Source organism: Podarcis muralis, chromosome 1, assembly GCF_964188315.1.
Source record: "Podarcis muralis chromosome 1, rPodMur119.hap1.1, whole genome shotgun sequence".
NCBI classification, from domain to species: Eukaryota; Metazoa; Chordata; class Lepidosauria; order Squamata; family Lacertidae; genus Podarcis; species Podarcis muralis.
Window position 1 is genome coordinate 24,530,816 of NC_135655.1, and position 144,179 is coordinate 24,674,994.

The 144,179-nt window shown below is 43.7% G+C and overlaps 2 protein-coding genes across 3 annotated transcripts; one reads left to right on the top strand and one right to left on the bottom strand.

The window, feature by feature from the left end:
• The first annotated feature begins 1,822 nt into the window (after window positions 1-1,822).
• Window positions 1,823-81,872, top strand: KCNK10 (potassium two pore domain channel subfamily K member 10). 2 transcript variants are annotated; one of them, XM_028718098.2, is made up of 8 exons: window positions 1,823-2,064; window positions 3,056-3,171; window positions 31,497-31,834; window positions 52,126-52,243; window positions 61,369-61,529; window positions 71,659-71,845; window positions 78,050-78,192; window positions 80,565-81,872. In XM_028718098.2, exons 2-8 carry the CDS (start codon window positions 3,120-3,122, stop codon window positions 81,183-81,185), a joined length of 1,620 nt encoding a protein of 539 aa, XP_028573931.1. In that variant the 5' UTR covers window positions 1,823-2,064; window positions 3,056-3,119; the 3' UTR covers window positions 81,186-81,872. The 2 variants fall into 2 exon arrangements, with proteins under 2 accessions (XP_028573931.1, XP_028573922.1); XM_028718089.2 differs by lacking the exon at window positions 1,823-2,064 and having other exon boundaries at window positions 2,159-3,171.
• A 52,626-nt stretch (window positions 81,873-134,498) lies between these two features.
• Window positions 134,499-142,142, bottom strand: GPR65 (G protein-coupled receptor 65). The gene is made up of 2 exons (XM_028707100.2): window positions 142,028-142,142; window positions 134,499-136,200 (listed from the first exon to the last, which is right to left on the bottom strand). The coding sequence occupies exon 2, from the start codon at window positions 136,038-136,040 to the stop codon at window positions 134,985-134,987; it is 1,056 nt and encodes a 351-aa protein (XP_028562933.2). The 5' UTR covers window positions 136,041-136,200; window positions 142,028-142,142; the 3' UTR covers window positions 134,499-134,984.
• Window positions 142,143-144,179: the final 2,037 nt, after the last annotated feature.

The following is a 144,179-nucleotide window of genomic DNA, read 5'->3' on the forward strand; positions in this document are numbered from 1 at the left end:
TCCATTTGAGAGCGCCAGATTTTGGCCTTGCACAGGGTGCCCTATTACAAAAGATGACCAAAGTCCAGTCCTGGTAGGGGGAGCCTGAGCCAGTGACAGACAGAGCCACCACTGACGTATTGTAAGAAAGAAGGCAGGTGAGCAGGGGCTGGCTGAGGTATGAGGGGCAGTGCTCCTCCTCAGCAGCAGAGCTAGCCGCTCAGGCACCTGGAGCGGCCACATGCAATGCACCCAGGGTGTGTGAGATTGGCGCAGCGTCGATCCGCCCGGGAGATGCACAATCAGCACGGCCTCAATCCACCAGGGGGGTGCTCAATTGGTGCGGCGTAGATCCGCCAGGTGTGTGTGCGATTGACGCAGCATCAATCTGCCTGGGTGTGTGTGCACAATTGGCGTGGATCTGCCTGGGGTGTGTGTGCGCGATTGCCGTGGCATCGATCCGCCCAGGCGGGATTTTGTCACCCCTCAGGGATGACACCCGGAGCGGGCCGCACCCACCACGCTCCACCTCCTCCTTGGACCCTAATGAATTTGTCAGTGACAAATTCTGAAGCTGCACCTCCTAAGAAGGAAGCTGCCTGATTGTCAGGAGCTGGAGTCAGGGACAGGTCAGAAATAAAACACTCGGGGTCAGTGAAGTTAACTCTTTATTAAAAGGAACGGAAATAGTGCAGGCCTAGTGATCACAGCAACTCTTCCCACTAGGTCTTACCCCAATGCAGCAGTGGCAAGGACTAAAAGTCGCCACTTTCCCACAACTCCTCCTGCAGCAGCCTAAAGCTCCATCCTCTTGTCTCTGTTGCTCCATTCTCTTCATTTCTCTGTGTGTCTGGGACACCAGGAAAAAGGGTAGTTGGTCGCAGCAGGCGGTGGACCCCCTGGATCCTTCAGGAGTCTGCCTCATCACTGTCTCCTGGCCCCCCTCCTCTCCTGCCTCTGAGTCTGGACTGCCCTCTGCCACAGCCTCTTCCCGCTCACTAAACCCTGTTGCCTCTTCTGCTTCCCACACTTCCTCCCCCAACTTTGCTTCCTCTGAACACTCACTGTAGCCCCACCACCAACCCCCCCCCCTCTGAGCCTTCTTCCTCTGGGGGTTCCCTTGCGGGGTTCCCCAATTGGCACCTCTCACCACTCCTCTGCACCCAGCCAGACCATGACATTGATGATGCTCAAACTGCGCCATCTAACTCAGTATTGTCTCTACACCAACGGCTCCCCAACGTTTCCCTCCACGGACCACTAGAAAATTGCTGTGGGTCTTGGCTGACCACTTAATGATATTTCTGCCTGCTGTAGCAATGGTAATGCACTGTGCTAGATGTTGTAGGCTTTTTAATGGAACTCTATGGGATTCAAGTCGTAACGCGATAAAATGCCATCAGAGAAATAAATAAAGCAATAAAAAGACAATTAAAAACAAGATGCATATTTATAACGTGGGCATCCACGGAGCTGAAACTCCTGGGTCCCTCCACTGCAATCCAGGAACCTAAGCTTCACAGACCCTCCAAGTTTCCTTATTTTCCAGGGACAACCCGGGATTTACAGAAGCCGTCCTGGTTTCTGATTTGAGCCTGAAATCTCCCGCTTTTCCTTAGGACGTCTCTATTTTCATCAGAGAAATGTTGGAGGGTATGTGACCACGGCTCTACAGAGTTTCAGGGTGGGAGTCCTTCCAAGGCCGGCTTGGAGACTGAACCCGGCGACGTTTCGCACGCACAGCTGCTTCGCCAGCGCTCAGCGTTGGACTCGCCTTTTTGCGCCAACGGGGGAAGTCCTTGGCGCGATCCAAAAGCACCCGCCTCGCTGGCTCCCTCGTGGTGCCTGGCAAAACTTCTCCCGCCAGTTCGCTCTCCCTCTCTCGCCCCTGCTCCAATGTTTCCTTTTTTCCTTTTGCAGGGGCTCCCTCTGCAGCTCTTGTTGGCGCGTCCCCCCTCCCCACCCCAGCCATGTGCTCCTGCCGCCTCCGCCGCTCCTACTACCCAGCCAAGCGCGCATCCGCTGCAAAACTCCACCTAACAACACTGCATTGCAATCTCCTCCTCCAGGCGAGGAAGGGAGCCAGTAAGTAGCCAGCCCCCACCCGCGCCCCCACCCCACCCGGAGCTCAACCCCCGCCCCCTTTCCCTACCACGTATAGCCGACCCCCCTTTCTCCCCCACCCCTCCGTCGGAGCACACACACCCCTCTTCCAAGGCAAGGTGCCCCCACTGAAGTTTGAGATCAGCTGTTCGAGGAGAGTCTGCGCTTCGTTCTCCGTCTAGCTTGCGCCTCCTGCCGCCGCCGCCGCCGCTTGCTGTTGCTGCATTCAGATGGAATGATCTCCCCCACCCTCCCACCAGCCATGCGGCTGCAGCTCCCACCAGCCAGCAGTGGATGACTCTCCCCCCCTCCTCTCTCCATCGTCTGCTCTCTCCTGGTGTCTTCTCTCTCTCCCCCCCCCCCACCGCCGCCACGCGCACATCTCGAGCTGGGCTCGCCCCTCGGTGGCTGCTGAGTTTGGTGGCGGTGCAGGGACGGTGATGGGTTGCTTGAACGCCTTCTCCAAATGCATTCGCAGGGCGGAAGCAGCGGCAGTGGTTGTCTGGCTCTCATGCGAGGCTTGACTGAGTGACTGGCTGGCGAGATTCCCTGGCAGCCTGAAATTTGCATCTGGCTGGACGATGCATTCACGTGTGCGCCAGCCCAGCGTGTAATGCTGCAGTGGGCACGCTCAGCAGCGCCCAAAGGAGCATCCGCAAAAAAAAAAGAAAAGGGACGGGTGAGAAGACCAGCCAACTGCTGCTGGAGCGCGTATAAAACCAGGCAGCGCCTTGGATCTGACTTCCTCCTTTCTCCAGCAGGCGATTTCGACTCCCTCTCAAATTGTACCAAAGCTCATTCCACGGCTGCTTCCTTTGCCACTTGCTCTCCAGTGCAAAGCCCACTCTGCCTTGTTTTCACGTGTAGCTTATCTTTGCCTGGCAACCACTAGTTCTCTCTCCCTCCTTACACACACACTCCCAACGGCGCAGACTCCCCCTGATCTGAAATTAATTTGTTTGTTTGGTTGCAGCACCGAGCCAGCTAAAGGTTAGGATTTCATTTAGCCTTTTCCCCATCCTGGTGCAAAGGAAGCGATGAAATTTCCAATTGAGACTCCAAGGAAACAGGTGAACTGGGATCCTCAAGGTTGGTGTTGCTTTCTCACTCGTTTTTTGTTTGTGTTTTAAATTATCTTCGTTGCCCCTCTTCCTAACTGGGATTGTTATTCCTCCTACCTAATGAATGGGAGAAAGGAGACGGCTTTGGCTGTGATTTGGACCAGAGGCTTTGTTATTGACCCTCCTCTCCCTGCTGACTCCCGTCTTGGAAGATGGTCAACATTGCTATGATCTTTCTGGAGTGCAGAGTGGGAGGGAGAGAAACTTGTCCAACTGAAAAACAAAACAAAACCCAAGAACCAGAAAAGCAAACGTGATATTGCTTCTCGCTCCCCCACTCTCCAATTATCACTCCCTCCCCCCGTACACTATTTTAGTCTTCTGGATGAAAACTTGTCTTGGTTTGATAAGGTCCTGGAGATCCTTATATTTTGTTTGTGAGATTCCTTTGTTGCTTCTGGGGATCATTGTCTCCCGTAAAAGGGGCGGTGGAAGCTGAGAGTGAGCATCCGCTGTCCACTTTGGTGCCCTCAATGTCAAATGTCTCTTAGCAGCTTGGTGGGTGGGATAAAAAGTGAATGTGGTAAGACCCCTATTGGGATTGCAGTCATAAAGGCATGGTAAATAACAAAGCTTGACAAGACCATCAGCTGTTGGGTCGTCACCCTGTTAACAACTGAGTTAGCACTCCTGCCTTGGTGGGTGGGTGGATTAACTCTGTGTTTAAGCGGAGGCTGTGTTGTGAGAAGACTGTTTGGGTGGGTGATGGTATAGCACACAAGGCTCATGTACGTGTCACTGCTGTGGCTTTCAGTCGGAGTTGTTTAGAGCACAGGGGTACACACAAATGCTTGTTTCCAGTTATCTGTAGCATGTATTGATTGTGAAATAAATGCCCAGTAGCATCCTTTTGGTTTATTCTTCTTCTTGGGAGTGTGGTACATATTTATCTGGGTGTAAGGATCCGTTTAGGTTTTGGAACCAGTTGAAAATGCATGTCCATAAACTTGGATAGAAATATTCTAACAGTTCAGTGTTGGTGATGCATGTCAGATTTATATGTTTTCCAAAGGACTTGGTTCAGCTCCTTCCTTTCCCTGCTCACCTCATTCTTTGTGCTCTAAAATGTGCATGTACTGGGGAGAAATATCCAATTCAGTGCTGACTTCATGCATGGCTATGTCTTTAATAGCATGACAACTGAATTATGGAAATATCCCAGACACTTGGATTTCACCAAGGATACATGCAGAAGAAGTGTGCTTGCCTCTACCTTTCAGAGAATGATTTATTACCATCATGAAAATGATGACGATTCTGAAATCTTTATTGTGTGACAGCTGGGAGAATGGCTGTTATGCGATTCATTTTTTAAAAAAAGTTTGATGTTTCTCCAGTCTAAAAATAAATAAATTGGGCATTGCATGATTACTGTGGTGAGAATGGGCAGTGATGCTTATACATGTGGCCAGAGCCAGATATTTAATCAGCTGTGAAGGACGTGATTCTTCGTTCCCAACAGGTGGCTGGCTCCAGTTCACCAATTGGCCTGAGATGTTCAAATCTTCAAGTGACAGCCAGCCAGTTAGTTCAAATGCTGGGATTTGTTTTTCCTGGGTGATGTGCTACTGTGCTGACGTCATGTATTAGTCATAAAGTAACGCCAAGTAGAAGGATAGATTAAACTTCAGCTATGTTGCAGACACTAGGGCTAGAACAACTTTGGCTGTACTTTTAACATCATGGGATCCACTTTTCCATATGTTTGCTCAAGAGTGCTGTTGTGAGATTGAAAGGTCTGCTGCCACCTGAGCCAGTCCTGTGCCTTGGATCCTTACCACCTGCTTGTCACCCTCAGTCTCACCCATGGTGACCACAATGTGCCTCAAGTGAATTTGTAGGGCATTAGAGCAGTGGTTCTGTGACCTGGAACCATGCATGATGTGAAAGGAGATGATGGCGCCATTTTGCTGATGCTAAGCAGGTCTGAGTATGGTCAGTAGCTGGATGGGAGACTGCCTGGGAGACATGTTTGCCACCTCAGATTCCACAATGGGAGAAAAGGTAGGCTATAAATATTAAGGTTGTTATTTTCATTATCAGCAAATATTAGTAGCAAATGAATAATAATAGTAACAACAACAACAACATATGGTCATATAGTAATAATATGGTATTGTATTCATATATCTCAGTACTCTTGAGAGTCAGCATGATATAGAGCTTAGAATGCTGAATTAAGACTGGGGAGACACAGATTCAAATTCCCACTTGAATATGAATGGGTGATTGAGGGCCAGTCACCTTCCTCACAGTGTTTTTGTGAGGATAAAATGGGAGGCACCATTTAGATTTCTTTAAGCTCAATGAAGGAAAGGCAGAATATAATTTTAATTAATAAATAAAAATAATAACTACATTATCTTGAATTATACCCTCTGTTTTCTCTACTAGGGATTCCTCTAGTTGGAAACATGGGCCAATTCAGACTGAAAGTTCCAAGCTGCCACTATCCTTCTTTTCTGACAAATCATCAGGGAGCACCCCTTCTCCCCAGATTGTGAGCATAGCAGGATCTGGGAATATGAGATCTCTTGAGCACATGGTCCTTAGATGTCATTATTGGACGATTTGCTGTCAAAAGGTTCTGGTGGCTTGATTTCAATGTGCAGTTTTCCTCTCATAGCAAACACATTCTTTGCAAATGCTCCTAGCTTGCATTAAAACAGTGCAGATGACCTATCTCTCTATTACACATTTGCCTTGGGTGCATCAAATATAATTCAATGTACAAAGTTTTGGATCCAGAGTTCCCATGAGAAGAACTCTGCTCATGAGATGCTCTCAAAGGAGGAAGGGTGTGGGTGAGGAGGCAGTTTTTGGCAGTTCCTTCTTCCATTTGTAGCCATCTCTGCCCACTAAAAAAACTGCTGGAGTGAGGCAGTGAGTGACCCTCTGGAACAGAGTGTGACAGGCAAAGGTGAATTGGAGAAAATTGCTGCTGTCCACTTCAGGGCTGGCCTCTCTTGAGGCAAGGTGAGGTGACCTCAGGTGGCAGATTCCACCGGGGCAGCAGATCTCAATGTTGATCTCTCCTCATTTCTGATGAAGAGCTTCCCTGATCCCTTCTTTGGTGTGGACAGGAGCAGCATTTTGGGGTCAGCCTCAGGTGCCAAAATGTCTTGAGCCACTCCTGCTCTCCTTCCTCCAGAAGTGGAAGGCTGCTAGATATCAGTCTGTGAACAGAAGGAAAATACTGGATTTCACTCAAAGAATTAATAAAATAAAGAAATGAAACCAATAGGAAACTTTCAACACACAACTCCATTGGTTTATCCTTTTTTTTAAGGTGTGTGTGTGGGGGAACTCCTGAATTACTGAATGACTTATTCACAATGTATTTTAATGCCTTATATTGAGGTAGGGGTCATATAATATAGTTTCCTTAATACCATTGAAAGGAACTGGTATTCTGGATCTGTGGTTGGCAATATCGTGCACCTATCAGTCTGTTGTTTTCTAAAAATGTGAACTGCTTTGAGAAACATTAATATTATTATTTATTGAATTTATATACCGCCCAATACCATGAAATCTCAGGACGGTTTATAGAACGCTGAAAAGCAGTATAGAAATATGGTAAATAAATACATTATATGACAAAATGTAGAGGATGGTTTCACTTGGTACCGCAACCTTGCACAATTACTAAGATACACACTTAGAATTTCAAACTTCATGGATCACTTATATGTGAGAGATTGGATGAGTATTTGGAAGAATTGAATGCTGTAACCCTGACCCTTAATCCAATCTAAGAGGTCTGGCAAATTGCTTATTTGTTGGTTTATGAGCATTTTAGTGTTCATGGCTATAAATTGTGGGGTAATAATCATTATCTGAAGAATGGGGGGTGGGCAATGATAAACATAATTGCCAACTGTTAGGTGATTTCACGTCTGACATGGATTGCATGCATTGCAAGGTAACTACAGTGCTAAAAACAACTTCAAAAGTCTGCTAGTTCTCTGGATTTCTACCTACATTACTTTTCTGAGTGTATGTGTTGTAAAATGTCTCTAAGATGTGTGCCTTGTGATTGGCAAGTGACTAAATGTGCGCCTGACTCCTGGGGTGAGTTCCGATCACCCTAACTTTTAATGTGATGAATGATGTTTGCTTGAAGTTTTTAATCCACAAATATAGCCAATATCTCAAACTCTTACACTTGGTAGCTGTCATTGAGACAGTAGCTCCCATTTGTTCAAATTATCACTCTGCAAAGTAGATGTTGACGGCTTGAATCTCAAAGGCAAACTCAACCATTCTCATGGAAGGACCTAGGACTGTTCCAAACACAGCTTTGTTTCCCGCTTTCTTTGCACAAGTGTGAACAATGCACTATGTAGGTTTGGAACTTGCGAAACTTAGAAATGGCAAGTTCTGTTGAGCTCCCTGTTGAACACACATGCTCTGAGTGATAAGTGACATGGCCCCAAGAGACCATGTATAAGACAAGCATTGATAGTAATTGCAGAGTTGCTCAATTCACTTGAATGGAATCAGCGGGAGCGTAAGACGATGAAGTAATGAGGAAAAACTAGATAGATTGGCAGAGGTGCTGGAGAATCATTAGCAAACTTTGAGGGACTAATTTTACGGTGCTTATCCGCGGCTCAGTGTTTTGAACTTCTGTAGTGTTATAGTTGTGTAGCCTGAGAGAGAGCGCAAGCTCTCCACAGTTGCCACGGTAACACTAGTCATTTGGGCCTGTCTTTGTTGGGGAGAATGTGCGCAAGCTCTTCAGCCTTAAAAGAGAACTTTGTGAGATCTGAACACCTCTAGAGTTTCTCACCAACTGAGCTTGGATCTTTATGATGTATTGCCTTTTGCTTTTGACAGGCTTTTTGAGATACAAGACAGCCTTAAATGGAACCTGCCACATCTCCACAGAGGACATTAGCTTATGAGAAACTATTCACACATACACACCCTTAAATTTCTTTAGCAGGGGCAGAAATTCTCAGATTCTCAAAAAACACAAAAACCACAAAAACCACCCAGTGAAACTACTGAGTGAAGAATTTGAGGACTGTGGCCTAAGAAAAAAGAGAGGGCAGTGAGGCAGCAGAGACACCATAAATGACCAAGCATACAAAAACAAAACAGGATTTCAATGAATTGTGGAGACCTGCCATATTCACCCAAAACACTTTCCCCGCCATGTGTAATTGTGTGTAGGAAATTGCCTACAGTACAAAGGTAACATTTACATGTCTTGCTCTGCCCATTTTCCCTTCTGACCCTGCCTGCCACCAGCATGTGGCCCCTGGAAAATTGCCCAGAAGGAAATGTGGCCCTTAGCCTGGAAAAGATTTATCACTCCTGAACCATATCAGTGCCAAGTGCTGTATGTAGAAGATGGAACAACTCAGCTTGCCTACCTAGGCATGTAATTTTAGGAGGTGTGTAATTTTAGCATACAATTTTAACACGATTTCAGTAAGTATAATAACTTTTAAATTACTGGTTTTGTTCTATATTTTAACTATTTTAATGTAATTTGTTTTCAATATTCGCTTTTATTGGTGCTTTTAAGGAATATCTTAGATTGTCTTTTGTCAACTGTTTAGAAGTCTTTCATTTGAGAAAGTGGTATATTCTGGCAGGCGTAAAAAACTGATTTTATAGTTTTAACTCTTTTTCAGTCTTATCATATTAAATCTCCTGTACACTGCATAGAGATGACTGTGATTAAGTGGAATGCAAATTGTTGACCTAAGATAAATAAATAATATATACATTTTGTTAAATAAAATAATACATAAATAAATAAGCCTTGGCGAGGGTTTACAATCAAGCATAGTTTGATTTTTTTATTTTTTAAAAATGTTAATAATAATAATAATAATAATAATAATAATAATAATAATTTATTTATACCCCGCCCATCTGGCTGGGCTTTCCCAGCCACTCTGGGTGGCTTCCAAAAAAATATTAAAATACTGTAATACATTTCAAACATTAAAAGCTTCCCTAAACAGGGCTGCCTTCAGATGTCTTCTAAAAGTCTGGTAGTTGTTGTTCTCTTTGACATCTGGTGGGAGGGCGTTCCACAGGGAGGGTGCCACTACCGAGAAGGCCCTCTGCCTGGTTCCCTGTAACTTCGCTTCTCGCAGGGAGGGAACCGCCAACAGGCCCTCGGTGCTGGACCTCAGTGTCTGGGCAGAACGATGGGGGTGGAGACGCTCCTTTCAGGTATACAGAACCAAAACCCAATTTTCTGTTCCATAGCTCAGTGGTGGACCTTCTGCCTTGCAAGCAGAAGGTCCCAGTTTCAATCCCAACTGGCATCTCCAGGCAGAGATGGGAGAGACTCCTGCCTGACATACGGGAGAGCTGCTGCCAGTCAGTGTACACAATACTGAGCTTGATGGACCAATGATCTGACTTGGTGTAAGGTAGCGCCCTATGTTCCTATGTTCAGGGCTGTGCAAAGCTGGTTAGTAGGCCCAGGCCCCATTTCAATAATATTTACCAAAAGGGACCCCTTTTGCTTCTACCAGGAGGACTCAGAGTAGCCCGCTCAAAATTATAGGCCCATGCCAATTGACCCACCTGGCCCCTGCCTACATTTTGGCCCGCCTACATTCCTATGCCACATGTATCTATTGAATAAGCTATACTGTGCTTTTCAAAAGGAATAACAAGAGCAATAATGATGTCAAGTCCCATCCCACAGCAGCAACAAAGCACAGCAGATTACCCTAACCAACAGCACCACAAAATATCTAGTTAAAATGGAAAAGCAGAGCCAGTGCAATCACATTTTGGCCAAACACCTGAAGGTGCAGAATATTAATAGGCGGTCTTCTACCCTGGGGGCCAAAATTCCAATCTCTTTTTTATAAAAATGTGTCCCCTCATGTCTCTTGAAACTTCCCCATTCACGATTCTCATTGGACCAGTACCGGTCTCTCAGCCTAACCTCTCTCATAGGGTTTTTATTTGTACAAAGGTGTTTTACAATTAAAAGAGCTAAAGTTCCCAGAGTGTTGTAACAATCCCCCTTCACAGGGTTTTTTGGGAATTGTAGTCCTGTGAGGGACTACTGGACCGAGACCGTTTAGGGCCTTAAAGGTCAGCACCAACACTTTGAATTGTGCTTGGAAACGTACTGGGAGCCAATGTAGGTCTTTCAAGACCGGTGTTATATGGTCTCGGCAGCTGCTCCCAGTCACCAGTCTGGCTGCCGCGTTCTGGATTAGTTTTAGTTTCTGGGTCACCTTCAAAGGTAGCCCCACGTAGAGCACATTGCAGTAGTCCAAGCGGAAGATAACCAGAGCATGCACCACTCTGGTGAGGCAGTCCGCAGGCAGATAGAGTCTCAGCCTGCACACCAGATGGAGCTGGTAAACAGCTGCCCTGGACACAGAATTGACCTGTGCCTCCATGGACAGCTGTGAGTCCAGAATGACTCCCAGGCTGCACACCTGGTCCTTCAGGGGCACAGTTACCCCATTCAGGACCAGGGAGTCCTCCACACCTGCCCACCTCCTGTCCCCCAAAAACAGTACTTCTGTCTTGTCAGGATTCAATCTCAATCTGTTAAAATGTCAGTTAAAACAAAGAAAAAATAGCCAGAGCTTGATTATAAGAAGAATGGGTGAGAAAGAGAAAGAGAAACAGAGAGAAAGTGACTCATGGGTGATATTGAGGCTAGTTGACAGGGAAGGACTCTTGGGAACTGTTGGTGGTTAAACTGTGTTAATCCTGGGCTGCGGTTTAAATGATAAATATCACACTTTATACTGTTGCCACATATGGATGAGAGAGGTCCATTCATTGATTTATGGATACTCCCTGAATAGTCTCTCATTTCCATGCATTGCCACTTTTGTGTCTCTTCTACAGAAGGAGGGGAGAGTGAGAAATCACATGCCATTGGACACGCCTTGATTTACTATGAATTAGAAGATACTCTCATATATACTTATTTCCCTGTAGAGATGCACAGAATGTTCTAAGGCAACACTGCTGCATGATGCTCACAGTCATAATTTAGCATAATACTGTTGTTGATTTATTTTTACAGCAGCTACATATAACTAAACATTGACGAAGCCTTTATTCAAACCACATTGGTCTCATTGTGATCAATAGCCAGTCAGCTGGTAGTTCCTCAATATTGCAACCACCAATTCAGGCTGTCACAATTGAGCCACTAAATTGGCAGTTTGTTACAGGCAATGTTGGGGTCCACACATTCACCTGGAAGCCCGAAAAGATGCTCAGGTCACTGGCATTATCAGAGGGACTAATGAAAAAATCATGGTTAGCTGCTTCCACTTTAACTTCCTCCAAGATTCATGGTGACTTCTCTATAGTTTGGGGAGCTCATAATACAACAACAGCGTCCTTGCCATGCAGTCAGAGATGCCCACCCTTCAGCAAATCAGTCCTTGAGAAATAGTGTCATCTACAAATTGAATGAGCACCGCCCTTAATTCCTTCATCCAAGTCTTTTATGAAGATGTTGAGCAATAATGGGCCCAGGACAGAAGCCTGTGACACCCCACATATCACTTTTTTCCAGGATAATGCTTCACAGGAAGTCATTCATTAATGAAATAAATAATAAAAGAATAACGATAGTAGCAGAAAGCTGGGACTTTGGTGGAGCCCTTTGACAAAGTCCATGTATGCCTCACTGTCCTTTAGTAGAGCAGCAACAGAGTGATTGAAATCTATATTAGTGGAAAAGGATCGGGAACTGATTCCATGATTTTCTGTACTTCACAGTCATGGGGCTAGACGTGACCCCTCACCTTCTTTTTCTACATTTCCTTCTGAAAGCATGGAGCTGTCCCTAAAAAAAATGGGTTGGGTAAATCTTATAAAGATGCTTTGTTATGATGAAGCAACAATTAGCACTACTATAGCAACACAACCCCACAGGACCTGCTTGCTGTTTCGCGCAACAGGTATAAAACAATGAGATTTGCTGCAGCCGCAGATTTCATATCCCCGAAGAACTGACTCAGCCCTTCTCTTTCCTAGGAAGATAAATAGGAAGCTATGCAGTTTGCTATAAGGAGATCTCTGGAACAAGACCTTAAAAAAAGTGGGTATGCTTTATTTTCCTGTGTGCTCCTTGAAGAGTAATGTGAGGAAGGAAATTTAATTATATTCCCCATTGGGAGGGGGTTTAAATCTGTGCTTTAAAGAGAGCATACAAGACGGATTCAGTTGCACCATAAATGCACAGAACATGAAAACGTTTTTTTTTAAAGAAAGCTTTAGAGCTCATGTAATTGATGTTTGGGTCAGCAGGAAGCTGCAGGTGTTACACTTTGGAGTTATTTGGACAAGCTTTCACCATCCTTTTCACGGTGGATGTAAGAATGGCTGCCATCAATTGTCTTTATATCGAAGGCACCTTCTGAAATGCCCTTGGGGTGAAAAAACAAATTAACCTTGTGAATGATTTTATTCTGATTGCAGTAACTGAAACCCCCCTCCCCCCAAAAAAATATGGGGAGTGGGATGCTGCTCAAAGGGCACTGCCCATGAAATCCAAGCCACATATAAACTGCTCTGTGTGGGTTGATGTGTACTCATGATATGGCAGATTCACTGTGTTGCTGCAAAACATGTTCTCTGTAGGTGCGATCAGTATGTGCCTCCTTTGTTTAGAAGTGAAGATGCTGTGGCTTGTTGTGTCCGATGTGGCTCTGAAAGGGCGAAAACCAAGAGGGCAGGACTGAAATTGGGGGGGGGGAGTGGCGGAGGAGGGCAGGGTGTGGTCATAGGTTCACACAAAAAGGTAGAAGGAAAAATCTTAACCATTACTCCACTGTATCCAGTTTATGATAAATATAATTGGCATTAGGCTAGTTTTATGGATCCAGTATGTTTGAAGGGAGAACCACTTGCCTAAGTGGAAAGGCACAAAAGAGGAGTCTTGAGAAATGCTGGACTCTACTTGTTTGTAACTCGATAACTTCCTTGACCATTGGGCTATCACAATGAAATGTGGTGCTTAAGTTCAGGATCCAATCCTTCGTTTCAAGCTAGAACACCAGCTAGAACACCTGTTTTCAGAAGGTTGGAAATATGGAACTAAACATAATGTACTATGTCTCTTGAGCGCTGAGATATTTTAGTATGTTTATGACATGATTCTCAGTTTTAAAGTTCAAATTTACAGAAAGCACTCGCGGCTTCAGGTGACTTGTAAATACATCTTTTTGCCCAGACTTTCCCTGGCCCATAAAATTGAACCCTGTTATTACTTAATTTCAGCTATTGTCTGTTTTTATCATTCTTAACTGTGTTTAAAGATGTATCTCGGTTTTTATAATACAGCTTTAATGTTTTTAGGTTGTCTTTTTGTATAGCGCTTGGTGATTTAAAAAAAAAAATTAAGCTGTTTAGAAATACTTTTAAACCTGGAGTACTGTGTCTAGTTCTGGGCACCACAGTTCAAGAAGGACACTGACAAACTGGAACGTGTCCAGAGGAGGGCAACCAAAATCGTCAAAGGCCTGGAAACGATGCCTTATGAGGAACGGCTAAGGGAGCTGGGCATGTTTAGCCTGGAGAAGAGGAGGTTAAGGGGTGATATGATAGCAATGTTCAAATATATAAAAGGATGTCATATAGAGGAGGGAGAAAGGTTGTTTTCTGCTGCTCCAGAGAAGCGGACACGGAGCAATGGATCTAAACTACAAAAAAGAAGCTTCCACCTAAACATTAGGAAGAACTTCCTGACAGTAAGAGCTGTTTGACAGTGGAATTTGCTGCCAAGGAGTGTGGTGGAGTCTCCTTCTTTGGAGGTCTTTAAGCAGAGGCTTGACAACCATATGTCAGGAGTGCTCTGATGGTGTTTCCTGCTTGGCAGGGGGTTGGACTCGATGGCCCTTGTGGTCTATTCCAACGCTATGATTCTATAAACATACATCTCGGGATGCAAAGTACATTGAAGTGTGTTATTTAAACAAAGCTGCTTGAATATTGTGCTTTCCAAAAACAGTAGAGGAACACATGGAATTGGACTCAAGAAACGTGTTTTGATTATACCCTGTAATGGATGTGCAGAAGTCCTGGTAAGACATTCATTCTGTATGTTTCTGCACCCGTTACTAAAGCCTCTTCTTTTTTTGCTGATCCTTTTTTTGGTCACTTGTCTATGACCAAACATTTCAAAATACGGTTACTATGTAGAGTATGATGTGTGGAGCACTTGCATGAGGAAGAAACGAAGGCAAATTCTAAGCCCACAATTCAATAAGTTTCATCAAGTTTCAGAAGACTCGAAGCATTAAGGCTATGCGTGTAATCATGGTTTAGAGAACAGGAATGTGACCTTTTTTTGAGACTAGTTTAGGCCACAAACGGGGACCCTGAGACCCCCATTCTTGATTTAAGATAGCAGAGTCTGATATCTGAATGATTTCAAAGTTACTACTGTTCATAGCTGCTGGCAGAAACAGGGAAGGGAAACTTTCACAGGTGGCAAACATTATTGACTGTACTTACCTAACTAAATTGGAAAAAGACACATCTGGGATGCAGGATCTTGTGGAAATGTACTGATACACTGGTGTATTAGGCTGGAGCAAGAAAGTGGGGAAAGGAACTAGTGGACAGTGAAACTAGCAGAGCAAGTGTTAGAGGCACTCTGCGCATGCTTGCGATCTAAATAGACACAGGACACAGGCAGAAAGGTAAGGTAAAAGGTAAGGTAAGGTTTTGGTTGGAACATCTGGTGACTATTTCAACAATCAGAAAAGGGAAATGTCATCATTTTGAAGCTCTTCATGAACATGTAACCAGGGTGAGCTCATGGCAATAAGAACTCTGGGGTGTATCTTCTAAACTAGGGTGGCACTAGGGAAGGAGTTGTCGTCGCGGCACTCCTTGGTGTGTGGAGTGCCGCAAGGCGCAATCCTTTCCCCAATGCTTTTCAATATCTTTATGTGCCCCTTGCCCAGATTGTCCGGAGTTTGGGGCTGGGTTGTCATCAATATGCTGATGACACCCAGCTGTATCTGTTGATGGATGGCAGCCCTGACTCGGCCCTGAACACACTGACTAGATGCTTGAAAGCTGTGGCTGGATGGCTGCGTGGGAACCGGTTGAAGTTAAAATCTTCGAAGACTGAGGTCCTCCGGCTGGGTCGGGACAACATGGGGTTGGGGGGCCAATTCCCATCTCTTGCGGGGGCTCAATTAGTGTCAGCGCCTTCTGTCAAGAGTTTGGGTGTAACCTTTGATGCCTCCCTTTCTATGGAGGTGCAGGTTGCAGCTACAGCAAAGGTGGTGTTTTTCCATCTCCGCCGTATTAAGCAGTTGGTCCCTTACCGTTCTCGCCCTGATCTGGCCACAGTGATGGTCCATGTGACGGTCACTTCCAGGCTTGATTATTGTAACTCGCTCTACGTGGGACTGCCCTTGAAGCTAACCCAGAAACTCCAACGGGTGCAGAATACCACGGCGAGGCTCCTTACAGGGTCCTTGCTGCGGGATCACATTCATCCAGTGCTTTACCAGCTGCACTGGCTCCTGGTGGAGTACAGAGTCAGGTTTAAGGTGCTGGTTTTGACATTTAAAGCCCTATGCGGCCTAGGACCCTCATACCTACGGGACCGTCTCTGCTGGTATGCCCCACGGAGGACCTTAAGGTCCATAAATAACAACACTTTGGAGGTCCTGAGCCTCAAAGAGGTCAGATTGGTTTCAACTAGGGCCAGGGCCTTTTCAGCACTGGCCCCGATGTGATGGAACACTCTGTCACAAGATACCAGGGCCCTGTGGGATTTGACATCTTTCCACAGGGCCTGCAAGATGAAGCTGTTCTGCCTGGCCTTCGGATTAGACTCACTGTGACCCCTTATATGGGATTTGTTATATAAATTTTCCCTTGGCTTTTTTGCTGGCCCAGCAATGTAGGACCAGCATGGATAGCTGACTCAGGTGAATATCTGATATATCTTTCCTTTATGGTCTTGATTTATGGGCTACTACTAAAATGAGGCTGCATTTTAAGCTTCGTTTTAAGGTGTATTTTAAGCCATATTTTAATTAACTGTTGTTGTTTTCTATTACATTTTATTGTAATTTATATTTTGTGTTAGCTGCCCTGAGCCTGCCCCTGCCTGGGGAGGGCGGGATATAAATAAATTATTATTATTATTATTATTATTAAATAGTTGTGTGACTTTATCCTGTTAAGTGCACATAGATATGCTTGAATAATACAACTTTTTTAAAAAACAAACAAACCCATAGCCTCATTTGCTGTGTTTGTACTATAAGTTCAGTCATTTGAACTGGCATTACTTCATTCAGACAGTCATGGACCAGTTGGTGTTTTCACTTACAGTGGTGCCTCGCAAGATGAAAAGAATCTGTTCCGCGAGTCTCTTTGTCTTGCAGTTTTTTCGTCTTGCAAAGCAAGCCCATTAGCGGCTTAGCGGATTAGCGCTATTAGCGGCTTAGCGGGCTTAGTGGATCAGCTGATAAGCGGCTTAGCGGATCAGCTGATAAGCGGCTTAGCGGGTTAGCGGATCAGCTGTTAAGCGGCTTAGCGGATCAGCTGATAAGCGGCTTAGCGGGTCAGCTGATAAGCGGCTTAGCGATAAGCTGATAAGCGACTTAGCAGATCAGCTGTTAAGCGGCTTAGCGGCTTAGCAGATCAGCTGATAAGCGGCTTAGCGATCAGCAGTTAAGCGTCTTAGCGGCTTAGCGGATCAGCTGATAAGCGGCTTAGCGGATCAGCTGATAAGCGGCTTAGCGATCAGCTGTTAAGTGATTAGCGGATCAGCTGATAAGCGGCTTAGCGATCTGCTGTAAAGCGGCTTAGCGGCTCAGCGGCTCAGCTGATAAGCGGCTTAGCGGATCAGCTGATAAGCGGCTTAGCGATCAGCTGTTAAGCGGCTTAGCGATCAGCTGTTAAGCGGCTTAGCAATCAGCTGTTGTTAAGCAGCTTAGCGGCTTAGTGGATCAGCTGTTTAGCGGCTTAGCGGATCAGCTGATAAGCGGCTTAGCAGCTTGGGGAAAGGGGGGGGGAGGAAAAAAACCCTGCAGGAACTCGCAAGACATTTTCGTCTTGCGAAGCAAGCCCATAGGAAATTCGTTTTGCGAAGCACCTCCGAAACGGAAAACCCTTTCGTCTAGCGGGTTTTCCGTCTTGCGAGGCATTCGTCTTGTGGGGCACCACTGTATTTCCAATCAGTGTCAGATGTTGCCAAAGCTAGTTCATTGCCTGTTGCCTTAGATGGCTCACATGACGATTATTCACACTGAACATGAATCTGCAAATAGTAGAGGCTGTTTGAGCTGCATAGTCTCCAAATATTCATCCAGAGGCTTTAAAACTTTAGATGGTGTTCTGCTGGTGGGTTTCTAAGTCCAAACTGTACAACACCTTACTTTAAGTTGACCTCCATCAATTGCACCAACACAATTTTTCAGAAAGAGAGAAAGCAAGAAATATAAGTGGAAGTAATGAAAGATGGGGGGAGGGGGAGAGAGAAACCAAGACAGAGAAAGAGAGAAGAGGTGGGAGGGGAGCAATTGAGGAAGAGAAAGGCATAAGACACAGGCTGCATTCACGTGTTACTTCACTCCATTTTCATTATGTTTCTCCAGCTATTTCCACATTAAAAAGTAAAGGGACCCCTGACCATTAGGTCCAGTTGTGGCCGACTCTGGGGTTGCGGCATTCATCTCGCTTTATTGGCCGAGGGAGCCGGTGAACAGCTTCCGGGTCATGTGGCCAGCATGACTAAGCCGCTTCTGGAGAACCAGAGCAGTGCACAGAAACACCGTTTACCTTCCCACCGGAAAAGTACCTATTTATCTACTTGCACTTTGACGTGCTTTCAAACTGCTAGGTTGGCAGGTCCAGGGACCGAGCAATGGGAGCTCACCCCGTCGCGGGGATTCGAACCGCCGACCTTCTGATCGGCAAGTCCTAGGCTCTGTGGTTTAATCCACAGCGCCACCCACATCCCATATAGAGCTCTTCAAGGCGGTTAGACAAATTCACTGAGGATAAGTCATGATGGCAGCATGACAGTGAAGGCCAGTTGCCTGAGACCAACAGTAGGAGAGGGCAACAGTATTCGTGTCCTGTACTTGGGTTTCCTATACTAGGCATGTGATTGGCTTGAAACTGGTTGCTGGGTTTGATAGACTGTTGATTTGATCCAGCGAGGCTGCCCTCATGGTCTTAAGAAAGATATAATGAAGGAAGGCAACAAATGAGAAGATTTGGAAGGAGCTAAGACAAGCAGACAGAAATCTATATTGCTCATCAGCCTTGTCTAAACACTGTTTGGCAGCTTGCAGGTGCTGATTGGACCACAGACAGGATTAGGTTCCAAACTACAGGTTGAGTTAAAGGAACTGATTGCAGATATTTAATGCTTGTGTGTGTGTGTGTGATTTTTCTTGGAATCAGGGCAGAGTTGGGAGTCTTGATCAGGATTCAGAGTCCTGATTCATGATCAGCCTCCATCCCAACCAGGCAGCAATTGCTATTTATTTAATTATTTAATTTATATTCCACCCCTTTCTCTCAAGGTGGTTCTCCCCTCAGTCCTCATTTAATCCCCACAACAAACCTGTTGTTAGGTTAGGCTGGGAGCTGCTGGCCCAAGATCACACACTGAGCTTCATCCAACACCCTTTTAAATGTGTTTGTGGGAGCAGGTGGTGGAGAGTGGGGTTATTGGGGTTTTTTTTGTTATTGTTTTTATTATGTATTTTGTGTTCTTTATCTTGTGTTTTTTATGTTGTGAATTGCCCTGAGATCAACAGATGAAGGGTGGTATACAAATGAATTAATTAAATATGATGATGATGATGATGATGATGGGCTCCCAGGTCCTAGTCCAAAACTCTAATCGCTACCCCACACAGGCTCCAGTTTAAAACTATAGTTAAATGCGACAGTGCATTTAACATTATGTGCCATTTGGCCCTTAGCTATGCATGGAATGAGGTGTGGTGCAAGAAAGGTCAGAGGCACAATAACTTCATGTAATGACAGCAGATATCATTTCCTGAAGGTTAAAAGGAAATCTCCCCCAATTCCCTCTAAAACGTTTTAGGTCTTCACAGAGCGCTCTCCAGGGTGTCATAGTCCTTTTCAAGACTTGCAGAACTTGTCCAATCAGGAAAGAGGTGCAGCGTAAGGGAAGAGAGAAAGGACAGCTGCTCATGCCTGTGATGTTTATCTCAGCCCTGAGATTTTGCGTGGGAATTTGTTCAGTGCTGAAAAGCTAGCCTTGGGACTCCTTCCTGTAGTTTCAGTGCTCTCATTACTGCGGAGCACTTGTAAAACTCCCGCCCCTGAGCAATCTGACCTTGGTTGCAGTAGGGGCAAATGAAAGTTCGGACTGTCTTTCATAGCTCAGTGTTGCATTTTTGCCTGTGTTGGATTCATGGAAGATGCTCGATGTGACAGGTAGGCTGCTGTAGCATCCAAATTGGTCCTTATCAACTGGGTCAGCCTTCCCTAAACTGATGCCCTTCAGATTTTGTTGGACTGCAACTCTATTCAGCACCAGCCAGACTAGCCTGTATTAATGTTAATAAATTGAAAGGACTATCAACAAATTGATGGCATTTAAACATACAATTGGCTCTTACCCCATCATATCAAACATGCTTTTTAATGCCCAATTTCCCACTTGTGAACCAGCCATACAATTGGCTGTGAAGAGTGGTCTCCCTGCTTTATTTCATTGTCTGGACGACTGTTTTCTACAAAAGCAGCGAACAAAACATCTACAAAATTAGAGGCTTTTAAAATTTACTCTTTATACTAAATTCCAAACTAATTAGGAGTTGCTTTGGCCTAAGAGCTATTAATTACTTGGATTCCAATTATAGGTTGATGGAATAGAACAATGTTGATTTTTCAACGACTATCAGGAATCATGTTATTAGACTCTAGCTGGTAATATCTGACAATTGCTACTTCAGAATTGCTTTAATGTGACAGTTTCAGGGTTGATTGGGGGGCGGGATTTGGAAAAAGATCTGCTAGGATGACAACCAAGCTTCATTCCTCATGGTATGTGGCATCATAAGATTTCCTGAGCACCATATATAACAAGAATGAAGCATCAAGGTTATAATAAAAGCCCTGTGGGGTCATACTAAAGCCCAACATCCAGGCTACACCTCTCCCTAGGCCACAGCTCTGTCCCCAGGCCTCACCCCTCACTGGTCCTGCTCTGTATCCTCCTCAAGTGCTTTGGCATGTCTGGAATGTATCCCCATATTCTGATAATGCTTCCTGCATGCTTGGACGGAGGTTAGAGAGAGTTGGGAAGTGGGGGGGGGGGGGCTGTGAGCTGTGTAAATGTAGAAACCCTGGACTTCCTGTGGCTTAGATGTATCCTCCTGGCCAAATGCAGTGTGTTAGCCCCGTCCAAGACCTGTTGCCGAGTAAGCAAGGGCTTGGAGTCTCCAAGGAAGTCTTGCCTGAGAGCAGAACTCACATACTAAGTCAGACAGTCCAGAGGCCAGGGAATCCAGGTGATCACAGAGCCAATGGTCTGGATGGAGAGCAGGAAGCAGCAAGGTTTGGCCAGGGACCACAGGCGTTGTTTCCAGCATCTGACTGCTGCTGAGAGCTCTGTTGAAGACGCTGGTTTTCATCAGTGCCTTCTCCTCTGTGCAGGCTGATCAGTTGCAGGTGGAGTCACCCCACTTCCCCCTTCAGGCTGCTGTTAAGCAGGTGAAGCTTGGCGCATGGCATGCAGTACTCCATCTACTTTTGCCTCTGACTCCACCCACCACTGGGACGCAGCCTTCGGAAGGCTGCTTACAAGGGAACATGGCCCTTGGGCTGAAAAAGGTTTCCCAGACCTTAAAGGTCAACACCAGGACTTTGAGTTGTGGTACTCTGAGCAGAGCAGGCACCCACCAAGCTGCAGGCAGGAGCTGCTTTTGAAGTTGCATCAAAGTGAAAAGCAATTCCAGTGTCGCCTCAAAGAAGCAAAATTTCTCCCTGTTGCTGGTCAAGAGCATTTGATGCCAACCATAGTTTATGCCTTTATTCTGGCCTGCTTGCCTCTGCTTCCACTCCACCCCCCTCCCCAAATTCATTGACACCACCAGCAGCGTTTGCTGCAGCTTGCTGAAATGTTGCTGAAGTCAGCAACTCTGTGCACTGCATTAGAGAATCCACTTTAGGGAAACGGATGCAGCTGTTCCCTTAGCAGTTTCTCTTACAACCTCTCTTCAGTGTTCTGCAACTGCTATAATGGCAATTCTGCCATGGTGGAAGATAAAGGCCCCCCTCCCCACCCCATAGCTCAGTCTGCAATGCAGTTATGCCAAAGGCAGGAAATTGTTCCGGGGACTTGTTCTGTCATCAGCTGTCAAGGTTCAGCCTGATAAGTATGAAATAATGATTAAAAAAGAGAAAAGCGCACCTTTGATTCTGTATCAAGTACCATTATCTCACCGATAAATAACCACAAGGAGCTTCCAGAAATCTGGAATGTGGGGGAATGGCTTCTAGGTAAGCGAGCATGACTAGAACACTAGCATCTATCGTGTAATGTGCTGGCTGTTAAGCCCTTGCCAAAACACTTAAGGGCTGTGTTGATTTAGTGATGAAGACTGCAATCCTAACCCCACTTACCTTGAGGTAAGCCTGATGGAAATCAGTAGCACTTCTGAGTAGCCATGGTCAGTAAGTAACAGTAAGAGCTGTTCAACAGTGGAATCTCCCTTGGAAGGTTGTGGATTCTCCTTCCTAGGATGTTTTGAAGCAGAGGTTGGCTGGATGGCCATCTGTCATGGATGCTTTAGTTTAGATTCCTGCATTGCAGGGGGTTGGGCTAGATGACCCTTGGGGTCACTATGGATCAGGGTTGTGCAGTAAGGCGATATGGTAGCAGTCTTTTTGTTTTCTGTTGGAGTGTGCCATTGCTCACTTTCTTAATCTCCACAGTTCATTTGAATAAATTTCTATTCCTGGACCTTTGGCGGACGCCTCTTCTGGTTTGGCAAGCCATTCTTTCTTTTCTACTTAGAACAGCAAGGTCCTGTTCAGATGCTCTAAAATACTCTGCTTACTTCTTGGGTTCGCCACACTAGCAGGCACTGTTGCCCCAGTGTCAATTTACAGGAACACAGTGAGCAATAAATATGCCACTGGGCTCATATGAATTTCCCCTGGGAGGTAGCATCTGTTGGCATGGATGGGCATTACTGTTCTGGCATTGGCTTCCTCTTTATGACTGTGTCTATCAGGAAGGCCTTGCATAGAGTAGCCTCCACCAACCTGGTGCTCTCCATATATTTTGGACTACAACTCCCATCAGCCCCAGTTTTTGTGGTCCAAAAACAACTGGAGGGCACCAGGTTAGCAAAGGCTGGCACAGAGCACAACTTGGGCCAGAAGACAGCAAACCATAGGCTATGGTCAAGCCTGTAGTTTCCTTCAATGGGTTGACTTCAGTGGATATTCGCAAAAGTCATACTGGTTTGTTCCAGTGTGCATAAGATACATCAGGCATCCCCAAACTTGGCCCTCCAGATGTTTTGGGACTACAACTCCCAAAACTAACAGGACCAGTGGTCAGGGATGATGGGAACTATAGTCCCAAAACATCTGGAGGGCTGAGTTTGGGGATGCCTGATATACACTGATCACAACACCTAAATTTAGGCTCCTTGTGAGAAATTCTTGACTCTGGAGAAGTCAACAGAAGGAGCGTCTCCACCCCCATCATTCTGCCCTGACACTGAGGTCCAGTGCCGAGGGCCTTCTGGTGGTTCCCTCCCTGCAAGAATGGAACCAGGCAGAGGGCCTTCTCAGTAGTGGCACCCGCTCTGTGGAACGCCCTCCCACCAGATGTCAAAGCGAAAAACAACTACCAGACTTTTAGAAGACATCTGAAGGCAGCCCTATTTAGGGAAGCTTTTAATGCTTAATAGACTATTGTATTTTAATATTCTGTTGGAAGCCGCCCAGAGTGGCTGGGGAAACACAGCCAGTTGGGCGGGGTATAAATAATAATAATTATTATTATTAAAGTTGAAAGGGGGGTGTGTGTTGTGGGGATGGGGGGAACAGAGGGGAACCCACTCCTTTGAGTAATTAATTGCCTTTTTTTAAAAACTGTCAGATCTGAGCCATAGGCAGCTGTGAGGTTAGAGTCAGGAGCTGACAGCAAGGAGTTGGTGGGGCAGATCCTGAAAACAAGCTAAGAGCTACCCCTCATCAACAATGAGGCTCCAACTTGATCCCCTTATATTCACCACACATGGCAGCTATTCACAGAGGCAGGAGCTCCTGTTTTTTTACCCTGGCAGTCCCAGCTGTTGACTAAGGGCAAGGGTAGCTAACTCCCATCCGCCCTGACCACTGACCATGGTGGCCGGGACTCCTGGCACTTGTGGTCCTACAATATCTGGAAAGCATTGTGTTGGCTACCGCTGACTAAGCAGGGGAGCAATTCGCATGGCTATTCTGCTCCTGTTCTTTCTTTTCCCCAGAGAGATTATGCTAGGTTAATGAGGAACAATTCTGCTGAATCCTGTTTCACAACTGCCGATCACGCCTATGGAAGCCACTGCTGAAGTGGCATGCGGCAGGTTCAATTTGTCAACATAAAGCAAATTGAGCAAGAAAAGAAAAGAAATGTGCATTGCCCTGCATGTTGTCATTCTATGGCCTCTGAATTGAAGAGCAAGTAGCTTGCCCTAACTGACTGACAGTAAAGATTTCAATAGATTAGTACCTTTCGGTGTTTATTAATGTAGCCAACCACCTTTTTCTTCTCTATCAACAATTGAGCATTTCAAAGAAAAGAATTCCTGGATATATTTTGCATGCCTCATCTGGTGAGTAGGATGAAAGCAGCAGGCAGAGTGTGGGTTACCACAGCTCTGCACTGATGCATAATTGTAGACTCATAACAAAGGAAATTTGGAAGAGGTTAGGTCTTGTTAGGAGCTGCTCCTATGGAAGGTTAAAACTGGAGTTCACGTTACCTTCAGATTAAATTAGGTACCTAAAAGGATGGCAGAAATTGAATTAGAGCTGGACTGACATTTAGACCATCTGGTCCTCTTCCAATTGTATGACACCTCTCACCCATTCCCCTCAGATAATACGTAACGGATACATTTTTAGTGCCCAGTTTTCATAATATAGCTGTTAACTTGTCAGAGGTATATCATCTTTATATGAAAACATTTATATTCCTATGAAATCACCGCAGCCCACAGATAATGGAAAGATAGCTTGCAAGGTTGCTGATGTCTGCTGCTCAGAAGTAAGTCCCACTGTATTTAGTGGGGCATACTACAAGTGTGCCAAGCCTTCCAACTCTATAATTCTATTATTGTATGACTATCTTTGAACTTATTTTGGTGCTGAAAATATTAAATGCAGCTTTTATTATTCAACATTACAGTAAATGATCTCCCCCTTCCTTTGGATGAAGTAGTAAGGTGTCGTTCTGCTTACATGCACCCCCTACTTATTTGAATGATAGAATGAAGTGAAGACTTATTCTTTTGGTACAGCCCTAGAGCCCTTTTCTACAAATGTTGCTGCTTGTAACTCTCGAAGAGGACTGTGGTGTAAATCAGGGATGGGGAACCTTTGACTCTCCAGATGTTGCTGGAATACAGCTCTCCTCTTTCAGGACCATTGGCCAAGCTGCCTGGGGCTGATGGGAGCTGGAGTCCAGCAATGTCTGGAGGACGACAAGTTCTTGATTCCTGGTGTAAAGTGATTTCTGCATGTGGGCATGGAAGCTACAGTTGTGCCACTAGCTTATACTACTAGAATTCGGGATTTTGAAATAATATTTATTATGTAAGTATCCAGCCAACACATACCATCAGTGAAAGGATTTATGCTAGCACAGCTTAACTTTTCTTCACTCTCCTCCCCCTGCGCCTTCCCCAAATCTGCTCTGGCATATTAGGAGAACCTCTTGTACAGATTTAGGGGGCATGTGCAGGGAGGAGAGGAGGAGAAACTTCCATTGCAAATGTTTAAATGCTTGTGCTGACAGGACACATTAGTTGGTCACTACCCAACATAAGGACGTGGGTGGCGCTGTGGGTTAAACCACAGAGCCTAGGACTTGCCGATCGGAAGGTCGGCGGTTCGAATCCCCGTGACGGGGTGAGCTCCTATTGCTCGGTCCCTGCTCCTGCCAACCTAGCAGTTCGAAAGCACGTCAAAGTGCAAGCAGATAAATAGGTACTGCTCCGGCGGGAAGATAAATGGTGTTTCTGTGTGCTGCTCTGGTTCGCGAGAAGTAGCTTAGTCATGCTGGCCACATGACCTGGAAGCTTTACGCCAGCTCCCTTGGCCAATAAAGCGAGATGAGTGCCGCAACCCCACAGTCGGCCGTGACTGGACCTAATGGTCAGGGGTCCCTTTTAACCTTTACCTTTACTTTTACCCAACATCTTATCCTTATATGAAGTTTCCAGATGTTGCCAATCCACAGATCCAGAACTGCTTATCTTCCGTAATGGTGTAGCTTTCAGATGCTCTCTGGCCATTCACTGACTCCAGCATTTAGTGGTCTTTAATTGATGCAGACATTGCAGTTTCTGTGGTAGTGTCTTTAGTACCATCTTGTATGTGTGTGTGAAGTGCATTTTTAAATGTGATTGCTTTTATGACTGCATTATTTTACCTTCTTTATTATTCATCGCCTTGGGTGGCTTTGTGCTGAGAATCCATTCGTAAATATTAAAACTAGAATGAGCTAGACGTATGAAGAAGCAAATGCTGACATTTAAGGCCGCTTGTTAATGGTTCTATACTGTGCCCTCTCAAAACAAACAGGAACATACCTTTCCCAAATGGCACCATCTCGTGGGGGAAAGGGCTGTGTCACAACACTGGCAAGTCCCCTATGAGGCACAAGGATCTGCCAATTTAATGTGCATGTTGCATAAACTGAGATTTGTCATTGCTTTTAATGAGAGAGATTAAAACCTCTTTCATGACAAGTTAACAAACAGGCACAAGAAAACGTGTCATGCTAGGGAAAGCAGACTCTGAAGATGCCTCTTGAAGAAGTCAGGCTCTAGACAGATACTTATTTCAGAGGTTGAATGTAGGTTGGAAGCAGGCATACTATTTGTGGTAGCCCTTTTCAGATGTTTTGATGCAGGGATGAGGAATTGGCTTCGGCTGGTGGATGTAGGAAGGGCCATTTAGCACATCTGCTTGGCATGCATGCAGGTTCAATCTCCAGTATCTCTAGCAGTGTTTGAAATTAGCCAGGCGCCAGGTGCATTTTGTACCTGGCTTTCAACCACTTGCGACCAGGTGAAGATGCCTGGGCGCCAGGCTGGCACGGGACATCTCCACCATCCAGAGGTGCGTGCCTGGGGATCATTGGATCTGGACTGGTTTCACATACTTATACTCCATCCTGTAGAATTCTATCAGTTATATTTTATCTGTACAATCAGAATGCCGTCACCATTAAGAAAAAGAGGTCAGAATAGGCCAATATATATGCGGACTGTCCCTGGATCAAGTGACTTTTCTTCTTTAAGTTCTCAAAGCTCTTAACCTAGCTCAAGGTTGTCATCTGAACTAGCCAGATGTTTAACTAAGAGTCAATCACAGTCAGTCCATCGTTTGAAAAATAAGTCATTAGAGCCGTCTTGCCCCAAACTGACAACTAGGCATTCCATTTTCGTGACTGTAACCTTCCTTTAAGGAGCCAGTTAGCACCTAGCTTATATATCTGAGTTTCTGACACTGATTTAGTCGGGGCTGGGAGGGAACCCAGCCTGAAACCCTGGAAAGCCACTTTTGCTCAGTGTAGACCAGGCATGGCCAAACTTGGCCCTCCAGATGTTTTGGGACTACAATTCCCATCATCCCTGACCACTGGTCCTGTTAGCTAGGGATGATGGGAGTTGTAGTCCCAAAACAGCTGGAGGGCCAAGTTTGGCCATGCCTGGTGTAGACAGTTCTGTGCTAGAGGGTCCAACTTGGTCAGCTTCCTAACTTTCCTGGTGGCAGCCATGTTTTTTCTTTGGTTTCTGTTCAGTTCCTCCCCAAAGCTATGGAATGTCATCATCACTCCTGGGTCCAAGTTGCTGTACGTGCAGCCAGAGCAAAGCATGGCAGCAAGTAGCCCCATGCAGCTGAGGCTCTAGGGTAAGGGTTCAAAAGAAAGTTCAAAAGAAATAATTATATTTTAAAGGAAAAGAGGCGTTGCTGCAGCCTCACAAGCCTCAGGACAATCCCTCCTCCAATTTGTTCAGCTATTCTATTTACCATTTAGGCCCACACTTTGACTAGAGCTGACTAAAAATGGTGTGTTCATATTTGAAACTCTCACTAGCATCAGTGTAGGTGTAGTGCTCAAAATGTCAATTTTTGCTGATGCTGGTAGCTAGATTGTACCCAAAATTATCAAATGCCAGTGAAGTAGATTGCTATTAGGATCAGGTTATGGGAATAGCTTAGTAAATTTATTGAGGCTTTTAATCATTTTTCAGAGTTTAACAGCCTTTGTGAATGGATTGCATTTTGCATTATTTATTGTACATTGAAAAGTTTTCAGGATCTTTCCACCTCACTTCCTTTAAACTTGGTGATTGATATCTTTAAGTACTGCATTTATACCCCACTTTTTCTTGAAGGAGCATGAAGTGTTGCACACAGTCCCCCCCCCTTCATTTTATCCTCAAAATAACCTTGTGAGGTAGGTTGGGCTGTGAGACTGTCAGTGGCTCAAGGTCACCCTGTGAGCTTCATGGCTAAGTGGGGGTTTGAACTCTGGTCTCCTGGATTTTCTACAGCACTCTAACTACTACACCCACCCCACACATCCTAGAGTTTTGACAATAAAATGTGCTTGGTTAGAAGGCGCAAAGGGCAATGGGGAGCTGACATGATGATGTCCTCCAAAAGTTTTAGACTATCTTCTCTGACCAAGCTGGCTGGGGCTAATGAAACTTGCAACACTACCCTGGGTACTGTTGGGCTAGGGCACATAGTATACAATATTTGTTATGATAGTTTACCCAAACTTGAGGTGAATAGGAATGTATTTTTAAAGGAGACAGGACTGTATAAATAGAATACCTGACCACACTGCTCCTTTTATAAGATGCAAAGGCAAAAGGCAAAAATAACCCCTTTGCTTTCCTGGGAGGCATTAAGGCAGGTTCTCTGAAAGATGATGTCACACTTCAGGGAATTCTAATACACCATTTATCGGAAACACTGTCTAACATGTGCAGATTAACCTTTGACTTCTGACACCATTTCTCTCAAAGTCTTGAAATAATATGATCCTTCTGGAGACTGTGCAATTTATAAATGATCAAACACAGTTACTAATGACTTCAGGTCGGCGCCTCGATCCCGACATACTGATGTGAATGAGAAACACCTGTGAGTGTTCTTGATGCAACCCATCTCCCATTGAAGTGAATGGCACCACTCCTGTTCGCCAAGAGATTGGTTCTGCACCCTTCGTTCCTGTTGCATGATCCTATGTACAGGGTGTTCAAAAAGTCACTCTACACTATACTGTAAGTAAATGTCCATAGGTGTAGAGTTACCTTTGGAACACCCTGTACATCTTTATGCCTTGTTTTGAAAATCAGAAAAATAGGCAGAGGTAACATTTGCAGGATGCTAGGCTTTATACTTCTAAACTGAGTAATTATTTAGTTCTCCCGCTTACCGATTGAGAAATAATAATAATGGGTGTAATTCAACCATGTCTTCCTCATAGTAGCCTCATTGAAATTAATGAACCTGACTAAGTTAGAGTCATTAAGTTCAACGGCTCTACTCTGAGGAAAACTTTGTTAAAATATTAATATAAATACAGAAAGCCTTTTGCATATGTTAGCGCAGCAATTCTTACAACACTTCTGCAAGGTAGGTAAGCATTTTAGCTTTGAAGGTTGACAGAATAGTTGCTTGCCTGAGGCCACTTAGTGCGTTTATGACAGATACTTGAACTAATTCACCGCTCCCTCACTTCCCGCCATTAAACTACAAGGGTGGAACAAGAGTTGCTTAGGAAGTTTTGACCCCAGATCACAAACTCGTATTCCAAGCCTCTGATAGTAACCTTATTATGGCCCTCCTGCCCCTCTGCATCATTATTCTGCTAAATATTAATGGGTTAATGATCTCAAAATCTGTGTGAAAGACAATGTGAGTCATGGTATCTATATCCCTACCCCCTTCCAAGCAGGGCTGATTTCCTTGGTGTATGTGGTACGATTTTAATGAGGAAACAGTTCAGGGTGCCACTTTTCCAGTTCAATTTCCCCTTTTATAAAAGTTGCTTGCAGTTTGACCCTTATTTTAACCATCTACCTGTATAATTGAGCTTGCTAATGCCAGGATGTTTGTGTTATTGTTAACCATGGGTAGGCAAACTAAGGCCCTGGGGGCCGGATCCGGCCCAATCATCTTTTCAATCTGGCCTGCGGATGGTGTTACATGTAATCAGTGTTACATGAGTAGAATGTGTCCTTTTATTTAAAATGCATCTCTGGGTTATTTGTGGGGCATAGGAAATCATTCATTCCCCCCAAAAAAATAGTCCGCCCCCCCCCAGGTCTGAGGGACAGTGGACTGGCCCCCTGCTGAAAAAGTTTGCTAGCCCCTGTTAACACTTGTGAACAGTCACTGTAATAGCACACTGCATTCTTATACTTGTCTACTCAGAAGTAAGTCTCATTTAGTTCAATGGGGCTTACTCTTAGGTAAGTGTGTACAGGATTGCAGCCATAAACTTGATCATATTAGTCCCAGGGTATTTTTTTTTGTTTCTTAGCATTTCATTTCCCTCTGACCTTGCTTCTTGTGACCTCCAACCCCTCGCCGTGTGCATGTATTTGCCTGCTAACTTGGAACAACGCTTTGCACATCTGATGAAATGAACCTCAAAAAACTTATGCCGCTATGTTCTGTTTTGAGGGACGGCCTCATCAGTAGCGGAGTCGTGATCTAAGATCAGAGTTCCAGTTTAGGCAATCACGGCAAGGCAAGGGCAAGGTATAGATTGCAGTTCAGCACCTTGGATAGCTCCATGTGTGTCAAGTGGACAGAAAGGGATGGGAATGCTTGATGGCAAGATCTGGTGTTGTAGGAATATAGAACAGCAAGTCGTCTTAAGCTCATAAAAAGCATAATAAAAATTCATGCCAAGTTCCACTTTTAAAAACAGCAGTTACTGGGCAAAAGTCTAGGATCATTGTTATAGGGTTTTCATCCATACAGTTAACGGACATGTAACACCAGGGCTGGCCCTATAATTAGGCAGAGTGAGGCAGTCACCTCAGGCAGCTGATTTTGGTTGTCATGAAAAGACAGCAAGTTATTATTTATAGACTTCAGTTAGTAGGCAGGGTATAAATGCTCCCAAACACACACACATAAACAAATAAACTACCATATTTTTCCTCTGTATAAGACTAGGTTTTTTAACCAAAAAATTAGGTTTAAAATTGGGGCTCGTCTGATACATGGGTAGTGCTGAGGGGTGATTTCTTAATTTGGAATCCCCCAAAATAGGGGGTGTCTTAAACATGGGGGCATCTTATACACGGAAAAATCATTAGTGTATTCTTTGTGCCAGGGAGCAGGAGATATGCTTGTGGGATTTTCTGCTTCAGGTGCCAGAATGGCTTGACCAGTTTGAGGTGTTATAGATTGTAATCAACCCATTGAAACTAATGGAGCCAAATGAGTAATGTTCATTAATTTTAATGGGTCTGCTCTGAATAGGACTAATATTGGATAAGTGCTTTGTGCCTTGACATTGATGTTGGGGACAGTGGTGTCATTTGCTTCTCCATTTCAGGCTGCACAATATCCTGGTTATAATAATTTTATTTATTTGCTTGTTTAAAAAACTTATATACCACTTTTCATTTATGAATCCCAAAAATGGTTCACTGTAGGCATAAAAGCCATTAAAACAAATATCAACAATGACAACATCCAGGCCAGAACACAAAATTCCAGCAACTGTAGCAGCCAGGATTCATTATCAAGAGCAAGGACATTCCAAGGCAAACAGAAAGATCTTTAAATCTGTGAAAACATCCCATTGTTGGTGCTTGCCTGATCTCCATAGGGCGCTCAATCCATAGAATGGGTGCTGCAACAGAATAGGGTTCCCTCTGAATCCCAGTCAGCTGAATTACTGATAGGTCGCAATGCAGTCAGGAGGGCCTCAGAACCGTAAATCTAAAAGAAAACCAAAACTCTTGTTATCAAGCAGAGATTTCAACCTCATTTGCTTATTTGTTTTGTTTTGTTTGCTTATTTGCTTATTTTGTTTTGTAGTGACTGTTCCAGCAGCTGTTCCCTTGGCGTGTCAACCTGAGAGCAATAAAACCAAGGCACACAATCCGGGGCCACGACTCTCCATTTCCTCCCCCCGGACAACTGTGATTGCCAGCATGGAAGCCCCATCACAGGGTTTGCAGACGGTCATGAAGTGGAAAACGGTGGTGGCCATCTTCTTTGTGGTTGTGGCCTACCTGGTCACCGGGGGACTTGTGTTTCGTGCCCTGGAGCAGCCGGAAGAAAGCAGGCAGAAGGATAGAACAGCCAACGACAAGGCAGATTTCCTTCTGGAGAACAAATGCGTATCTCAACAGGAGTTGGAGGAACTGATTAAGGTGAGAAAACTAGAAGGGACATACTAATGAAACTCAGTGACACTGCGGTCTAGATTTGGGCTTGTTAAAATTATGGTTAATGAGAATGCACCATGCTCAAAGTGTAGTTTTACTTGAGGTGTGATCTGAAAGCATCTTTTTGCACAAGTTCTGGTTTTCCTGATGACCTGAAGGGGCTGCAGTTGATCCCTTGGATCCCAGCCACTGTTTCCTAAAGAAGAAGTGTGCATGCACACGAAAGCTTCTACCAAGAACAAACTTAAGGTACCCCTGCCCGTACGGGCCAGTCTTGACAGACTCTAGGGTTGTGCGCCCATCTCACTTAAGAGGCCGGGGGCCAGCGCTGTCCGGAGACACTTCTGGGTCACGTGGCCAGCATGACAAAGCTGCACCTGGCGAGCCAGCGCAGCACACGGAAACGCCATTTACCTTCCCGCCAGTAAGCGGTCCCTATTTATCTACTTGCACCCGGAGGTGCTTTCAAACTGCTAGGTTGGCAGGCGCTGGGACAGAGCAACGGGAGCGCACCCCGCCACGGGGATTCGAACCGCCGACCTTTCGATCGGCAAGCCCTAGGTGCTGAGGCTTTTACCCACAGCGCCACCCGCGTCCCACAAGAACAAACTTAGTTGGTCTCTAAGGTGCTACTGGACTATCTATCTATCTATCATCTATCTATCTATCATCTATCTATCTATCTATCTATCATCTATCATCTATCTATCTATCTATCATCTATCTATCATCTATCTATCTATCTATCTATCTATCTATCTATCTATCTATCATCTATCTATCTATCTATCTATCTATCATCTATCTATCTATCTATCTATCTATATGTATATATGTATATATCAACTGTGTCAGACCAACACCGCTACCTACCTGAATCTAAAATGTACAGTAAGTTGAGAAGAAAAGATCTGAAGAGATGTTTCCACTCAGAATGTTTCCAAGTTCAGGCAGAAGCATGTACAGTCCGCAAACCCCAGTTTTTATTTTATTACATTAATATACCAACTTTTTTCCTCCAAGGAGTTCAAGAGAGTATACATGGCTCTCCTCCCCCCCCCCATTTTTATCTTCACAACAATCTGTCAGGTAGGTTAGGCTGAGAGATGGTGACAGGCACAAAGTCGCCCAGTGAGCTTCATGGCTGAGTGGGGATTTGAACCCTGGCAACCCGTCATAGTCTAACACTCTGAGCACTGTACCATACTGGCTCTCTGAATGTACTATTGTAACACGGCAGTAATATATTGCTCATTGACCTTTTAGAAGAGTAGGAAGATTTTTGCAGGATGAGGGCCACACTCCCTCATGGCTAGCCTTGGTGGGCAGTGGTAGGCAGAACCAAAGCAAAATTGGGTGTGGCCAGAATCCCCATCAAGGGCGCTCTCTCACTCTTTCTCATACACACACACACACACACACACACACCCACACACACACCTTTCCCAGCAGCCCTTTCCAGATGTAGTGTCCACAATGATCGCCCCTCCACCACACAGCAAGTGCACTTGAAACAACCTTTTCCCCTAAGCCTAATTGTGGTGCAGGCAGCTGATTTTGTTGGGGTGGTCTAGCGCATAAGGAGGCGGAGTTATATTCCCCCAGTGGTGAGCCTGTTAGGGCAGGGAGGCCAACAGTAGGTGGCCCCAGAGACGTTGACTGACAGAGCCAACTAGTTCGCGTTTTGTCCCCATCCTCCTCGTTGAGTTCCACAAAGGCAACATTGAGACCAAGGAGAAGGAAGCTTACAGGCCATGGTACCTTCTGGTTGTAAATAAGAAGGGAGCCAGGCTGGCTGGGAGCAGGGTGAGGTTGGTGGTGCAGTACCTCATTTGCCCCTAAGGAACCAGCTTCCACTGCCTTTCCCTCCCCAGCTTCAGCCCTCCCTTTCTATTCATGTCAAGTGAATATTCATGCCAAGTGATGTGTGGGGAGAAGAGGAAAGGAGAGGAGTCCTCCATGGGTTTCATCTGGCCCCAGACTGATGACCCACAGGCCCATCCTTGCTTTAGGGAACACATGGGATTAGAAAGAAGAAATACAAAAGACATGGTTTTTAGTGCTGCGGCAGCTACACTTTGGAATTCCTTAGACAGGAACTAGTCTCTGCTGTCTTTTTTGTCTACTGAAGACCTTCCTCTTCCAATAAGCCTTTTATGCAGAGATCTTGCCTAGTTTGCATCTGTATTGACATTGCTTTTAGCTGTTTTGTTGTTTGCGTGTTTGGGAGGAAGGCCAGCATATGAACATGGACAACAATGACATCCAGTTTTGACTCTGTTTTTATTAGTAGGAGGAATTTAGCACCGCCTCTGTGGTCTCTGACTACTCACGGTGAAGGAAGAATGTTAATGGATTAGGAAGGAAAGGGACCCCCCAGCCAGATGTTTTGCAAGCCAGCAAAGGTGGGGCAGGTTGTTGGAGACAGCAGCTGAACAGCTGATCGGCTGAGCATCCATAGCCAGATCCACTTGGCTGAGGAAGAGCATGCTTGAACTGGCAAGCGCACAGATTAAAGCGCAACACCAATAAAGTGTGAAGTTGTACTTAAACCAATAAACCTCTTGGCAGTACATGTTGGCTGTCTTGCAAACCGGCAGGTTTGAAGCCAAAGAGAGCAGGAAATGGGTTGACAGGATGGCCAGCTATTAATAAAATCCCAACCAAAAAAACACACTTCTGCCATATATAAGCTTTGGAGCAACTGTCCTATCAACTTTGTATGTGACTTCATTTGCAAGGATCCAGAAACAGCGTGAATTCTTGCATCAGAAGTCAGTCTTTAAGGTGACTTCAAACAGGGATTTAAAAACCCCACACAGAGACCAACCAATGATAATAGGTGGAGGCTTCCAGCCTAATCCCTCCATCTGAATTCAATGCATGGGGTAGCGATCACAAACTGTTATCACCCGACAGCTGTGTGTTGGTCTGTATGAAATAGATTTCATCTTGCTGCAGGTCTCAGTTGAAAGGTGACTTTATTTCCAGAGCCTTTCTTTGTCAAACTAAGCAGGGGTCCAGAGTATATGAGTGGCCTTGGAGACCTGATTCTTGTCTGTGCAGTTTAATGGGTTTTCTTTCCTGTCAGTAAACGTGGGGCAGGCGGGGGGTGGGAGGAGGCTCTGTTGCTGCTCATGCTGTTGGTGTTGTGTGGGGGAAAAACAAAGGACTTGGTATTGTTGCTTTTAATGTGGTGCTTTCATTCATAGCGATATTTCTTTTTACAAACATCAAGGAACTGGCTGCAGGACTGCTCATTAGTCCTGTATAGTTGTATGAAAGAGGTATTCTTGAGAGTGTGCTTGATCAAAACAAGGGCTTGTTAATTAGAAATTAGAGGGGTTTTTAGTTGAATTTCAAAGAAAATGAAGATTTTGGAAATTCACTGACCTCTTTTGCATGTTGCAGTATGCATGCTTTATCCTGCATGAGCAGATTATGTTCGCTTTTCTTCTCCTTACTAGCATGTGGACTATGATCTCTGGCTCAGGCTACATTCACACCAAACATTTAAAGCACTATGGCTTCCCCCCTCTCAAAAAATTATGGGAGCTGTAGTTGCGTGTCGAGACCTCAAAACCACCCCCTCATTGAAGAATAACACACACAAGGACACAGATATTATGTTAATGTTATTGGGTAAAATTTGGCCACAGCTTTATTGACCGATTACAGAATGTGAGCGGTATTGGCTTAGGCATTGAATGGTCCTGACTATATCTGTCTCCCGTCCGTTGCACAAGGGTAAACCACTAGTAGGGGGAACCCCGTCAATGCATACCAACACGAGCTCCCCCGGGTGTTCCCGTCAGGGTCAGTTCATGGCCCTAGCCCCGCCCGGGCTTCGGACAAGATCCACACCCCCGGATTCCTTTAACAGAATACCCTTAAGCTTGGAGGGACAGGTGATGGCCACACCTCCCCTCCCTCCTCATAAGGCCAAACAATGCCTAACTGCTACCCTAACAAAGTTGTGACAATTGCTACGAGGTAGGCAAAAACCAAATGGCGTGTGCCAATTTGCCAAGTGGAAAAATTCCTACCAGGCCCCTCAATGGCGACCAACCAAGGTCCATAGCAAGGCCAATGCAAAAGGGAGGGAGGGTAGGAGATTGAGGAAGCGAGCCAAGAAGAAGCCCTGGCCACACCCCCTCAGCCAGCGGATTGGCTGGCTGGGCGCTGACATGGCTGGAATCCCCTGGGCACTGGGGACTTCATCCCCTCCCCCGGAGGAGAGTGGGTGGCCACACGGTCCACTGCAACTCCTCCCCACGTTGAAGTGGAGTGGATTTATGTAGTGCTGAGAGTTATTAGAAGACCCCCATTCCCCTCACAGGACTACAATTCCCAAAAAACCCTGTGAAGGGGGATTGTTACAACACTCTGGGAACTTTAGCTCTTTTAATTGTAAAACACCTTTGTACAAATAAAATAAATTTTGATGTAAGGTAGGCTATGGATGGGTTCAGTGCCCCACTATGCACTTATTTATTACATTTTTACCCCACCTTTCCCCCAAGGAGCTCAAGGTAGCACACAAGGCTCTCTTCTTCCCCATTTTAGCCTTACAACAACCCTATGAGAGAGGTTAGGCTGAGAGACCAGGACTGGTCCAATGAGAATCGTGAATGGGGAAGTTTCAAGAGACATGAGGGGACACATTTTTATAAAAAAGAGATTGGAATCTTGGCCCCCAGGGTAGAAGACCGCCTACTAATATTCTGCACCTTCAGGAGTTTGGCCAAAATGTGATTGCACTGGCTCTGCTTTTCCATTTTAACTAGATCTTTTGTGGTGCTGTTGGTTAGGGTAATCTGCTGTGCTTTGTTGCTGCTGTGGGATGGGACTTGACATCATTATTGCTCTTGTTATTCCATGTAGATACATGTAGCATAGGAATGTAGGCGGGCCAAAAAGTAGACACAGGGGCCAGGTGGGTCAATTGGCATGGGCCTACAATTTTGAGGGTGCTACTCTGAGTCCTCCTGGTAGAAGCAAAAGGGGTCCCTTTTGGTAAATATTATTGAAATGGGGCCTACATTTCCCAACTGGCCTGGGCCTACTAACCAGATTTGCACAGCCCTGAACATCGGAACATAGGGCGCTACCTTACACCAAGTCAGACCATTGGTCCATACAAGCTCAGTATTGTCTACACTGATTGGCAGCGGCTCTCCCATATGTCAGGCAGGAGTCTCTCCCATCTCTGCCTGGAGATGCCAGTTGGGATTGAAACTGGGACCTTCTGCTTGCAAGGCAGAAGGTCCACCACTGAGCTATGGAACATAAAATTGGGTTTTGGTCTTGTATACCTGAAGGAGAGTCTCCACCCCCATCGTTCAACCCAGACACTGAGGTCCAGCACTGAGGGCCTTCTGGCAATTCCCTCACTGCAAGAAGCAAAATTACAGGGAACCAGGCAGAGGGCCTTCTCAGTGGTGGCACCCGCCCTGTGGAACGCCCTCCCATCAGATGTCAAAGAGAAAAACAACTATATGGCATTTAGAAGACATCTGAAGGCAGCCCTGTTTAGATAAGTTTTTAATTGCTGGTGTTTTAATGCACTTTTAATCTTCTGTTGGAAGCCACCCAAAGTGGCTGGGGAAACCCAGACAGATGGGCGGGATAGAAATAAATTATTATTATTATTATTATTATTATTATTATTATTATTATTATTTCTTGTGCCTACCAAAACAGAGTACATTTCTGTTCCACAAATGTAAGTGAGAGAGAACCCAAAGAAATATGCAAAGAGACTGGAAATTTTCCATACAGAAAACCCCCCATTTAATATAGCCCTTGGGGGGAATTCCATTGCTTGGGAAAATAGGCATGAGTTGTCATAGGCAGCACGCCTATGATAACAAATAAACATAGCACTACAAGCCTTGGTTGATTTAGTTCCAACAAGCCAATGCATCTCCCCAGTTTTATTTGTCTAATGAAGATAAAAACAACAGTGTGTCATAGTAGTGGATGGAGGCTTGCACTTGGACCAGAGGGACCTGGGTCTCTGCTCAACTATGAAGCTCACTGGATGACCTTGCGCTAATCATTGCCCCTCAACCTAACCTGACTGTAGTGAAAGGAATGATTTAGTTTCATCATCATCACCATCATTTTTAATTTGTGTACTGTCTTTCTATCTTACAATACTCAAAGCAGTTTACAAACTGAAGAAACAAAAAATGTACATCTTATAACAATTGAATGCAATACAAAAATGCGATAATAAAACCTAACTTTAAAATAAGCAACCTACATCAAAAAAGTAACATTCAACAATCATTAGAATCGTATTCTAGAATAATATCAGCATATAAAAGTTAAACAGAAATTCCCCCTTAACAGTTACGATAAATAATTTCTAAACTACAATCAATAAAACAACGGCAAGCCACAGTACATAAAGCAATACAATAGAAATTGAGAAGCAGAGACTAGAGGTTGGAGTAAGGGAGGTGGAAGAGAGTGTCTCTCCCCTCACAGTTCTTCCCCCAGGCACAGCTTCCTTATGAGGAAGTTTGAGGCGCCATGCCTCACAACTCAGTGAGCGCGTGCACACATACACACACACATACACGTCTCTAATGCAATTGTGTTATTATTACCTTCCCCTCGCTGGATCAGGGCCATTCTAATCCATTCCCGAGTTGTGTAGGAGAGGGGGGAAGACATTCTGCTCTCTGCCAAAAGTCAGTGGCATGAAACCTGGCAGTTCTGTCCATTCTCAGTGAAATATTTATTCCCTGAAAGGTCAGTTCTGGTTTTGCTTGTGCAAAGTAGGTCATCAAGCCATTATGGTTGCCAACTGGCCATTTTTAGAGCATTTTGGGAGTCCCAGATGCCTGTAGAATACAGTGGTACCTTGGGTTACAGACACTTCAGGTTACATACTCCGCTAACCCAGAAATAGTACCTTGGGTTAAGAACTTTACCTCAGGATGAGAACAGAAATTGTGCTCCAGCGGTGCGGCAGCAGCAGGAGGCCCCATTAGCTAAAGTTCAGGTTAAGAACAGTTTCAGGTTAAGAACAGACCTCCGGAACAAATAAGTTCTTAACCTGAGGTACCACTGTATATATAAAAAGAGCCAGTTTTGGAGTTGAGCATTAGTGGGCTCCCCATCCTTTTATTATGTCCCCTCCAATGCTTGAATCTCCCCCATTTGTGTTCTCCTTGGGCCAATCACAGTCTGTCAGCCTAGCCTGCCATAGAGGGTTGCTTTGAGGATAAAATGGGGAGGAGATCCTTGGAGAAAAGGTAGGCTAGAAATGTAATAAATAAAGAAATGAAGTTATCTGATAAAAAATAAACTGACACCCCTCTTGTGCTATGGGAAGATCAAAGCAGAAAAGCCACCTACGGGTTCATGTTAAACCATTAGCCGTGGGTTTCCATGACCTGCCAATGCTGCTAATGCAGAAATGGAGCGTGTGTACCAGGGGTTTGTCACTGATGTTCTGCTGGTGGGTTGTAAGTCCAAACTGCACAACACCTTACTTTAAGTTGACCTCCATCGATTGCACCAACACAATTTTTCAGAAAGAGAGAAAGCAAGAAACACAAGTAGAAATAATGAAAGGGGCGGGAAAGGGGAGAGAGAAACCAAGACAGAGAAAGAGAGAAGAGGTGGGAGGGGAGCAATTGAGAAAGAGAAAGGCATAAGACACAGGCTGCATTCACGTGTTACAGTTATACCACATGTTGCTTCATGATACGTTTTTTCAGGTTGCGTCCCACGGCGACCTGGAAGTACCAGAAAGGGTTACTTCTGGGTTTCACTGCTCGCGCATGCGCAGATGCGCAAAATGATGTCACACGCATGCGCAGAAGCAGCGAATCGCAACCCGCGCACGCGCATATGTGGGTTGCGTTCTGCTCATGTTGCAAACGGGCCTCCGGAACGGATCCTGTTCGCAGCCAGAGGTACCACTCTACTTCCTCCCATTTTTATGTTTCCCTAGCTGTTTCCACCTTATGTTATGGATTATTTCTGGAAATGAGTACTAAGCTTGCACTGTATCCCACTATAGTTCCAGAAGCGGCTTTTATGCCGTCTGAAAGCTCATCTATAATGTGGAACTTAACAGTTAGGGAGATGTCATGAAAATGTGCATGCAGGGAAGACACACACACTCACACACACAAACAATGAAGGTTAAGTGACAGGTAAGTTCTGAGCCTGCAAAGGCTGGAGACTCTTGCCCCGACCCTTCCTTTTTTTCCCTGAGAAGCAGCTGGGTTTTCTCTCTCCCTTTTGTCATGCATTGTTGCCTCCTGTGCTGTGGTCTGTCCGCTTTTGCCCAGCCGTGGAGCATTTTTGTTCCCTTTCTCTCCTCTCCTTTAACCTCAGTTGAGGTAATGAATGATCGTGGAGCTAATGAGCGGGCCGGCTTTGTCAGCGTACAAGCCAGGTATTCTAAGCAAGCTTCTCCTCAGGGGAATTCACTTTTGTCCTTAGGCGTTTTGTTGGCTCGAACGGGAATCGTTTCTGAAAAGTAAATTAAATAGGTTTAGCTGCTTATCGTATCAAATGGCTTACGGCCAGCAAGTGCACAGTATTGGAATGGATTTTTGCCGGTAAAGGAAATCTTCTCTTTGATTTTTTTGCTTAGGTGCTTGGAAATGGGTAAACATATCTCACAGAAGCACATGTTTTAAACATAAACTGCCCCCAAAGCGTTGGTTGTAAGTAAAGAGGTCAGAAAGTCAGAAGGTAAAGGGTGGCTTTTTTAAAGAGTACTGTTGCTAAAGGGTTAGAGCACTATCCTCTCATACTTCCATGTGGATTTTAAAAAATGATGCTTCCCTACAGCTGGCACAGGATCTTACTGCATTGCAGCAAGTGTTGACCTGCCTGTAAAAAAAGAAATTGTCTGCAGAATGATGGAGAGCCAGTGGAGCATCTTCCTTGGACACGGCTGCCTTAGATGCCTTCAGAGCTGCACCTAGGCAAGAACAATGCAAATTAAAGTGAGACTTACTTGTAATAATAATAATAATAATAATAATAATAATAATGGTAATAATTTATTTATTTATACCCCGCCCATCTGGCTGGGTTACCCCAGCCACTCTGCGTGGCATAATGATGATGATGATCATAATAATAATAATAATAATAAGAAGAAGAAGAAGAAGAAGTGACAAAACTTCAAACATTAAAAACTTCCCTAAACAGGGCTGCCTTCAGATGTCTTCTAAAAGTTGTGTAGTTCTTTATCTCCTTGACATCTGGAGGGAGGGTGTTCCACCGGGGGGTGCCACTACCGAGAAGGCCCTCTGCCTGGTTCCCTGTAGCTTCACTTCTCGCAGTGAGGGAACCACCAGAAGGTCCTAGGAGCAGGACCTGTTCTGTTGGATACCTGGTTCGCGACTCTCCCAGTGGCGGTGCCTGATTCCTTTTATTCTGCAAATGAATGCTCCCATGGAACGGATTCAGTGTGTGGCAGGAACGATTTCAGTCAACGGAAGCTGCTCCATTAGGGCGAATGGGGCACCCCTGAGCCAGCGCCCACTTGCTTGCCTCCTTACTTACAACCAGAGTACTACTCCCATCAGCCCCAGCCATGGCAGATTACAACAATTCCAACCTCATTATAAGTCCCAGGGTACAGTCTGAAGGCACACAAGGCCACCACCTTGCTGAAGCTAAGTATGTCCAGGTATGGTCAGTGACTGAGGCTGGGCGGATGACTGCTTGGGAACTACATCTTGGGTTCCAGGATGGAAGCGTGATGGGATATAAATATAATAAAACAATTTGCAGTTTAAAAAACAGGACACACTAAGAAGCCAGAAGATCAACATAATAGGTCCATGCACGCAAGGTTAAAATTCACTAAGAAACCTGGCCAAAAAAAAAAGGTCTAAACTGCCCACTGAAGACATCAGAGAAGGGCCCATACTAAGAACTCCCTGCGAAGGTTCATATTAAAAAGGCAACCAAATGCATTTCATCTCTATGCATAAATTCTAGCAGTTCTGTAAGCTGAGGGAACACCAGACCAGTGAGATCAACTATGCTATAGTGGCGATACTTTCACACATTAATTCAAGTGGATTGGCCAGTTTATATATACAGTGGCACCTCGGGTTAAGTACTGAATTCGTTCTGGAGGTCCGTTCTTAACCTGAAACTGTTCTTAACCAGAAGCACCACTTTAGCTAATGGGGCCTTCTGCTGCTGCTGCGCCACCGGAGCACGATTTCTGTTCTCATCCTGAAGCAAAGTTCTTAACCCAATGTACTATTTCTGGGCTGGCGGAGTCTGTAACCTGAAGCGTATGTAACCTGAAGCGTATGTAACCCGAGGTACCACTGTACTGTAGATCTCTAGTATAAACCAACTGGGAGATGTGGACTTTGGGGGAGTAAGTGGACTGCTTTGTTCAGGGCAAAGCTTCTCATAAATCCTTTGCCTTTATTTGCTTCTCACAGTAACTCTTGCTTTTCAGATTGAGCTGTCTAATGCTAATGTGTTCTGCCAGGAGTGTTTGTGCTTTGGTGGGGCCATTTTGGTCCTAGCCTCCCTTATGAAATCGCCTGTGTCTCTTTTCTAAAGTAATTACACCTGAGGCTCTGTGCTGCGTGACACAGGGAGCATGGTCCTTGTGTGGCGCAGTAATCACTGCATGGACACATTGCTGATTTCATGGCTGGAAAGCAATTTGTGAAATTAAGGAAATGCAGAAAAAAAGTAACAATAGTAACTGAAAAATCAGAGCGTCAACTGACAGCTGTTGGCTCCCAGTATGAGTTTGTGTGGATCACTTGGGCAAAACAGAAAAACCCATGAAATAAATTATATTTCAGAAAAAGCAAATTTCAGGGACACAGTTCATTATGTTTAAACTATTTCTATATTGCCTTCCATGTAAACACCAAAAGGCGGTGTACAAAACGGCATTAATATTTATATGCAGAATAAATGAAGTAACAGTCAACTTTATGCCAAAACGGGCACATCAGGATCTTGTGAATAACTGGTATCCATGTCCAGCAAGGGCTGGAGAGAATAAATAAATAGCAGTTGTCAGAATACCAATCAGTGTCTGCTTTAATTCAGAGGAGAGGTGATCTGAAAGAGAAAGTACTGCTACCAAAAGGGCTGCCTTGCGTTCATAAGAGGTCGGGTAGAGAAAGACCATAGCTTAACAGCAGATGGCATAGTGAAGTTTGCGCGGTGTAAACTGACTGGTGGAGCCAATCTGGCATTCCTGATGGCGCATTTGCACTTTGCAAACCTCCTCTCCATCTCAATGTGTTGCAGTGACTCAGCCGGATGGAGGTCAGGTGGGCAAAGCAGCCCCTCCACCATCTGCTGCTGGCACAGCCTTTGAACATATTCTACAAATTTGTGTGTGATCAGCATTAGAGCCTGTTACACATTTACTAAATGTTTGGAAATTATAATCAACGGCACATTTACCATAACAGGATTTCTTGCTAGTTTGCTAGAATTTGGGTAGGGCAATTGGTGCGGGGAGAGAAAACTGTTCTATTATAATTGATAAGACTCACATTTTTTTCCACATTTCTTACATGAAAAGTGGGACCCCTTGCCCCTATTATTTCCACAAATATTTTGCCTCACTTAAAAGTGGCATCTTACAGGTAAGGTAAAGGTAAAGAACCCCTGGACGGTTAAGTCCAGTCAAAGGCAACTATGGGGTTGCGGCGCTCATCTCGCTTTCAGGCCGAGGGAGCCGGCGTTTGTTCACAGACAGCTTTCCGGGTCGTGTGGCCAGCATGACTAAACCACTTCTGGTGCAATGGAACACCGTGACGGAAGCCAGAACACACAGAAACACCCTTTAACCTTCCCGCCGCAACAGTAGCTATTTATCTTTTTTTTAAAAATGATATTTATTAGAAGTTTAATAGTTACAGAAAAAAAGAAAAAAAGAAACAATGAAAAGTTAAACAAAACGAAACAATACCTTACAATACATCAAAGAAGAAAAAGGCAAAAAATGCAAAAAACAATACAGCAGAACAATAAAAAAACACAAAAACATTTTAAAACACATCCAGTATTTCCGTATCTTTATCTTTCATTTACTTGTTTCATCGACCTCCTCACACCTCCCTTTTTTGTATTCTAGTTCAATTAGCTATTTCAGCAAATCCTTTCCATCTTTCTCAATTTTTGTTCTATAATTTATCTTAACACAATCTGACCTTAAATTTTACACTTTGGCCCCTTAACAATCTAATTTTACTTAATTCTTTATAACATTTCTGCTAAAACCATGTATCTTCATTCCAGCATCCTTCTAACATTCATTAATTTTACAATATTTCTGTAAATATACTTTGAATTTTTTCCAATCTTCTTCCACTGACTCTTCTCCCTAGTCTCGGATTCTGCCAGTCATTTCTGCCAACAGTAGCTATTTATCTACTTGCATTGGTGGGCTTTCAGACTTCTAGGTTGGCAGGATCTGGGACAGAGCAACGAGAGCTCACTGCATTGTGGAGATTTGAACCGCTGACCTTCCAATTGACAAGCCCAAGAGGCTCAGTGGTTTAGACCACAGTGCCACCCGCACTTACATCTTACATCTTACACTTGGAATACTCGCTCACCAAAGCAGGATAGGGTTTTTTAAGAAGCTAGATTTTTCTCACAAGCTATTTTGGATATAAGAATTATTGAATTATAAGTAAGTAAGTGAATCAAAATAGGATGAATTAATTCCCCATTCAGATACTTAAATAACCTAGTATTCTACATGCTGTGAAATGGACAATATCAAACTAATCTTGTGCAGTTTAATCATCCATGCCTTTGTAAACTTCCTGGTAGACTATGGTAATATATTTTTCTGGGGCTGCCTTTTAGGATTCCTCATAAATTTGCGTAATAATAGAATGTAGAATTCTGCCGTCATATTGTACTAGTGATCAAGAATCAACACTGGCTTCTTGTTACTTTCTGATGATAGCAATTGAAGCCATGGGCTTTAACTTGTCAAGCCCCAAATGCCTTGGATGAAATATATTTCTCCACCCTGCTTAAGGTCACCAAGAGGACTGCATCTTTGCATTCATGTAGAGTCTGTCCCTCAGTTATGAAAGTCCCACAAGTCCAAGCTCCTTGCAGAAGTAATATAAAACTTCTAACATGTCATTTGGGGGTACATCATTCCTGTGAGGTGCTGTCACTCTCTTAGTTTTGTTTCTGTTTGGTTTTATCCTTTCTGTGCTTTTCTTGGTTACTGTTGGCTATTTGGAATCTTCTCAATTGAAGTCAATTTACAGATAAAATAACTTTTGTTGTTCACCACACATCATACAGACTCATGCTTTCGTTATTTCATTTTATTGAATGTGTTTTTATACTGCCCTCCTATTAAAATTTTCCAGGTTATTTTACAGTGGGCCATAAAACACAATAAACAAGAGCAATTGGGAAAACAGTAAGTTATATCACTACAAGTATGTACTAAAAACAACCACAAAAGAAATAAAAAGACACACACCACAGTTTAACAGAGTTATGGTGTCCAGTGAAATTAGCTGGCAAAATTATGCAGGATTGAGATGGGTCATGACCTATTCCTTCCCCCCCTCCTCACCAATGGCAGTAACTCAGGCAATTAATTGGCCACCAGGGAATATCACTTTGTGCGATGAATATGCCACCTGACAGCCATTGACCAAGCCTTCTGCAGGCCCGTAGTGCTGTTTACACTCCATTCACTCTTTTAAAGATGTTCTTACAGAGTGTGGCTAGGAGCTAATTTATTTTTCATGAAGACAATGATTCCAGAGAACAAGATAGGAACTTAAATCATGTCTGTTGCAATGCAGTCTCCCAAAAGTGGGGAAAAGTGGTGATCTACCAAATAATTCAAAAGGGTAGAATGCATTTTGGAATCCATTCATCTGAGCTCTTGGTCTGTTGCCTGTTTTTGGCAGGGGTTGTACATGAAGAGAGCTTGTCTTTTTCATCTTCCATGCATGCTCCAGAGCAGGCTTCCTCAACCTCAGCCCTCCAGATTTTTTTGGCCTACAACTCTCATGATGCCTAGCTAGCAGGACCAGTGGTCAGGGATGATGGGAATTGTAGTCTCAAAACATCTGGAGGGCCGAGGTTGAGGAAGCCTGCTCCAGAGCAAGGGTTACCAAAGTGTCACCAGTGGATGCGCATGCACTTAAAGAGATCTCCCCTGGTACCCACAGGGTCCCTTCCCCCTGCCTTTCCTCCTGGTTTGCAAATGCAGCCATGCACCCAAAAAGGTTGGCAACCCTTCCCCCAGCATGTTCTGGACTTGGGTGGGGTGGAATCCATAAAAAGGGACCAAAGTTTAATGAATGGAGTGCAAATTTCAAAGGTACTTTTCATGTTTTGTTCTGGTGGGTTCTTTGATTCCTCCCCTCTGTCTCCTTAGGAAGAACTATTGGGCCTAAGGTCATTGAGGGAATGGAAGTTCGTGCAGGTAGACGGGAATTGTGGACCCATGCCTAGAGTCATAGTTCAGTGGTAGGGTACATGCTTTGCCTATGGCCCCATTGTGGAAGGATGTGTGGATCCAGAATTGGCCTCCACAGTCACTTATGGACTCAACTGTTAAAACTGTGTTTATGGAAGACAATCTTACTCGGCTATGAGTGATCGCCAAAGAAGAAGATGAAGAAGACATGCTTTATGTATGCTACGACAGCAGCAAGAATACTTATTGCAAAGTATTGGAAGACACAAGATCTACCCACTCTGGAAGAATGGCAGATGAAGGTGATGGACTACATGGAACTGGCAGAAATGACTGGCAGAATCCGAGACCAGGGAGAAGAGTTGGTGGAAGAAGATTGGAAGAAATTTAAAGATTACTTACAGAAATATTGTAAAATTAATGAATGTTAAAATGATGTTGGATGAAACTTATCTGGTTTTTAGCTATAATGCTATAAGGAGTATGAAAAAAACGGGTTTTAACAGTTAAAAGTTAATGTTACACATTATTTCAAGATTAAGGATTAGGATAAACAAAGAGGGGAAGGATTTGCTGAACTAATAAATTGAACTGGAATACAAAAAGGGAGGTGCGAGGAGGTCCAGGAAATAAGCAAATGAAAGAAAGTGATGGAATGATGGAATTGTTTTTTATCTATTTTTATTTTGTATTTTTCTCTTTTCTTTTTACATTCTGTAAAATTCTAATAAATATCTGTTAAAAAAGAAGAAGAAGACATGCTTTGCACACGAAAGGTTCAATTCCTAGCATCTCTGGGCAGGGCTGGAAAGGACTCCTTTCTGAAATCGTTGAGAACATGTGCTAGTCAGTGTAGAAAATGCTGAGCTAAATGGATCACTGATCTTATTCTGTACATGTTTTCAGTCTCAGTGTCTAGGACTATAACTTTATTAAAAAGCTTCTTGATTATCGTAATTCCTCAGCCCCTTTCCATCTTCTCTTAGACCTTCAAGCTGGTGACCTGCTCTGTATTTGACAGAATATTTATGGATTAGCCAGGAGTCTATTAGCAAGAAAAATGGGCAATTTGGGGTCTAATTTAAACTTACAAATCAGTCACTGTCTGTAATCATAGCCAATTAGGCTCCTTTTGTCATCTTCCTCCATTTAAGTTTCCTCCTAACATTTCTCCTACACAAAATTAGAGAAAGTTCAAAGAAAGTATCTTGCAATCCTGTACACACTTCCTTGGGAGTAAGGGTGCTTCTAAATGGGGGTTTAATATTGTAAGTGGGTCACTGAGATACCAGAAAATGGGTAGTCTTCTTGGAGCGGGGATATGAGCTGACATTTTGATGATAATGTTGTGTGGACACTACAAAAAAACTTGCATGCATGATACTGATTCAACAATAAACATCCATACAGGGCCGTCTTACCCATAGGTGCAAGGGGTGTGGGGCACCCAGGCGCTGGGCTCTCAGGGGCTCCAGGCCGAGGGTCCGGGGCCCAAGAGTTGAGTCAGGGAAGAGCCCGCCCGTCGGTCGGAGCACCATGGTGGACTCTTCTGCTGCCGGCTGCTCTGTGCCGTGAGTTCAGGGGCGACTAAGCCAGTGAGACGCTGAGGTGGCTGGTCTGCTCCGCCCTCCTGCGCACCTGGGATTGGGCAACCTGGGGGGGTGTGTGTGCGCCGGGCAGATCTTTGCACCCCGGCGCAACATATGCTTAAGACAGCCCTGCATCCACATGAAATCACCTAAGTCACGTTTATCTCAGTGCGACTTTTTTCTGAATAGGAGTTAGTTCTCCTTAAAGATAAAGAACACAACCCTCTACAGTGGTACCTTGGGTTAAGAACTTAATTCATTCCGGAGGTCTGTTCTTAACCTGAAACGGTTCTTAACCTGAAGCACCGCTTTAGCTAATGGGGCCTCCTGCTTCTGCCGGGCCGCCGGAGCCCGATTTCTGTTCTCATCCTGAAGCAAAGTTCTCAACCTGAAGCACTATTTCTGGGTTAGCGGAGTGTGTAGCCTGAAGCGTATGCAACCTGAAGCATATGTAACCTGAGGTACCACTGTATTGTCCTGTGGAAATTTTTTGAAGAGAAATGTGTTAGGGTTCTCTTTTATTCTTCAAGAACCAGCTTTCTGGTGTAGTACCAGTTTGAGACTTGCCTCCCTTCCTGCATGTGTTAATATGTATTTGTTTAAAAAGATTTGTATACCTCCTCCTTCTAATAAAACCTCTAAGTAGCTTACAAGAAACATTTAATTATCAACTAAAACCAGTTGATTTTTCTGGTGTAGCACCCCCCCTTTTTTTGTACCACTAGGTTTGTAGCTATTCAGATGCCTTTGTGAGCTTGTTTCTTACATCATGTTTTCTTCACAGAGCCATTTGCACAGTGAGTAATACACACAAAGTCTGTTTCAGAAGAATAATTAAAAACAACAACAACAACAACCCCACAGTACTTTTGTAGAAAAGATCAAATCAGACAACAGATGGGAGCCTCAGGCTGGAAACCCTTCAAACCATGCTGTCTATCCCTCGGGACTCCCCCCAGGCCACCCCCGGTATTCAGGGTAGGATTCTTCTCAGGAACCCCATATGTGGAAGCCCTGCACAAGGACTTCTACATGTGCAATGGGGCTGCCCCCCTCTGCCTCCCCTGCACACTTTCTGAACCCCACAAATTGACTCTGGTTGGAATGCGACTTTGAACTGTGATAATGCCTCTTGCTTGGGAGATGGAAAGATGGGGGTAGGGTTGTAGAAACCTCTGATGCCTGGAATGTAGCCTTTCATGCAAAAGCATGCAATGGCTCCACGTGGGACGCGGGTGGCGCTGTGGGTTAAACCACAGAGCCTAGGACTTGCCGATCAGAAGGTTGGTGGTTCGAATCCCTGCGACGGGGTGAGCTCCCGTTGCTCGGTCCCTGCTCCTGCCAACCTAGGAGTTCGAAAGCACGTCAAAGTACAAGTAGATAAATAGGTACCGCTCCAGCGGGAAGGTAAATGGTGTTTCCATGCACTGCTCTGGTTTGCCAGAAGTGGCTTAGTCATACTGGCCACATGACCCGGAAGCTGTACGCCGGCTCCCTTGGCCAGTAAAGCGAGATGAGCGCCGCAACCTCAGAGTCAGCCACGACTGGCTGTTGTCTTTGGCTGCACCCACCCCTGGAAGGTTGTGCAGCCCGTGGGCTGAAAAAGGTTCCCTGTTCAACAAGCACACACTGGTCCGTTTAGTTGTAAAGCTTTCCCCCTTCTGCGTTCTTATTTGAGGAAGACAGAACCCCCCCCATACTTTGATGGAGGCCGTCCTTAGAGATTGAACTAAAACCGCCCTAAATTCATGAAGTGAAAAACGCTGTCACGTCGCAAGCAGAATGCCAAAGCAGCCTTTGTCTTGGGTGCGCTGCTGTCAGGCAACTCGTTCCTGGGGGTGCACTGCACACCTTTGGCCGAGCAAACACGTTAGGCTGGGCGAACCACAGATGTGGTTCTCGTACTCTGGGTCATGCCGCATACGGTGCTGCCTCTGGAATGGAGAAGGCAACGCATCCTCTGGCAGAAGTAACACCAGTTGAGGTGACAGCGTGCCATGGCCTGCCTGTCACGTTGAGGTGTCAATTAAGCTGATTTATGCTCTTCTGGGTAAATAAACAGAATGCTCTCTGCACTCTGAGATTCTGCTATGTAGCAAACAAATTTTTCCCTGACACCACTGGGAACTTAGTAGATAGACATCCTAGTCCTCTTCCTCTATATTTTAGCTATGCTGTTAACATTTCCCATCTTCTCTTTTCCCTGTTTAAGTATCTAGATTTTAGGGTAATTAAACATTCAAAGATAATTAAATAACCAGAGGTAATTAAATGATTTGGGGCTTTGGATACTTTTGACCAACACGAGCCATGCTGCACAGAGATCTCCCCCCTCCCCCTGGCTCTCCACATTGTTTCAGCACCAGAGTTGTACAGTGGTACCTCGGGTTACAGCTGCTTCAGGTTACATACGCTTCAGGTTACAGACTCCGCTAACCCAGAAATAGTACCTTGGGTTAAGAACTTTGCTTCAGGATGAGAACAGAAATCGCATGGCGGCAGTGCGTTCGCAGCAGGAGGCCCCATTAGCTAAAGTGGTGCTTCAGCTTAAGAACAGTTCCAGGTTAAGAACAGACCTCCAGAACGAATTAAGTTCTTAACACGAGGTACCATTGTACTTGGTTAGAATGGAGGGAAGACCCTCCTTTGTCTCTATGCCAAGGCTTTGGAAGCCCCTACCAATGGAGGCTCACCTTGCCTCTTCTCTCTGATGGTCTTTCAACACAGGGCAGAGACATTTCTTTGCTGAGCTGCTCATCTTAATCTTCCTGAAGCTTGCCCTGAGACGATATACTGCCTCTTTCTTTTGCTGTTGCTTTCTTTTTGCCCTTTATTGTTGGTCGGGTTCCGTGGGTTGCTTAAGCTGCAAGGCAACCTGGGCATTAATTTCACTTCTGCTTTTAATAAATAAATAATGGGGTTAGCAGGGTCAGGTCGGTGTCCCTCATCGTTCCCTCAGCCTCAGGGCCAAACCTAAGAGGCTGTGAAACCTTAGAGACAGGTGAAAAAGGCGTTCCCGTGTAAACAGTCCTCTGCCAATCGCTCCCACCCAAATGCACTCGCTGTGGGGAAATAGCCATTTCTTTTGTGAGCCAGAGAATCATAGTTTCTTAATGCCAACGTGATACCTTCCAGATGTTGTGGATTACAACTTCCATTTGATGTAGCTAGCATGGTTTTCATGCACCATCACAATTCAGATATATATATATTTTAAAAACAAGCCTGAAGATTTTGTGAATTTGCTCATGTAATATTACTATTTCGTATGAATGAAGATGGATGTATGCCCTATGCAACATTACCAAAGAGGAATGGTTACTATTGGCTACCTTAAATAAGCAGGACTTGAAATATGAGAGTAGCACCCCCCAAAGAGCAGGATGAAGCCCCTTTCATACATCCACCTGTTCTACTAGACCGGCCATCTAGTTAGACATAGCAGCTGCCTTTGGCAACTCTATCCCTACACAGCTTGTGTGACTGAGATCTCTTGAATAAATGAATTTAATAGATTTCGACAACTGGTACCAATGCCATGGTCTCTGTCCTTTCCCTCTCTGATCCCAGGTTGCATTCATGACATGGTCAATGGTCAGGGATGATGGGAGTTGTATTCCACAATATTTGGAGGGTTGCCACATTGGCTACCACTGCTCTAGGCAACTAGGAAGATGAACACAATAAATGCATTTAAACATGGCAGGATACACATTGAATGCTTAGGCAGGTAAGCACTTTACCTGTGGTCTTCAGCATGTCTGGTTCATCCCTCTCTTCCCCATCTGCAGTAGTAATGCTGGCTTGTTTTACTGGGCTGTTGAGATGATGGGTATCAAGTGCCTGCAATGCTGTACAAATGTTTTGTGGTGATTTAAATGGTTTGTGGTGATGGTGCTGATTAGATATGAATGAGACGAAGGCATTACGGTGCTTTCTGAGTGTGTCCGTTCAGATCTCCATGCTGCACATTTCCTCAGTGTGCTTTAGATAACAGGTGAGAGGGGCATAGCTCAGTGGCAGTACACATGCACTATGTGGAGAAGGTCCTGGGTGATAGGAAATACCTCTACTGAAAAGCCACTGTCACTTAAAGCGGAGGTAGAATGGACAATAGGTCTGACCTGATAGAAGCAGTTTCCTAGTTCCTAAGCTTCCACTGAAGTCCAGTTCCAGCTGTGCTATATTTCACAATAAAGTATTCTGTGGGTTAATTTTACTGTTGATATTTTTTTCAGAGGCTCATTAATGCTACTAGTGCCGGAGTCAATCCTGTCGGAGATCCCGTTAACAGCAGCAGTCACTGGGACCTCGGAAGTGCCTTTTTCTTCGCTGGAACTGTCATCACAACTATAGGTATTCATTTATATAGTATTTAAGGTGGAGGCAGAGATGGAAAAGATTGGGGGTTTTGTAGGGTTGTTCATGTAGGCAAACAATCCCGATCAATTTCTGCATGGAAAATAGGGGCAGGCAGCACAGCCCCACCACAAGCTGTCTTTCTGTCTTGATTCTGCTCACAGACCACACACACACACACACACACACACACACACACACACACACACATCAACAATCCAGTGTCCCTGGGCACCATGGCACACACAAAGGTGTTCATTGGTGCCCCCCTAGGCAGGCACCCCAGATACTTAGGTTTCATTCTTTTTTTAAAGCGGCAGTCTGGTCCTCCTAGAAAGAAAGTTATGGAGCAAAATGTGGAGGTAGCTTTCTAAGCAATTTATGTGACGTGAGCTTGCTGGCTAATCTTGGCTGTCAGTATTTTAGCTAATGAGTGAAGGCAAAGCTGTGATTGTTTGGACACATGGCAATAGGAACCCCTTGGGGTCCTAAAGAGCTGCTCTTCCCCCCTCCGGTCTTATTATTGGAATCTCCCTAACCATGTATTGGTTTGCACATCCAAGAGAATGTACCAGCTCCTTGAGAGCCAGTGTGGTATAGTGGTTAAGAGCGGTAGACTTGTAATCTGGTGAACTGGGTTTGCATCCCCGCTCCTCCACATGCAGCTGCTGGGTGACCTTGGGCCAGTCACACTTCTCTGAAGTCTCTCAGCCTCATTCACCTCATAGAGTGTTTGTTGTGGGGGAGTAAGGGAAAGGAGATTGTTAGCTGCTTTGAGACTCCTTAGGGTAGTGATAAAGCAGGATATCAAATCCGAACTCTTCTTCTTCCTGGCAAGGAGCTTGCACCTGTTTTTCTCCCTTCCTGGGCTTCCTAGGTCAGCACAGGATGACAGCTAAGCCAAGGTTTGAGTTAACAATTCACACATCTGTAGGTATATGTTTATTGAATTGTAGGTAGCTGCAGAGATTGAAAACCAGAGTGCCAAATGCGGGTTCTTGGCTCTTGGAAGGATGAGCAGAGTGCATTTCTCCAGGGGCTGAAACTTCAACCTGCATTCTGAACTTAACAATGACATCAACACAAGTGTGAGAGAGAACAAACAGAAAATAATAGCATAGATCGTAATCTAACTCTTGTCATCTTACAATTGTGCTATTGATGTTCACGCAGATGGTGCTCTATGTTTTGGCTCTGGGTTATGAGATGGTCTTTAATGGGGGTAAAATAAAAATATAAGTATCTCAATTAAAATTAATAATGAAATGATAAGAGATCAAGTTCATAGGAAGCTCAGCTTCTGGATCAATATGCAAATGTACTGCAGCATTATATGTGAGGATAGAGTCCACCTATTAATTGGGCGAAGAGCTGCATGGCTGATCTTGCTGTGTATAGTCATGCAACATTCTCAACAAGGGGAAGCCTATGCAAGTAGATCTCTATGCATACAGACCTTTTGAGAAGCAGGGATGCTACATGATCAGGTTTCTACTCTGATAAGGACATAAGAGGAGCCCTGATGGATCAGGCCCTGTTCTAGTCATATTATTTCTCCTAGCTGCTGATATTCTGCCAGAGTCCACCCCTCCACCCCTTGTTAGGGCTGCTTTCTCTTTCCTATTTGACTCACATGGGTGATCCAGTTCAGTCCAATCAGAGAGAATCTAGGGAATCTGATGTTGTTGTGATGGTTACTGACATCACTGAGGGCAGCACCCGTTCAGAGTTAGGGCTGTGCTCCACAGTGCCTCTCTGCTACTACTACGCCATGATGTAGTATCCTTTCAGATGTAGTGTTGAAGGGAAATGCTGGCACTAATCCATTTAAGAAATGTGTGTGAGAGAGAGGAGAGAGTGATGGAGGGACAGAGGAATCCTACAGGCTTTTGCAGGGTGCATGACAGATCTAATCTAAAAAGCTTATCCTTTGTTTTGCTTGTTTCTGGGTCTGAATAATTCATTCTTGGTCTGATCTCTGTACATGGCTGCATGTTTCCAATGTGAAAGTGCATTTTTATTGCCAGGCTGCAAACCGCTGAAATGAAATGGATTTTAATGGAGTAGGCAGTAAAATGGTCTGAACTTTGGTGCTGTAACTATACTTACTTTTCATTTCTGCCTCTTGTTTCAATGAAAAGGGGTGAGTTGAGGAAGCCCAGCACAACAGATAATGAAGCAATGAAGTCTGTCTAAGTGGCAGTACATTGATATCAATGAACGTCTGTTGGATTAGTTTGTCTGCATCTATGGGTAACTAGAATATATATATATATATATATATATATATATATATATATATATATATATATACACACACACACATATATATATATATATGAGAGAATGGGAAACCTCCAACCTGCAAATCTAAATAGGCCTCCCAGGCCTCCCCATTTGACCCAACAAGCCATTTGGCTAACTGACACCCACCTGTTATTGTACTATATGATGTCACATGTGGGGCAGGTGAAGAGATCTGACACAACCAAAAGGGGGTTTACAGGCACAGCCAGTCAGCTGATCAGCAGCACCAGTAAAGGCTTTGCAAGCCCCAACAGTCAGCTGAGTGCCAAGTCTTGTGAAGCCCCTTGCAAAGTGCTATGCGATATGGTGCTTTGCAAAACCCAACAGTCAACTGATTTTCAGAGCTCAGGAAGCCCTTGGCAAAAGCACTCTGAAAGAGACCTTGCGAAGCCCCTTGCACTATCAAGTCAATGTTGTTCCAAATCCTTATTGCAAGAAATTAAAATGTCTGGGTGAATAAATTTGTCTGAATTGCAGTGTAGCCACCAGGTGAACCTCTTTATAGGCAAGGCATTCCATACCTGAAGAACCACTGCTACAAAAGCTCCTTTTTGTTGTTGTTAAATGTTAATGAAAGCACTGGAGAAGGCCCTGGGCTTTTAAAAAGTAAATTGCAAATATTGGAAGCTATTTGCATTGGGAAGTAGTTCCAATTCACTGCAGACAGTGTGTGTGTGTGTGTGTGTGTGTGTGTGTGTGTGTGTGTGGTGATCCTGATGAGGGCTGGATCTAGACACATCAAAAAAGCGATTCAGTTAAATGCGTTGTAAACTTCATACAGGGAAATCCCATTGGCGATAAACGGGACTCCACAGCGCCATCTGGTGTCGCAGTATTATAACGCATATAAAGCGCTTTATCTTTAAGAATGTAGGTGAGTCCGAGGACTGCAGTGGGATGCAAATGGCAAATGATTAAAGTCCCCTCCCCACATTCCAGGTTCCTGATGCAGATCAGAATGCCCATACCTTCAGTTTACTTAAAACTTGCCCACCATTAGTGTAGTATTGATTATGTAAATCGCATCACATTTTCCTTGGCCTTTGTTGTAAACAAGAGTTTGGAAATTAAATACACCCTTGTGCAAATTATTTGAAACAAAGCATGTTTTCTATCTTACTCGTAATCCTGTACTCAAAACAAACACAAATAGTCAGTTGATCATTATGGTGTCAGAAGCCTGCAGCCAATAGAAGGAATGATGTGCTCACCACAATATATTGAAGTTCTACGAAAGAGAGTTATTCCAGAGCTGGAAAAGAGGTATCCTGACGGTACTGGGATATTGCAGCAAGACCTAGCCCCCTGTCACACATCTAAAGTGGTGAAGAAATTCATGACAGAGCAGCAAATACAGGTACTTGATTGGCCAGGGAATTCCCCGGATGTAAATCGCATTGAGAATTTGTGGGCTACACGCAAAAGTCGCCTCTGTGCTGTAGACTGTATGACTATGGAAAAGCTCATTCAGGCGCTGATTCAAGTGTGGTACAGGGTTCCAAAAAACAACAGTGACTGTTCGAAACTAGTAGACTCCATGCCAAACCGTGTTCAAATGCTGCTTAAAGATAGCGGAGGTCATATCCGTTACTAATGTATGTATATGTGAGATTGTACATGTATATGTGAATTTTGTACTACTACATTCATTGTTTGTTTCAATTAATTTGCACAAGGGTGTACTTCATTCAAGAAAAAACTCCATGAGTTATCTGTGAGACAATAAAGGTAAAGGTAAAGGTACCCCTGCCCGTACGGGCTAGTCTTGACAGACTCTAGGGTTGTGCGCCCATCTCACTTAAGAGGCCGGGGGCCAGCGCTGTCCGGAGACACTTCCGGGTCACGTGGCCAGCGTGACATCGCTGTTCTGGCAAGCCAGAGCAGCACACGGAAACGCCGTTTACCTTCCCGCTAGTAAGCGGTCCCTATTTATCTACTTGCACCCGGGGGTGCTTTCGAACTGCTAGGTTGGCAGGCGCTGGGACCGAGCAGCGGGAGCGCACCCCGCCGCGGGGATTCGAACCGCCGACCTTTCGATCGGCAAGCCCTAGGCGCTGGCAAGTTTAAAACCTGCAGTTGTTTCTATCGTGGCAGGACTGATGTTGCTTTAATCTAAAAGTTAGGGGACATATCTTGAAAGTCAAAGTCCTTGGACAATGCATGAAAATAAATGCTTTAAAAAGTGTGTGTGTGTGTAAGAATGTCAGATAATCTCTTGAAGATTCACATAAACTGGGAAATGTGGGGAGAGGGGTGTGTGTAAGAACTGGACATTTCACTAGGTATAATAGGAGATAAAGACCTGACGTAATTCAGAACTCCAGCCTGAAAATGTGATTACTCTGTTGAGTCACACTCCCATCAGGAGTCAATTTGCAAAGGCTGTATGCAGTAGCATGACAAAGCATGGCTTTCCTTTAGCAAAAGTCTTGTATCCTGCCGTGCTGACAAAAACGCGTTGCAGATTAATCAAATGATAGGTTTCATTAGGAACTCAGTTCCATGAAGAAATGGTGGAAATGGCGGGGTCTGTAGGTTTTCAGGGCAATTAACTCCCGAGCTGCTGTGAATCCCATTTAAATGGAGGACCAGGCAGTGGCCTGCTATCCCAAAGTACGTCTTATGAGCACAATGTATAGATGGGTTCACACAATCTCGCTCCTGTGGCTAGATCCTGGCAATAGCTTCCTCTGATTGCACCAGTCTGTGGTGGGCATTATCAATCAGAACTGTATTTTGGCTTGGTTGAGGAAATGTTTGTCCTGTGTGTTTTGTGTGATGTCTGAATAGGCATTGCAGTTCACATCTCAAATTAGATCTGCTGGCTGGGAGGGCTCCAGGCTCTTGCCTGAAATGGATCCCTCATTCATTGGCACATAGATGCTATCCTTCCATGTTTCCTCGGTCGGGGTGGCTGTGCTTGAACCAGCAGAAAAGGACCCTGTCTCTTAGAACTGAGATCCCCCACTCACCCCAATCAGGCAAATTTCCAAGTACCCCAGGGAATCTGCCAGTGCCAGTGCCAGTGAATGAGGACCATGATTCACTTGAGAGGCTGGAGTTCTTTCATTCAGCAATTGGGGAAGGACCACAGTTGAGTGGTAGAGCATGCAGCAAGTCCCATGTTCAGTCCCTGGCATTGTGGCGATCACACAGGGCCCCCAGACGTTTGATGGTCTATTGACCCTGTGCCACCACTGTGATTGCTTTCTTCGCTGCCACCACCCTGCTTCTCACGGGGACACACGGAGTTGCTAACATTAACAAATAATCAAGTTTATTTTTAAATGCAGGAACAAGTGTATGGTTTCAGTTTAATTTCCTCTTGTCAGTTTCTTAATCTTAGTTCCTAACAACTCCAAACTGATTATTCCAACTATCTATCCGACTCAACCTAACAATTCCTCTCACACTCTCACAATACAACTCGACCAACCCGCTGCCTATTCCTCCCTCTTACTTCTCCAACTCCCAAACCTCAACTCTCAACTCCCAAACCTCAACTCTCAACTCCCAAACCTCAACTGACTTTCAAAACTTCCCACTCTAACTTTTACTCCCCCCTTGCATTCTCATTGGCCAATCACATCACACCTATTTTAACCCTTTCCTTATGACCCACCTAGGAAGCAAACGCCACAGGCATCTTTACATAGGGCTGCGAATGGAAGTGGCTTGTCTGTTAGGAAGGAACTGCTGTGCTGGTTTCCTGGCAGGTCAGTAGCTGTTGCTTACAGGAAGGGAGAGGGTAGGGAAGTCAGGAGGTTGGCACGGTGCATCTACATCTGCAGGAATGCTGGATTGCACTTTGCTGGATTGCACCCCGCTGGTGCATTTGTGCTACCTACCAGGAAGCTACCACACTGGCTCAGCTCCAGCTGGAAGCTGCTTCTAGCTGGGATTGTATCCTCTATGAAGCCCAAGAGAGCCATTGCCAGTCAGTGTAGATGGCACTGAGCTAGGTGGACCAGTGCTCTAACTCAATATGTAAAGGTAATAGGGACGTGGGTGGTGCTGTGGTTTAAACCATTGAGCCACTTGGGCTTGCTGATCAGAAGGTCAGAAGGTTTGAATCTGAACGATGGGGTGAGCTCCCGGTGTTCTTTCCCAGCTCCTGCCAACCTAGCAGTCTGAAAGCGTGCCAGTGCAAGTAGATAAATAAGTACCACTGCGGTGGGAAGGTAAAGGGTGTTTCTGTGCGCTCTGGCTTCCGTCATGGTGTCCTGTTGCACCAGAAGTGGCTTAGTCATGCTGGCCACATGACCTGGAAAAATGTCTGTGGACAAAAACCGGCTCCCTTGGCCTGAAAGCGAGATGAGCACTGCAACTCCCATGGTCACCTTTGACTGGACTTAACCATCCAGGGTTCCTTTACCTTCTTTTACCTTCTAACTCAATAGAAGGTAGATTCCTCTGTTCCTAATTCCTGGCCACCTTGATTTCCCCCTGCTGTGAATACATTTGATTGCTTTAAAAAATCTTCATCTTTTGTTGTTTGCTTCCCTGGTTGCCTTCGAGGGAAAGGGCTGGATTTAATCTAGTAAATAAGTACCTATGAATAACCACCTCATGTTTGGAACAGGACTCTTGCTTTTGGGTATTGTGCAGCTCTTTTTGGTGGGCACAAACCCAGTGTAACCTCAGATGAGATCAGAGAGGTTTGCAAGTCAGGGTCAACATACCTAATACCTGCAGTATGTCCAAGGCCTGCGAGTGAACCATGCTGCTTCTCCCATTCATTTAACCAGAGATTTCTTTACATGTGGGTTAAGTAAAGGGATGTTTCAGCATGTTGACAGTTCAAACAATCACAAAATGCTGCACTACCACACACTTCAGTGCCATTCAGGTGAGGATAATGCACTTTGAGCAAAGTGCTAATAGCTGCTAAAAGGGCTTCAGCGGATGTGCAGTTCAGTGAGGAAGAGAAAGGAACAACGGTAAGGTTCCTTTTATTTGCGTCAATGGTCCGCTTCTATCTCTGTGCAGAAATCAGTTGGGAGCCCTTCGTATTCATTTCCATTACCCTTATTTAAAAAGAATTTGCTACAGTTTCTTCTTACCCAGGGAATGGTTAAAGGTTCAATTGATAATGGCTGCAAAATTATTTCTGGGTTGGTTTTATATTATTATTATTATTATTATTATTATTATTATTATTATTATTATTAAAAAGAGTACAACTAAAAATGGGAAGTTTGAACCTGACAAATTTGTGTTTGAAAATGTGCATTGTAGACAGGCAATAAGAGAATTGGGACTAGCTGTGGCTCCCTGTTGAGTACGCTTGGTGTCTAGTGGGTTTTTGTGTGTGCAATGTGTGAAAAGGCAGTCAGATCAGTAATCGGGTATCACTTCACTTTTGTTTTATGGCAAGACAGCACTGTGTCATCCTGCTTCTTAGCATGATGGCGATGTCCTGACTCCATAGCTGGAGGCAGTAATACTTCTGAATTCCAGATGCTGGAAACCACACGAGGGGAGAGTGCTCGAATCCTGCTTGTGGGTCTTCCACAAGCACCTGGGTGGAATCTACACACATATAAAAACCGTTCTGAAAAGCATTTTTAAAAATACATCGAATTTTCCATAAGGCTCACATTGCCATCTAGTGTCACATTGTATATTGCACTTAAGACACACCTAAAACCAGGCACAGGCAAACTCGGCTCTCTAGATGTTTTGGGACTACAACTCCCATCATCCCTAGCTAACAGGACCAGTGGTCAGGGATGATGGGAATTGTCTCAAAACATCTGGAGGACTGAGTTTGCCTATGCCTGCCTAAAACATTTCATTTGCAGCTGTATAACTGAGTCCCTGGTTAGCCACTGTCAGAACAGGATGCTGGACTCGATGGGCCATTGACGTGATCCATCAGGCTCTTTTTGTGATGTTTCAGTGGCATTATTCCTTTTGAGGAGTTGATAACATAAGCTGGCATTTATTGAAGTAGAATCCATTGTAATTAATTAACATGACTAAGTTAGTTCCATTAATTTCAATTTCTGCTGTGAGTAAAACTTTGTTGAATACCACCCAGACATCTTTAAAAAACGCTGGAACAATCTCCACATGATCATCAACATCAGATGCCAGTATCTGTCTGCCAAGAACTCTTATCCGTATCTCAGTTCTACTTTGTCAGTGAGGACTCAACCACCACTCCTTTTGTTTTCGTTCAGTATTTTGATATGTGGTACATGTTGACTAGGTTCGAAAAAGCTTTTCAATAAAGTTAACAACGGCAACAAAAGAAATAGAGTGCTAACAAGTTTGCTTTGTTTATGGGATTCACATCAAGTTGAACACTTGTGCAGATGTACATAATGCTGGAAGTTCAGCCCCACAGGGTGTATAAATTAAGGCAAGGTGAATGCAATGCTCTCCACACCCCGTTTTTATTCTCTTTCTGGCAACACAAAGCAAGTGAGATACTAAAAACTCCAAGTAAATCATTGCATGTGCAGAATGATTTTTGTGAACACAACAGAGGTTCTTCCGTCTTTGCAGCTCTTGCACCACCAACAAATGTGCTCCAGAGGCTTGGAGGAATTCCTAGAGCAGATTTGGGGGTGCATGGTTGGAAGATAGGGAGGGGAGGTTCTGTTGCATTTGAGGAACTCATTCCACATGTGCACTGTAACAGGATATAACCTCATGAGGAGGTATGGGGCAATGGAAATGGGAAATTCCTCTTTCTTTGTATACCTGCATTGTTATGTAGCATCTCTCCCTTTTTCATTTCCTCAATGACTCTTCAGATACTGATCTGAGAGATGATGGTGATTTTCTCTCTCTCTCTCTTTCAACAGGGTATGGAAACATTGCCCCAAGCACAGAAGGTGGGAAAATTTTCTGTATTTTGTATGCCATCTTTGGGATTCCACTCTTTGGCTTTCTGCTAGCCGGCATTGGTGACCAGCTTGGGACCATCTTTGGAAAGAGCATCGCACGAGTGGAAAAGGTTTTTCGAGTAAGATTGAAATGTTTTTGTCTCTTTTTAGTCTTGAACCATAATGACAGGCCATACATATGGCTAGAAGATTTTGGGTGGTAAGACACAGTGAGAGTTAAGTATTAAAAACACTTCTTGCATCATAAATATGCCTTAAATTTTGGGGGAAATGGGTTTTTTATACCTCTCCAAATTCATTCATCTTCATAATCACTGATATATATATATATATAAGGAGATAAATGAATTTAGAGTGCTTGTAGACTAGAGACTAGAAGAGAAAATAGATACAGTGGTCATATCAGAACTGGTGGCCCTGTGAAAATATCTGGTTAGAAAACCTATATTGAAAAATCCCTTGATATAAATCTTGTATAAAATAGATCCCTGGGTATAAAACCCGTAGAAAGATCCAATACTGGTGTTATATTAATTTTATTTTATTTATTTAACAAATCTGATATACTGCTTGGTTGTTAAAAAAAGAAGCCCACCTTACATGAAAAAAAACCTCATGAAAGCAAACAAGTACATGCTTTATTAAAGAGTGACTTACATAACATACATAATGAGCTACCCTTGCATTGACCTGGTTTGCACGTAATGCTAAGCCATGGTTTATTCAAATACAGTGTATAGAACTATGGCTTGTTTGATACTCCAAACTCTGTCCAGTGACTTGTATGCTACCAAGAAACCAAGCTCTGAAGACATAGTTTGTTTTTGGCTTATAAGCCTTGGTTTGTTTTAACTATGGCTTGGTGTGTACGTGCAAACTTGCACTCTTCTTTAATCATGGGTTGTGTGACTGTCCCACCCCAGATGCTCACCAAGCTACAAAGGCATGAGGCAAGAACAATTGGAAAAGAAACAAAACTTTGGAGAAACAAGCCATGATTTGGTTGCCTGTAGAAAAATGCATGATTCAGTTCTCATTAACTTGTGGTTTGTTAAACAAACTATAGCTTTGCATCACGTGCAAACTAGGCCATTGACTGTTAAAAATAATCATAAACACAACAAAATGTGATTTCTAACAGCTCAGCCCCATAGTGTCAACTTGGAAATAAACCCCAATGAGTTCAATGGGACTTACTCCTAGTTAGGCATGTATAGGATTGTGGCCTTGATATATACTAAACAACATAGGACAAAATATCTGGATGCAGCAAATGATTGTTTATTAACAGTCACGTGAACAAAAAATAGAGAGACAATGCTTGCTTTAATCCTGAGTGGCACCTGGGATCTGGTGCAAGATTATTCTATGCACCACATGAGTCTCCAAGTAGTGAGAGACTCCAGGGTTCCTGTGCTTACCCAATTTTGGTTTCCTTGGAATGAAGGTCAGTGGTGACTGTGGTGTCTTTAAGATACAGCTGTACCTTGGAAGTCGAATGGAATCCGTTCCAGAAGTCCATTCAACTTCCAACATGTTTGGAAACCAAAGTGTGGCTTCTGATTGGCCACAGGAAGCCCCATAAGCCCCGTTGGATGTTCAGCTTCCAAAGAATGTTCACAAACCGGAACACTCACTTCTGGGTTTGCGGCGTTCGGGAGCCAAAATGTCCAAGTACCAAGGCGTTCGGGATCCAAGGTATGACTGTATATGGTTTTATTGACACACATATACAACCTCAGCAGTAAATGGAGGGACTCGTAGCATCAACACCCCAATGGATCTTGCTTCCCCATTTGGTTTCCAGGGAAGCCCTGAAATCCAGCAGACAGAAAGACATATATCTGCACACACACACCAAAAACAAAACAACAACAACAACAAAAATCACTCTTGTTCTGTGTAGCAGCAAAGTGAGGGAAGGCCCACCCATTTGTTTCTATGGCACAGGGCAGCTTCTTCGGATAGGCTAAATCAAGGCACTTACTGTAAGTAGCCAGCCAAAGCCATTGCCTTGACAAAGGAACTGGTTCTGTGAGCTTCCCCTTATACATTCTACCCTCACAGATACAGGATTGCAGGTTTGAAAGGGGACTTATGGTGGAAGGCATCCAAACCATGTTCCCCCATGCTCATCTCATTATAAAGGATGTTGAACCACTAGGAAACATGGTCTCTCAAGGCTCTTTTCTTCTTAGGAGTGAGGAGTTAAGACTGCTTTTCTTTGAGTGATTTTTCTTATGCAACCCAAGTTGGACTTTTCGGATTGAAAGAGTATCTGTGACAACAGGGTATCAGTGCCATGTTTTGCCAATATCTACCCCTTCCACTTATCTCAGCTGGACTCCAAGGCAGCCTGCTTTTCAGTCTGCCAGGCTATCACTATAGATAATTTATAAATGCTTTTAAAACCTACAATACTTTGAGATCTGCGGATGAGTACACTTCCTCTTTCCTCCTTTTGGCAGAAGCTCTCAGATCTCATGGGACTCTCTCCAGAACCATATGCAAATTAATATTAATCATATCCTCTATTAGGATATTTTTCTAAGTCTGCAGAAGGAATTTGCCTGCGGATTGGGGTGGCTGGGAGGAAGTGACTCTCCAGATCAGGTACTGGGATGAACTGCAGCATCCCCTGTCTTAAGCTAGAGGACCCATGAAAAGAGCAAAACTCTAGTTTCTGTGAAGTTAATCTTGACTGGGACTTGAAGAATCTCCCCTACTGAGCTCCAACTAAATCAACCGTGTTTCTGTAAAGCTCTAAGTAGGTAGAAATTGCTTTTGTGCTAGCTGTAGCTTATAGTCTTCTGCTTTTGATGTTTCCTGTTTGACCCTAAGGGAAATCAGTGTACTAAAGGATTTTTTTCTTCCTTTCTTTCATTCTGTTTTTTAAATGAAAAAATTATTTAGTTTTTCAGTTTAAAATTTTACAATCAATTATCCAACAACCAACATAAAAACAAGATTCCAAAGAATTTCCTGAACTTTCCACCTCCCCTTTGTGCTTCCTTTTGTTAACCATTTCCTCCCACACCTTTTATAATAATCCAAATCTTTTTCATCTCGATTATATCCAAAATTCAACATGAAACTACAAGTGTTATTCCGATCCTATTAATGATTTTAGCTGTTTACAATGGTTTTTTAAGATAAATTACAGGTATGTATTTCCCCCATTCCTTATTAAAATTTTGGTCTTCCTGATTTCTGATTCTTCCGGTCATTTTTGCCATTTCGGCATAGTCCATCAACTTAATCTGCCATTCTTCTCTGGTAAGGACTTTGGTGACAGCAGCCACAAAATTAAAAGACGCCTGCTTCTTGGGAGAAAAGCAATGCCAAACCTAGACAGCATCTTAAAAAGTAGGGACATCACCTTGCCAACAGAGGTCCGTATAGTAAAAGCTATGGTTTTCCCAGTAGTGATGTATGGAAGTGAAAGCTGGACCATAAAGAAGGCTGATCGCCGAAGAATTGATGCTTTTGAATTATGGTGCTGGAGGAGACTCTTGAGAGTCCCATGGACTGCAAGAAGATCAAACCTATCCATTCTTAAGGAAATCAGCCCTGAGTGCTCACTGGAAGGACAGATCCTGAAGCTGAGGCTCCAATACTTTGGCCACCTCATGAGAAGAGAAGACTCCCTGGAAAAGACCTAATGTTGGGAAAGATGGAGGGCACAAGGAGAAGGGGATGACAGAGGATGAGATGGTTGGATAGTGTTCTCAAAGCTACCAGCATGAGTTTGACCAAACTGTGGGAGCAAGTGGAAGACAGGAGTGCCTGGCATGCTCTGGTCCATGAGGTCACAAAGAGTCGGACGCGACTAAATGACTAAACAACAACAACAAGGACTTTGTCCTCTTTCCATCTCTGGTCCATTAACATCCAGGCAACCTTCCACTCATTCTAGTGGCCTGCACAAAGTCTCTCTCTCGCACTCAAAGAACAAAAAACTACATTCCTGCTTCCATGTCCTCTAACTTGTTCCATCGCTATGCAGTGGAACTGACTTGGACACAAACCTTGCTCTAACTCTGCTGGCTGATGATGTGTGCGTGTGAGAAGGGTTGTTCTTTCTGTGCCGATGGGATGTGCTCCACAACTTGGAACTCTTCCCAACCAATTTCTTCTGTGAGCAATTCGGTTGCTTGCTGCAGCAACAGTACTTTTAGCAGTTCTCCTGGAGCGTAACTGGGAAAAGGAGAAGGGTAATTTCTCCCACAGGAATAAAACTATAGTTCAGCTTTAGCTGAACTGAATTTGAAAGGGCTAAATTTGGTTACACCACATTTTGCAAACACCTTCGAATGTTCTAATTGCACACAGGCTTCAGAACTGCTGAGATAATAAGTTAACCTCTTCAAGGTGATGTCCAGAGGTATTCTGCTCTCGTGCTGTGAACATTTTGATATATGAAGTTTAAATTATGTTTGAGTCTCTCTCGTACCCTTTATGGCAGGTATTCCAAACTTGGCCCTCCAGCTGTTTTGGGACTACGACTCCCATCATCCCTAGCTAACAGGACCAGTGGTCAGGGATGATGCGAACTGTAGTCCCAAAACAGCTGGAGGGCCAAGTTTGACCATGCCTGATTTATGGGAATGTTAAAATGGAATGGAAAATCAAAGGGAGGTGTTTGTATTTTCAGATGAGAATTCTGGCCAACCTGGGCTTTACATTCTTATTAGAAACTCAACTGAATCAAAAACTGCCTTAAGCCTCAGGACCTTTTGGGGGATGGGGTGGGATATAAACCGTGGCTGCAGGTTAAAATCAAACTGAATCCAATTTCAACAGCATTATGCTGTGTGTATAAATAGCCCTCAAAGCAGTGCTTTGTTTGACTGCCCTGTATGAATGTGTTATTTCCCTCTTAACTTCCTTAGTTTACCAAAATGATCAGTTCAGGTTTCAAAGGATGGAAACAAGTTGGAGGCAGAGAGGTAGTTCTGGTTATCATATTTCAGTTTAAGCTGATATTATTATTATTATTATTATTATTATTATTATTATTATTATTATTATTATTCTGTTTACCCTAAGTTCCCAGAGCAGGTTGCAATAATAAAAAATAAAACATTAAAATAATTTAGAAACTTACAGTTACAAAAAACGTGCACAAACCTTTTGTACAAACAAACATGGACACCCTTCATTCCTTTCCTGTGTGCTACCTACTTAACCATGGTTTCCTGTTTCATCCAAACAGGAATGAATTGCGCTTCTTAAGCTGTGATATCCATGAACTGTTTGCCCATACACGGAGCCCCTTTGTTTGAACTACAGTGAAACTATATAATTAACCATGGTTTCCTCTTTCGTTAAAACCAGGAAACCTATGGTTGCCAGCTTCAGAATAAAACAGATCACTGAACTGATTTCAAACTGTGGATTAATATCCTGGCTTTTTCCATGGCTGGTGACCATAGCTCTGAGGGCCTTCTGGCGGTTCCCTCCCTGCGAGAAGTGAGGTTACAGGGAACCAAGCAGAGGGCCTTCTCGGTAGTGGTGCCCATCCTGTGGAACGCCCTCCCAGCAGATGTCAAGGAAATAATGAACTATCTGACTTTTAGAAGACATCTGACGGCAGCCCTGTTTAGGGAAGTTTTTAATTTTTGATCTTTTATTGTGCTTTTAATATTCTGTTGGGAGCAGCCCAGAGTGGCTGGGGAAACCCAGCCAGATGGGCGGGGTATAAATAATAAATAAATTATTATTATTATTATTATTATTATTATTATTATTATTACTTCATGTTTTTGATGAAAGAGGAAACTATGGTTAATGAGCTGCTTCATGGCTGAAGTGTAAAAGGGCTCCATGCCTGGGCAAAAGGCTCAGGCATATGACAGTGTAAGAAGCTGAACACTGTATGTGGAGAGAGTTGTTATTTATTTTAGTCATTAGATTGCACTGGGTGGGGTCAGGAATTCCTGTGTCTTGTTCTGTTCCTGTGGGGAGCTGACGGTTGAATATGTAAGCTTTGGAAGATGCTCCAAAAGTGCAGCTCACTAGACACAATTACTAGTAAAATACAACTTCATATACTATCATGATTAGTACCACTTGTGCATAGCAATTTCATGCTTATACGAGTGGCGAGACCCCCCACTTCATTTCGGCTGCATTCAGGCAACATTCCATTCTGCTTTCCTGATGATTTCCTTACCTGATATTTTTTAGCAGTGTGAACTGCATTATACTGTGCAGGCCTCTCTAGAATATTAGCTATGGAGATGTTGCAAACTGTTGTGACTTCAACTCTTAAGAATCTGCTTTTGTTGCTTTAGAAAGGTAGGGTGCTGCTGTTTCAAAGGCACGTTTTTGCTTTTAAAGTCAGTGTGATATGGGGATTTAGCTGCATGGCTCCCCACTAAATGTGGTGTTTAAACACTCCACTTTAAATCTCACTGCAATGGTTTTATGAGTCCAAACCAATTATTCCCATCACATGGAGCTGGGAAACAAGCAAGTATTGAATGCGCGATTAAGAGTTTACTGCACTGCTTGTGTTATCTGGGCCGCTCTGTGTGAAAAGGACAGTTTGATATTGAGGCTACCTCTCAGATCAAGGGTAAAGATTTATTCACATTTCCCAAACACCAGAGCTATATGCTAGCTAAATCACAGCCTAACTGGACCAATGATCATTATCCCCCTTTCCATTGCTTGCATTTTGCACAAAATCACCATGGTGAGTAGAAACAAAAGAATGCCGAAAAACCAGCACTTTAAAAATGCCTAACATTAGTAAAGGTGAAATGAATAAAGACTTCATTCATTTTTCCAGCATGGTTATTTCTAATCAAGATCAATGCACACATTTCCCTGTTTGCTTTCAGCCCCTTCCCATCATTTCCTTAAATGAAGCGGCCACCTGGAGATTAAAATGTATTCATGTTGGGTGTTGACTGATTTTTACCTGGGCTGGATCAACGCGTGTTGAATCATAAAAGTGATTCAGTGAAATGCGTTGTAAACTTCATACAGGGAAGTCCCAGTGGTGAAAACAGGACTCCACAGCGCTATCTGGTGTCACTGTGTTATAACACATGTAAACACAGCTGTCAATTTTTCCCTTTTCTTGCGAGGAATCCTATTCGGAATAAGGGAATTTCCCTTTAAAAAAGGGAAACATTGACAGCTATGCATGTAAAGTGCTTTATTTTTTACGAAGGTAGCTAAGCCCCTGAAGTAAATAAAAGGGTAGAAAACACAAGACAGATAGTCTTTGAGTTAAACGAACCGTAGATTCCGGCGTATAAGGTGACTTTTTAACCCTGGAAAAGAGGTTTAAAAGTCTGAGGTCACCTTATATGCTGGGTCTGGGTAGTGCGGAGCGGAGGCCCCCCCCCCCCCCCGCTGCTGCAGTGGAGGCTCAGAAGCAGCAGCAGTGGGCGGCGGGCTCAGCTCCACGCTGGGCAGCTTTCTCCCAGCACGGAGCTGCCCAGCGTGTTAGGCGACTGGGCTTAAAAGACAAATCCCCAAATTGCAGTTGCTAATTTGGGGGGTTGTCTAATATGCCCAGTCACCTAATACGTCGGAATCTATGGTAGTTCTTTTCAGTTAGACCCTTCTCTAAACATTGAACTACAGGAGACTGCCCACTATTAGCATGCATGTGTGTGTGCAATCATTGAGAATGGTGTGGTTGTTTCGTTGAGTCTATGACTCACCTGCTGTTGTTCATGCCAGCAACTAAAATGAAAAGCTGCAGTCCATTACCTCAGAAGATTTGTGCACCCCATACGGCGTTGGCATCTCTAGGAGAAAAACAAAAGGGGGCTGAGAGGTTGCTTTTGTAAAGAATGCAAACCATCAATAATACATATTTGGATTTAGCAACTGCAGTCTTTTGGAAGCATGGTCGATTTTATGGGATTGCAGTTGCTTCATATTTTAGTGCTTATACTGCATTATGTGTTTCTTTGGATGAGCAGAAACGAGAGTTGGACACAGCAGGGGGTAAAATAAATCATGAGCACTTCTATACCTGTCAGCAGTAAGATCTCTGTCAAACTAAGGCTCCCTCTTGCATGCTTTGTTATTCATGTTTTTAGCAGGTTAGGTGCACTGTGCAGACAGTGACTACCTCCAAAATGAGGGTCTGCTTTGGAGTGGAGCTTGGAAGAAGGGTAGGCAGAAGGTAGATTGGGATCTACTGGTAGATTTCCAAATGATTTGCAATAGATCAGTCTGGGTTTCCAACTACCAAGGTTTCAAAAACAGCAACACTGGGGGGTGGCTTTGGAGTTATCCTGCTTTGGCTTGGAAGAGCCCCAGATCTGTCCAAAGATCTTGATTTGGGATTTGTCTGAATTCAAGGCACAACCCTACAGGGAACCACAGTGGGTACAAAAATCTGCCCACTGCAGTCTCCTTTCGTGACAGAGGGGTTTGTGGAATTATTGCATTTGCCCCCATTGCCTCCCCTATGTGTTAATTAATATTTTAAGGGGAAGCCTGGAGAGAACTATAGATACAGATATATCGCACGTTGTGGATTTGATGGGCTGTTTTTTTATTGGGTTATGTTTCCCTTGTTCATTTGATTTCTTCAAAGATAGACACAGAGCAGACATATAACCAGGAAAATTACAGGAGGGAATAATAACTTGCTGTCTTAGAAGCAAAATTGTGTTGCTGAGACCTCTGGGATTATTATTCCGCCTCCTTCCAAGCTGCTACCTGGTGATTGACTGCAACATTTCACATTCAGGTGACCTTTTCAGAGCTGAGGAAATGCAGTTTCAGCTTCTTCAGTCCAGAGCAATGGAGATGCTCGTTGGCAGGTGGGATTGGTAACTGCCAATTTTGCAGCTGGCATTTCCATAGGGAATGAGGTAGAGAGTTTTCTGAAACCCTATTTCCTTTCTAGGTGATCTAATCTGAAATGAGATCACAGCTCTGCATAAAAGCACATTCCTGGTTTGAAAAAAAACCAGTTGGGAAGCATGAGAGGAACAGGCCTAATTCTCACTGAGGTGGTATGTTTTTGTTTTGAATTTCATTTGTAACCTACCTTTCTTCTGTGGAACTCAAGGCAGTTCTTGGAGTTACTATCCAGGCACTGACTGGACCCAGACCTGCTTAGTTTCAGCAAGGTGGTGGCCTCATGTGCCTTCAGAATATGTGGTAAATCACTGCCAAATGGGTTCATATAATTGAATGTTCTTCCATCCCCGCTCTTGCCTGGAACTCTACCTCACATTCTAGTTGTCTATGTATAGAATATTTCTCTTATTTCTGGACAATTCCACCTCATGATCCATCACCCTGGAGACAAGTGGTACAGCCAAGGCACTATTTCATCACCTCAGTGGGAACTAGGCCATGAGCCAGCCAATGTGAGGCACTTTGATATCTTCTTGATTTCAATGAGAAAATTGACAATATGTGTTAAATCTCTCCTATTAAGGTAGCTATACTGTAATCTTTCTTCCCACTCCTTTATACCTCACCATGGCACCGGCATACGTGTGGAGGAAAACCTTCAACATATAGCAGAATTCCCAAAAATAGACCAGAGGCAATTGTATTTTATCCAGCAGAGCTTTACTTGTGCTGAAGGCAAATGAGCTTAATGGTTACAAATCCAAATACATTCATGATTGGCACAGTCCATAAAAAATCCAGTTGTAGCACTTACAAAAACTTGTAACAAGACTAAAACTTAACACTAAGCATACTATGTATATAGAACACCACATGAGAAGGAAGAGATATAAAGAGAAAGTAAGGCCCAGGCTCCTTTTGGCCTATATTTATAGTCAGCATGACCTTAATTGGAAGAGATAAGAGAACTAGTTCAAATCAGCTTCCCAGAAGTTTTAACCCAAGCAGTCATGAAGCTTCTGCCTGCTTCTCTCACTCAGAGAACCTTCTAGTAGCTTCTAGAATCCTCTTGTATTAATCAGAATAGGAAAGATCTCTACACATCAGTCAATACTTTATGCACTAAGAAATGCAAACTGACATAGCACTAGTGGAATTCCTTGCATGGGCTTCCGCTAGCAGGACCAGTTAGGAGTATTCTGGGCCACAGGCCTGTGTTGCATTTCTACATTCGGCATTAAATTGCAATGCCATAAAATTTACCAGTACTTGATTTTTATTGCCTTATCTTTCTGTAGACTGCTTTGAAGTGCTCCCAGGCAAATGATTCATTTTCTTTCGGTTTCAGGAAGCAGTGCATTAACAATCGCAAATAAAGTTTTGATTCCATTTCGTTTTCTTTTGCAGAAGAAACAAGTGAGTCAGACCAAGATCCGGGTGATTTCAACCATCCTCTTCATCCTGGCCGGTTGCATCCTCTTCGTCACTATTCCTGCAGTCAGTTTCAAATATATTGAAGACTGGTCAGTTCTGGACTCCTTTTACTTTGTGGTTGTCACTCTGACCACAGTTGGCTTTGGTGATTTTGTGGCAGGTGAGGCATGTAATTTGGCTTGGTGGTACATTCTGGGGGAAGAAGTTCTACTCTGCCACTGGTGTTTGGAAATAGACAGTACTTTGCAGCTTTTGTATTGATTCCTTCCCCTTAAATTTAACTGTAATGCAATCCAATTGAGGGTAATCAGGTTGGAGGTCATACGCTGGATCACGCAAACAAGAGTCAAGGGCCAGAGGGAAGTGATATGGTCATGGGTGGGCTAGTGGGCAGATCCCAAGGCTGAGCAAAAAAAGCTGGGTTTTCACTTTTTGAAATATGGCAATCCTAGCCTTCATTGGTTCCTCAGGTTACCAGTAACCTTTCTGGCCATTATAATGGTGGTGTTTCAGTACAGAAGACACCAGGACAAACTCCTTCAGCCCACAAGCTGCCTATTTGGCACGAGGAGTACAATGCCTGGGCCCTTCAGTCTGCGCCCCAGATGCAAATCTCCCAAGCGCCTAACAGTAGCTCTGTTTCCTGATTCAGTAGTTAGGGCTGCACAAACAGAACCAGTTTCAAAAGAAAAGTCTAAACTTAAATCCCACCAGGAGGAGAGGGAGAGGGAATAGATTAAGTCTCCCCATGTTTGGTAGGATTTTAGCATTTTTAAAGGATGGTGCATGTATAGCCCAACCCATCCATGCATCTTCAGTTTGATTGGAACCTGGAGGGGAAAGGGAATCATTTCTTTGTTTCTTTGTTTTGTCTTGGGGTAGAGAAAAGAGGTGCAGTGGTTAGCAGGGGAAGAAAGGAAATTATCTGGAAAAGGGAACTTTTCAGAATGCAGGTGTCCTGCTGAAGAAATCAGTGAACAGCTGCAAGTCATTTGACAAAACAGTAGTGTGTGTGGCATCCCCTGCTGGGAATCAGCAGCGTCCAAACCATGCATAAAAGTGAACGCAGTTTTTCTATTTCACACATATTTCTTCCTAATAAAAACAGCCTTCCTGAGGACATCAATTTTTTAGAAACACTTAAATTCAAAAGTGGAAGTAAGATCAGAAGTATAAATGATAGCTGTCCAAAAAGCTGTTTTACAGTCTTTGAAAAAAGGGATACACACATACACACACACACATCAAAGCAAATGGACAACAGCTTCTTAAGCGCTAGCTTGCAGAATTATGTTCTCTACCTTTAATAGAATTCTTGGCGCTGGATCCATCCCATTATAGAAACCTGACATTGGAAGTGAAAGACTAATGAGGTGTGTAGTGCAGATGTTATGTACTTGCTGGGATGAGAACACTACAATTCGGAACCATAAATATCTGTCCCTGTCAATTACCAAAAAGCAAATGTACCATTTTGGACTGGAGGTCAAAGAGAAGAGGGAATGTGCCCTCCCCCCCCCCGTTGCCATGATGAAGAGAAGATACTTTGACTCCATGTTTTTCTGTAGAATCTCTTGATATGATAGCCATGTTCAAATATATAAAAGGATGTCATATAGAGGAGGGAGAAAGGTTGTTTTCTGCTGCTCCAGAGAAGCGGACACGGAGCAATGGATCCAAACTACAAGAAAGAAGATTCCACCTAAACATTAGGAAGAACTTCCTGACAGTAAGAGCTATTCGACAGTGGAATTTGCTGCCAAGGAGTGTGGTGGAGTCTCCTTCTTTGGAGGTCTTTAAGCAGAGGCTTGACAGCCATATGTCAGGAGTGCTCTGATGGTGTTTCCTGCTTGGCAGGGGGTTGGACTCGATGGCCCTTGTGGTCTATTCCAACTCTATGATTCTATGATTCTTAACATAACGTGCTTCATATCAGTTGGCAGGAGGAGGCAACAGTAGGGGGTGGTATTACCTTCGTGCCTTAATTGTGGGTTTCTTGCAGCCTTCTGGTTGGCCATTACTTGATGCCAAACGAGGGACAAGGTGGGCATTTGATCTCATCCAGACAAGCTCTTCTTATTATATTACTATCTCTGGTTGCAATCCACCAGTCATTGCTGCCACAAATTCCATTCATTTCAGTGCGCTTTCTCAAGAAGGCCATGAATGAAGGATATACAGCGGGGAATCATTGTGAAATGGCTCTTTTTATCTCTTCTTCTTCCAACGTTGCTGGTTTCAGTTGTATCAATATTATCAGTGTTTAACAAGTGCTTTGAAATGAAGATGAAGCCCTGTGTTAAAACGAAAGGATGTAGGCAATTGATCATTTTGCTTTCTATGAAATGCACTAAATTCTGGGTAGATAAGGCTGCAGTCCTATATTCCAGGGGTTGGCAGCATGGTGCCCAAGGGGACAGTGATGCCCTGTAGGTCTGCTCCAGTATCCACAGAACCTCTGGGCCCACACCCCTTGCTGCTCCCTTGGTGATGAGGTGATAAAATTGGTTAGCTTTCTCATATCCGAAAAGCACATAGGGTTGTATTCAACCAAGCCCCACTCACAGTAGTAGACCAATTAAAATTAATGAACCTAAGTTAACCATGCTCATTAACTTCAGTGGGCCTTCTCTGAGTACAGCTAGTGTTGAATACCACACCCATAGAACTGAGTGAGGATGATACTTTCTCCACTTCCTCATTCAATGCTATTTACTCAGATCCCTTGGAGAAGCGAAATGTGTGTGCATGCAGTCTCTCTCTCTCTCTCTCTCTCTCTCTCTCTCTCTCTCTCTGGGGTGGGGAGCTGATTGAGGTAGAGGTGATAAGATCAGAGATCTAGTTATTGGCCCCTGGAATGTTTACCCAAAAAACTCGAATAGAACTGAGTTTATCCATGTTTACCTATATTATCTTTTTTAAAAAAAGATATTTATTAAGATTTTCCACATTTAAAAAAAAACCAAAAAAAGAGAAAAAAAGTTAAAAACACATAAAGTTTACAGTCCTTATTTTCAATGACATATTTCCCTGACTTCCCCACACCTCCCCTTCTTGTATTCCAGTTCAAATTGTTAGTTCAACAAGTTCTTGTCCCCTAATTTTTAACATTATTATATTTAATTCATTTTAGTTAACCAATTGTAATTTATGAACATCAATATTTATACGTCAGTGTTCATTCTTAAAACCCTTTTCTAAGTTCGACCCAGATTCCCTTCCACGAATTCCCCAATTTTTATACTAATAACAAAACCTAATAAAAAAAAAGCAAAATATAATTGTACACCATTTGGATTCCCAAAAACCCCACCCCTCCCTTTCCCGGTTTCGATCCCCAGTGAATGTCCATCGGTCTATCTGCTATCAGCCTGGAGACCTCACGTCCGAGGCTCTTAATTCTCTTTCAATTCCTCTCTGCCGGTTTTTTTTGATAGTCCTTTATATTAGACACCAAGTCTCGGAGAAGCTCTGTCCCGATAGGGTCCATGTTTCTTCCAGCCAGACCTCCATATTCAAAATTGGAGCCCAAATCTTGTTTCATGTTTACCTATATTATCAGTGTAGCCGGTCTTGATGGTTTCTTCTGAGATTTATGAATGGAACAGAATACGGAATTTGTAAGGATGGAGACGGTAGTGAATCTTAGGGCACTGGGCAGATCCAGATCATCCATTACCAATCCAATAACATGTTGAATGCTATCAGCTAGGAGCTTTCTTCCTGTTGGCAGCTTTTTTTCAGGAGACTAACTCTGGAGAAGAATTGCCGTGTGACAAGTTCCTTCAACGCACCACTGTGTGCTAATAGCAATTGCCATCCAATAACGCGTCAGTTGCCTGGACCTTCCCATTGCTCTGTATTGACAGCCTGTCAGGCTATCTCCCCTTTGATCTTGAAAGAGCTGTTTGTAAAATATAAATGACACATTACCACAGAGACACAGATTAGTGGACGTTGATTGATTTAAACCAAAATGACTCTCTCTGTGCTTACCACCGCATTTTTCGCTCTATAGGACGCACCGAACCATAGGACGAAACTTGTTTTAGAGGGGGAGAACAAGAAAAAAAAAATTCTCCCCCTCTCTGCTCACTGCCCCTTCAGCAAAGCGGCAGGAGAAACGGAGCCCCTTCCATTTCTGCTCCCGCTTGGCTGAAGGGGCACTGCGCAGCTCTCCCTCTCTGCTGAAGCCAGGAGAGTCTTGCTCTCCTGGCTTCAGCAAAAGGAACCTGAAGCCTGCGGAGCGCAGCGGGAACTCGCGCTGCGCTCCAAAGGCTTCAGCGAAAGCAACGTGAAGCCAAGGAGCGCAGAGGGAGCGCTCCCTCTGCACTTCGGAGGCTTCGCGTTGCTATCGCTGAAGCCAAGGAGCCTGCATTCGCTCCATAGGACGCACACACATTTCCCCTTAATTTTTGGAGGGGAAAAAGTGCATCCTATAGAGCGAAAAATACGGTAATTTGTGTGTGTTTGGAACTGTAACTGTTGATAGATTGAGGTGGCACTGGTTGATGGACAAAGAAAATAGCACAGGATGAAGCAGCACCTCTGCCACGCTCCCTCCTTAACTCTGTGCTTAGATGGCCGTTATCTTGCTTTATGGCAAATCCCCACCGGGGCACATGTGATCAGAATAACCTCACCGCCGCGTAGCAACGAAGAGCACAACCGCTTGCCCTTTGTTATACTGGGAAAGGCATAAAGCGATGGCAGCACGTATAGCGTACGTTGAGAGAAAACAATATTTGGATCCCTGCCAGCAATTGCATGCTTTGGTTTTTATATGAGTCTTCAATCATTGCAAGCCCGCTCCTAGACAGGCTGGGCAGAATGCACTTTAAGGCTTCATTGAAATGGATAAGATTGCTAACAGCCTGCAAGAGTGGAAATGCTCAGGGGGAGTGAGAGAGGGGTATGGACTGAACCATATTACAGGGGAGGGGGACACATCTACATACATAAATGTTATTGGGCAGTGGTGCTGCCAGGGCAAAAGCCAAGGGCCCTGAATGAACAGGAGGGCTGCAGGAAATTGCTTCGTTTTGAAGGTAATACAAATATATTGTATACTGTATATTGTGGTGTGAGGACTGAGCTCCATAAGGCTATTTAAGCCCAGGCTTAGGAACATAGGAATCTGCCTTATACTGAGTCAGACCATTGGCTCATTGAGCTCTACACTGTCTACACTGACTGGCAGTAGCTCTCCAGGGTTTCAGGTAGGAGTCTGAAGTATCTGACTCAGATCTATCTGGAGATGCCAGGGATAGAACTGGGGACCTTCTGCATGCAGAGAAGATTCTCTACCATTGAGCTGTGGTCCCTAAAAATTACCTAACTGCACCATTGATCTCAAGTGGGTCTTCGCCAATCTGTCAATATTTAGCCACATGGAAAAGGGGAAATTTAGGGTGCGATCTAGTAAACTATAATGTTAGTTGGGCTTCTGAATAGGCATAGAAAGTTGCACTTCAGCACTGCAAGTTGATTATGTTTGAAATCTGCCTTGGAATACAGCAAAAACATTTCAAACTCTAAACTTGGATTCAACATTTGCATTCCTGAACTTTAGACTTTGAAGGAGATAAAACCCCTTGCATAATGACCTGGCATGTGGTTGCCAGTTACCACCCCAATTAGTTTGAAACAGAGCTTGCTCTAATATGATCATTATTGTTTTAAAAAGTTATGAACAAGAAAAGAGGAAATAAACAAATGAAAGTTCCAATTTTAGTTACGGATTTGCAACAATTTAATTTGATATTCCAATCCCTCAGAGTGCTGGCAGCTGGGACAGAAGTTATTACAGCCTGATTTTAAAGGACAGATTCGTGCTGCTGTTTTAAAGCCATTGGCATGGAGGAAATTGTTTCAGGAAATGAGTGGTTGAAGGTCCAGTTTCAGTAACACTGTTGACTCAAAAAAGGAGCCACTACCATACCAATTGAAGGCTTCGTTCCTAAAGCAAAGGTTTCAGAACTGAACTGGGTGTATTTCTGAATAAGACTACTTTGGATATTATTACTGTAATTCTGCCATCGTGCATCAGGTATGGTTAAGAACTCATCGAACCTTCACAGGACAATGTAAATTTATCAAGCAGCAATTTGCACACTGTGACAAGCTATCACTTTGTAAATAGTCATTTGCAATGCTTATAGAATATTAGAGTTAGAAGGGACCCAAAGGGCATCTAGTCAAACCCCCTTCAATGCAGGAATCCCATTGCAAAAATATATATATAAAAGGTGGGCTGTTAACTTAACAGTGACAAAACATGGTTTCACCCTTTGATATTTCTGCATTTAAATTCCTGGGTGAAACCAAACACTTTGCTTTTGTCTGTTTTTTCCCCCCACCTCAGGAGGAAATGCCGAAATTCCTTACCGGGAATGGTATAAGCCCTTAGTATGGTTCTGGATCCTCGTGGGCCTTGCATACTTTGCTGCTGTCCTCAGTATGATTGGAGATTGGTTGCGAGTTATTTCGAAGAAGACTAAAGAGGAGGTAACTACAGGCAAATGATTGACCCTGGCGGGTTTTCCTTTGCCAGTTTGGCTTTGATTTGCCCTTATTAGTTCATTAAGTCTGTTTTAGAAGACTTGTACCCCACCTTCCACTGTTAAAAAAAAAAAGTGTTCAAAATGGTTTGTATAAAATATTAAACAAAACATTTTTTTTTTGTTTTTACCTTTATCACGGAGAAGAAAAGCCTGAAGTGTAAGTCCTACCCAAATCTGGAGTAGAGTCCCTAAGATGGTTGGATGGCATCTTGTTTTCAATTTTCAATTTTTGTGGGAAATTTTATTTACAACAACATAAACCCCCCAATACAGAAATCCACCCTCATTAAACGTGAACATAACATACAATAAGCATAGCATACAGCAATACAAACAACCAGATAAAAGATTTCCTTGTGGATATTTAAGTTATAATTTGAAAAATCTTAATAATTATTCATAAAGGAAACAGCTTATAAGAAGTAAATAAGGAGGCCAGATACAGGATAAAGGGGGGGGGGGGAAGGTTGGATGGCATTTTGTATGCCTTCTTCTGGCAACTCCTGCAGCCAAGCCGGTGCCAAATATACCACTCTGCTTCCCTTTGTCCTGCATAAGCAAGACTGAGAGGAAGGTCTTATCGTTTGGGGCAGCCCAGGACCTCCATCCACTCTACTGAGGCTCGTGCTCCCGGAAGGTCACTTTGGTGCTGCAAACGCAGTGGTTTGAGTTCACCTCTAGAGGCACACTCCATTGCCTCTCGAGACAGATGGATGCCATCATCAATACTCTTAGCACCATCACAATTTTATTTGTATGCTGCCTTTCCACAAAAGGAATCGGGCTCAAAGTGGCTTACATCAAAGAAAGTGGGAAGGCATCTCAAACTCTACTGTTGTTAGAACAATTTCATAATAACATAATAAAAAACCGGCATAATGGCAAATAGAACCACATACACAAAACCCACAACAATTTCAGTGCTATAAATGTAGCAAGATTGCATTAGCGACCGTACATCTCCTGGCAAGAGCAAAAATAACAAGGGAGCTTGACAGTTTCAGCTTGGTCAAAGAAACACCTCTTCCATGATGTTGCTCTTATATCCTGCATTTCTTCCATCATCGAATCCAGGTCGGCATACATGTGGTGGGTGCCCATTCAAGCACCAACCAGATCCGGGCCTCCTTAGCTTCAGCAAAGTGGTAGTGCTTTCAGATCATGCCCTGTGATGATAGATATAATATCTTAACAAAAGCATTGATAAAACAAAGACACTCATAGCACAGATGGAATGCATTAAAAACAACCAGATCATGTGTTAGAAATTGCTAAGCAGGCAAATTCTAAGTCTATCTAAGACAAAACAAGGTAGGGCAAATAGAGAGGGAGCCTGCCAGGCCTTCCTTGGAAGAGAATCCCAAAGTTTAGGTGTCGTCTCATAGAAGGGTCTCACCCAGTCTAGCCTCAGTCATAGTTGGGACCACTGGCGGACAAAGGTGGGGGTGGTCCCCTGGGTGCCATCTGGGGGGGTGACATTATGGCTGTCCCCACCCCAGGACGCTCAGTGCTCACCGCGCACAGCCCGGGATGGTTGCTGTGCACCCCGGCGTGCGCCATGCCCCCTGAGACATGTGCTGTGCCCCCTGAGATGCGCACACCCCCGAGACACACACCACGCCCCCTGGGATGTACGCGAGCCACACCCCAAATGTACGCTGCTCCGCCACTGGTTGGGACACAGAAAAGAAACACCTCTATTTATATTCCTTTTAACATTCTTTCTGGCGGCACTTTATAGAGCTGCGGGATTGATCCTATAGGGTGAAAGAAACGGGACCAGGGATTGATTGAATCTGAAAGCACTTTGATGATCAAAGCTAACGTCATGGGGAAACAGAAGGGTGGGTGCATACTTATTAACACAAGGCAGAGACTTTCTGGTTTCCTGGAAATCCACCTCATGGTGTGGGGGGTGGGAACCACACACAAAAGCCTGGCCCCTTGTGAAGAATCTCAATTGGTTATTTAAGCTTGGCGTTGTATGTCAAAATGGTGTATTTTGTAGGAAGCTGAATGTCCCAGCTTTGCCACAACTGGTCTCAAAGGGAGCTCTTATGCCTTGAATAGCTTGTGTGAAAGAAGACATTTGGCCAGCATCGCCTCCCATGTGGCTTTAAATGGCATGAATGTAATATAGTAGGAAGTAGACAAGAGCCATTTGGAAACCAAGCGAATAATTCTAACTAGCGTCGCTTCCCCTCCCTGCCCCATTTGATCTATACTTGCAGTACCAAACAACAACAACAACCCACCCTTAAAAAAAATAATACTATGATTTTTTTTTCAGCTCTTTGTTTTTGTCTTTTTTCACAGGTTGGTGAAATAAAAGCCCACGCGGCTGAATGGAAAGCCAACGTGACTGCGGAGTTCAGGGAAACGCGCCGTCGTCTGAGCGTGGAAATCCACGACAAGCTCCAGAGAGCAGCGACGATTCGGAGCATGGAGCGCAGGCGGCTGGGGCTGGACCAGAGAGCCCACTCGCTGGATATGCTCTCTCCGGAGAAACGCTGCGTCTTTGCTGCCTTGGACAGTGGCCACTTCAAGGCTTCATCTCAGGAAAGCATCAACAACAGGCCTAACAACCTGCGCCTTAAAGGGACGGAACAGTTGAGCAAGCATGGGCAGGGGGCCTCCGAGGACAACATCATCAACAAGTTCGGCTCTTCCTCCAAGCTGACCAAGAGGAAAAACAAAGACCTGAAGAAGAGCATCCCGGAAGACGTGCGCAAAATCTACGAGACCTTCCGGAACTACTCCTTGGACGAGGAGAAGAAGGAGGAAGATTCCGAGAAAGGGTGTCACTCGGAACATTCCAGCACTGCCGTTCTCACCGACTGCATTGAGCAGCACATGGGCCTTGAGAACGGGGTGATCCCCAGAGAAACCAAAGAAAGGGAACACGAAAACAAAGCATTACTTGAAGACAGGAATTAAATGTGAAAGCAAACAAAAACAATGACCCTTGACTCTCACGAACCAATGTTAGTCTTTTGTATACGTACAAGATATATATACAGAGGGATATATGTATCAAGAAGACATGTGCCTTATACAGACTTCTAATTCAGTCTGGTTCCATAACATCCTGGGATATTTCACTGTGCCATAACAACCGAAGTTTGCTCTGCCAAAAGAAATCACACTGGGAAATGGCGTCCGCAGCTGGAATATTGACAATGACAGCCTACGTGTGCTTGCCGTGGAGGAACATCCAAACACCAGGGTAATAACAGCTGGAAAGGCAAATAACACAGCGGGAATGTTTGGGAGCAAAGACAGACCTCTTAGAAGAGCATTTCGGGAAGTGAGGAAAGAAGGCTTCTGCTTTTTCAATGGATGACAAGTTCCTTGCTTCTGTCACTGCTGAATTCTTTTTTTTCTTTATGGAAAGGCAAAATAACTTTAAAATAAGGCAGTGTTTATGATTTGGCATAGGATCCAAATATGATTGTTCTCCCATTTTGTATTTCAAATATATATATATATACACACACATACAAAAATGGATGAATTAGCTTCAGTAATCCAAAAATAAATAAATAAATAAATGCCCATGCACAAGGAAGTTGCCTGGACACTGCTGAAACACTGATGAAGATAACAGCAGGATATCCCCCCCCCCCCAGAAAAAAGAAAAGAAAACACACAAAAACAGCACATAACAAATGGAAATTTTAAAAGCGGGAAATTGGGGTGTGGGTGGGTATGGGTGTTTTTCCCTGCCCTTGGAAGAAATTCCTGTGATAAACTGATAATCATACACTGGAGAACCTTCAAAATTTCAGGATCTGCATTGTTTAAGCGAGGAATAACCTAGCGCTTGGTTCAGTTAAACAGTGAGCCCCTTGTTTTAAAATGTTTGCATCCACACTTTGTATTACTGACGGAGCTCCAGTTGTAATGCTGTAATACAATGAAGACAGAGAGTGAAGCCTTTGCATGATGTCAAACATTTTGCTCTTCTCTGTAGCAGAAGTTGATTTTTTTAAAACAGTAGGCATAAGTGCATATACAATGTAAAGTCATGGGGCAGGGCAACTTTCAAAGCTCAGGGCTCTGTGTCCCTATTGGTGGTTAGGGTTTAGGTATGAGAGACAGACAACTTCCCAAAATTCCATGTGGATGATGAAGGCGATGATAAAAAATATGATCAAAATTTTTAAGTGCTTATAGCTTTAAGTGCCATTAATAACATCATATTGTGCAACTGTTAAATCACATGCTTTGTGGACTATCCTCCTGTAAGTGTTACTTTTCTTTCTCATTCATTTTAGTTTCTCTTCCTCCCTTCCTCAGAACCTAAGCAAAACCTCTTTTGGTTTCAAAGCCAACAACAAACAAGATAATTATTACTACACGTTTTATACCCATTGCCATGTCTTTGATGATTGCATATGGAGAGCACAAATAGCTTCAGACCTCAAAACAAAGGAAGAGGATGTGAGAAAATTAATTAATGCAATTTTGGGTGTGTTTGCTTGCATAAGAAATAGAGTGAGGGGAAAGGCGTTGAAATGAAAGGTGGGTTGGATTACATGTGCAAACTTGCATATCATCTATGAATTTTTTGCATAGCCTTCAAAGACTGTCACCAACAGCTGTGGTTCTTCAAATCCCACCAAACCTAGTGCAACACACTACACCTCCCTCCTTCCGTACAACCCACCCAAACTTAGTTTATGAAGATAATATAACCAGGAATAGTTTCTGTAATCATGCCTTGACATTCTAGGGAAAGCATGGGGTGGGCCCCATCTACAATATGGTTACCGGATGTCCCCGTCTCCCAGGGACAGTCCCAGGATTTACAAATTTGTCCCCGGACAAAATCCGTCCCCGGAATGTCCCCGGATTTCATTTAATGTCCCCGGATTTATAGTTTAAGTGTTGTAGATTTATTAGTAGGGAAAGAATGTTGTGTGATTGGTTCAACGGCACAAGACACATCATATGGGGACTTCTGGTGAGGGAAAATGGCGGGCGCCACGGCAGCGAGCAGCTCCTGAAGCCAGCCAGAGCCAACTGCGCTACCAGGCTGGCTCCGGGCTGCTGAGACTGCCACCGCCACTGCTGAGGGGGAACCAGGGACGCCTGGCGCGTCAACTGGGGGAAACTGCTGGACACCCCCCCCCCGTGACCCAAATTGAGCTGGGAGTGAGAGCGCCCGGCCGACTGCCCAGCGACACTCCGGGGTGAGGAAAACCCTGGAGCTGATGCAGGGAGAAGGAGGAGAGGAGAAGGAGAAGGAAGAGAGAAAGAGGAAGGAGGAAAATAAGAGGAGCCCCGACCTTGCTGTGCCACTGCCGCCATCGCTGAGAAGGAGAGGTAGGGGAGCACCAGGAGGGCAAGGACACGTGGCTGAGCCCAGGCCCGACCCAAATCTACTCCCCGGCGGCTAGCACTCCCAAGAGAGCAGGCCAGGGCCCAGAGGAAGGCCATGTGACAGAGTAGATCACAGAAGAGATTACTTCTTAATTTAACAACAACAACAACAACAACAACAACAACAACAACAACAACAACAACAACAACTTTTTTTTCTCTTTTCAAAAAAAAAAAAGTGTCCCCGGATTCTTTGAAAAAAATCTGGTAACCTTAATCGACAGTGCACTGGGCTTTTGAACACGCACCCCTCACCAGTGAAGAGTTGTTACCGGGAATTTGCTCCTGTAGCAAATGTGGGGAGGTGGTGGTCAGCTTCTGTACACCCACAATACCAAACCTGATTCCCCTTGTGAGATTTTTTTTTTAAGAGACACATTGAATGCTGTGTAGCTTGATCATAAGGATGTGATTAAAGTGCATAATGAAAGGAGGTGCTGGGGAGTTGGGACCAGATGCAAAACTTGGGGTGGGAGTGTCCAGAGCATGAGGAGAGGCTGTGAGAAACTTACCTGTGGCTGACATTTTTCTCAAAGGCTGCCCTGGAGTCAGCTGGTCTAGGAGGCTATTGAAGCAGTGACAAAGATCAATGCTGGATAAATTCATAGATTAAAAGCCTTGCGTGACCTTTATCATGAAAGATGTTGCTTCAGAAACTGAAAAAAGGCTAGAAAAACTCTTCCCACCCTTGCAGTCTATGGATTTGTTGAACCAAGACAGCCCTGAAAGCTTGCTCAGTCGGTTGCCCTTCACTTTATGATCAGATACCGGGAATTACATTCTCTTAAGACATGCAGTTTCTGTGATAACCTTGAGAGGGAAATAGTGGCTAGACTTAAGAGCTCTAATCACACAGATCTGATGTTTTAAAGACCTGATCCTTCAGACTTTCATTCTTTGAACATCAGATATGCAAAAAAAAGTTTAACAAAAACACCCTCTTTAAAATGCCAGCTGTTAAATGTTACTTCGCTACCAGCTTTCTTTGCATTGAATATAATTGGAGAATCCATTCATTCCAGGAGCAGAGGGACTACAAAATGGCCTGCTCCCGCAGAAACCTGCCACTTCTTTCTGAGTGGGGAATGCCCAGCCATTGCCTATTTACATGCATTATCTAGTGGATGAGAATGCAAATTGAAATTGCCCACTGACTCTGTTTATTGATTGATTTCATTTCCACTAGTGCTGCTAGTATAACTTTTGGCTCAGTTCTTTTTGTGTGTGGCAGTGGCAAATTTTAGTGACAGCATGACAAAATTAGGGTGTTCCTTATGGTGGCTGTGAGTTGGTGACCATTTTTTAAAAATAAAAAAATATCTTCAAAGACAGGGAGTGACACTGCATAATTATGTAGCGTCACTCCTGGGGGATTTGGGAAGAAACAGTGGCTGCTACCAAAGGATTGCCAGAGGCAGGTGATGCGTTTCCAACTCACCCTGAATTTTGGGCCTCCTGAAAATGGACCAAAATGCTCTCTTCTATCAGTTCTCTCAAACTGGACAATTTCAGATCAGCCCTACACATCTGCTTAGCTGCATGAGTCTTCAGACTCTATTCCTCCTGGTGCAGGGCCTGACACGAAAAGTAAAAACAAACCCAGGGCTGTCTGAAATATAAACAACTGTTGAACTCAGTATTGGTTTCGTGAAGCCTGATTCTACAACACGCTTAGTCATCCTACTTTTCTAAATTCAAATGGCAAGTGAAGTCCCTAGGATTTCAGCCTTTTAGATCTGCTTAGGTTAAACTACACTGAAAGCAGCATTGTCAAGGCAGGTGAGCAAGCTGACTTCTCTTCATGACAGTTTTCAAGTTACAGTTGGCCCCTTTCTACAATCAACTTGAGAATCTGGAAGATGCGCCTTAGAACTTCTCTGAGACCCATCAGCTTCACACTCATAAATGATGCTGCTGGTGCAGATTGATGTCTTACATGAATGATGGGAGTGGCTGAAAGTAACATCTAACTAAAGGGACTGTTGTTGTTGTTGTTGTTATTATTATTATTATTATTATTGATGTAGTTTATTATTTCAACTGCAAGGGAACAATGGATGATGATGATATAGGATGCACACACCTCTGTCAATTAGCAATTGGCTCAGACCCTGAGGGATTAAGTGCAACCCTCTCTGTGTGGTTTCAACGAGCTACAAAGTGTGTGTGTGTGTGTGTGTGTGTGTGTGTATATGTGTGTGTGTGTGTGTGTGTGTGTACACACACACACACACACACACACACACATTCCACAGGCATCCTTCCTAAAATAGCTGAGCTGTTTATGTTTATGAGCTGTCCTATAGCAATACCAAATGTGTTGGAGAAACTGGCTCTCTAGATGTTGTTGTGTTACAACTCCCACCATTCTTGGCCATTAGCCATGCTGATGGAGGCTGATGAGAGTTGCAATCCAACAATATCTGGAGAGCCACAGGTTCCCTCACCCTGCTTTTTAAGGGTCGGATGGCCTCATAGGTTTAAACAACCAAAATCTCTAAGGAATGATTATGGGTGCCATGTTTGGAAGAAATTAATTACTTTTGAATTGATGGGGTTTTAAATGTTTGTTTCATGCTTTCCCATCATTTCTCTTTTTTTATTGCCAGGCTTTGATAAGGTGTTAGTATTTCCCTTTCTCTAGTTCAAATAATATCTGGTTTCTTCCCTGCGGATCTGAGAAAATTGTTAATTGATATATGTAGATATGCCACTGTGTAAATGACAAAAAATAATTGTAGTCCTTTAGATGGATTCTGAGGCTTAAGATATTCACATTAAAAAGGTAAAGGTAAAGGTACCCCTGCCCGTACGGGCCAGTCTTGACAGACTCTGGGGTTGTGCGCCCATCTCACTCTAGAGGCCGGGGGCCAGCGCTGTCCGGAGACACTTCCAGGTCACGTGGCCAGCGTGACAAAGCTGCATCTGGCAAGCCAGCGCAGCACACGGAAACGCCGTTTACCTTCCCGCTAGTAAGCGGTCCCTATTTATCTACTTGAACCCGCGGGTGCTTTCGAACTGCTAGGTTGGCAGGCGCTGGGACCAAGCAACGGGAGCGCACCCCACCGCGGGGATTCGAACCGCCGACCTTTCGATCAGCAAGCCCTAGGCGCTGAGGCTTTTACCCACAGCGCCACCCGCGTCCCTTAAGATATTCACATTAGATAATCCCAAATGCAAATTAAGGTGGAAAATAATCACATGTTAACTATAGAAAACCGTTTTGAAGTCTAATTCTAGTGGCTGGGGGTAGGGTGAGGCAGGAACCTGCAGACCAGATGTGGAGGTCCCAGGACCATATCTAGCCTGGGGCCACTGTTTACTCACCTCTACCTTAACAACTTCCAAGGCCAGGCCCACAGCTTCCAAGATCATGCAGAAAATCTCCTTGCCCTGCTCCACCAAGGGAGATCCAGACATGGAAGCTACCTTTGACATAATGTCCACCCAAATCCTACTGAGATGGCTAAATGTACCTTCTGAGCAGAATAAGAATGTGCACCCATACTTGGAAGCCACTATGTGTTATACATGACTAGTCCATAATTCCAGTTGGATCGGGAACATTAATTTCAGTTTGAAAGGTGGGCAAGAACAGCTTAAGGGCTGGAATTTTTGAATAACTCATTTGGACTCATTGGAGATAAAGGTTCTCACTACTGTGAAGTTTGTGACTTGGGTAAATGTTGAGATTTCTTAAAACCCAAAGCCATGAACTGGAAGTCTGTTTTCACTGAATGAAATTGAGGATTTGGAGTGAGGGCTGGGGTTGGCTTTCTCAGTAGCAATATGGGGGCCAATATTTTCAGTGTGGCTCCCTCTCTAAATTGATAATAATAATAACAACAACAACTCGGTCCTCTTGCGGAAAAACTTTCTACACCTTCTCATACCATTTTGACTTGCTGGTTTCCATATAATTTCACAGTGCTCTCGAAAGCTATTTTTAGAACATGAGGATTCTCTAATCAATATCATTAGCTGGGTAATAAGCCAAATACACCTCTTGCCATCTCAAAAAGTTCTGCTGCAACTGTGTTTTGTTTTGTTTTGAATAATGTAATGTCTTCCAAAGATGAGTAAAACTGCAACAAAGACCTTCTGGAGGATTACAACCATTCTTCCTGTTGTTTATTCTTCTTCTAAATCTTTTGTAGTTGGATATTCCATTCATCTTTTGCATTAGTTCTGCAGTCAACACTGTTAGCATGTTGTGGCTAATATTTCATGAAGAAGAGAGTGATCAGTGGCTACCAGCCATGATGAATATGCTCTATGGCAGGGGTGGCCAACTCCCAAGAGACTGCAATCTACTCACAGAGTTAAAAACTGGCAATGATCTACCCCATTTTGGTGATCTACCAGTGATCTACCACAGATGTCCAGTGACCTACTGGTAGATCACGATCTACCTGTTGGACGTGCCTGCTCTATGGCCACAATTGGAGGCAGCAGTACTTCCAAATACCAGCTGCTGGAAACCATGGGAGGGGAGTGCTATTGTGCTCATATTCTGCTCCCTGATTTCCCCCACACACCTGGCTGGTCACTGTGAGAACAGGATGCTGAACTAGATGGGACATTAGGCTGATCCAGTAGGCTCTTCTTATCTGTTTATTTCTTTATCCCATGTCACCTTGTGTTTTGAGATCTAGTGTTGTGGAGGGAATGCTGGACCAGAAGGATTCAAATTTATCTCTCTGGACAGCCACTATCTTCCATTGCTAAAGGCCTCCTATTGTACTTGCGAGACTGTCTTAAATTCAGTGGTTTGCAGCACCAGGGACCCATTATCAGGACTGGAACTGTGTCATGTGGGGAGGGAGGATTTAATCCCTTTCCTCCTGAGCGTCAGTCTCAATGAAAATTACTTCCCACCGCCAGGAGTTCTGTTCCAGGAATGGCCACAGCAGTGTGAGCCTTTGAACCGAAGCAGAGGGAGGGAGGTGGTTGTCCTGGCAAGAGTTCAGGGTTAAGCAATGCAGAGTCAAGAGAAGCTAAGCAGAGCAAAGGTAAACTCAGGATGCAGGTAGCACCATGGACAGCTCTGCAAGACACCCAAGCCGGGGATTCATTGGAACAAGATTCAAATGTTGAGCAATGGGCAATCTCTTGACTGAGCCTTAAAAGAAAAGAAAACAAATAAAAGCAGCACTTCTGTCTGAAAGTCTTGCTCCACTTCTGGTGAGAGATGCTTCCTCAGTTAAAGTGGCGTACTTGCTTCAGTGGCTACTGAGTGTAAGGGAAACGTGGTTTCATGGGGGCTCCATGGGATTGGAGTCCATGGAACCAGAGGAGGGCCACACAATCTGCATCATCTGCCAAAGTGCAGGTGACTCTGCGGGAAATTCTGTCTCATGGGAATATATGAAGGAACATCAGAAGCTGCCTCATATGGAACCAGACTATTGGTCCATCTAGTTTGATATTGTCTACATTGACTGGTAGCAACCTCATCCTTTGAAGACAGGGAATGAGATCCTGAGTTCTTACACCAAGGTTCTAGTTGGCATAGGAAAAAGTTTTATGTTTTGTTCATCTTTGTCAGGATTGTAGCATCAGAGGAAAGGCTCACCCCCACTCTGTGTGCCATGGCCCATCCTATGTAGCTTGACCCTTGGCCTAACCTACATCACAGGCTATTGGGGCAAACTATGGTACCTAGAACTCATAGGAAGGGTGGGATTAGACAAATATGTGGACAATAAAGTTATCAGTCATGATGACTATGGCTATGCTCTGCCTCCATGGTTGACAGCAGTATACCGGTTGCTAGAAATGGCAGGAGGGGAGAGTGCTCTTGTGCCTTGGTCCTGCTTGCGGGTTTCCTATAGGCATCTGGGTGGTGATGGTGAGAATAGGATGCTGGACTAGATGAGCCATGGACCTGATCCAACTGGCTCTTCTTAGGTTCTTATGGGTGAAAATGCAGCCATAGAAATAATAACAATAAAAGAGGCGTATTCATCCCTGAATGACACAAGTTACATAAAATTTCTCCAAAGGGTGGTGTGGGAGTTCTCTTTGAAGTCAGAATCCTCTGATACAAGTTGGAGCTGCTTGTGGTTATTCAGTGGTGACTCATATTCTTTCACATTGTATGGCACCATATGTTTATGCTGCAAGCCAAGACCTCCTGCAGGCAGCCTCCAGGCAGTGCCTTATGTTTTGCCACCAGGACTGTGTTTCCAGCCAGTCCAGCAGGAGGGGTTGGTATTGTTGGGCAGCTGCTGAGACCTACGCTTAGTAGAGGGCCTGGAGACTCCTGGCTCTGTAGGGCTCAGCCTTCTTTCTGTTCCTTCTTGTTCACCTGCCTTCTCCAAGCAAAGGAGCAATGTGAGCAGAAAGTAGGACAAACAGTAGGAACCTCTGCTACATCATGCTCTCTTTCTCTCTCTCTCCTTTCTCTCTCTCTGTCCTGTCTCTGCAACACACTTTGGGAAGTTTGAGATCTCTCCTGCCCCTTTCAGTGGGAGGGATAAAATGGTAGTTATTCCACTTAGCAGAGTTATTCCCTTGCATCCAGGTCCTCTCTTTCACTCAGAACCAAAACTCTTGTTCTGTTCCACCTCTGCCTTCTCTTGTTAAGGGTGACTACCACAAACACATGCCAGGGGTTCATGTTCATGCCCCTGTATTGGCTCCCCAAGGGGGCAATCTGCAATTCCCCCCTTTTCATCTGTCTCAACCCACTGACTGACAGTCACTGAGAACTGGGCCGAGGCATGGGAGGAGAAATTTGATCCTGTTTGCATTTAAAGTTATACCCTATTTGCACTTTCTGAAGCTAAATGTGAATTGAAACTTCTCTGAAGTTCGCAATACACTTCTCCTGCCTATTTCCTGTTGCTTCTACAAGGTCTTGATCAACATAATTCGTCTTTCTTAGGGAGAGGCAGACAGAAAGCAGGAGCCATTAGCAATGCAGCAGATTTCATGCACTGCTTATAACCAGATCTGATTTGCTACTCTAAGCACACATCAATATTCCTCCTCTCTGTAGCTGAGACTGCTGAAGGAAATTTTATTCTGGAAAATTAATGACCCTCCTTCTACCACCACACTTTCATGCTGCCAATTTAACTACTTGAATTAGATGATTTAATTGGACCAGAATACACTAAGAATAGCTTACTGGTTACTTCCAGTCTTCTCAGCATTACTGGGCATATATTTTAAACTGATTCTATCAGGTGTCCATAGTGAGTCAGGACAATGGTCCATGCAGCTCAGCACAGCCTATTTTGAATTCCAGTAGCTCTTCCAGGTGTCAAGCAGAAGTCTTTCCTGGAATTTCTAACAAAGATGGTTTTGATAGGGCAGATTGGATGTAACAGGTATGTATGTGGAACTTTTTAAAAAGACATACATGCAACCCCCTGTCTGCAGTTACATGTTGAGGTGAAAAACTGGGATGCACTTGTCATGTGAGCCTTGTGAAATCGTGGCCTCAAAAGACATGCTTTTTTTGGGAAGGGGCATGATCTCACACAGCACCCAAAAATGTGTGTTTGGGGGTGCTGTGTGAGATCACGGCCCCAAAAGAGATCATGGCACCCACAAAACACATGTTTTTGGGTGCTGTGCTCTCATAGGAAAAAATGGGGCATCCCTATTGGGATAGTTGGAGGGTATTTATTAAGAAAATTAATGTCTCTTAGCTTACTCTATTAAGGAATATGTGTGTGAGCGGGGGGGGGGTGAAGTTTGTGGGAGAGCAAACAGTAGAGTGGAGAGGGTGAAGTGGGAAGGAGAATGTCATTGTTATTGACAGGTGAGGCTGGAAATCAGAAGGAATTATTTAGCAGGACTCTCCAATCCTTGTGATTTTGGGGAGGGATGTTGAAGTAAATTGGTATATCAGCTAGGGCATCTATTTTGCTATTGTACTCAAAATTCATGAACAAATGTTTGCAGGGAGGAAAGTAGATCCCTTTTATGAATGCCTGCCCCCACATCAATCAACTTTAAATACTCCAAATATGGCCTTGTTTGCCTGAATGCATGGCTTCTGGTAATTACAAGCATCTGAACCATGGAGCACCACTAACAGAGACCCCTCTGAATCTCCGTGACTTGGCTGGGCTATAAGGGATCAGGTGGTTCTTATGGTATCCATGTTGTAAATTAACACAATAACCTTGAACCAGGCCCATTAACATATGGGCAACCTTTGAAAGTTTTTAATCACAGGTGTTAGGGTGCTGGTGGTAGCCTGTCTCCACCTGTAGTCTAGAAGCATTTTGAACAAGCTGGAGCTACCCAACCAGGTGCAAGTGTAGCTCCACACAGAGTGCATTGCAGCAATCAAGACAATGTTCCAGACCACAGTTTGACTCAGTTGTAATGGAAAAACAGAGCTACCTATCATCAGTGTACTGGTGACATTTTGCCCCCAAACTCTGAATGGCCACTTCCAATGGCTCCCATTCAGGCCTTTTCCGAACAAATTTCCTCTTGGATTTTAGCCATCACAGACTTTCCTTTCCTTTGAAAGTTTGAGCACAACTGAGTCAGCTTTGAGAGATGCCCATTTGGGAGAAGTTTCTGTGCATTTTCCCTGACAGATTTATAGCCCCTTTGATGGATGTTCCCAGCCCTGAGCATGTTCCATTATTAGCCTCTGTGAAACAACAAATAAAAGGGGACTTTGAAAGCAGGCACCTTCCTTCTATTCCTTCAGAATTTATGGTGGCACTAAATCAGGAGCGTTCTTGCTGCTGGAAGTGAAGGGGTGAAATCTTCACATCACCACTTTCACATGCTTCTCCAACCATCACTCTACAAATACATGCTGTTAAAAAGCAAAATCATTGGGGGTTTTACCAACACATTCCCTCCCCGTTTGCCTTCAATACGATTGCTGTGCCCTCAGATTACATTAAACTGTGTTTATTTCCTGAGTTTGAAATTGAGCTGAACATTGACTATGTGAAACTGAGCAGCAGGGCCATAAATCAGAAACTTTCCATTGGCCCTTCTGCATCATGATTAATCACTCTGCAGATGTAGGAGCGAAAGTCTTCTCATGACAGTCCTTTCTTTTGAGCTACTTAACACCACTCTTCCCCTTCCCTTTTTTGAATTAAACAATACCAGTTGCCACTATAGATCCATGGATCGGAATCCATTTGAAAACGATGCCATCTTGACAGTTTGGGTGCAAATATAATGTTGTTCTACCACCCATAAATGAAACTTCTTTTTTAACGTTCATAGGACAGATGGACTTCATGCTTTGCATGCATGATGCCAGCAGTAGTGAATGTCAATTGTTCACATGAAAGAAAACAGGATCTGGCCAAATATTGAGTTCAATGTGCATTACATCATCTGTGTCCAGATTGGTTTTCAGTCCATAGTGACAATTTAGAGTTGCGGAAACTTCAAATAAAGCAATCTGAGGATAAAGAATGATCCAATCATCATCATCATCCTTAAAATTTGTATGCTGCCCTTCATCACTGATGCAGGGCAGTTCACAACATAAAAAATACAATATAAAAGCACAAAATATATCATGAATAAAAGAACAAAACATAACACCTAACCCCCTCCCCCACAATCCAAAAAACACGTTTACAAGAGGTAAAAGATATTAACCAGTAAAAGGCCTGGCTGAAGATCAACGTTTTCATCTGGCACCTAAAGCAAACCCTCCAAGTGTCCTTACTTCCCAGGGACATCCCTGATTTAGAGGAGCCATCCCAGTTTCTGACTTGATCCTGGAATGTCCCACTTTTTCTTAGGATGTCCCTATTTTCATTGGAGAAATGTTGGAAGATATGGAGTTCTCTGACCCCCGAAGCCGACTGAAAGCAATTCTGTATAGGGAAGTTGTTGTTTGTTTGTTTTTTAATTTTGAATGTTCTATTACATTTTTATATACTGTATATTGGAAGCTGCCCAGAGCGGCTGGGGCAACCCAGTAAGATGTTTGGGGTATAAATAGTAAAATTATCGTTATGGAATGGGACATCCCTATTTTCATTGGAGAAATGTTGGAGGGTATGCTAAAGGTGTGCAGTGGTACCTCGGGTTAAGAACTTAATTCATTCTGGAGGTCCGTTCTTAACCTGAAACTATTCTTAACCTGAGGTACCACTTTAGCTAATGGGGCCTCCTGCTGCTGCCACGCTGCCGCTGCACGATTTCTGTTCTCATTCTGAGGCAAAGTTCTTAACCCGAGGTACTATTTCTGGGTTAGCGGAGTCTGTAACCTGAAGCATCCGTAACCTGAAGCATCTGTAACCCGAGGTACCACTGTATAATGAAAGTGCCCCCTGAACCTCCTTGCTGGATCTTCATCCCTCACACTGGCCACTTGTGTATAAGATAAATAAATTAACCATTTGCTTTGGATATATAATAAAATCATAAAAGAAAACAAAAGTATACAAGAAGCTTATCTCCCTTTAGTATCTGAAGCAAGAAAACTTCCTCACAAAAGCCTCATTAGCAATTACATTAGTTCCTCTCAGCTTTTCTCCTTCCAGCTGTCTGGGATATCCAGAGGCTGTCTGCTCCCCCTGGGTGAAAAAGAAGAGACAGAAGACTTCCACGGGGAAAGGAGATGGAACAGCAAAAGGCTTCCTGTCTGCCAGGCAGTCACAAATGGCTTCCTGCTTCCTGTTCCTTGCTGCTGCGATGTGGAAATGCCTAGGAGCAGGAACCAGAGTAACTACATTTGGGAAATCTTAAATGGATTCCCTACCCCCCCTTTGTCTGAAGAGGAACATTAGTACAATTACATTTGTAATAATGTGTGAGATCTTCCAATGGGGGGTGGGGGAAACACTTAAGAAGGAAGAACAGAATCCTTTTATTGTTCTTGGTAGCCATTAATAAACTGCTGCATTGGTGCATTTTAACCATTTATCCTTTCAGTAGCACTTAACACACACACACACACAAACAGTGGCATAGCGTGGGTTGTCAGCACCCGGGGCAAGGCAAGTAATTTGCGCCCCCTAACCCGTGGATTTGTGCCCCCTAACCCGTGGATTTGCCCCCCCTAACCTGTGGATTTGCCCTAACCCCAGATGTTGCGCCCGGTGCGGCCAGCCCCCCTACACCCCCCACGCTACGCCACTGCACACAAAATCCTTGTTAGAATAGGGACATGGAAGCCACTTAAACATGTAACTGTGTGGGCACCATTCTATGTGGGAAGCTTTTTGTGGAAACTTGCTTCTCACATGGTTATGACAGTTTCAACCACACCATCACGAATCTTCTTTCTCTAGGAGAACTGAAAGTGTAAGGAGAAGAGATTACCCAGGTTGAATTCCCAGCTGCATTGGTTGCGTCAACACTACTGCTCTTATGTGCAGCCACTGAAAAGCTCTGCCCCTTCATGCATGAGGATTGCAGCAGCATTTTGGGAAAGTCGGAGTTTCCTAAACTTAGGTCTCCAGCCGATTTTAGACCACAACTCCCATCATCCCTAGCTAGCAGGACCAGTTGTCAGGGATGGTGGGAATTGTAGTCCAAAAACAGCTGGAGACCCAAGTTTGGGAAACCCTGGTTTACGTGGTCCCCAAGCTGTGACTAGGCCCCAAAGCATGCGATACCTGTGCACCAGACAAGGGACCTGCCATGGCCCCAGAATCCATCAGCGATCAAGAAAAATAAATAACATTGATTTAAAAAGGAAAGGAAAGGAGGAGATTCCACCAGGCTTGGCTAGGACCCAAAGGTCTGCAGAAGAACAAAACCAATAGGGAGTGAGGGAGACAACTTCAAAAACAGTTAAATGAAGACTGAAGGTGCTCAATAGACTGGTGACTGGTTGTTTGCGGAAGGGTGATTAAAAACTCTAGGGTGGGTAAGAAGGGGGGTGGAATGGAAAATAACAGCAGGACTCCAGACTGCAGCATTTTGTTCTCAGGCCCATTTGTTCCCTGTTTAGGGAAGTTTTTAATGTCTGATGTTTTATTGTATTTTTAATATTTTGTTGGAAGCCGCCCAGAGTGGCTGGGGAAACACAGCCAGATGGGAGGGGTATGAATGAATGAATGAATGAATGAATAAATAAATAAATAAATAAATAAATAATATTATCTTTAATGAGGAAAGCTTCAAACGAGGAAGGTCTATCTGCACTATACATTTAAAGCAGCATCATGCCACATTAAACAATTTTGGCTTCCCCTAAAGGAATTCATAGAATCATAGAGTTGGAAGAGACCACAAGGGCCATCGAGTCCAACCCCCTGCCAAGCAGGAAACACCATCAGAGCACTCCTGACATATGGTTGTCAAACCTCTGCTTAAAGACCTCCAAAGAAGGAGACTCCACCACACTCCTAGGCAGCAAATTCCACTGTTGAACAGCTCTTACTGTCAGGAAGTTCTTCCTAATGTTTAGGTGGAATCTTCTTTCTTGTAGTTTGGATCCATTGCTCCGTGTCCGCTTCTCTGGAGCAGCAGAAAACAACCTTTCTCCCTCCTCTATATGACATCCTTTTATATATTTGAATATGGCTATCATATCACCCCTTAACCTCCTCTTCTCCAGGCTAAACATGCCCAGCTCCCTTAGCCGTTCCTCATAAGTCATCGTTTCCAGACCTTTGACCATTTTGGTTGCCCTCCTCTGGACACGTTCCAGTTTGTCAGTGTCCTTCTTGAACTGTGGTGCCCAGAACTGGACACAGTACTCCAGGTGAGGTCTGACCAGAGCAAAATACAGTGGCACTATTACTTCCCTTGATCTAGATGCTATACTCCTATTGATGCAGCCCAGAATTGCATTGGCTTTTTTAGCTGCCGTGTCACACTGTTGGCTCATGTCAAGTTTGTGGTCAACCAAGACTCCTAGATCCTTTTCACATGTACTGCTCTCAAGCCAGGTGTCACCCATCTTGTATTTGTGCCTCTCATTTTTTTTTGCCCAAGTGCAATACTTTACATTTCTCCCTGTTAAAGTTCATCTTGTTTGTTTTGGCCCAGTTCTCTAATCTGTCAAGGTCATTTTGAAGTGTGATCCTGTCCTCTGGGGTGTTAGCCACCCCTCCCAGTTTGGTGTCATCTGCAAATTTGATCAGGATGCCCTTGAGTCCATCATCCCAGTCATTGATAAAGATGTTGAATAAGACCGGGCCCAAGACAGAACCCTGTGGCACCCCACTAGTCACTCTTCTCCAGGATGAAGAGGAACCATTGATGAGCACCCTTTGGGTTCGGTCAGTCAGCCAGTTACAAATCCACTGAGTGGTAGCATAGTCAAGACTTACAAGAATATCATGGGGCACCTTGTTGAATGCCTTGCTGAAATCAAGGTAGGCTACATCCACTGCGTTCCCTTCATCTACCAGGCTTGTAATTCTGTCAAAAAACGAAATCAGGTTAGTCTGACACAACTTATTTTTCAGAAATCCATGCTGACTATTGGTGATCACAGCATTCCTTTCTAGGTGCTCACAGACTGTTTGCTTAATGATCTGCTCCAGAATCTTCCCTGGTATTGATGTCAGACTGACTGGGCGATAATTATTTGGGTCCTCTCTTTCCCCCTTTTTGAAAATAGGGACCATATTTGCCCCCCTCCAGTCTGCCGGGAACTGTAGTTCGTTAAGAGTGCTGAGAGTTACTCAGAGAATCGCCTTCTCCACAAAGAGCTATAGTGGTCAGAATGGTTTAACAACCAAGCCCCATTCCTAGGGAACTCTGGGAATTGTAGCTATGAGGTGAATAAATGGTCTCTTAATAGTGCTCGACACCCTTAACAAACTACAGTTCCCAGGATACCCGGGGGCAAACCACAACTGGAAAGTGATTAAAGAGAGCCCAGCTGCCTGGACAATAATATGTATATTATAATCACCATGCTTCCTGAGGCAAACAACCCCATGCAACATATATCTTCTCAGTACTGCATTCATGGCATGTACAAATTGAAAAATAACAAGGTCCTGTTGTTTGCTATACATGGCAATTACCTCAGGCAGTGAAAGAGCATAGTATTTAGAACTGCAGCCATAATTCGAGACCACAAACATATCCATCACTGCAATGTGTTCAAGGGTAGAGTTTGGATTTTTTTTTTTAAAAAAATTCTTTTTGCCTGAAGAGCTTCTAAACCAAAATTACAGTGACGTATCTTAGTCACCGGAAAACTTTTTTTTTTTTTAAAGAAGATATTCTATGTATAGAATAAGCTGAGATTCAACGTACAATATTTGCATAGAGAAAATGAGGAGACTGTCAAGGCCAGATATTTATTAGTTGTGTTTCTTGGTTGCTGGTTGTTTTTGGACTGAAAGACCGCCCAGAAATTTCTCGGGTCCTAAGAATGGCAGAAAGGGCCTCTTGATTATTTGCCTGCCCTCAGAAGCTCAGGGAAGTTGAGTGGTGCTGGTAGTCTGAGAGGGCATTCTTTGTGGCAGCCCCTAAATTGTGGATCAGTGCATAATTGGTGTATTAATGGATTTGTATACTGCTTTCCCCAAAAGTGCCTAAATGGTTTGGCTTCAGTCATCCTTCTCTGTTCTGCAGAATGTCCCATGGCAACATTTGCTTGCAATTCTTTTAGAAATACTCCTTGAACAGAGAAGAAAGAAACAGCCTAGTGATCTGCCACCATCCAGCTCCCAGGGGTGGTCCTCCCCCCTCACCCCACAGTCCCCATAGGGCCTTCTGCACGATCATTTTCCCCTGAGAACAAGCAGCCACAGCTAGGGAATGGATGAATCTGTCAATTTAAGTTACCTCACGTTTTCATTCTTCTCACTTTAAATTCAGTTCTCCACATTCCTGTAGCAGCTTGATATCTCTATCTTCACATCTATATTTATGTATCTCCTCATGAAAATTTCATTGGAGGGTGGATTTCTCCTAATAAACACAATTTTATATGCTGCTTTGGCTGATATTGAACATATTTTGTAAGAGGTTTCCCCAATGCAATGCATTTTATCAGTGGCGTAGCGTGGGGGGTGCAGGGGGGGCCGGCCACACCGGACGCAACATCTGGGGTTAGGGCAAATCCACAGGTTAGGGGGTGCAAATCCACGGGTTACTTGCCTTGCCCCGGGTGCTGACAACCCACGCTACGCCACTGCATTTTATTGCTATTTCCACCAATGTATGCAATTTTTTATATAATATATTTTCACTGACATATCCTTATCTGATTTTAATGCTTATCACTTTCCCCTCAATCGTTTACTTTTAGAGCACATGAGAGATAGGCAACTGTTTTGTTATTGGTGTTCTTTATTTGTACTGCAATTTGCAAAATAAAATTATTTAAAAAAACTAAGTTTATGCACACTTTCCCATGCTATATGCATCATTGCACGCCTTGCTTGGTTGGAGAACTGCATCACGAAATTCAAATTTTCCAATATAATTTTTTATTGAGTTTCCAAATTTTTGTAAATCAGCTTCAAATTCAATAGTTACATTGTTTCTCCCACCCCACCTCCACAGTGCTTTTATTCAAACTCTTTTCTACTGCATTATATAACAAATTATCATCTATTACCAATATCCCTCTGGATAAAATTCTAATTTTCCAAATTATTTACTACTGTAATAATCTTAAGTTCAACACTTGTGACGTTCACCTGAAGATAAGCTATATATACTTTAAATGAAACAAAATAATAGCTATTTGGTGGTCTGGTTTTTGTTAGGAACACCGGAAGCTACCTTTTATATCAAGTAATAATACCTTGGTCTGTTTAGTTCAGGACTCTCTATAGTGTCTGTCAATGGCTATCCAACATGGAACTGCTGACAACTGCATACTGCCCCTAGGCACTGCCCTACAACCATGGGCTTCCCGCTACAGCCTGCTGCCTTTTCCCCACAACAGGGCAAGAAAAGATTATTGTCTTTCTGCAAGCAAAACAGGCAAACACCCGAGTTTTCAGCCAGCCACCACCTATTGTTGGGTTAAGCCATGACTCTTGAGATTAAGAGTCTCATGCTCTTACCATGCTCTTACTAGTTCTGTAACCCTCTTGCACACATCAATTTGGAGGCTCATTGTCAAGAAAATATCATCCATGGCCCAATGCTGTTAAATGAAGCCTGCTCTAACCAAATACCTAGTTTCAAGAGAAGAAATCTTTTAAAGAAATCAAGGCATGTCAGTAGGACAATTGGCCTTAATACTTAATCTCTGTTTAGTACGTTAATAATAACCAAGGAGTAGGATATTTATTAGGGATTAATGTTCCTTTGGGTCATCAAGGAGTCTGAGCTGATCATTAATCTCCCGGAAATGCACTGTGCCTGGGTCATTAGTTAAACAACAAACTGTATATTAAATATAATTAGATTGGGCACTCTACTTCCCTTGCAAATATCACAGGCGGTCTTCGTGTTGTCAGATCTAGGAATCATGGGCAGCTGCCTTATATAATAATAAAATGTTTGACCGATCTAGTTCAGCACACTGGCTGGTGTTAGTGCTCCAGGGCCGCAGACAGTGTCCTGCCCCCCATCCGCTACCAATGCCAAGGATTTAATCTCAGACCTTCAGCACGCATCCTAAGCTAAGGATGCTTTTCTGTCCTGCCCATTTGGCTTGCTATGATCAAATGATCTGAAAATGAAAATATCCTATCCAGGGCAGAGCTCTATGCAGATGTGCTCTTGAAGTAAAATCAAAGGCATCTTTTATTTCCTTAAACTTTTTTTTTTATGTCACCATATTTCTTGAAGGATAGTGCCAGAAAGCCAAGGTTTTGCCAGGTTACATTTGATTAAAACCTATCCATGCACAGCTCTTACTAAGATTTTCTTAATTTTGACCTGCAGATCCTTAACGTGTGTGTGTGTAAGGTCTTCAATGAAATCCGGTTTTCTGTGAGGTTAAACTTGTACTTTTTAAAAAAGGTTTTTCCTAGTAGAACACTGGAATTCATTGGAAATCATTATGCAAAATGTGGCTACCTGGAAATTTTCTGGGAGAGAAAAATTGAATTTCCAGGGGCTGTCAGATTAGTTCAAATACTAGAATTCTCAGATGCTCATGTTTAATCATTTACTTATGATGCAAACTAGAATTTTTGTCGCCTGAATAGAAGGACAAAATGGTGACCCTCCCATTTCATGTACAAAAGCTGACTGTAGTATCAGCAGCAGCCTCCACTGCACTAGGGGGCAGCAGCCTATCATCCGAGGTCCAGGGTGCGCAGCCCTGCCCGTTTATACAAATGTTCCCAGCAGAGGTGGCAGCTAGCAATGGCAATTGGCGGGGCCAATGTTGTTCGTGTGATGTCAGGATATCGGGAGGAGTTAGGGGTGGAGCCAAATGCAGAGGCTATGTGGCTTCAATGGCCAGAGACTCCTCCTCTGCCTCCTCTGGGTGCCACCACTGGTGAGAGGCTGCTTCAACCTTCCTTCCCCTCTGCAGCAGCAGGAGAAGGAGAAGGGGCTGGCAACTGGAGGCATGCCGTGGTCGGCTCTGCGCTTTGCTTCTGCACTTTTTGAACAATGGGAGGGCCTTGCCCCAAAATATTGGGGGGCGCCGCAAAAGGGCTTGTCCCCCAGGAACTGGCATCCCTGGTTCTCAGGTACCATGGGTATACATGAAATCACATATAGTGGGGAACACCATCTATTACCAGACTGGCATAAATGGATGCGATGGGGGCTCTCACTCTTCCTCATCACTGGAGGATGACGTGGAAACAATGACAAGGAGGGTAGACTGGTACCCTGAAGTGAAGGTCAGATTAATCTGCGGCTGCAGCTGGCTTTTCCTGCTCTTTTTGGGATGTTTTTGCCCTTTTCATGCCTTTCTTGTGGTTTAAATTGATTTATTTTATTATTTCCTGGCACTGGCAGTATGCGTGGTTGTGCACGGGTTGAACATGCACCTAAGTGGGGAAACACTTGTGCCTCATTCCGTTTCATTCTAATGACTTTCAGATTGGATTACTATGAGGGGCTGCCCTTGGAAATGACTTGGAAACTTCCATTGGTCCAAATTGCAGCAGCCAGATTAATGGCTGGGGTTCCTGGCTCACTGTGCCTGCACAACATCAACCTCCCTGCTGCTTAGTCCCTTCCACTCTCTCTGCTGGTCAAGGCAGCAGTGGCTTCACTGCCAGAGGTCAGGTAGGTCCTACTTCCTCAACCCACCATCTGCTACTTAGGGGGATTTGCAAGGCAGTGGATGGCTGACCTAGACTTTGCTCTTGTTTCCCTTCCTTCAGACCTCTTCTCCATCATTCATGGATTATACAGAAGTGTCTATGTTGCACCATATACTTTATGATGCCTTTTCCATACCTTGCAGCACTTTTCCAACCCTACCTAATATTTTCATTCAGTTCACTGTTATACATTATTCTCCATCACCATGCTTCAAAAGTTTCCATTCATTTCCTCCATGTCTTTCATGGCTCCCATTTATACAGAATTGTACTCAGAGTCACTGTTTTCACAAAAAGGTCTTTTTTCAGCTGTAAACTATTTCCTCCTGCCTGCAGGCATTTAATCTAATAGAACGCCATTTTTGCCATGCCAATTTCACTTCTAATTTCTGTTGTGGATCTTCCATCTTCTCGTTATTTTACTTCCGAGACTTTTTATTTTAATGAGTCAGTCTTGCAACTATAAACATTGGAAAGGATTTCTCAACAATCTTCCAGCATCCACTGACTTTTGAACAACCATTTACATCAGGTCAAGAGAAGTAGTTGGCGTCCATATATTTTGGGACTTTAACACCCATCATCCCCAACCAGAATGGCCAATGGTGAAGGGATGGTGAATGCTGTAGTCCAACAATATCTGGGTTACAACTGATTTATGCTCTGATTCCTCCAGTCTGGTTTTCCATCATAAGCTGGAAGAAAGATGCAATATCTGAGCCATCATTGCTATTGATCTTTAGGTATTGCTGAGATATGTTTCCTAGGCTATTTTGCTCCAAAGCCTTAATCAGAAAGAGAATACCCAAAGCAAACCAGGTTGCGACTGTGCAGATGTCCTGTTTTTTTAAAGAACCCTTCTTGCTCAAGACAACCACCCTTCCACCCCTGTTTCCTTGCACAATAATTCTGAAGACTACTCAGTGTAGCAATCAATTGGCTATGATTGATAGTTGGTGGTCCTGCAGTTTCTCAGCCTCCATGTCTGTCCTAAATTCCTGCTATTCTTCAGGCACTATTATTCCTTCAATAATGATGTCGTTTCTCTGCAGTGCTTTAATGGAGTGTCATGCTGGTATAGACAGGCTATCAGATAATGAATAGCCCAATGGGGGCACAGGGGAACAGTGAAGCTGAGATATTTTCTGGATTCCATCTTTGAGTTAAAAGACTCACATATGTAATCAATAGATTATACTTTTAAAGTGACAGCAGAGATAATAGTATGCTGCTTCTCTAATACATTGTTGGAACAGATTTTTAAAAGCTATCTTGCATGTGTGTGTAATGGTCCTTAAATTATTTGTTTCCATTGAGGCTATAAAAAGCAAATTTGGGGTGGATGGGTGGGTTAGTAAATTTAATCGAAGAAATGACTGATTAGCTATAAATATGCATATCATCAAAATCTCAACCAGTGCCTTTCTGAGGTATCAACTGAGGAGTTAACTTCCAATAAATAATGGCTGCCATTCCTTGTTAGAAAGAAAAGTCATCATGAGTATTATATTTTTCATGCTGTATCACAGTACAATGGTATCTTGGGTTACAAACACCTTGAGTTACAAACACTTCAGGTTACAGGTTGCACTGTAGTGCAAAAGAGAAAAAGTTGCTTCCAAAAATAAATGTGCCCCCCTGAATTCATAGCCCCTTTGTCTTCACTGCCTGACAACTCCACCTTGATTTCAGATGTCAAATAATTGGAAGGGATCTGAAAAGTCATCTCCGTAGTCCAATCTGCTGCAACATCCCTGAAAGGTGGTCATGCAGCCATTCCTTAAAAATCTCTAATGAGTCCACCATCTTCCAGGGCAGCCTACTCCTGGAAGGGCACCCTACAGCCCAACAGGTCATGTGCTCAGGACATTCTTCTTAAAGATTTAGTCAGGAAGATCGAAATGATTATTGCTTGGAGGAGACTAGCTTATATCTCAAAACCCAAGGTGGATGAGTGGGCTGTTTCTTTGTTTCAGCTGAGGCATGGAAGGGAATCTTAGGCTCCTCTATATGGCTCACAGGACTCTCCCCAGGCAACACACCACACCAGCCCTGCTCTGCACCCTACTTGATTGAACTCTGATAATGCTTCCCAGATGGAAGATAGAGCTGTGTGTGTAGAAACTAGTCTACTGTGAAAACATGAAATTAGCATTCATTGCTCTGAGATTTTTGCTTCTGGTCCCACCCACCACAGGCATGTGGCCACTAGAAGATTGTTTAGAAGGCAATGTGGCCCCTCAGGTGAAAAAACGTTCTCAAATGGCTCTCAGCTCCTCCCATGTCAATGGCCAGCCATGCGACATGCTGCCATGACTCCATCTCTCCAACCTCATTCTTTCTTCTTGAAAGGGCTGAAGCATAGCCACCTCTCTCCCACGATGACTTGGAAGGGGATGGTGCTGTTCTTCTGCCCATTAGAAATACAACCTTCACATATCTAGGAGGAACACAAGCTGTGTTTTTGTAAGGGTCAGGGGAATGCAAAGGCTGACAGGATGCAGGAGGAACCCATGCTTCCCATCCTTGTGTACTATCACCCGACGGTGCTCTTGGTAAACCAGCATAAAGAGCCTTAAGACTGGACCCATGAGCAGACTACTGGGAAATGGTGACTGAAAGTATTGCAAACTGACTTCAGCAGCTCACAGCAAAGAAACACCACTCTTTGGACTGGAACAAAACCCCTGTGGTTGAACTCGTAGCTAAATATCATTTAGTCTGTCTGGGAATGCTTTGACTATTTTTGTCAAGCATTATTAAATTGCAGTATTATGTCAAGTACACTCAAAAACCAAAAGGAAAAAAAGTTCTCTTGTTGAGGTAAATCACTATTCCACATGGACCGCACTGCTGAGCTAATATGCGACTGTGTGTTTGTCCTTGCTTTGAATACGCGAATAGTGCTTCACCAATGCTCTCTTCTCAGCTGTTTAAATAGTCTTCACCTGTCATCAAATGTGACATCCTTTGCCACTGAAAATGTTAATGGGCGTCACAGGACTGATACATCTGTTAAAACCGTTAGAAATATCATATTATGCAGGAAATGCTTTTGGAGTTGGCTGCGTGAACAAAATGCAGCATTATAAGTGGGTGATTAATATGAAATGAAAGCTAATGGCATGGTTAAAATTTCATGATAGATATTTTGTGCTGTTTGTATATGAAGACAATGTGTCTCTGGCTCTCGCAGTCCAGAAACTTTTTTAAAAATGTTTTATTTTTGCTACTGTGAGCTAGGAAAACAGCTTGTAGCTGTCCGTGGTACCTTAGCCATACTAGCTTTAAACAACATAATGAAATTCAATTTATGAAGAAGCACACACATTGTGGGTTTTACTTGTCTCTGATTTTCAAAGACCATTTTGCCCGCAGATCAGGATAATAATCTAAGTGAAACCACTTGAGAATCTGCAGGCAAATGTTTGATGCCACTTTCCAACAAATTTCAAATAAGAGATTTCTTGCACTTTACAATTCTCTGAAGCAGACAAGGAAGAAATATTCTGGTAATTAATAACAGCTTAAGAACCCATGAATAGCACTTCTGTACAAAAACTTCTAAAACCTTAACAGACCAAGCGTCTTTAAACACAGTATGCCTAGATCCAGGCAATCATGCACCCACAGTAAAATCAATGAGAATGTATTGATTTTCATGAATTAATCCTAGGCCACATCATCTTGTACACATTAAACATATGCATTCAATGACAGGCACATTCATCCACTTATGTACCTTCCTGTTATTTTGACAGAGGTGCAAGTAGCCACAATGGCAAGATGAAGTGCCCAAAGCTAATCTGCACATTGCTAAAGATAGAGCAAATGATTATTCAGTGGCAACAACCACTGCTGTATATGAGATCAACCTGAGCATTCATGCTGAGTTCTGAAAACTCCATGCCCTAACTATGCTGCTTGAATTTGAAATGCTGGAGGGCTAGAAACCAAATGTTTGTTTTAGTCAATGACTTTGTTGTAAGAACATCTGTAGAGGACCTGAACCGTCTGTTGCCACCTTCAAAAAATAGAGCCCCTACGGTTGCTGAAGAGGGCGGGACCAGAACTAGTGGGTAGCAAGAAGCAGATTTCAGCTGTATACTGGGAGAAATGTCCTAATGGTAAGAGCTGTTTGAAATGGTGCAGACTGCTTCAGAAGATCATGGACTCTCTTTTGCAGGGTGCCTTTAAGTAGAAGCTAGGTGGCCACATGCTAGGTATGCTGTAGTTGCAATCTGCACTGTTGATCAGAACACTGGACTAGTTGATGTTCAAGCTTCCTTCTAATGGGCCCATTGGTGAGCATGGCTTGGTGTAAAGTGACATTGATACTCTGGTTGTGGAAGTCCATTCCTTTGGAGACTCAACAGTCTCCTCACTAATTATCTTCAAAAGACAACTAAAAAATCACTCTTCATGCAGGCATTTGGTTGAGGACGATGTCCTGGTTTGGTTTTAATTCAGAGCTGCATTGTTGTTTGATTTTGTGTATATTTTATTCTGTCTTGTGCACCACCCTGAGATCTTTTTTGAGGAAGGGCAGTATAGGAAAACAACTGTTGTTGTTGTTGTTTAGTCATTTAGTCGTGTCCGACTCTTCGTGACCCCATGGACCAGAGCACGCCAGGCACTCCTGTCTTTCCTGCCTCCCGCAGTTTGGTCAAATGCATGCTGGTAGCTTCGAGAACACTGTCCAACCATCTCGTCCTCTGTCGTCCCCTTCTCCTTGTGCCCTCCATCTTTCCCAACATCAGGGTCTTTTCCAGGGAGTCTTCTCTTCTCATGAGGTGGCCAAAGTATTGGAGCCTCAGCTTCACGATCTGTCCTTCCAGTAGCACTTAGGGCTGATTTCCTTCAGAATGGATAGGTCTGATCTTCTTGCAGTCCATGGGACTCTCAAGAGTCTCCTCCAGCACCATAATTCAAAAGCATCAATTCTTCGGCGATCAGCCTTCTTTATGGTCCAGCTCTCACTTCCACTACTGGGAAAACCATAGCTTTAACTATACGGACCTTTGTCAGCAAGGTGATGTATCTGCTTTTTAAGATGCTGTCTAGGTTTGTCATTGCTTTTGTATAGCTTTGGAACACCACTGAGAGACAGTCCTTGGCCACAAAGAATGGCAGGCTTTTTTGTAATTATCTGGGAAAGAAAGGGTCACAGAAGGACTGAGAGGTGTGGGGAATCAATGGTATGAGGTGGGAAAGCTGGGTCGCTCTAGATGTTCTTGAGCTCTGCTTACTGAGGCTAATGGTTGTTGCAGCCCAAAAGCATCTGGAGGACCACCAGACCACCACCCATGCTTTATAACAGGGCAGGGGAACCTTTTTCATCTCATGGACCACATCTATGTACTGAGATAACATGAGGTTGTGTGGGGCACTGGTGCTCCATCACCTTCTTGGCGTTGTTGGTATTGCTGCTCAGTGGGGTTGGAGCAGGGCAGGGTGGCAGCACTGAGTTGGCAGTGGCAACTGCTTAGTTGTAGGCTTAGGTAGAGCATTGCATGGATATAGGGGTTGTGGCAAAGGAGGGATTCATGGAAAAGCAGGGATTTAAGGAAGGATTTGAAGGTAGTAAGGGAGGTGGCATCATAGACGTGTTCTGGGAGATAGGTCTGAGCATACAAGCTAGCCTAGGAGAGAGCCTTTGGAGAGAGCAGGAGGCCTTCAGGTGGTGGAGGCTGGAGGGGCTGGAGTAACAAATACTAGGGGCAGGGATGTATTAGGGCAGAGAGGTAAGGGGGACCAATCATGGAGGGCTTTGGAGTGAAGTAAGTGACATTGTAAAAATCAAACTTGTCCAATTGAAAATCAAGCAAGCACATGCAACAGGTTTGGATATTGTGCAAGGACCCTCTGCCAGCACAATACATGCTTTGGGTGGTATAGCTGATAATGAAAACAAATATCGAGCATCTCCTGTGTACAAATATGGCAAAACAAAGAAGTGGTAATGAACAGGTTGCTTGTCGTATGCTTTTTAGCAATTGTTCTTTATGAGTTATTTGGGAAAGACTGCCATATTCTTAATTTCATTATACTGTTTGGCTTTCTCAAGGGGATAATTTTTGATCTCCCAAATCAATCTAATTATGAAGATTAGAGTAAATATGTGACTCCTTCTGTTCTAGTCTACTCACATGAAAGGCAGTTTTGGATTGGATGCAGTATGTAACAAACTAGCCCTCAGTGATTTGCAGCTAATTCATTTGAATTAAGCATTTATTGGCCTAGCTTGTAAAATGCTATCCCTGCACACATCAGAACTTTTCAGCAGGGAGTGCAATTTTATATCTGCAGCAGGGACACACCAAATCATATCCTAGCTTGCCCTCCCTTCTCTGCACGCAACAGTTTGCAACGACAAAGTGTCCTCTCTTAAACACTTGGCCATGAAGTACAAACTCATTTTTTCATTTGCATTCCTAAACCCACCTAATAGGGAGCTAGTCCCATTGGGCACTGCAAACTTACAACTGAATAAGTTGTTTTCTCTTCCAACAGGACTTTAAAGTTTTTTTTAAAAAAATAAATCCCCACTTTCCAACAGATTATTTTCAAAATAAATCTCCACCTTCATCTCCATTGGATCAGAAATGGATTTTATGTGGGTGTTTTTCTTGTTGGTAATTTTCCTCCTGTTAATCAGTTTACATTCATAAATGCAATGAAATAAATAATAAACATTATTGTGGGAAGCTGCCTTACCATGAGCCAGACCACTGCTCCATCTAGCTCAATAGTGTCTACACGGACTGGCAGCAGCTTTCCATCCTGGAGATTCCAGGGATTGAACCTGGGACCTTGCATGCAAGGTGGATGCTCTAAAGCCCCTCTCTTTTATGAGGTAATGGCTGAAAGAAAGTCACCAGTCAATGTATTACTGAGCCAAGATTTGAACCCCCTTCCCCCAGGCCTATTTTTACAAGGACTCTAAGGAGTAAGCAAATGGTTAATATTTTTCCCGGTTTACTGTGAAGAACTCAAGTTATACTAGAAATACATCTTATCTAAAGAATCCGATACTATACTCAGGATCAAATTACTTCCTGAAAGGAAAGATGAGCTTTCTTTGTCCGTTGCTAAAAATTAAAAGCATTCAAAGAAGTAAAGGTAGTTGCCATAGCAACTAGCTGTTCATTCCCAACTACCATTTGACTTTTTTTTTTTAAGTCTCTAAAATGAGAAACTGGGTTTGTATCAAAGCAAGTGGGAAACAGACGGATATTCTCAAAAGTATTCAAATGATTGCCATATTTTTTTTTTTGCAAATTCTTCCTAAGATATGCATCTGTGCCCTCATCGACTTCCTTTTACAACTTTTCTTTAAAACTAAATGATATTATTCCAGAGACAAAGGTATGGGCGGGGGGGGGGGGACACTTTTGACTCCTGAAATCAAGGGCAGAAGTAGCACTGATTCACCCATTTTTTTGAAGTGTACATCAAACATGTATTAAGTCTGCACTTGATAACGTAAATTATTACTCCAGAACCATTATGGGGGTGGCGGAAACACTTTGGTGCAACATTCAAGCAGAATAATAAAGATTAATGGCACATATATCAGTCACAATGTGCTCATGAGTAGCGCTGTTCACATTAAGTACGGTATCATTTTGAATCTGTGCAAAGATGAGACTTCATTCCAACTGAATGCCAGAGAATTGGGTGTATTGTAGAAGCTCTGGTTGAACCAAAATCCCCTCAGCCAAAGCCATTTTGTTTTACACTACAGAATCTACTGTAATTCATAGCTGTCAACTTTTCCCTTTTCTTGTGAGGAATCCTATTTGAAATAAGGGAATTTCCCTTTAAAAAAGGGAAACGTTGACAGCTATGATCTAATTCCATCCACCCGCATCTCCTGTGGGGATGTTAGTAGGGAAGTCCAGGCTAGCTATGTAGTGAGCTGCTGATAACTCATCTCCCCATCTCCAAATAAAGGGGGCACCAACCCAAAGGGAACATAGGCAGTGCTTCACAATCGTGAGCCAGCACTATCACTCATGCGCAGCCAAGGAACCCTGTGCAACAGGCTCCAAATGCCTTAGTGACACTCAGGGATGTAGTGTGGGGAGGCTCCGGGGGGGGGGGCTGTGGCCCCAGGTGCAGACTTTTGAAAGGGCGTGAGGGGGCGCAACCAGGCACCCCCACAACAGGTTCTTTCACTCACCAAACCGCTCCCAGGCTGGGCCTTCAGGGCTGGGACAGTGGTGGCACCTCCTTCCCCTCACGGCTGGTGAAGGGTATAGGATGGAACTGGTAGACAGCTGCCCTGGACACAGAATTGACCTGTGCCTCCATGGACAGCCATGAGTCCAAGATGACACTGAGGCTGCACACCTGGTCTTTTAGGGACACAGTTACCTCATTCAGGAGTCCCCCACAACTGCCCACCCCCTGTACCCCCATGTACCCTGTCTTGTTGGGATTCAACCCCGATCCATTGACTGCCATCCATCGTCCAACCGCCTCCAGATGCCCACATAGGACGTTCACCGCTTTCATTGGTTCTGATTATGGGAATGACCTGCTATTGCACTCTTGTGAATGCAATGTTAGAATTGGCCATTCCTGCCAGGCACTTGGGTACATTTGCGTTCGCTTCCTGAACGAGCATTTAACAGTTACGAGTGACCTTTTAATGAGAAGCTCTGAGAAAACGCTGCTGTTTTTATTTCATACCTTTGTCATCCAGCAAAGTAAAAGCCATCTGCCCTGTTCAGTTTTTGCTGAGTGCTTGTTTGTCCAAGAAAACTGACAGCCTGCCAAAAACAATAAAAGACCTGAATGTTGGACAAGGGGGTTTATATTACTATGGCATTGGCCACTTGCTGCATATAATATGAGGAAGACACAGAGGCTGGCTACTGACAAGACATTCTTTTCTATGGTAGCATTACAGCGATGGAACTGCCTCCACATTCCTCCACTGGAAGGACAGATCCTGAAGCTGAGGCTCCAATACTTTGGCCACCTCATGAGAAGAGAAGACTCCCTGGAAAAGACCCTGATGTTGGGAAAGATGGAGGGCACAAGGAGAAATGGACGACAGAGGACGAGATGGTTGGACAGTGTTCTTGAAGCTACCAGCATGTGTTTGACCAAACTGCGGGAGGCAGTGGAAGGCAGAAGTGCCTGGCGTGCTCTGGTCCATGGGGTCACGAAGAGTCGGACACGACTAAACAACTAAACAACAACAACAACAACAACAACAACTCTCAGTGCCCTTAACAAACTACAGTTCCCCAAATTTATGACAAAGTGGCATTTTAAATACATAATGCAAATGGGGGCCTAAGTTTTACTCAGAGGAGACCCACTGAAATTAACATACATGTCTAAGGTAGATCCTTTAACTTCAATAGGTAGTTGCTTATCACCCTTTGTATTCAAGTTGTTTTTATACTTATTTATTGTAAACCACCCTAGTGTAACTAGACTGATCCCATCCAAGGCAGGCCTGGGAGTGTTTAGAATCTTGCTAATGTATGAGTCACTACAACGCAGTGGAAGAATTCCTTTTCTTAAGCTGCTAAGAAGCTTGTGGTATTATTATACTCATTTCTTCATATTTGTTAGCTGTATTTTCAACTCTATTTCAAAACAAAATTTGATGTAAAAGAAGAAGAAACCACCTAAACCACACTGTTTTCTCAAAATCACAAGACCCAGCCTATCGTCGTTACAAAACAATTTGTTTAGCTCTAAAAGTTCACAAGGAGAAGGTTGCGTATGTGCTGAGGGAGATAATGTTCTAACCTTGAAGGTGATGTAGTCTAGAAAGGTACAGACAGCAGAAAGTAAAGAGAAAGTGATACACAAACAAGAAAATTGAAAGCATGCACATGACTTATCAATTGCGCCTTTGTTTTAACCTGATCATATTTAATTCCCAGATCTCTGGAAGATTCTCCCAAGGAGAGCCTTACTACCAAAGAACCCAGCCAAGTTTATGTAAAGGAGCATGGCTGAATAGAATGGCGTCTGATAAGTGGCAGAGTGGCATGGTTGCCTCAGGTGGCAGATACAGGTGGGCAGAGATGACAGCAGCAAGGTGTTCAAGGATGGAGCTGTGGGATGGAAAAGGGATGGAAGAATGTGCCAATTTCAGTTGTTTCAGTTTCTCATTTTCCCAATCTTAAATTCATGTCCCCACATTTCTTCAGCAATTTGCGAATTTCTTTAAAATAAATCCTCATGAAAATTCTTCAGTAGTTTAGTGTGGATTTCTCCTATAAATAATCATGCAGTTTTTAATGTTGTGCACATTTTTGCAAACACATTTGTATAATACAATGCATTTTTGTAGTTTATTTCATTAATATATTGATTTCTATCCATACTTCTCCCTAATATATGATTTTTTTTGTTGGAGAAGTGCATTGCAAAATTCAGATACGTGCAAATTTTGATGAATGCCTATGCTTCAGTTCTCATACTGTTTCAGAAAGTGCAAATTTGATAGATTTGCCTTTAAATACGAACTGAATCTAATTTCTTCACCATCCCTATGAACCACATCTGAGGCTGGCTATGCCTTCATTGTAGCTCAATGCCCACCATCTTGCCTTCTGTCCACTTTAGTCTCCTCGTGCTCCTCTCTTGTTCATGGCAGAGCCAGTGGCAGCAATAGGCACACAGTATTGCTTTCTAATTTGTTACTCCAACTCAGTGATGCAAACACGAAAGCTAGAAGCATAACTGGTCCTCTCCAAATTATCTGTTTCTTGAGCATTCATTCTGATTTGCTTGCATAAGGCATACGTATCAGTTTTGTGATTTCTTCTCTTCAATAAACAAGTGTTATGATGTCTTTGTGGGCAGGTTATACGCCAATGAGCATTCAACCTGAGTTGCTTGCATGGAGGTTGGGATGGGAGAAGCAATTTGATTCATTTTGCATTTAAATGTGAATTTACCTAATTAGCACTTTCTAGAACAGTATTTGAACCGAAATATGGCCATCCTTCAAAATACACACTTCTCTGAACTTTGCAATGTAGTTTGCCAGCCACATAATGTGCACAAATATGCAGATTTTTACTAGGGTAAATAAATGCATGTATTAGTGAAAAGGACATAAAACATGCCTTACAACATGGCTTTACAAAAGTGCATAAATTAGGATAAATTGTTTTGGGAAAATGTGTCTATTAGGAGGAATCAGCACTAAAATCCTGCTGAATTTTCATGAGGACTTTAATCCCCCCCCCACTGCAAACCAATGTGGAGAACTGAACTTAAGATTGGAAACATGTGAAATAAAAAAACCCCATCCCTGGAATCCCTTGCTCATCCCTGGAAAGGTTCCTGCCAATCAGTCATTTATCCCACACTTTGCATTGCATCCCCTGTCACTTTCCTAGCTGCAGCAGAATGCAAACAGGAGACATATTGCTGTGTTCTACTCCCTCAGACAAAAAAACCCTGATTATTTGTAGGCAGCGAAGAGAATACTAGTACTATTCTTCAGTGGAAACTACCAGCAAAAGCTCTCTAGATGTCATGAAAAACTTCCAGACAATAGAAAGAAAGAAAGAAAGAAAGAAAGAAAGAAAGAAAGAAAGAAAGAGTCACCTAGATAGGAAATAAATATTTTTACTGCCTGGGGGAAAGTAATCTAGACAACATACAGCTCTTTTTTAAAAATAAATAAATAAATGGTGCTGCATAAAATATTCAAATTCTCTACAGAAAAGCATGGTTGTAAATGATGTGTGGCTATTGCCTCAGGCAGCAGAACAGCAAAAATGAGCCTGCCTTGTTTGGTTTTGGGATGGCTGCTATTATTGGATTGTGTTTATCTACCTACCCATCATTTTTATAGATCTTGAGCTCCTGCCTGCTAGAGGAGAATCATTTCATTTAGGTTTCTAGTTTTAGCACCATGTTGACTGCAAATTGTTACCTCACAGTTTACCTCATGAAATTTGTTCTCTCACTGTGGGTGAGTGTGCCAGTTTGTGGGTGTACCTATGTCTGTGAGAGAACATGAGTCAATGACAGAGAGAGACGGGGGTGGGCAGGACTCACTAGTGTACATTTTGCCAACAGAAAGTCCTTGGCACTGAGAAGGCAGAAAAGGTCTGTGTAACAGTTCATGAATTCCACATACAAGATCATATGTAAATCATGTAGGTCCTTCTTCAGGTTCCTTCTTTGAGGGAGGCTCAGAGGATGATGACAAGGAAGAAGAGCTTTTCATTTCCCAGCTCTTTGCTTGTGGAGTGCTCTCCCTAGTGAGGTCTGCCTCATGCCTTCACTGGCATTTTTTTTTTTTTTTTTGGTGCCAAGTAAAAACTTACCCTCTCCCTGCCAGGCTTTTGATGGACTACGCTGACTTTTTTTTTTTTTTTGCTGTTCATATGCTAAAGCAAAAGATTTCTGTTACTTTTATGGAGAAGTTTCCCCCAAGTTTTATGGTTTAAATGCAACAGATAAAGGGTCACTTATATATCAAAATTAATAATTCCAGTCCAACACAGGGCCTTTATGCTAGCCCGGCTGAACATTTCCCCCTCAGCTTTTGTCAAGGGCAGATATTTAAACATCCCCAGAAACGATAGACATTGCGGATGTTTTTTGAATGCGCCCGACACAGTAGAACATATTCTTTTCTGCTGTTCATTGTACAACCAGCTACGCAAACACATGCTATCCCCTTTTTCGGATAATCTGACATCATGGCACAATGAAAATATTGGATTCTATCTGTCTGGCATTAACCCAGAAGTAACTGCGAGGGTGGCTGAGTTTATATCAATAGTATCTCTCAGTGTATGGGACGCGGGTGGCGCTGTGGGTTAAAGCCTCAGTGCCTAGGACTTGCCGATCGAAAGGTCGGCGGTTCGAATCCCCGTGGCGGGGTGCGCTCCCGTTGCTCGGTCCCAGCGCCTGCCAACCTAGCAGTTCGAAAGCACCCCCGGGTGCAAGTAGATAAATAGGGACCGCTTACTAGCGGGAAGGTAAACGGCGTTCCGTGTGCTGTGCTGGCTCGCCAGATGCAGCTTGTCACGCTGGCCACGTGACCCGGAAGTGTCTGCGGACAGCGCTGGCCCCCGGCCTATAGAGTGAGATGGGCGCACAACCCTAGAGTCTGTCAAGACTGGCCCGTATGGGCAGGGGTACCTTTACCTTTACCTTTTTATCTCTCAGTGTGGTGTCAAATGGACTTCTGGAACGGATTAAGTTTGGCGCTTTTGTTTTTGCTGTTCATTTTGTGTTTTTGTTTTTGAGGCTTATTTGGTTAATTTGTTTTTGTGACTGTGTGGAACCCAGTTTAGTTACTTTGATCACAGAAATAGATCAAAGCCCCCCCATCCAAACATCATTAATGCAGATAAGAAAAAAAAATAATTTTTATCATCTACAATACTGTCTTATTTATTTTATAGTACAGTACATTGATTATTGCTTTCATTGTATGGATCAATGGTCTCGTTAGATAGTAAAATTCATGTTAAATTGCTGTTTTAGGGGTTGTTTTTAAAAGTCTGGAACGGATTAATCCGTTTTGCATTACTTTCTATGGGAAAGTGTGTTTTGGTTTTGGAACACTTTGGTTTTGGAATGGACTTCTGGAGCGGATTATGTTTGAGAACCAAGGTACCACTGTAATACTTTGTCAAGGTAATTAAGTAAGTACTTTTATGGAGGGGTTGCTTTTTGTGTCCCCCCCCCCCCCCATGAATTGCATGTGTTTTTCAAATATGCTATGACTTGCTGGAACACCTTTTTGTGTAACAAACAGCTAACAGGTTTAATACATAATAATGTTATAGGATTGGGGGTCTGGTAGTAGAAGGAATAGCTGAACTGGTCAGACTGGTTTATTTGCGTGGCTAGCCCTATAAGCACCATATTTTGCATGACTTAAAGAGTGGGCAAATATCTGGGTCTCCCCCGAAATCTGGCTGAATGCCATCTCATCCTAGGAAGGGGAACAATAGACCAGGATGGGGGTAGGTTTTTTGTATGTGAGTTTTATCTGGCCTGGAAGCTGGACAGAAATGCTTTTCTTTTCTCTGTAGGCTGAATCCAGAACTATGGCTTTGCGTCTATTGGAGTGTTAAGGCCGTGAGCCCTTTCATTCTAGGATCAGGTGGTATACAGTGGTACCTCGGGTTACGTACGCTTCAAGTTACATACATTTCAGGTTACAGACTCTGCTAACCCCGAAATAGTGCTTCAGGTTAAGAACTTTGCTTCAGGATGAGAACAGAAAGCGTGCTCTGGCGGCGCGGCGGCAGCAGGAGGCCCCATTAGCTAAAGTGGTGCTTCAGGTTAAGAACAGTTTCAGGTTAAAAACAGACCTCCAGAACGAATTAAGTTCTTAACCAGAGGTACCACTGTATATGTGAAAATAAAACCATATAAATAAAATAAAACCAATTTTAGGACAACTACCAAGATTATTTCTGTAAGCAATGGCAGCAGCAAGAATTCTGGTAGCACAGAACTGGAAGACTGGAGAAATACCATCAAAGGAACAATGGCAAGAGAAGCTGATGAACTATGCAGAGTTGGCAAAGTTAACAGATAAATTGTGTGAAAAAGACAATAGTGACTTTGAAAAAGAATGGGAACCTTTTACATCATATTTGCAGAAACAACAAAAAAAAATTAGAGTCATTGGCAGGATTTAAATAAACATTTGCAATTTTATTTATAAAAAACAAGAAACCCAATAGTATGACAATACAGAAGTATATATAAACAGCAGAATGTACCGTAATATGAGATGTAATAAACCAGGAATGGAAGCTGAGGGAAGTCAGCAGGGGTGGGGGAAATTGAAATTGGAATGTAATGTAATGATTATAGATATTGTTACAAAAACAAACCCAATAAAGATGATTAAAAAAAAGAAGTTCGTAACTAGAGGTACCACTGTAGTACAGTATAGGAATGGTGAGACTATACATTTCCCCCTTGCTTGTATGATATTACTTGTAGCTTTGAAATATTGCGGTGTGAGAGAGACTTGGTGTACTAAAACCCCTGGCAATATTTCATAGCTGGAGTTAAATTAGAACACACTGAAGGGTTCTGCAGTGTCTTTATAAGGGAACAAAAAGCTGCTTTTCGTGAAATGTATCCAGAGGTAGTTCATGACATGAAGAACACATCAATCAGGCTGTGTAAGAAAGGGTACAATTTAGGTTCTCATGTAGCAAGTACATTAATTCACCAGAAGCATGGCTAAATAGGCTATAATGAAGATAATGTCCTAGTGAGAAATTGTTTATGGTACCCTAGATGGAAACACTGGCTGTAATCCTCATATCAGTTATTACAGATTAAGTGTTTGGAAGTTAGTGAAAATATGACCTTAATAAATTATTTCTCTAGCGTCTCAAAAAGATGCTGGCATTTGTCATTCACCATGATAGATTTATTTTGTGTTTACTAGAACTCTTTTATGTGTAATCTGAAATATTATATTTATAGTAGGATATGTTTTTAGGCACAGACCTTGTTCGGTCTGTCGTATTTAATTGGGATGATCTGTAAACTACCGTAATTTCCTGTACTGCCCCTAAAAATTTTCTTTGATGTTTCACTGCTCATTTGTTTTAAGTGTTCCTGCTTCATGTGGGGTCATTTGTTGAAATGGAACTCTATTACTTTGGGGTAACTTCAGTCTAGTTCTTTAGATCAGGGGTTCTCAAACTGTGGTCTGCAAGCCTTTTTCAGGTGGTCCATTAGGACCCATTAGGACCCATTGTGAGTTGGGGAAGGGGTTAGGCTGTGCAATGCCTGGGTCCTCGATCCAGGAAGGGTCAAAATCTAATGGAGAATTCCATTGTTGAATTAGCCTGGCAAGGGTTGTAGTTTCCACCTAAGCATGATTATTACTGTAACAAAGGAAGCTGCTTTGTGCCAGAGGGCAAATGGGTGGGCTAGCCTCCTTCCTCACCTGGCAAGTTGTCAGAAACACAATAGAGTGGTAGGTGTGTGAGGTGGGCTAGAAGCAGGCAGAAGTCAAGGTGTCAGAGCCATGCTTGACTTCCACTTGAATCCAAGGCTGTGGCTATGGGAGAAGCAAGACTTTCTGGGGTGTTATGCCCCTCCATCTTAGGCTCAGGTTGTATATTTGTGTAGATAAACCATATATCACAAAGACACCACAGTCTCTGCTGTCCCTCATTCCATGCTAACCAAACTCTGGGTAAGCGCCTGGAAACCCTTGAATGTTGCACTGCTCAGAGATTGGGGTGGCATGCAGCCGTGCAATTAAAAACCATACAGAATCTGATCATTAAACAGCCAGGCAAAACCCTCAGCAACTTTCAAGTAGTCTGTGGGAAGAAAACCACTGCTCCAAACACTGAGTATTGTGCAACTGTGAATTTCATTGCAAGGGGTGGAACCAGAACCAAAACTGTACTGGGCTTGCAAGATTGAAAGATTGGAGATATCTCTCTCTCTCTCTCTCTCTCTCTCTCTCTCTCTCACACACACACACACACACACACACAATGTGGAAGTGGAGGACTGCAATAAATTAGGATAGCTGCCAAATGCTGCCCACCACAGATTTTGTACTTTTATATCCTTTCTTTAATCAGTTCAACATACAAGCAGCTTCTATGTAGGCTGCCATCCCTGAACTGATTAGCCCTTTCAGCAAGGTATCTGAATCATTGCTTTCAGACCATGACCTGGGTCGAATCCTTGCATTTTCACATATGCTTTTGTTTTCTATTCTTATTTAACAAAATTTATATACCACTTCAGTGTAGCAATACCTTTAAGCCATTTTCAAGAAATGTTAAAATTATCAACAGAACAGTTGAAAACATTTAAAAACATTTTTAATGGTAAAAATACAGTACAATAAAAACACATCAACACTTTCGTGTCTGGATACAGTGGCGTGGCGCGGGTTGTCAGCACCCGGGGCAAGGCAAGTAATTTGTGCCCCCTAACCCATGGATTTGCGCCCCCTAACCCGTGGATTTGCGCCCCCTAACCCTAACCCCCAGATGTTGTGCCCGGTGCGGCCGGCCCCCCCTGCACCCCCCACCCTACGCCACTGTCTGGATAAGCTTGCTTAAAAACAAATAATTTAAGCATGTGCCAAAAACAGTACAGTAAATGTGCTTTCTGCTGCCACGCTAAAATATATTGCTGCATAGCTCAACCCTTCCCCCCATAGGTACCCAATCAACCATCTGCCTCCTGCTGCCAACTAGGTATCTAGTGTAGCTGCCCCACTGGGAATCTGGTTTAAGAACTGTGAAGTATTCGGCTGGACTTCTAATAGAGGCAATTTAAGACCACACCATTTTGAATGCCCTTGCAAATTATATCCCAGGAGAAAACCTTGATAAATGCTTCCCTCCCCGCTTCTTTGCATACATAGCTCAGTAATTTATACCTTAGTTGAATCTGAGAAGGACATATGGTCTCCTTAATCAATTAGTATTGACTCCTCCTCAGTTGTCTGCAGTTGTACACACTACTGAATTACTTCTCTGGGACGAAAATAGAACTTGTCAATAGGCCACAGGGGTTATCAACATGTTTTGCTGATCACTTCCAGGGAAACAAATCTTTCCTTCATGGCTTCAAGGTCCTAACTACCATTACTGCCCAAGGCAGTTGTCATCGCAACTATTCGCCTTGGATTCACCGTAAGTGTGCAAGTAACATCAATGAGAAGAAGTGATAATTAGTACTAAATAAAACAGAGTGGAATACATTCTCATAGATTCATGTTAGACCACTAACAACTCATCAGAATTCTTTGTATATATTCCAACAATAATTGCATCTATAACCAGCACGATATTGTGACATTTCTAAAAAGGTCACATAGTGCCTTGTTAATCTGTCTGTTAAGTTTTAGCAGTTTTAAAAACTGCTTCATTTTCAGAACAGATGGTTCTGGTGGGGTAGCGATGCTCACCTGACCTCCTGACAGCTGAGTCGCTACTGCTTTCCAGGAAGGTGAGAGGGGAGACTGAAGTGGTAGGGAGGTCAGTTTGGTGCAAATGCATCAGCAGAGCCCATGTAGCATTCCTGTATGCACTGATCTCTCTGCTGCCTCCCTCCCTCTTTCCCAGTACAGAGCAGGGACTCAACTGCTGGGAAGTCAGATGAGCACCACTACCCCACCGAGCCACCAACTAAGCCCCTGGCACCGTCTACCTCTGCTATACCACCTTACTGCTGCTTGTTTACCTGCCTCTCCTAACATGCAAGCAGTGATAGGAGTGAGAAAACGGAGCATGCTGCTCCACTGATGCAAATTTTCATAGGGCTGGATTGGATGACAGTTTTCCTCCCCAGTTTCTCACCTACATGCAGTGGCTATGGGCAGTGAGACTGCCTTCGCGTATCTATTTGGCAGGCATGCCCTACTTCTGAGCAGTCTACTTGCCTCGGACATGAATAAAGTCCAGTGGCGTAGCGTGGGTTGTCAGCACCCGGGGCAAGGCAAGTAATTTGCGCCCCCTAACCCGTGGAGTGAGTGAGCCAGGTAGGGGCAGAGAGCTGCGAGTGCGAGCGCGCCCCCCCAGATGTTGCGCCCGGTGCGGCTGGCCCCCCCTGCACCCCCATGCTACGCCACTGATACAGTCCAGTGCACATAAGCCCATTCATTTCACATGACTGATTTCCCTAAAATCCAGGGAGCCACTGGATGATCTGAGTCTCTATGCATTGAACTACCAATTTGACAGTCCCATTGGAACATTACATTCCCACAGGAATGGTTTGCTTGAACTGGAGGTATGGTGGGTGGGTAGGGAGGCTCCACACCATATGTATGGAAGCAGCAAGACAATGTTTTATTTGTCCCATCCCCCTACTGTATAGCATTTTTGCTTGGAATAAATAATAAAGAGCTTTGCCTTAAAAATACCTAGCAGTGTTTATTTTAGCTGCCTGTCATTATTATCTGTATCTGCAAAGGGATGGTAACAGCTGTGTCCAACTTTCCATTGTTCAGGTGATGGACGCCTGAGATTCCACATGAAAAATTCCACAGTGATATTTGTTGAGCAACCCTGGCATGCTGGCATTACATGATTTAGCTTTTATGTTGTTGTTTCAAAAAATGAACTCTTACTCCTGCCTCTCACTGTGTAATGTGAGGCAGTCCCAGCAGATGTTAGTCTATTTGCAATAACACACTTTTGCCGAGCAACTGCTCATGTACATGTTGCCCTATAAATGCAAAGGGGAAAAAACCTAGCCTTATTTTCACTCAGATAAACTCCTAATTTCCCAAGTGATCAATAAACTTCATGAACAAGACCAGAGAGCAGAATCAAATTGACTGAAGACATCATCTATTGGACGAAAGAAAAATCTTTATTTTGAACCAAGGAGCTATATTTAGCAGTAGTATAAAGGTTTGCTCCAATTAACTTTGTGAGCAGGAACTTGACCCTTCTGTGCGTGTTGGAGTGCTTCTGTGTGCATACAAAGAGCAGATAGACAATGAGGGGTGGCAGGTTCTATTCTCTACTGTCTGTGCACTGAAACATACATCTGGAATATGCTTTCATGCAACAGCAAGCACACACTGGGCCAATGGCAGGGCACAGTGGGTGTTAAGTATAATTGATTTAATTGACACAGAAATGGAAAATGCACGTGTATTAATGAAGGTTTGAAATGGAAAATGGCGAACTGTGTATTGCTAACATTGGGGTTTCTTCACAGTCATTTTTCTAAAGGCCTCTAAGCTCCTAAATGGGTTAATTGTTGGTTGTTTTCTGTTACTCTAAACTGTTGTAACCTTAGATCAGGTGACAAAGGTATTGAGTTGCAAATTCACCATGTTGAAAGGATGGTGGCTGTTAGTTTTTCTCTGAATGCCACAGGGAACAGAAGATGCAATTGAAGCTCTCAAGGAACACAGCTCTAGGTCTGTTTGGATTATACCATATTTTCTAAGATGCTGAGCCTGTGTCGGACAGCACAAGACATTGTATGAATATTTTGGGTGCATAGTTGATGCTTTTGTTTTGTTTTGAAAAGTTCTGCTGGTAAAAGTTTGAATAATATTTCTATGGGCCTGGACAATAATTTCTTCCAAAAGGAGTCAGTTCTTAGGCTTCCAGTCACTTCAAACTGCACAATATTAATATCTGCAACAGTGGGCAGGATTCAGCTAATGAATCCCGATAGTGGAAGTCCTGTGTAAGGACTTCTGCTTACACAATGGGGTGTTCCCCTCTCCCCCCCCCCCGAATTTGCTTGGTTGGGTGGACAACCCAGTGGCGTAGCGTGGGTTGTCAGCACCCGGGGCAAGGCAAGTAATTTGCGCCCCCTAACCCGTGGATTTTAGCACTCGAGTGCGAGCGCGCCCCCCCCAGATGTTGCGGCCGGTGCGGCCGGCCCCCCCTGCACCCCCACACTACACCACTGGGGCTGGGGGCAAGCGAAGGAGCCAAGGACCCCCCCAAAGGCTCAGCAGGAATTTATTAAATTTATTATTTGCGGAGCCCCCGCGGGCCGAGGCAGCCGAAGCCCCCTCCCCTCGGGCGCCTCCCCGCCCCCTCCTCTCCTTGGGCTGTAGGTGGAGCCCACGCTCTGAGGCGCTCCAGATCCGGGCTTGGAGAGCGCCTCTCCTCCTCCCGGCCAGGTCCGGGGGCTTCCAGCTGCGCTCTGTCCTCGCCCCCCCCCGCAGCTGAGACTTGCGCTGAGAGCCGGAGCCAGCGGCGCCCCCTTCCGCCGGGAGACCCTCACCCGCCTGCCGGCTTCTTCTCGGAGGGTTTTGGGGAGGGCAGGGCGCGTCGAGGCCCCTCGGAGCTCTCCCCCCTCCCAGTCGGCAGAAGCAGCCGCCGCCTGTGGCTGGGCCGAGGGGATGGCGGCGGCGGCGGGGTGCGGAGGCTGCCTGTGCCCGGCCAGGCGTCGGTGGCGGCGTCGGCGCTGCTGCAGTGGCTGCTCCTCCTGCGAGCAGTGAGTGGAGCGCAGCCGCAGCGGCGGTGGGGGGCGCGGCGCGCTAGGGCGCAAGGCTGGCGGTGGCGGCGGGGAGCCCGGTGGAGGAAGGAACTTGTCCCTTCCCTCTGGACTCGCGCCCCCCCCCAGATGTTGCGCCCGGTGCGGCCGGCACCCCTGGCACCCCCCATGCTACGCCACTGGGACAACCCCCAGAACAGCATGCAGATGGAGAGGGAGGATTATTATCTCTGGCAAGCTGAAATGCTTGTGCTCATGGAATGATCAGAACGGTGTGACATTGAAGTCTTCCCTATATGATTTGGAACAGTACCATGATGCAAAGATAATGGGTGTAGGGGACTAATAATGAATAAATTAATTAAAAATACCAACACATTTTGAGTAACTAGCAGTTCACCTGGAGACGTTGCTATGATTTTTGGGGGGTGACGTCCTCCAAAAGTAGCCTCTCAGCTCTTGATTTCTGTAATGGTAGCTATTGTGATTTCTTACAGTAATCGCAATATATGCCTAAGAAGTTGGAGGTGTCTCAGAAATGCACCATGTTTGCAAGAGTAAAAAAATATAAACTTTTTGTTAATTTTGAAGGCAGGATATGCACACAATGTACAGACATTTTAATATTAGGGCCAAACTAGGCATGAGATGGGAGGGGTGAGATCAGGGTGTCCCATGACACATGTCCAAATCAAATTAGGACTATGACATTGGAGGAGAGTTAACCTCTAGGGCCATAACTGGTGGAAATGTGCATTGTCAAAGAATATTTCTTGAAATCAATCAGCACTCAAATGTCAAATATGTTAGGGTATAAGATACCACTGAACCCAGTATTTTTTCTGTTAAACTATACAGATGGTTTAGTTAAACAGGAACATAAGGAATTGGCATCATATATGGTGTTGGCAGCAAGAATTTAGTTTGCCGGGTGGGGTGGGGGGAGGGAAATGCAGACCAGCAACATTACCAACTGTTAATTAGGAAAGAAAGAAAATGTGGGAGCTTGTCTGAATGGCCAAATTAACTTTTTTTGATGGATTTAAAGAAAAAGCAAACACAAAGACAAGATAAATCTGCAGCAAATTGGCATACTTTTTTTTTTACCATCTCCTAAATTCACAAATTCAATCCACTTTATTATTTCAGCCGTTTCCCAAAGCTTGGGTTGCAATCCTATGTATATACTTACTTGGGAAAAAGTCCCAGTGAATCCTATGGGGCTTACTTCTGAGTAGACATCATTAGTCTTGCACAGATGGCTATTCCTGCAATGTTGGGAAAATGGAAAATCCTATGTACACATATTTCCCCCTTGTAATTATTATTTTAGCTCCAGTTCATAAGTTGTGTACTAGCTCATAGAACTTTAATCTGATATCAGGTTGTTTATTTGTGGTAAATTCTATCCCATCAGTGGGCTAAGGTTGACTAACCGCCATAGTGAATTGTAGATGTGCATGCATGTCCCTTACAGCAGGATATGGGGAACACGTAACTCTGCAGATATTGTCAGACTTCATCTCCCATCATCCCAGACTATTGGCCATTCTGGCTAGAGTTGATGGGAGGACCACATATTCCCCATCCCTCCCTTAAGGTGTCCCCCCAAATACAGACTATGTAAGTAGGAGAAGGATGAGAGGGTGGGTGGGAAGAGGAAGATAACATGAAATTTTAAAACACTGGTAAACACAGATGAGGAATAATTAGGAGAGGAGGGAACCAGAAGGAACCAATCCTGGCTTATCCAGCTGCTTACAAATATTCTGAAGGAGAAAGCTGCAAATTATACATGCTTGCTGCATTCTTTATGCTGGAAGCAATACAAGTGTACATTGTGCTTGGGTATTAGAATCCAAGTGGAACATGTATTGCTAGAAGGATGGAATGGAATGCTAAATAGAGCTTTTCCTCAATTAACTCACACATTCTGTTGTTTCTGGATAAAACAAACCCCAGTGCTTCCCTCTGGCATATATATTAGAGACATGAACCGCGTGCACGTGCTTGAGAAGAAACTCAAGACACTCATTCATATATTGAACTACTTTCCACCCCTCCCTCCCCATCTCTTTGTCTTATGTTATCCAAGGGGGCACTAAATCAGATTTATGAGTCATTCTCAGCAAGGCTGTATCCTTCCATAAAGCAGATGACTGTAAGATATAGACAGTGGAACTAATCACAGATACCAGAAGCCATTTATTCTGCAATAAGAGCACTGCAAAAAGCCATACCACTACTTCACACCTTCTATAGAGCCCGTTATTGACCTTTCAGGCAAAATGGATAGGCTGGAAGGCTAAGATTTGCTGGCATAAGAGGAAAAATGGGATTACAAGGGAACAATTGAATTTCTGCTTGGTATGACTGGAAATCAATCTGAAGCAGAGATGGGAGAAATAGGGGTTCAGTCATTTTATTTAAAGTTCAATTTTTTAAGAGAGAGAGAAGTGTCTAAGATTCAGTGATAGGCTACAGCTGGCAGAAAAAGAATTTGCTAGATTTTATATTCCTAGTGGTTTTGAGATTAATATCCCTCCTTTGGTACTAAAAGTAAATTGGAATCAAGAATGCCTTAGCCACTCATGGAGAATAGTGATCATCCATATACCACACATGAATGAGGAAAGAGGAACAGAGGAGGGTTACTCCAGGTTATTTGTTTCATTTAAAATAAACCCACATTTCATCAATATCAATATCAGGGCTGGATACATAAAATGAAATAAAAACAAGAAACCAAATAAAATAAACAGCAATACATACTCAAACAACAGAGCAGGCTGAACCTGTTTACAAAACTTAAAATGCCTTGGCAAATAAGCAAGTCTTAACCTGGTGCTGGTATGATTATAGCAGTGACACCCGTTGTGCCTGTAAGAAGCAGTGCCACCACAGAGAAGGCTCTCTGCCTTGTTACCACATTGCAAGCTTCTCTAGACTGTGGAATATGGAGAAGAGGCTTCACTGAAGAATTCTAAAGCTACCCTACATCAGCCCACCAACATCTTGAGTTATAGATAGATAGACAGATAGATAGAACTCCACATTCAGAGCTTTAACTGACCCTGAGGCCTTTACTGCTGGACTTGAATAACGTGTGGTAGACATTATTTTAACACCTTGCTTCTGGAGACAGAATGCTTGACTAGACAGATTTCCTACTAATCTGGAACAGCAAGTCCTATGCTTCTTAAAACTCAAAACATCAGTTTTACTTATTTTTGTCTAAAGAATTGTATACTGATCCATAAATGTAGCAGCAGAACATGTTCTTGCTGATGGTATCGCTGCTTCAATCAAAGGAGATTCATAGCCATTATTTAAATTTCTCTCCTTGCCCCCCACCAACCCAATACTTTGTTTTTCTGCGCCTGATATAGAGAAACTGAGAGGAGGCTTTCCCCATAATTTAACCTTTGAATCAGAAACTACTGTCTCTACTAAATTTCTGTGCATCCTATTAAGGGCAAAATGTAGTGAAAGCCACCAACTTTGATGCTTTAAAGTCATGGAGGATAGGACTATCTGTGGCCTGATCCATGATGGCCCTTCTTAAGAAGTGAAGAACTCATTTAATTAAAAAGGGTTCTAATTTCTAATTTCTAGTTTCTAGTTTCTAATTAAGGCCCTATCTGATAAAACAGTAACAGTAACGACTTCCCTCACAGAATCCTGGGATCTGTAGCTATTAAGAATGCTGAGTGTTGCTAGACAATCTATTCACCTCATAGAACTACAATTCCCAGAGTTCCTGGGAAGTGGGATTGAATCTTAAACCACTGTTGGAATTGTTCCTCTGTGCGGGGAATAGGGGTCTCTTAACAACTTGCAAAACCCTTTTAAAAACTGCAGTTTTGACGATTATTTGGGGGGAACCATGGCTGTTTAAAGCGTTGTGCTACTGCTTTAAACGTACAGTGGTACCTCAGGTTACATACGCTTCAGGTTACATATGCTTCAGGTTACAGACTCTGCTGACCCAGAAATAGTGCTTCAGGTTAAGAACTTTGCTTCAGGATGAGAACAGAAATCGTGCTCTGGTGGCGCGGCGGCAGCAGCAGGCCCCATTAGCTAAAGTGGTACTTCAGGTTAAGAACAGTTTCAGGTTAAGTACGGACCTCCGGAACAAATTAAGTACTTAACCCAAGGTACCACTGTACTACTGCACAGATGGGGCCCAAGTGTGCTAGCTGTTGGTCCTCCTCATCAATGTCTGAGCAAGAATTTAAGAGTTGATCTCCCTCATCCAACATGTTTTTCCTTGAAGTTCATCCTACTGAGGCATGGCAGAAATGTATCCATTAGTATGACGGATGTGCTTGTGCAGAAAAATCTCTTCCTTGCTACATTTCCATTAGACCCAATTGCCCTTATTTACATGTGCTGCACATGTGCAAGGAGTGGAAGGTAATTGATCTTCATTCATTTTCAGGGTATTACCATTCATGTTGAGAGTTTCCCTGGAGACAGCACTCACAGTTATGAATTCATTCACAAAATAGAGACACTGGAGGTAAAATAATACGTTGTTCTTTCTTTCTTTCTTTCTTTCTTTCTTTCTTTCTTTCTTTCTTTCTTTCTTTCTAAAAAAAGCATGTTGCATTTTTCAATCATTAAAAAGGGTTCTTGGGTTTTATGCTAAGCAAGTTAGCTCTTTTATGCACACATTTGTGTTACATCTGACTTTCCAGTAAGGATGTGTCATTTTTCTAAGCAAAATGTGTAAGGATGAAAACAACACATGGTTCAGAGTTTCTTGGAAGATTAATTACCTTAGAATTTGAAATGTGGTGTAGGCCCCAGTCATAAACCCACTTCAATTGGTTTCATATTCACCTTTGTGTATTTAGGATAGAAGCGTCAGAATTTGGCTCCAAGAATTCAGCCTGCTAAAGTTTAGCAGGTTATTTTGAGGTAGTTACGTGATTCACATCCAGAAAGGTCTGTTTTGTTTTTAAAACAGGAGGGTATAATTTGCATGGGGAATATAATTTCACCAAGTATGGTCAGGGTGGCCCAAGACATTTTGCCGCCTGAAGCAGAACAGAAAATGCATTCCTTCTGCCTATGTTAGCATACAGTAACCACAGGTGGCCATGTTACTTTGATACCTAAGGGGTAAAAAATAACCCCACAAGCCCCTCTCTCTGTGAGTAAAAGTATGATACATTAAAAAGAAAGTTTGCTGCCTTCTTCATGCTTCCTGGTTGCTTCTTTCTGCCTAATGTAAGGGCCGGCCCTGTTCTCAGAGCACCATAGTGTAATTTGCTATATAGGATTGTCTAAGCTCCCTTACATGTAAGGTAATCAGGTGCAAAGGGACTTAGGTGTCACCTTTTTAATAGTTGTACTTCCCTGTTTGGGGTGGGAGTCCCATGCTAACCAAATGTGTGAGCAGGGAGTGGAGGAACCAAACAGGGCAGCAATACCACCAATGTTGGTGTGCTATTCTGACCAAGAACTGAACACATTCACACGTTCAATGTGAGAGTGAGGATTTCCACACAGGCATCCACCCTCCACAACTGGGGTTCCTGACTGAATGGAAGCCTTCACCAAGTGTACACCATAGGTGTTTCCACACAGAATATGAACAGTTGAAAAGGTGTAGCATATCTTTTCTGTTGATCAGAGCCATTGACTTGTCTGTGGAGCAAGTGCTGAATACACGTCCTCTTCACCCCAAATCCTGTTCAGCTACCTAAGGCTGCAGATCATTTCCCTCCCCAGACTCCGATAATGCTATCTCCCTGGGACTCCTGCCTCACCATCAAAGCCTGCAAGGTTCGGGGGGAGGTTGTGCATTCAATAGATTCTGCTCTGGTGTTCCAGCTTCCCACTCCCATTTGCCCTTGTTTCCCTCCTCCTCTCCCATCAGAGTCTACTAACCCCAATCTGGGCCTGAAGGCACCATGGGACTTACAATATGCCTTTAGGAACATGGGGAGCTGCCTTATTCTGAGCAGAAGGAACAACATTGAAGAGTTGATGCCACTAACCAAACCTTTGTCATGCTGGCTGGGGCTGATGGGAATTATAGTGCAAAATATCTGGAGGACACAAGGTCGGTGAAGGCTGCGCTAACAAAACTACTACTGCAAACCAAAGAAGAAGAGATGTACGGTATTTAATTTTTCACATAGCACCACATGCAGTGTTAGGTGGCAACACAGCCTGCTAGGGAGCATTAGCAGAAAGACTGATGTTCAGCCTTAACACACAAAAGGCAGCATGATGCCGTTATAATGGCATCTCAAAATGGGTTTGTAGTGACTAGCAAATTAAGTTTTTGGGTAGTCTTTTTATTAGTGACTTGTTCCCCAAGATTTATAATTAAAAATCTATATACAAATGAGTTGACTGCGTTTGGACTGTGCTGTTGATGAGCCATTATCTGATCACCCCGTTTTGTAAGTGTTTCCAAGGGACCAGAACCACCTTCATATATTAATTCATTTAAAAGGCCTTTCAGGGCGTGATTCCTCAAATGATGGTGCAATTATGAGGCTTGACAAGAAGGACAATTTACAACATCAACAAGCAAAAGAGTCCACGTAGGCATCTGCTTAATATTCACTGCCATGCCTTTGAGGAAGAAAATAAAATCTTGTGACCACTCGGTCTAGCAATGCGAGTCCAATTAATGTTATACTGAATAAATTAAAGCATCCTTTTGTTTACTATGGGGAAACTGCCATGGCGCTGTGAAAGGTATTAATTTTATGTGTTTGCAATTAGCCTCCATGCTTCTAACAAGCAAGAGCTCCTTGAAAGTGGGACCTTCAAAAAATAACTTTGATATGAGGTTTAGATAAGACTGTTTTTTAAGTTAAAAATTGAAATATATAATTATCAGTTCAAGCAGTGCAGCTTTTATCTGTGTAGAAACGCAGTAGAGAATTTGTAATCCTAGACATTGAAAACATACCAGGCATATGAGTATAATGCAGTGGCTGCTTTCCTGTAAGTAAACCATATTGAAAACTATAGGACTTACTTTTGAGTAGGCATGCTTGGGGCTTTGCTCTTTAAATGCATTTTGATATGGCCTCTAGCAAAACATAGTAAATGAGACTGCAACCCTGTGCACACTTACCTGTAAGTAAGCCCCATTGAACTCAGTGGCATTACTACTAAGGATCCATGTCCTGCATTGGGCTGTGAGGTCTGAGTTCAAATACCAGCTTAGCCACAATCTAAGGTGTATTTAGGCAAGCCACTATTCTCTCTCAATCTAAGCCTCAAATCTTAAATACAGGAAATATCATCTTACCTTACAGGGAAATATCATCTTACCTTACACCTTACCTTACCTTACCTTAGAGAAAAGCAACTAACAAATATAATAAACCATAAGACTATGAATATATATATATAAAGGTATATATATCATCTTTCTTACATATATATAAAGGTATATGAATATATATATAAAGGTAAAGGGACCCCTGACCATTAGGTCCAGTCGTGACGGACTCTGGGGTTGCGGCGCTCATCTCGCTTTATTGGCCAAGGGAGCCAGCGTACAGCTTCCGGGTCATGTGGCCAGCATGACTAAGCCACTTCTGGCGAACCAGAGCAGTGCACGGAAACGCCGTTTACCTTCCTGCCGGAGCAGTACCTATCTATCTACTTGCACTTTGACGTGCTTTCGAACTGCTAGGTTGGCAGGAGTAGGGACCAAGCAATGGGAGCTCACCCCGTCGCAGGGATTTGAACCGCCGACCTTCTGATCGGCAAGTCCTAGGCCCTGTGGTTTAACCCACAGCAACACCTGTGTCCCTATACACACACACACACACACACATTGCTGTTTACAAATGCCCTATTTTCTTTAAGGATTTATAAAAATGGTTATTTGCTGTTTTTATGACCAGGACTATTCACTCTTGTGGTTTTGATTTTGTCCCTGTTGTCTGTTTTGTTACTTGTATGTTACTGATAGCTGTCTTTTATTTCTCTTTTATTTTATTCCCCTCTGTGCAAATCTTGAATGAAAGACAAGTCATAATTTTCTAAAACCAAACCAAATCATCTATCCTATGAACATTTGCTTCTATTGACCTCGGTGGAATTCATTTTTGAGTAAACATGTGAATGATCAGCCTGCAATGCCCAATCCATTTACTGTGTTTTTATTATACTGATCATTCCCAGCAGAGAAAGTGCATCTTAACAGAGCTATGCTAATGACTTTTTCCTTCTCCCCCCCCTTTTTTTTTTTTTTGCCTACACACTGTAATTACTTCCCACTTCCACTCATTTCTCGTTTTCCACATTTTATTTCATGGGCTGTGTACAGTGTGCTGGGAATTGTAGCTCTGTGAGGGGTAAACTCCAATGCTTTAAACATATGGGGGGGGGGTGCAGCCAAGGTCCCCGCCTTCCCACAAGAAGTTAGAATAGAAATAAAAGTGCTTCCTTTGATCAGGAAAGCCCTAAAGCCTCATCCTAAGCAGAGTTGCTTGGAAGGCCTCACTGAGTTACATGGGAATGACTCCCAAATAAATGCACACAGGATAACCATTCTGTGATAATTATCTCTGTGTGGGAAGATAGGAAGAGTTATCCAAATCTTGGAGACCTCAGCATCCATCTTCTATGTTGCTTATTCCTGAGGGATGCTGCGAATGACAGCTTTATCTTCCAGCAGCAACTGTCTCTTTTTGCACTGAGCTACCTCTGGGGAAGTATAAACTCCCTACTGTGGTAGTTGCAACATGAAATTGGCAATAAAGTGCTGGTGCCAGCACAAGTTAATAGACAGGAATAAATCTTCAGTGGAAAAGCTAATCCAACCTGTTAAGAGCGTCAATTTACTGGAAAGCAGGGGTCTTTTAAGGCCTGCGGTCTTAAAAGTAGCTTGGTCTGCTGAAATATTAAGGGCGAATGCTCCTCAGACATTGATAGGGCAGTCCAGGAGTCCCCCCCCTCGCAGGTGAATCCCACACATTTTACGTGTTCTGTGTCTTCAGGAGTAGATCAGATCATAAAGGGTTCCAGCAAGATGAGGCATCTGTGGCCCTTCACATGTTGGTGGGCTAGAATCCCATCATCCCTGATTGCTGGCCATGTTGCCTGGGGCTGATGCAGGTCCAGTGGCGTAGTGTGGGTTGTCAGCACCCGGGGCAAGGCAAGTAATTTGCGCCCCCTAACCCTAACCCCCAGATGTTGCGCCCGGTGCGCCCGGCCCCCCCTGCACCCCCCACGCTACGCCACTGTGCAGGTCAGAGTCCAATAACATCAGGAGGTCCACTGGTTTTCCATCTCTGGCTTACAGCTTTCACTGATATCTTCAGTGATACCTTCAGTGATACCTCAGTTGATTTTGAGGGGTGGTGTATGAGCACTGTGTTAGAGCAATTAACTTCTTGAAATAGCACTTTTCCAGTTTCCAAGCTTTGGGTCATTAATTTGAAGCGTGTTGTAATGTGACTTCTTTTAGTTGGGTGGGATCTAGAAGTCCTGCCTTTTATCTGTATAGCTGTGTTTCGGGGTTTTTACTCGGTTGTTCTTAATTGCTTTTAATGTAACTCACTTTGGGTCACTCTTTGAGAAAAGCAACTAACAAATATAATAAACCATAAGAATATGAATAAGAATAATAGAGGAACTGAGAAGTTGTCTGAGTTCACAGCTGTGCATGCATATTGTCTGTGTATTAGCTGGGTTAAGGCAACATATTCCCAAACTCTTCCCTAAATGAAGACTTGGGACTTTAAGGCAGGAATTGCTTAATGATGATGTATTTTCCTGAGTAGTATATTCTATATCTCACTTTACTACGCAGAACTGCACTGCCATCTACTGAAAAACAACAGCTCTAACCACCCACTCTTTTTGTTAAGCACGAGGGTGTTCACAAACAAGGGCAACTTCCAATTATTGTGCCAAGTGTGAGTTGCACTAATAAATCAAACACCTGAGGGAATTGTCAGATGGATGATGGAGAAAAATTGTTTTCCGTTGCTCCAGAAGTAAGGACCCAAATTAACAAGATCAAATTACAAGAAATGGGATTTGGTCTAAAAATCAGGAAAAACTTCTCAAGAGTGTGAGCTGTAGAACAAATTGACTCAGAAAGTGGTGGGATCTCTTTTGTTAGATGTTTTGAACCCGAAGCCGGATGCCTACCTCTCAGGGGTGCTGTAACAGTGCATTCCCAACATTGGCAGGAGGTTAGACTTGATAACCCTTGATGCTCATTTATGATTCTGTCTACTCAGAAGAAAATTCATGTGAGGGAGATGGAGAAGCTACAGAGATGAGTGTGTCAGAAGAGGCGCTAAGGTGTTGTTTTTTTTACTCAGACTGCCAAAATTAAAGGGGAGAGAGGCTGAGAGCTGAGAGCTGCTGGGTGGGCAAAACAAAAACTTCTGACTGAGTGAGGCACCAGCAGTGAATGAGAGACCCAGAACCAAAAGAGAGACATAAACTGCAGATATAAGATTGCAACAGTAAGGCCTTTTGGGAGGTGAGGTTTGAGCAGAAGCCTCCAAAACAGAGAATATGATAGAACCTGTGCCTAGAGAAAGGTGCAGTAGGGATAAGAAATTATCAGGAGGTTTTGTTTTTATTAACAAGGAGGCTGTTCAATGTGGGTCACACCCTGAGGATTGCAGCCTTAAATTTACTCAACATTTCACATGCATTATTGTGGTAATCCACATGACAGACTCTGTCACTCTTAGCAATTCTGTTACATGTATATCATTTCTTAAGTAAGCGGCCTAGCTGGAGCAACTTGAACCTCCAAAGCAGACTTCTATTATTAGATCTGATTAATGTAGATTTCACAATATTTTGCATACATAACAAAGAACAGGATGCTTCATGAATTTCCTAGGTAGCTGCAGGCTGCACCAAAGTTAGTCGCTACGCCCTTGATAGTATCAGGTTACTATTTTTCCATTTCCTGCGTTGCATGTTCTTCTAGCTAGCAACATATGGGCTAAGATGACTTGATAAAAGCCCTGACGTAAAATCAAGGAAAATAACACCAGGGTGCATCTAGATAAAGGGAACAGGAAATTATGAGCTGTACACTTGTGGTCCCCCATGCTCTTTCAGAAGTAGCACAAGACAGTTTGTTTCGGCGACAAAGGGCTTATCCACATAATGTGGATTTGAAGCTGCTTGTGCCTCAATGTGTCTGGCATTGTATGACATCTTTCCCATTGACCTGGCAGCCAGGAATTTGGCCATGCCAAGCTATCAATGGTGGTTTCTTTCTCTTGTGCACTAATAGGGCAGCGCACTGGTGTGTTGAAATCAGTGGTTGAGAGTGGTGTCTACATGGTAAATCATTAACTATGGTTTACTGCATCAAGTGAATAATACCATTATTTCTAGCCCCCTCTCAACATATTGGCCTATGAGCAGCAGAGTTCAGTTTAAGCTTCTATTTTCCCTAATTTATCCTCCCTTAAGGTTTCCTTTCCCACTTATGGTTCTGTTTTCTGGGCCCGTGACATTTTGACCGTACAGTCATATTTCAGGTTACAGACGCTTCAGGTTGCATTTTTTCGGGTTACGGACCCACAGAAACCAGGAAGTACCGGAATGGGTTACTTCTGGGCTTCGGTAGTCGCGCATGCGCAGAAGCGCTAAATCGCACTTTGCGCATGCGCAGAAACACCGAATCGCAACCTGCACGTGCGCAGACGCGCTGCTGCGGGTTGCAAACACTGTGGGTTGCGAACGTGCATCCCACACAGATCACATTCGCAACCCGAGCGTCCACTGTACAATGAAGAGCAGTTTCCAACTAAAACAGAAAGCAACAGAGTGATCTAGAACAGCTTTCCTGTGCACAGAATACATTTTATTTTATAATAAATTAAACTTTCACCCAGACTTTTTAAAAAAGCAACCATGCCAATGTGGAAATATGGCAAACTGAATTTGATGAAGGGGGCGGGGAGAGAGAGAAGCCAAACTTTACCGCTTCATTCATTTCAAACTCCCACTCCAATTATCTTTTGCCAGGGTAAAGCAGCTGCCTTAGATACTGGGGGGATGGGGAGTGGTACCAAGATGTTGGAGAACAGAGTTGTGCATACTCCTGCCCTTAGGTGTGGTGGAAGACAGTGACCCAACGCCAGTGATGAAGTAAGATTCAGCTGGGAGTCCAGTCAGCTTCTGGTTTGGGATGAGGACACCATCTTGTTATTTTCTTCAGGCACAAAAAGGCTGGTCCTTTTCACTCACACAGCCAGGGGCCGATGAGACTTGAAGTCCAACAACTTACAGAGGGCCGCAGCGCCCCACCCCCTATTCCTGTATCGCTGCTCTATAGCACAGTTTCTGATTTCAGAACCATCATGGCTTTGTCCTGTGAACTACTGGAAATGGCAACCTTTTGTGAAAGTTGTGCATCTCTTTGGCTCTCAGAAGAGCCGCACTTGAGCATGTTCCAAATATCCATTCTTCCAGTTTCACTCACGAAGCAGTAGAGAATTGGGTCAGCTATACAGTTCAAACTCGTCAGTGCAGTTGTAATCCTGTAAGGTATAAACATCCTCTGAGCAGCGTCACAGCCACAGCCACAGTCACACTCACATGGCTCAACGATACTGCGAATGAACAGAACGACATGATATGGAGTGAAGCACAAAAAGAAAGTGACAACGATGCTCAGCAATAAGTGGTTGATTTTCCTTTTGTCCCTGTTCCGGGTTGCTTGATTGTTCTTCACGGCTCGGTATATTTTCTGGTAGCAGAAGACCATGATGGCTAGTGGGATTGCATACCCCACAACCACACGGTAAAAGTTCAGTTGGGCCTGCCAGTTTACTAGAGGATATGTATCATAACAAAATGTATGGTTTGTGGATACAAAAGTTTCATTAAATATGTCTTCGTTCTTTAAAACCTGATAGTTTGACATGATTTCGAAGGCCCAGACAAAGATAGAGGCAAGCAAGGCAAATCTTCTTGTACGCAAATAATGGAACCTCAATGGATAGACTACAGCTAAGTATCTATCAATGGAAATGCAGGTGAGAAATGCTGAGCTGGTGTAATAATTCAAGTACTTAAGGAAAACAGAAAAAGTGCAAAGTTGCTGGGAAAGGTCCCAGTTATCCTCATTCTGAGCATAATAAATCCATAGAGGCAGGGTCAAAGTGTAAAGCAGGTCAGCTAAAGCTAAACTTAAAAGATAGATGCCCAGCTCATTTTTTTGCTTTATTTGGCTGTAGGATATATAAAGGGATGCAGAGTTGGCAGGAATACTGATAATAATCAAAATGCTGTAGAGAACAGGAAACAAATGTTGATCTAGTTCGTAAGTTACAAGACAAGTTGTTTCATTGCATAATGATTTATTACAGGCCATTCTTTCCATTAAGACCAGTTCACTCCAGATCGAAGGGATATGATGCCAAAAATTACTAGTTGTCCCAATCCAATTTTGGGTCACAGAAGAGCAGATAATAGGTTCTTATGGTCCAGATTGTCAACCTTCACCAAAATGCAATTCACTGTGTTTTGTTTTTGTTTCTTTGCTGCAAAGGAGAGAAAGAAAAGATGCAATTAGATGGTTTGTTTAGTTACTCTGATCGAGACAATTGTCAATGACGCTCAAAGCAAAAAACAGTAGTAAAAGGATGGAGATGATTAAAAGTACTGCTGTACATCTGTCATTTTGGGTGGCTTTAGGGTCTCTTTCCCTCTTTTAAAATTCTGAAAGGAAGGAAAACTGAGCAATGAAGGACCATCTAGAAGGAATGGCTCATGTCCAGAACAATCTCTGAGGGAGAAAATAACACAGCACAGATTAGAATAGCTACAAAGAAGTACAAAAAGGGAGCCAATGTAGTTAAATTGCAGGATCACTTGCTGAAAGAGGAAAAATAAAAAGACCACAAACTGTAGTGAACTCTGATAAGGTAAGCAAAGGAAGAATGTGTGAAGCAAATTCCGAAAAGCAGAAAAGCAAACATTTATTTAAATGCACCATTAGCAAGAATCCACCCAATGAGACGGAACAAGGTCTAGACAAAGAAAAAATGTGGGGGGATTAAAATACCTGAGGGAGGACAGAGAGGTCACAGAGAAGGTAGATAAATTCTTTGCATTGGTCTTTACTGTGGAATCATAGAATTGTAAAGTTGGAAGGGACTACAAGTCCAACCACCTGCAATGCAGGAATCTCAAGTGAAGCATCCATGACAGATGGCCATCTAACCTCTGCTAAAAACCTCCAAGGAAGGAGAGTCCGTAACCTCCTGAGGGAGATTGTTTCCATGTCGAACAGCTCTTGCTGTCAGAAAGTTTTTCCCTGATGTTTATTTGGAATCTCCTTTCTTGTAACTTGAAGCCATTGGTTTAAGTCCTACCCTTCAGAGCAGGAGAAAACAAGCTTGTTTCCTCTACCATGTGGCGGCTCTTCAGATATTTGAAGATGAACATCATATCTCCTCTTTTCCAGGCTAAACATACCCAGCTCCTTCAACCATAAAGCTTGATTTCCAGACCCTTGATCATCTTGGTTGCCCTCCTTGGCACACACTCTTGTCAACATCCTTCCTAAATTGTGGTGCCCAGACTTGGACACAGTATTCCAGGTGTGGTCTGACCAAGGCAGAATAGAGTGGGACTATTATTTCCCTTGATCTGGACACTATATTTCAGTATAAGGCAAGTTTCTGTCTTCCTATATAACACAACATTTGGTTCAGATGACATTCATTCAAGAGTTCACCCAAAATACACTAAAAAGAAGAAGTACAGAATATGAAACAACATGGCTTAGTATGAATGAGTGAGTGAGGGCACTCTCTCATTCTGCCGCTTTGTTGCACTGAGGTAAAGCCATAGTTTGGCCCAGCATTTTGTCCAAACCCAAGTTCATATGTGGTTTGCCCAGATAAGTTCATACCTTAGATCTGGGCAAACCACGAGCCACTGATTGTTTGAAATTGGGCTGGGGGAGAAATTTGCATTTGCTGGTGAACCAACCTAATTCACGCTTCTGAAATAGGGGCAGGGGCAAAACACAGCCATCCTTCAAAATTCACACTTCTCTGTATTTTACAATGCAGTTTTCCAGCCAAGTAATGTTTACTAAACGAAATGCATTTACTAGAGTAAGGTGTGCATAAACATGCATATATGCCTGAAAACAGCATACAGAAATGAATTATAGAACAGGAAAACGCTTTGCAGAAATGTGTTTATTAGGCAAAATTGCAAGCAAATATTTGTATTAGGAGAAATTCTTACTAAAATGCTGCTAAATTTTCATGAGGATAGAAATGCGGAGAACTAAAGTTAAGAGGAGGGTGGAATGAGGAACTGAGAGAAACTGAAATTGACAGATTTGCCCATCTCTAGACTGGAGAGTGCTAAACCACAATCTAAGGTTTGCACGACATGCTAAACCAAAGAAGCCTCTGTGTGAGAGAGGCAGGGCTGGAGCAATGGTGCTCGCTATACACTAGTAATGTGAGACATTAATGGGAGTGGATATATGTCATTTGATCAGCGTTGTAGACCCTAGCCAATAAGCGCTTTGACCTTCAAGAATCCACACTGCACACTTGCTAAAATAAATGTAGTAGCAGGAGGGTGGGTGGGGGAGGAAGGTCACTTTCCAAGCTAATCTGTATGGATTTGTGTTTGGGGGGAAATAACTGTAGGAAGAGAATTATGACTATTATATTTATTTATATCCTGCCTTTTTCCCAGCCTGAGACTCAAGGTGGCTTACACAGATGAAACAGAACAAGCTAAAAACGCAGAAAAGACTATCATTAAAATGTAATGTGAGACATTAATGGGAGTTGATATATGTAATTTGATCAGCATTGTAGACCCTAGCCAATAAGCGCTTTGACCTTCAAGAATCCACACTGCACACTTGCTAAAATAAATGTAGTAGCAGGAGGGTGGGTGGGGGAGGAAGGTCACTTTCCAAGCTAATCTGTATGGATTTGTGTTTGGGGGGAAATAACTGTAGGAAGAGAATTATGACTATTATATTTTTTTATATCCTGCCTTTTTCCCAGCCTGAGACTCAAGGCGGCTTACACAGATGAAACAGAACAAGCTAAAAACGCAGAAAAGACTATCATTAAAATGTAGTTAAACACTAATAGAATTAAAATAATATACAAAGATCCATTAAAAACAAAGACAATAACAATAAAAAAACCCCCACAGCACCAGCCTTTTCCTTTAAAAGAGTCAGTTCACAAAGGCCTTTTGAAATAGAAAAGGACAGAAGGACAGAAAGGAGGGAGCCGGTCTAACTTTTTCAGGAAGGGAGTTCCAAAGTCTGGGAGCAGCCAGCAAGAAGCATTTGTCTGGGTTCCTGCTGATAACTTCGCATTTCTCCGAGTGCAGAAATATTTTTGTTTGGAAGCAGCTTTGAAATTGCTAGTCCTACTCAGAGTAGACCCATGGAAAGGCACGAACTTTAGTTATTCAGGTCCATTAACTTCAGCGGGTCTGTTCTGAGCAGGACTAGCACAGGATACAACCCTGGAGGTTTTTTATAGAGTTATAAACTGGTTCATAATACAGTGGTGCCTCACAAGACGAAAAGAATCCGTTCCGCGAGTCTCTTCGTCTTGCGGTTTTTTTGTCTTGCGAAGCAAGCCCATTAGCGGCTTAGCGGATCAGCTGATAAGCGGCTTAGCGGCTTAGCGGATCAGCTGTTAAGCGGCTTAACGGCTTAGCGGATCAGCTGATAAGCGGCTTAGCGGATCAGCTGTTAAGCGGCTTAGCGGATCAGCTGATAAGCGGCTTAGCGATCAGCTGTTAAGCGGCTTAACGGCTTAACGGCTTAGCGGATCAGCTGTTAAGTGGCTTAGCGGCTTAGCGGCTCAGCTGATAAGCGGCTTAGCGGCTTGGGAAAAAGGGGGGGGGGAAGGGAAAAAACCCTGCAGGAACTCGCAAGACATTTTCGTCTTGCGAAGCAAGCCCATAGGAAATTCGTTTTGCGAAGCACCTCCAAAACAGAAAACCCTTTCGTCTAGTGGGTTTTCTGTCTTGCGAGGCATTTGTCTTGCGGGGCACCACTGTAATTGCACTTGTGAAGTTGTTCTCCAGGACACACGCATATTATTGCAGGCTTCTGAAGCAGGGGGTATTAGTTAGCTGGCCATTACAGAGAGCAACTCTAACAGTGGTGTAACGTGGGCTGCCAGTGCCCAGGACCGCATGGAGGGGTAGGAGGGAAACAGATCAAGTACTCGTGCACATTCAACTGCCTAACGGCATCCGCATCACCCAGGAGATCACAGCCACAGAAATAAGAAAAGAAGAGTCATTCTGTTGTCTGGAAAGGTCACTTCCTGGTTCGTATGGAGAAGCCATTTTCAATGGAGCCCAGCAACGGAAACCCACAGCTGTATTGAGGTGGCACCAGGTGTTGAAATTTTTGTGCCCCTAACAATTTTGCACCTGGGGCAACCAGCCTTGTGCTATGCCACTGAATTCTAAACAGGTGTATTTAGAAGAAAATCCCACTAAGTGTGTTTAAGACTTCAGTCATAAAACTGAGCTCGGAATAGGGGTACTTTTGCCGAAGAACACAAGGAGAGCCTCCTTGTTCAGGCCAATGGCCCATCGAGTTCAACATCCTTTTCTCACAGTGTCAAATCCGATGCTTATGGGAGCCCTGAAAGCAGAGCTTGAGTGCAACAAGACTTTACTCACTTGTGATTCCCATCAACTGGTATTCGAAGGAGGATGAATATGCCCATCAATGATAGCCTTATCCTCCATAAATTTGTCAAATCCATAAACTCATATACTCAGAATTGTAGAGTTGGAAAGGACCATAAGGGTCATCTAGTCTAACCCCCTGCAATGCAGGATTTTTTTGTCCAATATGGGGCTCAAACCCACGAAGCTGAGATTAAGGGTCTCTTTTTATAACAATTTTTATTTGAATTTTCAAACAATTAACATATATACTTCAATAAATAACAATTTTGTCTTTGCTTGACTTCCCACCCCATTTCCCACGATATTTTAATTTATCCCTCTCTGCTGCACATTGCATGAGATTAAGAGTCTCATGCTCTACTGACTGAGCTATCTTCTTTGAAAGCTGTCCGTGTTGATGGCCATCAGTCTATTGCAGAATACTTGGAACTCAGAGAAGATTCAGCCACATTTCCTATCTATAGAAGCGCTCTCTCTATCTCTCTGCCAATACAGTGGTATTTGAATGCACTCAGAGATAAAGGGGACGATCGAGACCTGATTGAGAGATAAAGGGGACGATCGAGAACTCTTGTTGCACTTTTGTGTGAGTGCACGCTTGCATGCACACACTAAGGACAAAGGCATTTTCTGAAAGAGAGGACGGAGATTTACCAGGGACAGATTCCAGAAAGGGGAAAAAGAAGAAGAAGAAGAGTTTGGGTTTGATATCCCGCTTTATCACAACCCGAAGGAGTCTCAAAGCGGCTCACATTCTCCTTTCCCTTCCTCCCCCACAACAAACACTCTGTGAGGTGAGTGGGGCTGAGAGACTTCAGAGAAGTGTGACTAGCCCAAGGTCACCCAGCAGCTGCATGTGGAGGAGCAGAGACGCGAACCCGGTTCACCAGATTACAAGTCCACCGTTCTTAACCACTACACCACACTGGCAATTGGACAATTGGAGCACATGGCCGCAACCTTTTACAAAGCTGTTCTTTATTAATCTCCCCCTTAGAAGCTAGCTGCCCTCCACTGGCTTCCGAAACAGTTTAGTGGAGGGATCCAACAATTTATTTATTTATTTATTTCATAAAATTTATATACTTCTTGATTGTAAAAAGGACCGTGGAGCAGGTTTGACCCACCCACATCAACACAGGGCACAGGGAGGGGGGGAAAAGAAAAGAAAGCCAAGGGTGCACCTTGTGTTACATTCACTGACGGCCGCTGGCCAATCTATCCATACAATGCTCCAAAGCCTGGGCCAGAAAAACATTACTGATCTTTGTTTGTATATAGTTTTTAGAAGTTACAGGTCAATGTATTTTGAAACAGTTTATGTCATTGTCTGTCAAGAGGAAACCTCTTGTGTCAACCTTAGTTTGATGACATAGATGCCAAATCCCTGGGGCGCTGCGTGCCCAAACACCCACAAAATTCCCCATGAAAGTGCTGGGCACCCATAAATTTCAATGTCAGGGCCATGCACGCTGTATGGCACCCACAGTCAAAGGCCCAAGCTGGCACTGCTGTTTGATGATCTCGAACAGATCTCGTAGTTTCAGCCTTTATACATAGCCTGAAACCTGTATTTCTAATTAAAACCACTCAGCAGACCATATTTCGTACCAATATAAGAGAGTCTGTTAGTATTTTGTAAGAATTAGGACTTACCTTACTTCAGTTGTGACCTGCTCTGCTGCTTTGTTTTAGTTACTTTAGACACTTCAGCCTCAAAAGACAATGTGCTCTAATGAGAACCATTTCTCATGCAGAGACAGGAAATTGCTAGAGTAGTCTGCTTTGAGAGGTTAGGAAAAAGAGGAAACAACTTTGCAGTTGCTGGTGGTGATGGGAGGAAACCATGGTTTCTTTTCTGCCCACATGATCTGGAGCTTAAATCTTTTCACACTAATACTATTTGTACAGGGAAAGGGGCCATAAGGTTCACCAAGTCTTTAGCTTACCGAAGAGGGAACACTAAAAGGATTACTATAGGGTTGGAGAGTCAGTCTGGATGATATTTGTGGGGGTCTCTTCAAGGCCTGTGATGTTCTCTGTGAGAGGTAAAAACCTGCAAGAGAAAATCTGTTGAACCAGCCAGAGCAGTCTCTCTCTTAGGTGCTCTCACCAACATCTCAAAGAGTGAGTTACGTTGCCATAGTGACAACTAAGTGATGGTCCTGTCCAGGAAGAGGACACATATTTCCTCATCTCCGTCATCTTAGGAAAACCATAACAAACCAAGGGGATATCTCTGTGTGAGAGAGTTTGGACTGATGGTGTAATCTGGAGAGACAAAGACATGTGTTTGTGCTTCCTTGGAAGCCTAATGGGGAAGTAAAGACGCCACAATTTCCACTGCTCATCATTCCAAGGAAACCAAAACCCTGGGAAAGCACAGGTACTCCTGGAGTCACTCCTTGAAGACTGGGATGTGTAATATAATAATAATAACTTATTATTTGTACTCCACCCATCTGGCTGAGTTTCCCCAGCCACTCTGGGCGGCTTCCAACAAAGATTAAAAATACATTAAAATGTCACACATTAAAAACTTCCCTGAACAGGGCTGCCTTCAGATGTCTTCTGAATGTCAGGTAGTTGTTTATCTCTTTGACATCTGGTGGGAGGGTGTTCCACAGGGCGGGCACCACTACTGAGAAGGCCTTCTGCCTGGTTCCCTGTAGCTATGCTTCTCGCAGTGAGGGAACCACCAGAAGGCCCTCGGCGCTGGATCTCAGTGTCCGGGCAGAACGATGGGGGTAGAGACGCTCCTTCAGATATACTGGGCCGAGGCCATTTAGGGCTTTAAAGGTCAACACCAACACTTAGAATTGTGCTTGGAAACGTACTGGGAGCCAATGTAGGTCTTTCAAGACCGGAGTTATGTGGTATTGGCAGCCGCCCCCAGTCACCAGTCTAGCTGCCACATTCTGGATTAGTTGTAGTTTCCGGGTCACCTTCAAAGGTAGCCCCACGTAGAGCGCATTGCAGTAGTCCAAGTGGGAGATACGTAACTACAGCATGCACCACTCAGGCGAGACAGTCTGTGGGCAGGTACACTCTCAGCTTGTGTACCATATGGAGCTGGTAGACAACTGCCCTGGATACAGAATTGACCTGTGCCTCCATAGACAGCTGTGAGTCCAAAATGACACCCCAACAATATTCTAGGTTTCACTTACTTAGGGGGGAAACATTGCACAGCTTAGGCTCTGCAATGAGATTTATCATATATTTATATACATATATGAAGCTCCTTTATTGCCACTGATTTTCACTTGACAATAAGTTAACTCTCAATTTTTTAACAAATCTGTTTCTCAGAAGAGATTATTTCATAGCTGGCTGACAAATGAACATATCCTCCTTGACCACAATCCAAGACAGACCTGGGTGTGTTTAATACCATTAGAATCAATAGGTGGCATTCACCTACATTTTTTTGTGATAGTGGAAGGGAATTTCCCTCCTCTCCTCTGCCCCACACCATCTCCAAATGTGCTCTGGAGGGCAAATTTAGGGGGTGCATAGGAAGAAAGAGAGAGGGAGATAGTTTCCTTGCACAAGGAAAAAAACTTTGAGTTGACAATCTGATTAAGATAATTGCATCTTCTGCCTCTTTAACAGCGTCTTGGTTTGTGGATTTGGGCAGAAGTGTCTCATTTCTGCTTAACAAAATTCCTCCCAACATTTCATGTTGCATGAAAGCAGAAGCTGCTATTTACCATATTTTCCACTACATTTGGCTTTGTAAATGAGAAATGAAACTCTGAATCAAAAAGGTCTTTCAGTGGCACAGGATATTGCAGGGGAGGGTTTC

Excerpts from the sequence above, each read along its gene's own strand:
- KCNK10 (XM_028718098.2), top strand. The coding sequence starts at position 3,120 with ATGAAATTTCCAATTGAGACTCCAAGGAAACAGGTGAACTGGGATCCT. Across the intron at positions 61,530-71,658 it reads GAGTGGAAAAGGTTTTTCGA|AAGAAACAAGTGAGTCAGAC; the intron begins GTAAGATTGAAA and ends TTTCTTTTGCAG. Across the intron at positions 78,193-80,564 it reads CGAAGAAGACTAAAGAGGAG|GTTGGTGAAATAAAAGCCCA; the intron begins GTAACTACAGGC and ends CTTTTTTCACAG.
- GPR65 (XM_028707100.2), bottom strand. The coding sequence starts at position 136,040 with ATGGAAAGAATGGCCTGTAATAAATCATTATGCAATGAAACAACTTGT.